The sequence below is a fragment of the Gossypium arboreum genome, chromosome 5 (genome assembly GCF_025698485.1).
Source record: "Gossypium arboreum isolate Shixiya-1 chromosome 5, ASM2569848v2, whole genome shotgun sequence".
Classification (NCBI taxonomy): Eukaryota; Viridiplantae; Streptophyta; class Magnoliopsida; order Malvales; family Malvaceae; genus Gossypium; species Gossypium arboreum.
In genome coordinates, this window is record NC_069074.1 from 3,783,309 (window position 1) to 3,913,134 (window position 129,826).

General features: G+C 33.9%; 15 protein-coding genes and 1 long non-coding RNA gene across 27 annotated transcripts; 7 read left to right on the forward strand and 9 right to left on the reverse strand.

Moving 5' to 3' along the window:
• The first annotated feature begins 2,946 nt into the window (after nucleotides 1-2,946).
• On the forward strand, nucleotides 2,947-5,038 carry LOC108472412 (vesicle-associated membrane protein 711-like). The gene is made up of 4 exons (XM_017773924.2): nucleotides 2,947-3,589; nucleotides 4,090-4,280; nucleotides 4,388-4,551; nucleotides 4,694-5,038. Exons 1-4 carry the CDS (start codon nucleotides 3,373-3,375, stop codon nucleotides 4,779-4,781), a joined length of 660 nt encoding a protein of 219 aa, XP_017629413.1. The 5' UTR covers nucleotides 2,947-3,372; the 3' UTR covers nucleotides 4,782-5,038.
• Nucleotides 5,039-6,268: 1,230 nt separating this feature from the next.
• LOC128293036 (uncharacterized) lies at nucleotides 6,269-7,743 on the forward strand. Its single transcript, XR_008283058.1, has 3 exons — nucleotides 6,269-6,325; nucleotides 6,808-6,874; nucleotides 7,691-7,743. It is a non-coding gene; the product is annotated as an uncharacterized LOC128293036 (long non-coding RNA).
• A 17,512-nt stretch (nucleotides 7,744-25,255) lies between these two features.
• On the forward strand, nucleotides 25,256-32,990 carry LOC108473725 (uncharacterized). Its single transcript, XM_017775449.2, has 10 exons — nucleotides 25,256-27,110; nucleotides 27,595-28,068; nucleotides 28,155-28,456; nucleotides 28,908-29,630; nucleotides 29,710-29,988; nucleotides 30,200-30,361; nucleotides 30,453-31,391; nucleotides 31,494-31,709; nucleotides 31,817-32,077; nucleotides 32,315-32,990. The coding sequence occupies exons 1-10, from the start codon at nucleotides 25,379-25,381 to the stop codon at nucleotides 32,660-32,662; spliced, it is 5,436 nt and encodes a 1,811-aa protein (XP_017630938.1). The 5' UTR covers nucleotides 25,256-25,378; the 3' UTR covers nucleotides 32,663-32,990.
• A 2,234-nt stretch (nucleotides 32,991-35,224) lies between these two features.
• On the forward strand, nucleotides 35,225-43,006 carry LOC108473750 (uncharacterized). The gene is made up of 10 exons (XM_017775486.2): nucleotides 35,225-36,888; nucleotides 37,337-37,810; nucleotides 37,897-38,198; nucleotides 38,752-39,471; nucleotides 39,548-39,826; nucleotides 40,032-40,193; nucleotides 40,280-41,218; nucleotides 41,317-41,532; nucleotides 41,640-41,900; nucleotides 42,135-43,006. Exons 1-10 carry the CDS (start codon nucleotides 35,508-35,510, stop codon nucleotides 42,468-42,470), a joined length of 5,070 nt encoding a protein of 1,689 aa, XP_017630975.1. The 5' UTR covers nucleotides 35,225-35,507; the 3' UTR covers nucleotides 42,471-43,006.
• Nucleotides 43,007-44,044: 1,038 nt separating this feature from the next.
• On the reverse strand, nucleotides 44,045-47,277 carry LOC108472857 (probable glycosyltransferase At5g25310). The gene is made up of 4 exons (XM_017774416.2): nucleotides 46,838-47,277; nucleotides 46,432-46,601; nucleotides 45,015-45,366; nucleotides 44,045-44,859 (listed from the first exon to the last, which is right to left on the reverse strand). Exons 1-4 carry the CDS (start codon nucleotides 47,090-47,092, stop codon nucleotides 44,182-44,184), a joined length of 1,455 nt encoding a protein of 484 aa, XP_017629905.1. The 5' UTR covers nucleotides 47,093-47,277; the 3' UTR covers nucleotides 44,045-44,181.
• A 1,213-nt stretch (nucleotides 47,278-48,490) lies between these two features.
• Nucleotides 48,491-50,831, reverse strand: LOC108471508 (probable glycosyltransferase At5g11130). Its single transcript, XM_053028680.1, is given in 4 exon segments — nucleotides 48,491-49,153; nucleotides 49,241-49,595; nucleotides 50,353-50,510; nucleotides 50,573-50,831. Coding segments are annotated over 4 exon segments (1,410 nt in total). The 5' UTR covers nucleotides 50,807-50,831.
• A 1,657-nt stretch (nucleotides 50,832-52,488) lies between these two features.
• LOC108473124 (synaptotagmin-4-like) lies at nucleotides 52,489-57,126 on the forward strand. Of its 3 annotated transcripts, none has more exons than XM_053029022.1 (13): nucleotides 52,489-52,784; nucleotides 52,974-53,082; nucleotides 53,149-53,216; nucleotides 53,332-53,452; nucleotides 53,559-53,686; nucleotides 54,016-54,117; nucleotides 54,303-54,377; nucleotides 54,699-54,778; nucleotides 55,034-55,184; nucleotides 55,264-55,494; nucleotides 55,981-56,274; nucleotides 56,354-56,467; nucleotides 56,769-57,126. In XM_053029022.1, the coding sequence occupies exons 1-13, from the start codon at nucleotides 52,680-52,682 to the stop codon at nucleotides 56,922-56,924; spliced, it is 1,734 nt and encodes a 577-aa protein (XP_052884982.1). In that variant the 5' UTR covers nucleotides 52,489-52,679; the 3' UTR covers nucleotides 56,925-57,126. The 3 variants fall into 3 exon arrangements, with proteins under 3 accessions (XP_052884982.1, XP_052884983.1, XP_052884984.1); XM_053029023.1 differs by having other exon boundaries at nucleotides 53,170-53,216; XM_053029024.1 differs by lacking the exon at nucleotides 53,149-53,216 and having other exon boundaries at nucleotides 52,974-53,057.
• A 223-nt stretch (nucleotides 57,127-57,349) lies between these two features.
• LOC108472597 (uncharacterized) lies at nucleotides 57,350-59,195 on the forward strand. The gene has a single exon (XM_017774139.2). It carries the CDS (start codon nucleotides 57,801-57,803, stop codon nucleotides 58,968-58,970), a length of 1,170 nt encoding a protein of 389 aa, XP_017629628.1. The 5' UTR covers nucleotides 57,350-57,800; the 3' UTR covers nucleotides 58,971-59,195.
• A 746-nt stretch (nucleotides 59,196-59,941) lies between these two features.
• Nucleotides 59,942-61,657, reverse strand: LOC108470966 (uncharacterized). The gene is made up of 3 exons (XM_017772506.2): nucleotides 61,286-61,657; nucleotides 60,547-60,605; nucleotides 59,942-60,467 (listed from the first exon to the last, which is right to left on the reverse strand). The coding sequence occupies exons 1-3, from the start codon at nucleotides 61,427-61,429 to the stop codon at nucleotides 60,137-60,139; spliced, it is 534 nt and encodes a 177-aa protein (XP_017627995.1). The 5' UTR covers nucleotides 61,430-61,657; the 3' UTR covers nucleotides 59,942-60,136.
• Nucleotides 61,658-61,887: 230 nt separating this feature from the next.
• Nucleotides 61,888-69,339, reverse strand: LOC108470679 (topless-related protein 1-like). Of its 10 annotated transcripts, none has more exons than XM_053029019.1 (24): nucleotides 69,168-69,339; nucleotides 68,469-68,574; nucleotides 68,168-68,347; nucleotides 67,938-68,051; nucleotides 67,674-67,841; nucleotides 67,307-67,448; nucleotides 67,089-67,209; nucleotides 66,939-67,006; nucleotides 66,706-66,853; nucleotides 66,503-66,612; nucleotides 66,320-66,389; nucleotides 65,780-65,853; nucleotides 65,602-65,697; nucleotides 65,429-65,524; nucleotides 65,218-65,345; nucleotides 64,881-65,115; nucleotides 64,586-64,753; nucleotides 64,162-64,305; nucleotides 63,778-63,888; nucleotides 63,487-63,666; nucleotides 63,022-63,246; nucleotides 62,728-62,916; nucleotides 62,469-62,635; nucleotides 61,888-62,291 (listed from the first exon to the last, which is right to left on the reverse strand). In XM_053029019.1, exons 2-24 carry the CDS (start codon nucleotides 68,549-68,551, stop codon nucleotides 62,072-62,074), a joined length of 3,237 nt encoding a protein of 1,078 aa, XP_052884979.1. In that variant the 5' UTR covers nucleotides 68,552-68,574; nucleotides 69,168-69,339; the 3' UTR covers nucleotides 61,888-62,071. The 10 variants fall into 10 exon arrangements, with proteins under 10 accessions (XP_052884979.1, XP_052884977.1, XP_052884976.1 ...); XM_053029017.1 differs by having other exon boundaries at nucleotides 67,307-67,484; XM_053029016.1 differs by having other exon boundaries at nucleotides 67,674-67,832; nucleotides 68,469-68,593.
• Nucleotides 69,340-73,268: 3,929 nt separating this feature from the next.
• LOC108471045 (uncharacterized) lies at nucleotides 73,269-76,576 on the reverse strand. Its single transcript, XM_017772615.2, has 8 exons — nucleotides 76,144-76,576; nucleotides 75,543-75,627; nucleotides 75,373-75,441; nucleotides 75,024-75,136; nucleotides 74,630-74,741; nucleotides 74,402-74,545; nucleotides 73,808-73,982; nucleotides 73,269-73,633 (listed from the first exon to the last, which is right to left on the reverse strand). The coding sequence occupies exons 1-8, from the start codon at nucleotides 76,193-76,195 to the stop codon at nucleotides 73,508-73,510; spliced, it is 876 nt and encodes a 291-aa protein (XP_017628104.1). The 5' UTR covers nucleotides 76,196-76,576; the 3' UTR covers nucleotides 73,269-73,507.
• An 861-nt stretch (nucleotides 76,577-77,437) lies between these two features.
• LOC108470528 (protein PHOX4-like) lies at nucleotides 77,438-80,774 on the reverse strand. Its single transcript, XM_017771873.2, has 3 exons — nucleotides 78,497-80,774; nucleotides 78,155-78,402; nucleotides 77,438-77,882 (listed from the first exon to the last, which is right to left on the reverse strand). Exons 1-2 carry the CDS (start codon nucleotides 80,490-80,492, stop codon nucleotides 78,254-78,256), a joined length of 2,145 nt encoding a protein of 714 aa, XP_017627362.1. The 5' UTR covers nucleotides 80,493-80,774; the 3' UTR covers nucleotides 77,438-77,882; nucleotides 78,155-78,253.
• Nucleotides 80,775-80,847: 73 nt separating this feature from the next.
• On the reverse strand, nucleotides 80,848-84,257 carry LOC108471304 (uncharacterized). Its single transcript, XM_017772944.2, has 9 exons — nucleotides 83,865-84,257; nucleotides 83,450-83,670; nucleotides 82,922-83,103; nucleotides 82,548-82,832; nucleotides 82,396-82,454; nucleotides 82,264-82,300; nucleotides 82,089-82,160; nucleotides 81,677-82,001; nucleotides 80,848-81,557 (listed from the first exon to the last, which is right to left on the reverse strand). The coding sequence occupies exons 1-9, from the start codon at nucleotides 84,004-84,006 to the stop codon at nucleotides 81,192-81,194; spliced, it is 1,689 nt and encodes a 562-aa protein (XP_017628433.1). The 5' UTR covers nucleotides 84,007-84,257; the 3' UTR covers nucleotides 80,848-81,191.
• Nucleotides 84,258-86,238: 1,981 nt separating this feature from the next.
• Nucleotides 86,239-86,667, forward strand: LOC108471509 (uncharacterized). Its single transcript, XM_017773120.1, has one exon. It carries the CDS (start codon nucleotides 86,239-86,241, stop codon nucleotides 86,665-86,667), a length of 429 nt encoding a protein of 142 aa, XP_017628609.1.
• A 2,201-nt stretch (nucleotides 86,668-88,868) lies between these two features.
• Nucleotides 88,869-92,507, reverse strand: LOC108470698 (homeobox protein knotted-1-like 3). The gene is made up of 5 exons (XM_017772129.2): nucleotides 91,295-92,507; nucleotides 90,119-90,239; nucleotides 89,833-90,026; nucleotides 89,632-89,763; nucleotides 88,869-89,479 (listed from the first exon to the last, which is right to left on the reverse strand). The coding sequence occupies exons 1-5, from the start codon at nucleotides 91,982-91,984 to the stop codon at nucleotides 89,339-89,341; spliced, it is 1,278 nt and encodes a 425-aa protein (XP_017627618.1). The 5' UTR covers nucleotides 91,985-92,507; the 3' UTR covers nucleotides 88,869-89,338.
• Nucleotides 92,508-106,436: 13,929 nt separating this feature from the next.
• LOC108471144 (uncharacterized) lies at nucleotides 106,437-110,250 on the reverse strand. The gene is made up of 5 exons (XM_017772736.2): nucleotides 109,427-110,250; nucleotides 107,631-107,687; nucleotides 107,463-107,525; nucleotides 107,287-107,355; nucleotides 106,437-107,144 (listed from the first exon to the last, which is right to left on the reverse strand). The coding sequence occupies exons 1-5, from the start codon at nucleotides 109,775-109,777 to the stop codon at nucleotides 106,908-106,910; spliced, it is 777 nt and encodes a 258-aa protein (XP_017628225.1). The 5' UTR covers nucleotides 109,778-110,250; the 3' UTR covers nucleotides 106,437-106,907.
• Nucleotides 110,251-129,826: the final 19,576 nt, after the last annotated feature.

Sequence of the window (129,826 nt, forward strand, 5' to 3'; positions counted from 1 at the left end):
TATATAAGCCATAAAAGCTTGGCGAATGGAGCTCATCCATGGCTGCTATTTTCTGTTCTTTCCACGGTTGAAGAAGAAAGAATGAAAAAAAATGATAGCTTTTATCATTTGTCTTATTAGGTTATTTTAATTAATTTACAAAATTACCCTTTTATTTCAATCAAATTTCAAAATACCAAACAAATATCCATTCACTAACTTATTAAAGGAATAATTGTCACATAAGGACTTTCAATTTAAAACTCATAACAATTAGGCACCTCATATATAAAGAACTCAACTTTTGCACTTTTTACAATTTAGTCCTTTTAACTAAATTGAGTGCTCAAACGTCAAAATTTTCGAATAAAATTTTTACGAAATATTTTCATAAATTTATAGACTATAAAAATATAATAAAAATAATTTTTTTTCGTCAGGTTTGTGGTCCCGAAACCACTGTTCCGACTAGACCCAAAATCGGGCTATTACATTTTCACCTATTAATTATAAACTCATTTAGTACGAAATCATTCCACTATAGTGTTGTGGTTGAGCTCTTCTCAATGACATACCATTATGAAAGTAATTACTCAGTACTCGCCTAATGACATTGTCATAAGTGTGTTACCCTCATAGGATATCCTTAATCTCTTTGGGATAATATTCGTTCTCTCAATATGATCCTATTTTATCTTATGGTAACCATTACACCTTCTTTTATGAAAAGTCAATCATTGTCAAATAGTGATCAAGTCATCCATCATAAAGATGGACGACCCATGGCCATGTTTACTTTTCATCAACCATGTAATGCTAATGATAATATATCATTTACCCATATTTTGGGCTATAAATTTAACTGTTGTGAATGACGCTACATACTATAGAAATCGTACACCTAATGCACCAGCTTTTGGTTTCTTATCTATTTAAACTCAGACTTTTACTTACATCAAAGTGTACGAGTAACACATACATAATCCGCCATCCACTCAGGATTTAGGTATGCTACACTATGAACGTCACAAGTGAATAAATCCGTAAACAGATTCAGGATCTAGTTTGTTTTGGTCCTGTCTGATGTATTGTCAATCCAGTCAATCACCTTTATGCCTCTATCTTTTGAGAGTCATCCGCTTCGATGTTCATGACAAAACATCTCCCCAATTAGACTTGATAGACTACATATTAGTCTTTCAATCGGTTTGTCTATTTCCAATTAGACTAAATACATGTTTAAGTTCGTCTACTAATACAAGTTGTCTTTCTGTACTATGATTCGACCATGTAATATTGCTTAGTATCTGTTTAAAGAATAGATAACCAATGAGCAACATTTGCTCGTATTTTGCTTTGTGTGCAAAAACTATTTGAGGACAATAATACAAAGTATATTAATTTAATTCATGAATAATTTTATTAATCAATATGTTTAAAAAAAATTACATGTGTATATTGACAAAAAATCTACATTTAGGGCACTAGATCCAATATTAGGATTTACCACAAATTAGTTAGCATAAGTTAAGTGAAATTAAACCTTAGGATGACGACCCTAAGAAGTAGCTTAGGTAGTTGAGTCCGAAATGATAGTCTACTTAGCACCACTTAATCTATCCCAATTTAAGTTATCAAGTCGAAAGATAAGTAGATTAAATCGATCAATTAATTTAGTTATAGGCCGAAAGGTATTAATAATTGTTAGCTAATTTGTTAAAATGTGAATCTGAAGTTAATCATGAATATAGATCGAGTTAATCTTATACTTGTTTACATTGATTGAACTTCAATTGTTTATTTTAACATATATTTTATGTTTAATAATTATTTGTAATGACGTAATATAATTAGTGCGTAATTAGTATTTAAACTTAATCGTGTGATTGTTTGCAATTTAGTTGAGGCAAATTTCCATTAGGTATGATTGTTAGAATACTTCCTCATATTTTGTAACACTTTCTATATTACAAGTTAACCAATATATTTATACATACCGCACTTCATATTCATCTATTTGATTGTATATTTACAAGTCACCACGCACACACGTGGGAATGCAGTCAGTTGGCTTACGACGAATGTAAAATAACTTCATCTCTTCATTAAAGTATATTTGGGAATTTAAGTTTGTTCTTAATTCGAATTATTTGCTAGCAAAGCTGTTTATATTATATAAGAAGCAAGAGTTGAGATTTTAAGTTAAATTTCAAATAATTTCATCTTCACTTCTACTTATATAAAAATAAATAAATAAATCATTTTATAAGAGACACAAAATTTAAGGATTTGTTCATGTTTTAAAATATTATATATATATATATATGCCGCTTCAATTGAAATACTAAACTGGAGATAAAAAGATTTGATGTTGTAAATTTTGTATTTATTTTAGATTTAAATTGTCTTTTTATAGATTTATACAAAATACACTAATAAAAATATTTGTTATTTTTAAATAAAAATATTTTAAAGATATTTTCAATTTAATTGATGTCAATAATATCTGGTTAACTTGTAATATAAACTTAATTAAACATTTTAAATTAATTATTGGTATGATAGAACCAGCGTGTAAGTGAGAAAAAAGAAATATTTAAGCAGTATTTTTAAAACAATTGGTGACGAGATAATAAAAATGTAATCCGTATATAAGCCTACTAATATATTACTTTTATTATATATTTATATTTTTTTAAAATGAGTTTGATGTTAGATTAACTTGTGTCACTAAATTAATGAAGTATTTTATTTATAGTATATTAGTTTTGTTATATAAATTTAATTTATTTATTTAGTTATATCAACTCAATTAATTGTTTTATTTATAATATTAATATATTAATTATGTTACATAAATTTAAAAAAAATTCAAAAAAATTCAACTTATTTATATTATCCAAGCTGAATTTTCATTCGGACTTCAATTTATTTATAGAATAGATATAGATAAAAGATTTTAAAAATAAAATATAAAATTGTTTGTGAAAAAAAGATGGAAACACAATCATAGTGGAGAAAGAGCCAACGTGCGTTCCTTCCTTCTAAAAGAGAGGCGAATCACTCTCGCAGTCTCCTTTCCCCCCTGTCCCGTCTTCTTACCTCATTGCCAAAAGTTTCCAGCTTTCATAATTCCATTAACTTTCTAGTTTTTGATTACTTTATGCTTCTAATAACAGCTTATTAATTGGACTACGAAGTTAAAATGAGAAATTAGATTGGAGCGTTATTGTTTTTCATTTTCTTGAATGATCTGTAATTTCATTCGGCTTCTATCAATTTAATCAATTCACAATCCATTATTCTTGGTTGAAGAAGGAGTTCTCTGATCGTGAGGAGAAAAGGTACTGTGTTTTGGATACGTTGGTCGAAGCGATCTACAGAAGAAGTCAGATGGCGATACTATACGCTCTGGTTGCTCGTGGATCGGTGGTGCTGGCGGAGTTCACGGCGGCTTCAACAAATGCGAGCGCCATCGCCAGGCAAATTCTAGAGAAAACATCAGGAGACAACGACATTAACGTTTCGTATTCCCAAGATCGATTCATCTTCCACGTCAAACGCACCGATGGACTCACCGTTCTTTGTATGGCCGACGAAAGTGCCGGAAGTAAGTACATTACCTTTTCTTTTTTCTGAAAGCGAACTTATATTTGACTAACGCGACATGCTTATATTTCAATTTCAATTGCTTTGTTAAGTGTTGTTGATTTGTTCCCGATTAAAGGGAAATTTGCACATAAAATTAAGCGATTGAGAGAAAGAAAAGTAGAAGTTTTATGCTTGGTTGGCACTCAAGGGTTCCATTAAAAGTTCAAATGTGCAATTTCAGTTCAAGAATGGGGAAATGGTGAAAGGTCTTTTTCCTTTTTGGGTGGTTGATCATATCGTTAATGATAGCAATAGATGCCATATTCCGAGAAAGTAACAATCATTTTCAACTTTTGAGGGAATATTTTAACAAATCGAGAATTCATGGTTAGAATATTCTTTTGGTTTGCAATTACTTTGTGATCTCTTCTTTGTAAAAAACTCTTCTTGTCCAGTGCTGAAGATGATATATATTCTTGGTCATGGTGGATGTGTCTATGTCTATGGCATCTTTTGCAGGGCGAATTCCTTTTGCATTTCTTGAAGACATGCATCAGAGATTTGTCAGGACTTACGGCGGAGCTGTTCTTTCAGCTCTTCCCTATGGCATGAACGATGAGTTTTCAAGGGTTTTGAGCCAGAAAATGGAATATTACTCGAATGATCCTAATGCTGACAGGATAAATCGATTAAAAGGTGAAATGAGTCAGGTAATGCTTCTAATTAAGTCATTAATTCTATTATTCTAAATCTTCTAGCTTCTCATTTGATGGTCCGGGCATTCAACTTGCTATTGTTGTTTCTTGTACCATGATAGGTGCGAAATGTTATGATAGAGAATATTGACAAAGTTTTAGAGAGAGGTGATCGCTTAGAATTGTTGGTTGATAAAACTGCTAATATGCAAGGAAGTACCTTTCGCTTCAGAAAGCAAGCGCGCCGTTTTAAAAACACTGTGTGGTGGAGAAATGTCAGGCTTACGTACGCTTTTCGAACTTTAACCCTACTTTGTGTGTTTACATGTCTTGCATTGAGTATGGAAGTCTTAATTTGCTCCTTGAAATACATAATAGAGGGTAGGATAGATGAATCCATCACTTACTACTCGCTTTGAATATTGCAGGGTTGCGCTCATAATAATCCTCATAATTGTTGCTTATATCGTGACTGCGTTTGTTTGCAAGGGTCCCACGTTACCATCCTGTGTCTAAAACAAGGTCAACAGTTTGAGGTTCGAACACGTTCCGTAGCCCGGTGCTTCTTTTTTCCATTTGTCTCCGTTTTTGTTTGCTTGTTTCTAATCTCTGCTTGGGGGATATATGTGGGACGTTTCTGTTTCAATTTCCTCTGCAACGAGTCGTATTTACGTTTGTTCATTGAACTTGAAGCTGGTTGGTATTTGTATTTTGACGAAAGTGGCTTGATGACTCGTATTTATTCAAGAATATAAATTTTCTTTTGGGTGAAAGTTGTTTTTGCTATATTCATTGCCACTAGTATTTAGTTATGCAAACTGTAGTTGATTGATGCTCAAGTTATTCATGCATGTTTATGGATATCAGAGTCTCTTCAAATTATGCGCTTTGGTTGTTCATCCTAACCATCATAGGAACTCAACCAAAATGCCATATTCTTGAAATTGTATTCTACAATGGGACTGAAATTAAGGATGTAACACCTCTTAGTCTCTTTGGATAAATATGGCATATATCATTTAGCTAGACAAACCGCCCAACAGGCTAGGGCGCACCAGAGGATTCAAAATTTCTTGACTTAAATTTTTTTTTGAAAATTGTTATGAAGATCTACCTTTTTGTTAAAAGTCATTATTTTTCTTTCATTTTGTAACACATCCTTAAAGAACACAATAGGAATTGTAGAAAGAAGATCTATTATCCAACATTGCTAAGTTTTGGGATAATTACATGAGAACAAAACGAATCTGTAAGCTACCTGTCAAAATAGTCATGCATGGCGTAGTCCCCTTCAATTGATTCTTCTTCTACCATCAAATGCATGAGAAAGAAAAGTAACGAAGTAAGTTCGTTTGAATTTAGTGAGTTCCAAAAATGGACGCAAATAATTTACAAAAATAGCGCTAATCAACAAGCATCGATAGCCATAAGAAAAATAGACTTATTCGTGAGACTTTGTCGTACAGGCACAATACATCAATTGTAACGGCCCAAATTTCAGTAATATCAGAACAGTGATTTGAAATCACTAAATGTGACATGTGAGTTTAGATATTAGTAAGTAAATGTTAAGTGTGGTTTTAGAAATAATTTTGAATTAAATGAAATTATGTAGTATAGGAAGTTGTAGATAAAACAGAATAAAAATGAGATATCGAGACCTCGAATTCATAAATCGAGCCATAAATATTTTTAAAAATATTTATGGAGTGTAAATAAGTTAGTATTAAGTTTTCATTAGAAAATTTTAACGTTTGGATAGTCAATTAATTAAAAATGACTAAATTGAAAAAGGTACAAAACTTAATAAAATGATTAAATGGCTCAAGTGTTAAATGAGGGAGGACTTAAAAGGAAAATTAGCCTAAAGGGAATGGATGAGGCGGCATAAGCAATAAAAAAATCTGGAATCAGGTAAACTAAGGGTAAAATGGTAAGTTTTACAAAATTAAACAAATAAATTGAAATTGAAAGAGATTTCTAGGCCATTATTCTCATAATTTCGGCCAGACAGCCATGGGAGAGAGCTTTTAAGCTGGTTTTGCACAATTTCACTGCATGTGAGTTTATTTCTTGCCCTTTTCTTATATTTTTTGTATTTTTAAGACTTTTGCAATTAGGTCCAATCATCTAATTCATTAGTTTTTGATTTGGTGGGTGAAAGTGGAAGTTACCCTGGCTGAGTAAGGGCAGTATATGATGAATTATTATGAAATTGAAGTTCTAATTTCATATTAAGGTTGTTTTATTAAGTCATTTTGATAGAAAATGGCATTTAGGACCTAATTGTGAAAAAATTGTGAATTAAATGTTAGTGTTGAAATTCATAATATCAAAGGTTCTGAAATAATTTATAATGATAAAATAAAATGTTAATTGAGAAAAAAATTAGTTCAATTGATGGGTGAAATGAGTAGGGACTAAATTGTAAAAACTGTAAATTTTGGGGTAAAAGTGCAATTTCAAAATTTAAACAGCATAAATTGTGAAGTGAAATAGAATTCAAATAAATGCTAATGAGTAGAAATGCTTTATATTATAGATCAAGAATCCAAAGAAGAAGTTGCGGAATAGTCCCTAAATTTCAATATCTTCTACAAATCAGCCAGGTAAGTTCATATGCAAATGTTGGTAACATAGTTATTATTTTAAATATTTTTATGTTATTTAAATGATATGATAATTATTATGAAATATTATACTCGTGATAATTGTTTGATAATATGTCAAATTATGTGATATACTTGGAAAATGTGAAATACTACCGAGTATCGATATCAGCATTCCGTAGGAGATATTTGAGACACATGATTGGGAAAAAGGTCCTGTTGAACCTTAGGAATGTATTAGGATACAAGTGACATGTCACTAGGATATTTGGGCATCTGAACTCGTTGAGTTGAGTCCGAGTTCACTTATGGATGCGAATGTCCGAACTCGTTGAGTTGAGTCCGAGTTCGAGAGATGTAACTAGGCATCCGAGCTCGTTGAGTTGAGTCCGAGTTCACTTATGGATGCGAACGCCCGAGCTCGTTGAGTTGAGTCCGAGTTCGCTTATGGGCGGGTTACATGGTAGCTTGGCTACATATGTGGCACTTATGTGCAAACTTTCCATGTATCTGAATTATATTCCAATGTGTTCAACGGGTAAAATTCTACTCAAATGGAGGAATACTAGAGATGAAAGGGACGTATTGGTAAGTGTCGTGAAATGAATACTTTGAACAGGTTTATACTTAACCCTCGGGTTGAAAACTTGACATAACAACAATATGGTAAGATTGTAAATGAAAATGTGATATGAATGTCTCGGTGATGATTATGAAAATGATGTTTTATGTTTGCTTATATAGTTGTGTTACTTGCTATTTGCATGTGAACTTACTAAGCATTTATGCTTACTCCCTCCTTTTCATTCCTTGTAGTTTTGACAAGCCAGCTCGGAAATCAGAATCGGTCGGAGGCTTGCTCACACTATCCGTGTATCATCTTGGTATAACGGTTTGTATATTTTGAGCATGGCATGTATAGCATTATAATCATTTTGTGTATATAGTCTTATGATATGGTTATTGAGTGGTATGGAAATGCTTGATAATGATTAGCTGTTGGAATGGCTAATCAAGGACATATTTGGTGTTATGTATGCCTAAATGCTAGTTATTCCATGGAAATCATGAAATAGGTAAAATTTACCATAAAATAGATTAAGACAGCAGCAGTGATGTGAGTTTGAAAAATCATTAAAAATAGTAGAGATATAATTAGATGATGAATAAAATATGGAATTAAAGAATTATGAGTCTATTTTCATATGAATGGAACAAAACAGGTATATGAGTTATATTTTATGAGATGTTTAAATTTTTGTGAAACAGGGCCAGAGCGATTTCTGGATCCCCTGTTTTGACTTTGGAAATTCATCATAAATTGTACAAATATAATTAGAAGTCATGATTTATATGTACAGATTCCTTATTGAGTCTAGTTTTATTAGAAACAAACGGCATAGTCATTGAAACTCTGTACAGGGAGATATCTGATTCATAATACACAGAGGTCAGAACAGTCAAACCCTGAAACAGGGGATACTTTAACTAATAAACTGTACTAATTGGCCTGACCAAAAATTCTAGAAAAAAATTAGTAAATAGATATATGAGTCTAGTTTAAGAAAAAATTTACGGAATTGAATTTCGAGTTTCAGAACTCGAGATATGAATTTTTAAGCAACTGTGATGCAGTTGGACAGCTTGTCCGAATTTGTTTAAGTGCTCAAATAAGTTTAGTAATGCCTCGTGCTCGACTCCGGCGACGGTCTCGGGTAAGGAGGCATTACATCAATAATGTCATCTATAGCTTACTAGCGGAAACACTTTGCCAATTTAAATATAGCACACAATACACAGGCGTTTACTGTTCGCCAACTCATGCGTATCTTTCACAATCATGCATGTTTGCAAATGATCCTTCCTTGTGTTAGCCTCGGACCCATAATTCAGAATTTAGAATCACAAATCAGTTATATTCATATTCATATCATCCTTGTTAAGTAGAACATGTTCTCTTACAAGGCTGACCCATGATCTGCCAATCCGATTTGCAATATAATTGCCCTACTAGAGGCATCACAAATAGATTTTCTTTCCATATTTTCACACATCACAATTTATTTGTGTCGAAACCATTTTTTTATTTTGAAAAACAGGGGTCGACTTTAAAACGAAAAATGGAGTCGCCACCAATCATTTTTATTTAGGTGTGATCGGATCACCTTGTAAAACATTTTGTTTTATTGCAACATCGATTTTGGCCTACGAAATTCAAGAAAATAGGTTCGGGAGTCGGTTACATACGAGGAAGGATTAGCACTCTCGTAACGCCCAAAATTAGTACCTAATTGATTAACTTATGTCTTAATGTCAAAAATTTGAAAAGATTTTAAAATACAATCCTTTTTATTTAAAAGAAAACTTGAATAAATCGAATTGGATGATGCTAAGACTTCTTATTTCGAAGAAATAAAATGTCACACCCAGTAAGTTAGGACACGACATTTGAAACCTTTGAGAATAAGATTGTATTTTGTTTCTTAGAAATTTTTTGTTTCTTAGAAATTCTTACCTCGAGACAACAAAATCTCATATCCAGTAAGTTAGGACATCTCAAATTCTCGAGAATAAGCTTTTTATTTGAAATTCATGTGTTTCAATTTCAAAAGGGTATTCGGTTATTTAGATCAAACGAAGAAACCAAAACCCAGTACGTTAGGGCACAATTTCTCGAATTTCCAAATACGGAATATTGCCTTTATTTTAAAACAAAATTCCATGAATCGGGTGAAGGTTAATGTAGTGTAATTTGATGAAAAAAAATTAGGTACTAAGATGCATACCAGAATAACAAATGCATAATGCGAATGGTAATAACAATGACGAGAATAAAATGGAATAAAAAAATAAAACAAAGAAACTATAAAAAGAAAAAAATAATAGGTAAAATGTAACGACTCGAATTTTACCGTTACAGAAAAAGTGTATTTTCGGGTCTTCGTTTCTGAAAAATGGATTCGTAAATATTTATTAAAAATATTTACGAAGTCAATTGAGTGGTTAATTAGAGTTTAATTAAGTAAATTTAGTTTAACTAAGAGTAATTAGGAAAAATGACTAAATTGAATAAAGGATAAAAGTTGAATTGTAGATTAAAAGAAAATGAAGAGGACCAAAATGGCAATTATGCCATTTGTCCTAAGTGAGTGACATAAACATAAAAATCTGAGATTTTATGTGTTAAAATATATATTAAATTATTATTATATTATAGTATATTATATTATATATTATATTATATAAATAAGTAAAGAAACATAAGAAACAGAATGAAAGCAAACGAAACAGAGAAGTAACAGGGGAGAAAGAAAGAAAGAAAAAGAAAAAGGAAAATTTGGGTTTCAAGGCTCAAAGTTTAATTTGGTAAGTCAATTAAGTCATTTCTTCTTAAATTTTGATGTTTTAGAAGCTATGGAACAAGACTTTGATGAAATTAAGTTGATATTTTGAGAGTTTATAGATTTTCAAGTATAGTTCATGTTGAATAAAATAGTGAATTAAGGGTTTAATTGAGTAAATTTCAAGCTAGAATTGATAATAGGATCAAATTGTAAAGTAGGTTATAAGTTTTATGTTGTAGGGACTAAATTGATGAAATTTTGAAATTAGGAAAGTATGCTGGAAATTTAATATTTAAATGAGAGTATGGATGAAATTTGAATAGAAATAAAGTATGAATTAAGATAGAAAAGTAAGTGAATTTAGTTAGAATTAAATTGAAATTAAAGTAAATCAACATTTTGTACTAAGACTATTTTGGACAGCAGCAGTAGTCTAAGTTTGAAAAATCACCAAAAATTGTAGAAATTGAATTAGAGGATGAATAAAATATGAAATTAAATATTATTGAGTCTAGTTTCTTATAGAAGAAACGATATAAGCAATTGAATTGTAAATTTTGTGAGACAAGGTTAGAATGAATTCGGGTTCCCCTGTTCTGACTTTGGAAAATCACCAAAAATTGAATAAAAATAATTAGAGGCTCAAAGTTATATGTTTAGAATCCCTAATGAGTCTATTTTCATTAGAAATCAACGAGAATCTTATCCGAGTTCTGTACTGTGAGATAATTAATTTTTAGTGAAGAAGGGATGAAACTGTCAGACAACAGAATAGGGGTGAATTTAAAGAATAAATTGTACTTAATGGCTAAACCAAAAATTCTGAAAATTTTATTGTAAGAAGATTTGTGAGTCTAGTTTTAGGAAAAATTAGTGGATCTTAATTTAGAATTCTATAACTCAAGATATTAATTAGTAATCTATTAATGATTATGAATTGTATTAATTTCGTAGTCAATGTGGTACCAGAAATCTCGGCTAAGAAAGGACAAGACAAAGTCAATGGGAGTTAGCTCGAAAATTACGGTTTGTATTTCTATAATCCGAACCTAATACTTAATTATTGAATTTATTTCTTAATATGTATATTAAGTGTTTTGAAGTAAGAATTATTGTGTTTTGCTAATGAAATGGATTGATATAGTATGTGATGAATTTATTGAATTTATATTGATTGATTTACGTATATATATATATATATAGATATATATATTGAATATTGAATATATATTGATTATTTGAATTGAATTGAAATATAAATTGTTTGAAAATTTTAAATATGAGATTTGTGATATTTGGATATTTGTTATTGAAAAGTGAATTGAATTGTATTGAATTATGGATTTATGTGATTAATTAAAATGTGTATTGATTAAAAAATTGAAAGTGAATTGAATACCCTATTAACAGTATCGGGCTGAGTCGGATATAGTTGGCATGCCATAGGATTGGGAAGTGTTCAGGGATTCTTCGACCTCGAGTCGATGAGACACTGGGTGTCACTATATTTCTTCGGATAGATTCGATGAGGTCTGGGTACCAACTTTACTTGACTAGGCCGATGAGACACTGGGTGTCAAATATTGCTTGAACTATCCGATGAGGCACTGGGTGCCATATTGGTGTGTTTGGTTGGATCCGTGTATCCGCCAAGGTCCGAGTCTTGTTAATAGGGGTAAATAAGTGAAAAGATAAGTCGAGTGAATTTGATTGATTGAGCTATTGGAATGAAATGAGAAATTGAATTGAGAATTGAAATTGAGATATGAGATTGAAAACATGAACCAAAAGGTTCATGAAATGAGTGAAGTTCAAATGGATGATGATTGATGTTAGAATGAATTAAAATGGTATATTGTTAAGAAGTAAAATGTGAAAACAAGTGAATTGTGAATATATTGTATAGAATTTATACGGTAAGTAAATGAAAAGAATTGAACAAATATGTTATTGTGTTTGTTATATGACTTGTATAGAATTTATATGGTAAGTAATTGAAATTTTATCTATAAAACAAATAAATGAATACTTATAATTGTTATTGTGATTTTAAGTTTAATTGTTATATTATTAAGTGTTCGGATTATGGAAATACCACTGAGTATACCATACTCAGCGTACGGTTTGTTTCGTCTTGCAGATTTAGTAAAGATAGAACGTTGAATCAAGATCCCGATTCGATCCCGAATTCATTAAGGTAAAGTGTGTTAATTATTGATAATGGCATGTACCTAGGATGTTTTATGAGAGTCATTTAGGTTGTAGATGTACTCATGAAATGAGTAAATTATGGTTGGCAACGGTATGTAGTATGAATTTTGAAATTTACTAAAATTGTAGTAATTCTAAATTAGTCCCGAATTGAATTTATCGTTCATATTGGACCGCGAGGGCCCATTAAAGGGACGACATCTTAAAACTAGGATGTGTGTAAATATTTATTTTAATTAATGACCGAAATTGGACTGTACTGACTGGTAATATCTCGTAACCCTATTCCGATGACGGTATAGGGTTAGGGGGAGTTACATAAAAACTAAAAAAACCAAAAGAACAATAGAACCTAGAAATAAACCAATAAATAGATACTATGTAAAATAGCCTCAATAATAATAATAATAATAATGATGATGATAATATTAATAAAAATAATAAGTAGTCTAAAGCTTAAAAGAATTACGTAAATGAATAATAAGATGATCATAAAATGTCTAAAAGTAAGGATAATGATAATAAGTAAGTAAGTAAACACAAAAAAAAATGATGTAATATATAACATGCAAAAGTATTAAATATATATATATATATATAACGGAATAATAATAATGAGGGCCAAAAAATAAAAATGAACTAAACAAAATAATAAAAGGGATAGTAAATGAAATAACAAAAATACTAATAAAAATTTAATTAAAAATTTAAAGTAGGCTGAATAACAAAAAAATATTAAGTAAAATGGTTTTAAAATAATAATAATAATAATAAGGTAAAAAATAATAAAATAATAAAAGCACTATTACGTCACTACTAATAATAATAATAAAAGAAAACAGTAATATTATATAGAATAATAGTAAAAGTAATAAAAATAATAATAATAATAGTAATAAAAAAATAATAATACTAATATAATATCAATAATAAAATAGCACTCTCCCCCTTCCTTCTAAATCATCGGTCCGACCTTGCTCAAGTTCTTTGGACCTCCAACGCATTGCCATCGCCAATCACCATACATCTATGCGGACCTAAAAAAACTCTTTTTCGGCAATTTCAAAATGGGTAAGCTTCTTTCCCTTTATTTTTAGTTTCGTATGTAAAATAAACAAAATAAAATTGAAAGATAAAATAAAATAAACAAAGAATTTAAAACGAGAATAGATGAAAAAACACCTCTTTTATTTTGATTTTTGATTAATCTCGTGTATTTCTTATATTGAAAGTCTCTATTCGAATCTCTCTCCTTTTTCCTCCAAAAAAAAATGAACCCCCTTTACAATAGTTTTGAATGGCTTTTATAGCTAAATTTTACAACTGATTACCTCTTTCTTTTTGCACGCAAGTGGGGTGATGGAGTTAGTGGGGTGGTTTAGTAGGGTGTTAATTGGACTGTTAATTTATTTGGTGTTTTGGGCTCTACTTGTTGGGCCCGGGCAAAATTTAGGCTCTACAATTTAGTATTGGGCTTGTGCAACAAGGAGAGTGTTTTTACATCGATAATGGTCATACTCTGTAACAGCTCGATTTTTCAGTAGTATCAGAAACAGTGGTTTCAAGGCCACCAAATTCTGCGAGTAAGTTCGTAAATATTATTATCTAATATTTACGAATTAAATATGGTTTTAAAAAAATGTCTTTGAATTAGTAATTTGTGTTTTATAATGATTTATTAGGTCAAGTAGTTTTAGAAAGTAAGGTATCATGACCCCGTTTCTATAAATTGAGCCGTAAATATTTTTATAAATATTTACGAATTTCATTAAGTTAGTATTGAAGTTTCGATGAAAAATTTTAACATTTCGATAACTAATTAATTAAAAGGACTAAATTGAAAAAGATACAAAATTTGATAATTATAAAAATTAAGTGATTAAATGGTTTAATTAATTAATAAGGAAGGACTTAAAGGAATAAATAAACCTAAATGAAGGGTTGAGGTGGCATATGAAAGAAAAAATAATAATAAAATAAAGCCTTTAATGGCAAAATTGTAACTTTTAGGAAATTAAAATGAAACAAATTGAATTTGAAGTTTTCTATACAATTCATCTCTAATTTTCAGTCAAAAATAGACATAGAAGAGAGCTTAAGCTAGTTTTTCATATTTTTGCTTTATATTAAGTTCCCGTAGAAACTCGTGAAAAAGGAAAAATAACAGAATAGTTCCTGAACTTCTACAAATACTACAATTCAATCTAGGTAAGTTCGTACGGTTAAAAAATTTAATATTTTGTATAAATTGATGAATGATATTATTTATCTATTCTATTTTTAGAATTAAATTATTGTTGGAATTATAATATTGAATTGGATTTTGGTTTGAATGGAACGCGAGATTTGAGTACATTCGTATTTTGGTGTATGATGGTATTGGAAGGAGACAATGACAGTTTTCCCAAGTAAATCAGGGTTTAACATTTGTTGCGAACTCTCGTGTTTTACTTTATGTTAAGCTCTTATGAGCTTCTATTCAACTCTTATGAGTTTCTATTTAGCTCTTACGAGCTTCTATTTAGCTTTCGAGCTTTTGTTCAACTCTTATGAGTTTTTGTTTAGCTCTTACGAGCTTATGTTCAGCTTCTGAGCTTCTGTTCAACTCTTATGAGTTTTTGTTTAGCTATTATGAGCTTCTATTCAGTTTTCAAGTTTCTGTTCAGCTCTTACGAGCTTCTATTGGTGTATTTAGGAAGACTAGCTCTTATGAGCTTCTGTTAACGATGTAATCTTGTCCGTAAGTCATTCTTCGAATGGAAAATTTCGGTAAGGTGATTTATCTAATGAATTTGAAAGACATGTTATTCATTTTTATATTGATTTGAAAACGAATGTTATTATTAATAGAAGTTATGAATGACAGGAAATTGTTAATGAATGATAGGGAATTGACATGGACGAGTTTATTTATTTGACTTGTTATAGTAGGTTCAACAAGATTTTTGTTTAAAATGTCAAACTTACTAAACTTCATTAAGCTTATTTGTATTGTTTAATATCTTTGTAGATTTTTAGAAAGTTGGACGATTGGATCAGCACTCAAGTCACACTATCGAGCTTATCACGGTAGTTTTTTGAAACATTAAATACGGTTTATATGTTATGTATTGGCTTTTGCTTGATTTTGATCAAAATTTAACTTACGTAAATATTATGAATAATATTTTGTTTATATAACCAACATACATATTGATATGAAATTAAGGTATGAGTGTGATATTAGTATGAGTGATATATATATGTATATAATTGAGTTAATGTAAACTTTGGTAACTTGGTTAGATAGGTTAATTAGGTAAGTTTGGATACTTCGTTGACATGTTTTAAGTTGTCATATGAAGTGCCTAAGGCCATTTTGGTTGTAGGCAGGGATAATACATGTTTAAGACATAATTTTAACTTGTGTTGAAGGCCTTGTTATGGCTTGTTGATGTGCAATTTGTTGAGGCTACGTTGGCGTCAATTTGGGTGAGAAATGTGGCTCATAAAATGATCTATTTTTGTCCATAAGGGTATAGACACGGATGTGTGTCTCGGTCGTGTGTGACACACAGCCAGGTGACACGGCTGTGTGTCCCCTGCATCTTTTAAGAATACAAGTCAGTATGCTCACACGGCCTAGCCACACGGCCATGTGACTTCTGCAGTGTTGAAATTTTTGAATAATTTTGAAAAATTCTCTGAGTTTTCGATTTAGTCCCGAATTGTTTCTAATATGCATTTTGGGTCCTAAGGGCTAGTATAAGGGACAATATGTTTAATTTCAATTGGTTTCTAACATGAATGTTGTAACGTCCCCTAACCGTATACCGTCACCGGAATAGGGTTACGAGACATTACCAGTCAGTACAGTCCAATTTCGGTCATTAATTAAAATAAATATTCACACACATCCTAGTTTTAAGATGTCGTCCCTTTAATAGGCCCTCGCGGTCCAATATGAACAGTAAATTCAATTCAGGACTAATTTAGAATCACTACGAATTTTTAGTAAATTTCAAAATTCATACTATATACCATTGCCAACCATAATTTACTTATTTCATCAATACTTTTACAACCTAAATGACTCTCATTAAACATCCTGGGTACATGCCATTATCAATACTCAACATACTTTACCTTAATGAATTCGGGATCGTCCTGGGATACTGATTCAACGTACTATCTTTACTTAACCTGCGCACGGAAACAAACCGTACGCTGAGTATGGTATACTCAGTGGTATTTCTATAATCCGAACATTTAATAATATAACAAATACTTAAGATCATAATAACAATTACAATTATGCAATTATTTATTCATAGATAAATTTCAACTACTTACCATATAAATTTTATACAGTTCATATAACAAACACAACAACATATTTGCTCAATTCTTTTCATTTACTTACCGTATAAATTCTTTACAATATATTCGCAATTCACTTGTATTCACACTTTACTTCTTAACAATGTACCATTTTAATTCATTTTAACATCAATCATCATCCATTTGAACTTCACTCATTTCATGAACCTTTTGGTTCATGTTTTCAATCTCATATCTCAATTTTAAAACTAATGATGATAATAGAATGGAAATGGAATAGAATTTATATGGGTTTGGATTGAAATCATCTCTATCTGCGAAAAGAAAGATGATATTTGAATGATCATCAAAGGTATGGTGAAGTCTGCATATTTTGTTCTGGTATGAATAAATTTCTTACTTAATAACTGTCTGAAATATGGGTTTTTGAGATTGTTAGATTCATGGTATGGTAATTTTTATTATTTCTGATTGAAATATATGGTTTATATTCTGACTCTAGAACAAATATAAGAAGTTTGAGGTATGTAATAATAGTTTACCTCACTGCATGAAGCTCTATATGTTGAAATGTAAAACTTCACAGTATCTGATTGAATATGGTGAGAAAATAAAAATACAAGGCTGTTTGATTTGTGAAATTGAATAAGAGTGGAAGAGATTGAAAAAGAGAGGTCGGATTCTCGTTCTGCTTGGGTACCTGAAATTATAGAAAGAGTTAGTCGGTAATGAATTGATTGGTTTCACCTCCGAAGCTACACAAAATTTGTGATGCTCAGAAAATGTAGGTCAAATCTCTTATATGTTAGCTTGACAAGGGATATCGAAATTTAAATTGATTCATTGTATGAAGAAGAAGAACCGATTGAGATACTAGATTGCAATGTGAAGTTACAATACTGATGAAGCAATATGGGAACCGAAAGAAACAATGAGACTTTTATACCCCTACCTCTTTTCAGGTAAATTTCGAGAACGAAATTCATTAAAGGGGGGAGAATTGTAATGACCCAAATTTTACGGTTATCGGGAAAGTGAATTTTCGGGTCTCCATTTCTAAAAAAATAGATTCGTAAATATTTACGAAGTCAATTGAATGGTTAATTAGACTTTAATTAAGTAAATTTAGCTTAATTAAGAGTAATTAGTGGAAATGATTAAATTGAATTAAGTGTGAAAGTTTAATTATAGAATAAAGAAAAGTGAAGGGACTAAATAAGAAATAAGCCAAAAAGAGGTGACAAATGTATGGTTAAAATAAGTTAAATGTGTACAAATATAAATGGTACACATGTATTATACATGTGTATTTACTTATTATATAAGTAAAATAATAATAATTAAAATATATTATATTAATATTATTTTATATTAATTAATTAAATAAATAAAAGTTATGACAAGTGTAAGGTGGAAAATTAATACATGTGTATTAATAAATATACACATGTATAAATAATAAATATTATAATAGTTTAATAATAAAATAAATAAATAAAATAAATAAATAAATGAAATAAAAGAAATGAAAAAGAAAAACAAAGCAAACGAAACAGAGAAGAAAGAAAGGAAAGAAAGAAAGAAAGGGAGAAAAGTGAAAATCAAGGTTTTGAAGCTTTAAACTTTAATAGGTATGTCAATTTAGCCCTTTTTACTTAATTTTGATGTTTTAAAAGCTTTAGAACAAAGTTTTGATGAAATTAAGTTGATATTTTGAAAGTTATTAGATTTATAAATATTGTTCATGTTGAGTAAAATGATGAATTAATGGCTAAATTGATAGAAATTCAAGTTAGAAATGAAATAAGGATTGAATTGTAAAGTGATTCATAAGTTTTATGCTTTAAGGACTAAATTGAAAGAATTTCGAAATTATGGTTTTATGATGAAAAATAGATAATTATGTCTAAGTTTGGTTAAAAATTGAGTACAAATAAAGTATGAATTAAGATAGAAAAGTAAGTGAATTTAGTTAGGATTAAATTGAAATTAAAAGTAGAAAATCAACATTTTGCACTAAGACTATTTTGGACAGCAGTAGTAGTCTAAGTTTGAAAAATCACCAAAAATTTTAGAAATTGAATTAGAGGATGAATAAAATATGGAATTAAAGCTTATTGAGTCTAGTTTCTTATAAAAGAAACGGTTTAAGCAATTGAATTGTAAATTATGAGATATAATGAATTTTGTGAGACAAGGTCAGAATGAATTCGGGTTCCCCTGTTCTGAATTTGGAAAATCACCAAAAATTGGAGAAAAATAATTAGAGGGTTAAAGTTATATTTTTAGAATCCCTAATGAGTCTATTTTTAGGAGAAATCAACGGGAATATTATCCGAGTTTTGTACTGTGAGATAATTAATTTTTAGTGAAGAAGGGTCAAACTGTCGAGACAATGAGAATAGGGTGAATTTAAAGAATAAACGTACTTAATGGCTAAACCAAAAATTCTGATTTATGGTAAGAAGATTTGTGAGTCTAGTTTCAGGAAAAATTAACGGATCTTAATTTATAATTCTGTAACTCAAGATATAAATTAGTAATGTATTAATGATTATGAATTGTATTAATTTCGTAGTCAATGTGGTACCGAAAATCTCGGCTAAGGAAGGACAAGACAAAGTCGACGGGAGTTAGCTCGAAAATTACGGTTTGTATTTCTATAATCCGAACTCAGTCATTATTTGTTATATTTATATACATATGACAATTGTTAGTGTTAGAATTATGATGTTTTACAATCGAAATGGATTGATTTTGGTATGTGATGAATTTATCAAATTTATATTGATTGAAATCATTTTGATTGAATTTATATTGATTGAAATATATATTATATATATGATTTATGTAAAATTTGAATATTGAATGAATGTTATATTGAAAAATTATATTGATTGGAATATGAGGAATTGATATGAATATATGAGATTTGTGATAATTGAATATTTGATATTGAAAAGTGAATTGAGTTGTATTGAATTATGAATTAATGTGAATAATTGAAATATATTTGTTGAATTGAATGAAAATATATAAAATTATGAAAATGTGTGAATATATGTGATTATTAGAATGGTATATTGATGAAAGATTTATTAAATTCAGAAAGTGAATCGAATACCCTATTAACAGTATCGGACCAGATTGGATACAAATGGCATGCCATTGGATTTATGATGTGATGAGGAGATTTGTAGTTCGGCCGAGAAGATGTTTCTGTTATTATATACTTCGGTTTATCTGAAGAGGCATTTAATGCCTTATTGGTGTGTTTGGGAGGATATGATATACTGATGTGTTATGGAGGATTTATAATATTCCGGGTGTGTTTGGGTTGGATATTCTGGTGTGTTTGGGAGGAATCCACGTATCTATCAGATTCCGAGTCTTGTTAATAGGGGTAAATAAATGAAAAGATAAATCGAGTGAATTTGATTGATTGAGTTATTGGAATGAAATGAGAAATTGAATTGAGAATTGAAATTGAGATATGAGATTGAAAACATGAACCAAAAGGTTCATGAAATGAGTGAAGTTCAAATGGATGATGATTGATGTTAGAATGAATTAAAATGGTATGTTGTTAAGAAGTAAAGTGTGAATACAAATGAATTGTGAATATATTGTAAAGAATTTATACGGTAAGCAAATGAAAAGAATTGAGCAAATATGTTGTTGTGTTTGTTATATGGCTTGTATAGAATTTTTATGGTAAGTAAATGAAACTTATCTATAAAATAAATAAATGAATAGTTATATTTGTTATTGTGATTTTAAGTTTAATTGTTATATTATCAAGTGTTCGGATTATAGAAATACCATGAGTGTATACTCAGCGTGCGGTTTGTTTCGTCGCAGAGTTAAGTTAAGGCTAGATCTGTCGAATCAAGATTCCAGTGATCCCGAATTCAATGAGGTAAAGTATGTTGAGTATTGATAATGGCATGTACCTAGGATGTTTAATGAGAGTCATTTAAGTTGTAAAAGTATTGATGAACTAAGTAAATTATGGTTGGCAACGGTATATAGTATGAATTTTGAAATATAAAAAAAAAAATTCGTATTGATTCTAATAGTTCCAAATTGAATTTACTGTCCATATTGGACCGCGAGTGTAACATTCCGAAATAGGGCCTAAACGGAACAGTGGTTGCGAAACCACAAATTCAGGGTAAAAAAAATATATATATATATTTTATTATTATTTTGAGGTTCATGGTATGATTACATGATTGTGTGAAAATTTCGTGATAAAATTCTATGCATAAAGTGCTTAAATTGAGGTTAGGGACTAAATCGAATAATTTGCAAAACTTGCATTCTAGAAGTTTTTAGTATGAAATTATTTTGGAATATTAATTAGGAGATCTTAAATGGTAATTTGACCAATTTTAAGTTCATGGACAAAATTAGGACATGGAAGGAATTTTTGAAAGTTTAGTAAGGAGGGCATTTTGGTCATTTGGTTATTAACATTAATAAAAGGTGAAAAGATGATAAAATTGTATCATCTTCTTCAAGTTACCAGCAGAACCTTACCTCTCTCCATAGCTGGGGTTTCTTCAACTTTCAAGCTTCATAGTAAGTGATTCCAAGCCCGCTTTTAATGATCTTTACGTTTTTAAAGTCCCTTAGCTCGATAAAGCTTATGCTAGCAATAATTTAAGTTAGGAATCAAATTTGGAAAAATAATCATAGGTGAAATTTGTGTATTTTGATGTTTTATGATGGAATATGAGGTTTTAAATTATGTTAGACAACTTGTGCTACTTGGTTTTAAGTGAAAACGAGTAAAAGGCTTAATCGGTAAAAATACCTAATAGTCATAAGTACATGTTAGTGTGTGAATTTGATGTTGCCATAGAAGGAAAAATGATCAGCATGTCATAAAACATAAGAGAATAGGATGAAGTTTAATTTACGAGCCTTGGGGCAAAAGTGCAAATATGTGAAAGTTTAGGGCAAAATGTAATTTTGTCAAAGTTTGAGTAAAGGGTTGTTTTGATAAATGTTGATTTAAATAAGCTAAATTTGCTATTATAGATCAAGAAGAGCGAAATTCGAGAGTAGATCGGGAAAAGAAAAGTAAAGGACTAAATTGTAAAGTTTAGTCACATTTTGTATCGAGGTAAGTTTGCAGTAAATAAATGCAATATTCTTTTATTTTACATTATTATTGTCAATTTCAGCATTTATATATTTATGTTATGAAAATATTTAAAGTCGAATTTAAGGTGAAGTGACAGAGAAAAGTGTTAGAAAGCCCGGTTGAACCCTAGGAATGTTAGGATATTAGGGTTGACAGACGAACGAAATGAGCCATGTAAGTCCATATTAGAAATATGACTTTGGAGACAGGATTGAGCCATGTAAGTCCATATTATATATGGCATTGGAGACAGAATAATTCATATAAGTCCATGTCAAAGACATGGCATTGGCGAGATATTGATAGACAGAACGACCTAGTATCCTTAGTATTCCGAGTGGTTCAACGGGTCAGGATACGAGTTAAATTACAATGAATTAACAGCAAAGGAAAAGTAGATTATACTTATGAAAAGGAAAGGTCGTAAGAAAGAAGGTAAGGGAATAAAGAAAAGATAGAAATTGAGAAGTAAAGAAATTTATGATGTTAGATGATATTATGCATAATTATCCATTATGTTGAATGTTGTGATTTATTTGCTTGTAAGCTTACTAAGCCTAGTGCTTAATCTCTTTATTTTCTTCTTCTTATAGTACTTATCTAGCCACTCGGGATCGAAGGAAACGTCGGAGGCCGATCACACTATCAAAGAAATAACTCGGTATAATTAGACGTTTTGTTTTGTGTATGGCATGTATAGAAACTTAGCCACTTTTGGTATAATATGAAAAATGAATGATGTGTAAATACTTGCTAGTGATTAGCTAATAAAATGGCCGATGATATGCATGTTTATTAATATGTATGATTGAATGGTGATTATCACATGAAAATTATGAAAAATGTGAAAGTAACCTAAAAACAGATTCAAGTAACAGTAATGACGTAACTTTGAAAAATCACTAAAATTTTATAAACATAGTTTGAAGATGAATAATATATGAAATTAAAGCTTATTATGTCTATTTTCTTATGGAATAAGAAAAATAGGTAAAGGTATTATATTTCATGATATATCTGAGTTTTAGTGAAATAGGGTCAAAGCGATTTCTGGAACCCCTGTTTCAACTTTGGAAATTCACCATAAATTGTACAAAACTAATTAGAAGGTATACTTTATATGGTTATAATCCTTGTTGAGTCTAGTTTTAAGAGAAACAAACGGCTTAGTGATATGAATTTTTTACAGGAAGAAACATGGTTCGTAGTAACAAGAGGTTAGTGCAGTCGAGTTTTGAAACAGGGGAAACTTTAACTAATAAACTGTACTAATTGGCCAAGTCAAAAATCTATGAAAAAAATTAGTAGATAGATATATGAGTCTAGTTTAAGGAAAAATTTACGGATCTTAATTTTGAGTTTCGGAACTCAAGATATGAATTTTTAGGCGACTACAATGCAAAATGGCAGCACATTCCGAAATGCTTAAATAAATAATTTAAACCTATTTAAGGGATAGAATAAGTTTAGTAATGCCTCGTGCTCGATTCTGGAAACAGTCTCGGGTAAGGAGTGTTACAGCGAGGGCCCATTAAAGGGGCGACATCTTAAAACTAGGATGAGTATGAATATTTATTTTAATTAATGACTGAAATTGGACTGTACTGACTGGTAATGTTTCGTAACCTTGTTTCGACGACGGTATAGGGTTAGGGGACGTTACAGGTTAAGGGTGTTACAAACTCATAGATCCAACACTGGTTTATTTCACACGCGTCCAAACACAACACATCGACTCATTTGCAGTAGAGACAACTTACCGTACATAAACCACATCTCATGGAATTGTCATAACTCAAAGGAAGTAAAAAGAAACTCACCAGCAAGCTTCAGAATAGAATCCACTCTACTGGTCTTTTTCCTCGATTGTTTAGACCTTCACTAGCTTCTTGAGCAATAAGCTGCTACTTCATGAGGGCATTTTGACTAGCTACTAGAACCTCCTTTATCTTCTCTAATGAAGATACCTTAAAAATTTCTAGGGAATAAAAAAAGAAGGCAAAGAAAAATAAATGTGAAACATGCCTGCTATTGGCATCCTTATATAGCACAGATAGTGAGGACAAAGCTTAAAGGAAGGGTCAGAAAATCCCACTATAGCCCTTGAAACCCGATAATAGACTTGCCTAAAATTTTGAAACCTTATCATCTACTAAACATAACTACTACCATTAATCAACTTAGTGAGTAGTGAAATATTGCATGCACATTAAAACAAGTCAACTAAACAAATCATTCAGTTACCTAAACACATCAAGCGTCATCTACAGTACTCTAGTTAAATTCCAACTAGGTCTCAACTAAACTCTAACAATATTCACTGAGCCGTCATTTTCATGAAAAACAAATCTATTTATTTGTGAACTAACAAGTTCGCCTAAAGTATCTGGGGTTGACGAATTGTCTCACAAAAGAGTCTGTCAACCCAAGAATTCGTCAAATGACGTATTCTAGCAAAACGTTTCGCAAATGGGCATACTGTTAAATCTACGCAATACATCATCTAGACACTTAACGGATAATTCATTAATCTCATTATTTTCTACCCTGGCTTACTCAACTATACGCCAAATAACAAATCGATACGATATACACCGGATGGGCTGTTACAAAGGATTTTAACAAAGAACTTGATTCTCCAACATAACAAAAAAAATGTAAAATCAAGAATCATAAATCAAATTCAAAGCATGTCATAACCATTAACGTGAGCGTTGAAACCATATAATTTGAATGCATCCACAAGTCCATGTTGCTTGTGCTCGAAAATTTCAGCTCAAGAAGTTTTCAAACTAAACTGCCTTATCGAAGTTATAGATTGTCGTTATTCAACTCTCTCTTGATCACATCAAATCTTTTTAATCCCAAAATACCAATATCAACATCTATACAAACAATAGGCAACGAATTTTATTTGTGAGGGAAAACCTTAGGTCAGCTCTGCCCTGTCATCATTCAGTGTAATAATAACAAGGGTAAACTATTAAGATGACTATTCAGTTTAAAAAGTAACCAGGGTAAATTAATTGCGTACCAAACCAAGTGAATCAATATCCTGGCCACCTTTTTTGCCTTCCCGAGCAAACTCATCTAATTACTTGTATAATAGATTATACAAGAGTTAATATATATCAAGATTCAACTTTTTACTTTTTGCCACATGTCAAAATATGAGGTTGTCACATGTCATTATGTTATTGGTTGTCAGAACCACTTCAACATATTTGAATAGTATTAGTTAATTACCTAAAGGAAAAAACTAAATTTACATATAATTTTTAAGTTTAAATACCAAATAAGTGTAAAATACTAAGTATAAGATGCCAAGTTCACGGATATATATATATTAAGCCATTATATGATAGACGATTCTGAGGTGTTGGGGTTGGGGCCTCGAAAGTTCCTTGAAATGATGATGTGAGGAGACAACGTTGCCCAAATGGATGGGTCTCGTGAAACTCGACTAAGGCTCCATTCATGATGGGCCCAAACGGAGGTGCACACATCCTAGGCCCAGTTGGACTAAGTAGTCAACCGAACAGACGATGTAGAAACGACATGAGGAAACTATCGGCTGCAGTGGATCATGATGAGATCAATATTCACAAAAATCGCACTGGAAGGTGCAGGGTAAGGAAGGTGCGCCCTCTTTGTCCCCGACCCGAAGAGTATTCCTCCCCCTTACCCTCTCCGTTCCTTTCTCTCTCTAAAAACAGAGCTCAAAAGCAAAAAAAGAACATAATTTTTTTTTTTTTGTTATTAAAACCAGCCTTCGCGAGGCAGATAGAAAACCCAAATAAAAATATAAAGAAAAAGGAGACAGGGACAATGAAGCAGAGCTCATCTGAAGCAGTCTCCTCATCGTCTTCTTCCTCTACGCCCAGCGGACCTGACCAATCGCAGCCCGCTACCTCAGCATCAGTACCTGAAAACCACCACAACCACACCAATAGCAAACCCTTGGCATCGATATCGGCGGCGGATGACTTAGCTGGTGCGGTGTCGAGAGACGGCAGTGGTGGGGCCCAGGAAATGGTGACCGTCGATCGACGAGGAGAATACTCGGCGGTCTGCAGATGGACGATTAATAATTTCTCGAGAATCAAAGCTAGGGCACTATGGAGCAAGTACTTCGAGGTAGGCGGTTACGATTGCCGTTTATTGGTGTATCCAAAAGGGGACTCCCAGGCTTTGCCGGGTTACATATCCATTTATCTCCAAATCATGGACCCGCGGGGTACATCATCGTCTAAATGGGACTGCTTCGCCAGCTACCGCTTAACCATCGTCAATCTAATCGACGATTCCAAAAGCATTCACCGTGATTCATGGCATCGTTTCTCAAGCAAGAAGAAATCTCACGGTTGGTGTGATTTCACGCCTTCTTCTACTGTCTTCGACCCCAAATCAGGTTATCTCTTCAATAACGACGCCGTTTTGATTACCGCTGATATCTTAATCTTGAATGAATCCGTTAATTTCACACGTGATAATAATGATGTTCAATCCTCATTGTCTTCTATGATTTCGTCTTCTGTCGTTGCCATTCCCGTTTCTGATGTTTTGAGTGGCAAATTCACTTGGAAAGTGCATAATTTTAGTTTGTTTAAGGAGATGATCAAGACACAGAAGATAATGAGCCCGGTTTTCCCAGCCGGGGAGTGTAACTTGAGGATTAGTGTGTATCAAAGCTCGGTTAACGGGCAAGAGTACTTGTCTATGTGTTTGGAGAGTAAGGATACGGATAAATTGGTTGCTTCCGATAGGAGTTGTTGGTGTTTATTTAGAATGTCGGTGCTGAATCAGAAGCCAGGGTCGAATCATATGCACAGAGACTCGTATGGGAGGTTTGCTGCGGATAACAAGAGTGGGGATAATACCAGTTTGGGGTGGAATGACTACGTGAAGATGTCGGATTTTGTTGGGCAGGAGTTGGGGTTTTTGGTGGATGATACTGCTGTATTTAGTACTTCATTTCATGTGATCAAGGAGTTTAGTAGTTTCTCCAAAAATGTAGGGTTGATAGCAGGGAGGACAGGGAGTGGAGCAAGGAAGTCTGACACGTATATGGGGAAATTCACTTGGAAGATTGAGAATTTTACAAGGTTGAAAGATCTGTTAAAGAAGAGGAAGATAACAGGTCTTTGCATCAAGAGCAGGAGATTTCAGATTGGAAATCGAGATTGTCGTCTGATTGTTTATCCTCGAGGTAATGCGAGAATCATTTTAAATTCTTTAGTAATGAATTGGATTTTGTGCTCATTTTTCTACAGACAAATAGAGTCTGCTATTTTAAGTTTAAGGAAGTGATTAGTCTTGCAATTTGCATTTTTTTTAATTATTATTGGATTGAACTACGAGATGTTTGCATGCTTATGGTAATTGTCCACCACTAAGATTTTCATTTTAAGTCCAATTAGAAATTTGTTAGCTTAAGGCTCCATGATAATTTCATATTTAACTTGTTTGAAAACGTTTTGGCTTTATTTGCACCTTGCTTAGGTTTTCCTTAGGGTAGGGTGACAGATTTTCTAGCTGTTATTTGCTTCTTCTTTTTTTGCCTCAAGAGACAGATATATTTAACCCTTGTAATCTATTTTTCCGTCAGTCCTATTATCTTTTCATATAGGACAACGTGGCCTCCGTTTAGAAAGTGAACTGATTGAATTTTTCTATGGGCTCGATGGAATCAGGGCAGTCTCAGCCACCGTGCCACCTGTCTGTGTTTCTTGAGGTTACTGATTCACGAAATACTTCCACTGACTGGAGCTGTTTTGTAAGTCATCGGCTGTCAGTTGTGAACCAAAAGCTGGAGGAGAAGTCAGTTACCAAAGAATCTCAGAATCGCTACTCTAAAGCTGCAAAAGACTGGGGTTGGCGTGAATTTGTGACGCTCACCAGCCTCTTTGATCAGGATTCTGGTTTCCTTGTTCAGGATACTGTTGTATTCTCTGCAGAGGTTCTTATTCTGAAAGAGACATCGATAATGCAAGATTTTAGTGATCAGGATACTGAGTTAGCAAATGCTGTTCCTCAGATAGAAAGGGTTGGAAAGAGAAGTGCATTCACATGGAAGGTAGAGAATTTCTTATCTTTCAAGGAAATCATGGAAACCCGCAAGATTTTTAGCAAATTTTTTCAAGCTGGTGGATGTGAGCTTCGAATTGGTGGGTAATTGTCTCCTGTTAACTCTCCATTTAGATTGCCCATGTAGTTGGCTTTCTTGATTAATTGGTTGCTTCTAATGATGCAGGTGTGTATGAGTCCTTTGATACCATTTGTATATACTTGGAGAGTGACCAGTCAGTTGGTAATGACCTGGACAAAAATTTCTGGGTTAAATACAGAATGGCTGTAGTGAATCAAAAGAACCCAGCCAAGACCGTCTGGAAGGAATCTTCGATTTGTACAAAGACATGGAATAATTCTGTTTTGCAATTCATGAAGGTATCAGATATGTTAGAAGCAGATGCAGGGTATCTTGTGCGAGACACTGTTGTTTTTGTTTGTGAAATACTGGATTGCTGCCCTTGGTTTGAGTTTTCGGACCTTGAGGTTAGTCCTTTTTTGATCTCTTCCTTTCATGTGTTGTTTGAAATTGGCAAAGATGAGTTTTCTCTATATTGAATTTTCTGATTCAGAGTCAATCCTTCTGGGCTTTCCATTTATATGAAACTTGCTTTCTATTACAAAGGAGTTTTGGTACAGGAAAGGGCATTTCTGCTGCATGCCCTATTAAAGTTTTTATCAGCTTGCCCTGAATTTTGTGCACCCAATTTTGGCCAGATTCCTTTAAATCACTCTTTCATGCGATGTTCATTACGTTCCCAAACTCACTACTTTGACAAAAGGGACGGGGCTATGACAAAAGGGACGGGGCTAGTAAAAGCCAATATATGTGTATGCATAATATCTTTGTATTTCCTGGACAGAATGGTGTTATTTTCTTAATACGTTTCTAGTTAATATCAGCATTTTGATGTTTTGTTTTCTTTACTTTTGCCAGGTTTTGGCTTCTGAAGATGACCAGGATGCTCTAACAACTGATCCTGATGATCTCATTGATTCTGAAGACAGTGAAGGAATAAGCGGGGACGAAGAAGATATGTTTAGAAACCTTCTTTCCCAAGCTGGATTTCACCTTACTTATGGAGATAATCCATCGCAGCCACAGGTCACTTTGCGGGAGAAGCTTCTCATGGATGCTGGGGCAATTGCTGGTTTTCTGACTGGACTTCGTGTTTACCTGGATGACCCAGCCAAAGTGAAACGTTTGTTGCTTCCAACTAAGCTCTCTGGTAATGGTAATGGAAAGAAGGTTTCGAAGACTGACGAATCTTCACCGAGTTTGATGAATTTGCTAATGGGGGTCAAAGTTTTGCAGCAGGCAATTATTGATCTACTCTTGGATATAATGGTGGAATGTTGCCAACCCTCAGGAGTAGCACGTGGTGATTCTTCAGATGCAAACTCTAAACCTTCTTCCGATGGTGGGGAAGCTGCTAGTCCACTGGACTGTGATCAGGAAAATGGCAGTGTGGCATCTGCTCAATTTCCTACGAACGAAAGGTTGGATTCTTGTGTGGATGATGGTAGCACTGCCTCTGCCGTGCAAAGCTCTGACATGAATGGGATTGATATCTCTGGAAAAGCTATCCCTGGACCGCCTATTTCTCCACCAGAGACATCTGCTGGGGGTTCTTTGGAGAATTCCTCACTTTGCTCAAAGGTATAATAATTCATAAATATAGTTGAACTGAATTGATTACTAATCATGTATTAACTGCTTGAACTAATCAAATTTCCAGACCAAGTGGCCTGAGCAGTCTGAGGAGCTTTTAGGGTTGATTATCAACTCATTGAGAGCCCTAGATGGAGCTGTTCCACGGGGATGTCCGGAGCCAAGGAGGAGGCCCCAGTCTGCACAAAAGATTACTCTCGTATTGGATAAAGCTCCTAAGCATCTGCAACCTGATCTAGTTGCATTGGTGCCTAAATTGGTAGAGCATTCAGAGCATCCACTGGCTGCTTATGCACTTCTGGAACGACTTCAAAAGCCAGATGCAGAGCCTGCATTTCGAATACCTGTAAGATAGTCTTTGTTCAGGACTTAGATTTCTTTTACTTATATGGTATATTTGGGATGTCAATAGGTTGTGCTTTTGTAGAATTGAGAAGTTTCTGAACATTGCCTCAAACTTGAACGCAACTCCTTTCTTTCCCAAATTTTTTTTTTTTTTTGGTTATAAATTCAGTACCTAATCATCAGTTTGTAAATTAATGATTCTTCTATTTCAGGTATTTGGAGCTCTCAGTCAACTAGAATGTGGCAGTGAAGTGTGGGAACGTGTCTTATTTCAATGTTTTGAGCTTTTGACAGATTCAAATGATGAACCTCTGGTTGCGACAATAGATTTCATTTTTAAAGCTGCATTCCAATGCCAACATCTTCCAGAAGCAGTATGATATACTTTCTCATATCGATGTTGTATTCTGCATATTAGCATTATTCCATGAAGCATATATAATTCCTTTTTTTTCTCTTATGTAGGTTAGATCTGTTCGTGTTAGGCTAAAACATTTGGGCGTTGAGGTGTCACCTTGTGTTCTTGATTTTTTAAGTAAACTTGTAAATAGTTGGGGAGATGTTGCCGAGGCCATACTAAGAGATATTAATTGTGATGTTGATTTAGTTGAAAATGTCTCGGGTGTGGCTTCTGCGCTCTTCTTGTTTGGTGAAAATGGAGCCACTTCTGAAAGACCTCATGCAGTGGATGAGCAGGCTTTTTGTGCTACTCATCATTTTTCTGACATTTATATCCTGATTGAGATGCTATCTATACCTTGCCTAGCTGTTGAAGCCTCTCAGACGTTTGAGAGAGCTGTGGCTGGAGGAGCCATTGTAGCTCAGTCTGTAGCCTTGGTCTTGAAAAGGCGTCTAGCTCAGAGGTTGAGTCTTAATTCCATATATGCTGCTGAAAGCTTTCAGGTTGCTGATGCTGTAATAGAGGGAGAAGCCAGTGAGCAGCTTAGAGCCCAACGGGATGATTTCACTTCTGTTCTGAGTCTTGCGGAGACCTTGGCACTTTCTAGAGATCTTCGTGTCATGGACTTTGTGAAAATGCTTTATACAATATTATTTAAGTGGTATGTAGATGAGTCCTACCGAATGAGGATGCTAAAAAGGCTTGTTGATCATGCAACCAGTACCACTGAAAGTAGTAGCGAAGTAGACTTAGATTTAGATATTCTTGTTATTTTGGTTTCCGAGGTGCAGGAATTTATCAGACCTGTGCTAAGCATGATGCGGGAAGTTGCTGAGCTTGCAAATGTTGATCGGGCAGCTCTTTGGCACCAGTTATGTGCTAGTGAAGATGCAATTATCCGCACACGTGAAGAGAGAAAGGTAGAAATGTCAAATATGGTCAAGGAAAAAGCTGCTTTATCCCACAAATTAAGTGAATCTGAGGCTGCAAATCATCGGCTAAAGGTGTGTTTCTTAAACTAATGATAATTTTCAGTTCAGGGACTCCTCTCGCATATAAAATCTTTTCTGGAAATTTTTAGAATTAACACATTTTAAAATTGACAGTCTGAAATGAGGGCTGAGATGGATCGCTTTGCTCGGGAAAAGAAGGAACTTTCTGAACAAATACAGGAGGTTGAGAGTCAACTTGAGTGGCTTCGTTTAGAGAGAGATGATGAAATTGCAAAACTAACTAATGAGAAAAAAGCACTTCAGGATCGTCTTCATGATGCAGAAGCTCAGCTCTCTCAGTTAAAGTCTCGGAAACGAGATGAGTTGAAGGTGCTTTTGATGGCTAATGTGTTGCCTCTTTGTACTTCTCCTCTTGTTCTGCCGTGCGTTGATGGAAATCTTAGTGCTTTATCTGACAACTGTTATGTATCTAACAGAGAGTAGTAAAGGAGAAGAATGCTCTTGCTGAAAGATTGAAGAGTGCTGATGCTGAATGGAAAAGATTTGATGAAGAATTGAAACGGTATGCCACAGAAAATGTGACTCGCGAAGAAATTCGTCAGTCACTTGAGGATAAAGTTCGTAGATTGACCCAAACAGTGGGGCAAACTGAAGGTGAAAAGCGGGAAAAAGAAGAGCAGGTAGCTAGGTGCGAAGCATATATTGATCGCATGGAATCAAAGTTGCAGGCCTGCCAGGTTTTTGTTTCATCATAGTTCCTCTACTTTCTATTTAGTTATATTTTAATTTGAATTTCTAGGAGGTTTGTAACTATTTAGTGGCAAGAGCTGGATGGGTTTTAATATTGGACTTGCCATTATCTATCTTTTGGTTTGAGATGCCTAGTTTGCAAATGAATCATCATTTTTCTGGGCTGTCACGGAAAGTTTTGAGCTTAGAAAGTCTAATTGAATATATATTTGTTGTGTTTGCAGCAATATATTCACACCCTGGAAGCCTCACTTCAAGAAGAAATGTCTCGACATGCCCCTCTCTATGGTGCTGGACTGGAAGCTCTATCCATGAAAGAGTTGGAAACATTGTCTAGGATTCACGAGGAAGGGCTGAGGCAAATCCGTGCCCTCCAACAGCGTAAAGGCAGTCCTGCTGGCAGTCCACTTGTGAGTCCACATGCTATTCCACATAATCACGGGTTGTACCCTACAACACAACCACCGCCGATGGCTGTTGGAATGCCACCGTCCTTCATCCCTAACGGTGTAGGTATCCACGGTAATGGGCACGTCAATGGAGCTGTCGGGCCTTGGTTCAACCATGCTTGATTTCTAGGGCTATATGTTCTTGCCCCATAGAGCTGGTTAACAGCTCTCATTTCTCCATTTGACGAGATGTCCTATTTTTGAATTCTTTTTATTTTCTTTTTTTGGCATTTTTGCTGCTAGAACTTTTGGAAGCACATCACTGAGGAAGAAATAATAAATGTTTTGGGGAGGCATCCCATTCCCCGGTAAAGGAAAGGGTTGTGGGTAGCATCCTGCTGATTGAATGTCTGCATTTCAAATAGAACTAACAGTTGGAAAATGCCATTTTTACCTCTATGCTTCTTATTTGTTTTTATTTTTATAGAAGTTAATCACAGGCTTAAGAGAAGTTTTGATGATGACTTTTTTATTCATTGTTTCTTTATCCTGGTGTTTTATTAATTTGATTGCTATCAATTTTAGTTGGTGTTGGAGGAATCACGTGGCTGGTGACTAGACATTTTTTGGGTTGGTTTTGCATGGAAACGTGACATTTTGGATCCAAATTTATAACCTTCTGAAGTTCGGATCTTATATTCCTGAACATTTAAATGTTTATTCTAGATCTCAACCCAATTTCTATGAAAATCCCTTTTCTTATAACTGAAGAAGAAAATTCATAAAGCCAATATTTATTCACTTACAACTGATTATATTATGAAAAGCGGTTTATGATTTTTTTGATTCGAAGTCAACTTTAATCACCTTAAAGTTCTAAAAAAGTTCTTGTATCGAGAAAAGAGAATAAAAAAAAAGTTCTTTTAGTGACACAATCTTATATGAAGTGCAACATAAACCCTTCTGTAATTTATACTTCTTTAAAAAGTCCTATAAAAAGTCCTGTCTATTTAAATAGTCGAATCAGTCCTCAACATGTAAAACTTATCATATATAACCATATATATATATATATGTCAGAATTTGCAACATACAATTTTTTAATAATTTTTGTTTTCTGAAAGAGATTTTTAAAACTACAATTTAATTTAATTTGAAATCCAAAATATTAATTTATTCGATTTCTTTAATAATTCATAATAAAATATCTATATGTTCACTTCATTAATAACGGTTTGTATCAAAATATTTAATTAATTTGGGTTATGAAATTGTTGTCTGAAAATGCATTTTATTAATATTTTTATTTTTTTTATAAACTTGTTAAATGTTTTTATTTTAATTAGGAATTGCTTACTAGAAAAAGGTAAAATAAGTTATTTAGAAATAATATTTTCTAAAACATATATTAAAATATTATTTCTAAAAAAATTGAGAAAATAAATATTTTCAAATTTTAAAATTTATTAAAAATTGTTTTAAAACCCAATTTATGGAAAAAACATTTTAAAAGTTATATTTAAAACAATTTTCTTTAGAAATCTAAATATAACTTGAGGTGAACTACACTAGTGGTGACTCAATTATTGGTAATCTTTTAAACTAACTAATGTTATTATAAAAGTATAGAATTAAATTATGACAAATTAAAATATAAAGACTAAATATGAAATTTGAGCATAATAGAGGATCAAAACTTAAATTTTATGATTATAATTATAAAAAAAAGTAAAATAAAGAATTGAATCATATCAAATTAAAATGTAAAGACGAAATCTCAAATATATAATTATAATTAAAAAAATAGTGGACGCCCGCATAAATCCCTTAGAGCTTTCCTTTTATATAAAGTTGTATAAATAATTATAATTACAAAAAGAAGAAGAAGTTAATGAAGGATATTAAGGAAGGCCATTAAAGCTTTCATTTTATATGGAGTTGTATAAATATACGTCAGAAATATAAATCTGTGTTTAATGACTTAATATTAAATATACCATGAAACATACAATTAATACAAACAATGTATTAAAAATAATTTTGTAAATAGCAACTTAACTACACTTAAAATTATAGCTTCTATTTTAATTTCCTATGTATTTTGAGTGGGAATGTATGTGCATTAAGTATAAGTTTCAAACTCAACGATGTTCGTAATTGCCATGTTAAGCAGATTCATCAATTATTCTGGTAAATTATTGAACCTAATACCACCCTAACGAGACATTAGATAGAGAAATAAAAATAAAAAATCAACTTGAGGCATGTTGCTTTCTGGAATGATGATTTTACATAAAAAAATTAATCCATCATGCTATTGGATTAGTAGTTAATTGGTTAGGGTTTAAGTTAATTGATGATAAATGCAAGTTGAATATAAAAAAACTTTTTTGTTCCTCATCAAAACTCTTACCTTTTATTCTAATTTTCTTAAATAATTGTTTTAGAGTTATTTAGTGCCATTGTTTCACTTATAATCTTAGTTGTATTAATTATTAGATACCAAAGCAGAAATTAGAATACTCATTCATAAAGAATAACAACATTAAGATTTGTTCCGTTTGGGTAATTAGAATTTCATCATAAATGCCGTTGTAAACCACTTTCTTTTTTCTGTGTAGAAATTAAACCATAGAGGATATTGAGGTGTTGGGGTCCCGAGAGTTGTTCAACTGGACGGCTCACGTGCATCTGGACTAAGGCCCCATTCTTGACAGGCCCAAAATTAGGTGCACACATCCATAGCCCAGTCAGATAAATAGTCAACCGAACGGACGGCAGTGGATCTTGATGAGATCAATATTCACAAAAATCGCACTGGAAGGTGCAGTGTAAGGACGGTGCGCCCTCTTTGTCCCTGACCCGAAGCGTATTCCTCCCCCTTACCCTCTCTGTTCATTTCTCTCTCTAAAAAACAGAGCTCAAAAGCAAAAAAAGGAACATAAATTTTTTTGGTTATTAAAACCAGCGTTCGAGAGGGAGACAGAAAACCCAAAATAAAAATATAAAGAAAAAGGAGACAGGGACAATGAAGCAGAGCTCATCTGAAGCAGTCTCCTCATCGTCTTCTTCCTCTACGCCCAGCGGACCTGACCAATCACAGCCAGCCACCTCAGCATCAGTACCTGAAAACCACCACACCCACAGCAATAGCAAACCCTTGGCATCGATAACGGCGGCGGATGACTTAGCTGGTGCGGGGTCGAGAGACGGCAGCGGCGGGGCCCAGGAAACGGTGACCTTCGATCGACGAGGAGAATACTCGGCGGTCTGCAGATGGACGATTAATAATTTCTCGAGAATCAAAGCTAGGGCACTATGGAGCAAGTACTTCGAGGTAGGCGGTTACGATTGCCGTTTATTGGTGTATCCAAAAGGGGACTCCCAGGCTTTGCCGGGTTACATATCCATTTATCTCCAAATCATGGACCCGCGGGGTACATCATCGTCTAAATGGGACTGCTTCGCCAGCTATCGCTTAACCATCGTCAATCTAATCGACGATTCCAAAAGCATTCACCGTGATTCATGGCATCGTTTCTCAAGCAAGAAGAAATCTCACGGTTGGTGTGATTTCACGCCTTCTTCTACTGTTTTCGATCCCAAGTCAGGTTATCTCTTCAATAACGACGCCGTTTTGATTACCGCCGATATCTTAATCTTGAATGAATCCGTTAATTTCACACGTGATAATAATGATGTTCAATCCTCATTGTCTTCTATGATTTCGTCTTCTATTGTTGCCATTCCCGTTTCTGATGTTTTGAGTGGCAAATTCACTTGGAAAGTGCATAATTTTAGTTTGTTTAAGGAGATGATTAAGACACAGAAGATAATGAGCCCGGTTTTTCCAGCTGGGGAGTGTAACTTGAGGATTAGTGTGTATCAAAGCTCGGTTAACGGGCAAGAGTATTTGTCTATGTGTTTGGAGAGTAAGGATACTGATAAAACGGTTGCTTCTGATAGGAGTTGTTGGTGTTTATTTAGAATGTCGACACTGAATCAGAAGCCAGGGTCGAATCATATGCACAGAGACTCGTATGGGAGGTTTGCTGCAGATAATAAGAGTGGGGATAATACCAGTTTGGGATGGAATGACTACATGAAGATGTCGGATTTTGTTGGGCAGGAGGCGGGGTTTTTGGTGGATGATACTGCCGTATTTAGTACTTCATTTCATGTGATCAAGGAGTTTAGTAGTTTCTCCAAGAATGCAGGGTTGATAGCAGGTAGGACAGGGAGTGGAGCAAGGAAGTCTGACACGTATATGGGAAAATTCACTTGGAAGATTGAGAATTTTACAAGGTTGAAGGATCTGTTGAAGAAGAGGAAGATAACAGGTCTTTGCATCAAGAGCAGGAGATTTCAGATTGGAAATCGAGATTGTCGTCTGATTGTTTACCCTCGAGGTAATGTAAGAAACATTGTAAAGTCTTTTGTAATGAATTAGATTTTGTGCTCATTTTTCTACAGTCAAATGGAATCTGGTATTTTAAGTTTAAGGAGGTGACTAGTCTTGCATTTTGCTTTTTTATTTTATTGGATTGAACTACGAGATGGTTGCATGCTTATGGTAATTGTTCACTACTAAGGTTTTCGTTTCAAGTCCAATAGGTAATTTGGTGGCTTAACCTTCCACGCTTAATTCATATTTAACTTGTTTGAAAAATGTTTTGGCTAGGGTGACAGATTTTCTAGCTGTCAATTGCTTCTTTTGTTTTGCCTCTAGAAACAGGGGTATATTTAACCCTTGTAATCTATTTTGCTGTCAGTCCTATTATTTTTTCATATAGGACAACGTGGCCTCCGTTTAGAAAGTGAACTGATTGAATTTTTATATGGGCTTGATGGTATCAGGGCAGTCTCAGCCACCGTGCCACCTTTCTGTGTTTCTTGAGGTTACTGATCCACGAAATACTTCCAGTGACTGGAGCTGTTTTGTAAGTCATCGGCTGTCAGTTGTGAACCAAAAGGTGGAAGAGAAGTCAGTTACCAAAGAATCTCAGAATCGCTACTCTAAAGCTGCGAAAGACTGGGGTTGGCGTGAGTTTGTGACTCTCACCAGCCTATTTGATCAGGATTCTGGTTTTCTTGTTCAGGATACTGTTTTATTCTCTGCAGAGGTTCTTATTCTGAAAGAGACATCGATAATGCAAGATTTTAGTGATCAGGATTCTGAGTTAGCAAATGCTGTTCCTCAGATAGAAAGTGTTGGAAAGAGAAGTGCATTCACATGGAAGGTGGAGAATTTCTTATCTTTCAAGGAAATCATGGAAACCCGCAAGATTTTTAGCAAATTTTTTCAAGCTGGTGGATGTGAGCTTCGAATTGGTGGGTAATTGTCTCCTGTTAACTCTCCATTTAGATTGCCCATGTAGTTGGCTTTCTTGATTAATTGGTTGTTTCTAATGATGCAGGTGTGTATGAGTCCTTTGATACCATTTGTATATACTTGGAGAGTGACCAGTCAGTTGGTAGTGACCTTGAGAAAAACTTCTGGGTTAAATACAGAATGGCTGTGGTGAATCAAAAGAATCCAGCCAAGACCGTCTGGAAGGAATCTTCGATTTGTACAAAGACATGGAATAATTCTGTTTTGCAATTCATGAAGGTATCAGATATGCTAGAAGCAGATTCAGGGTATCTTGTGCGAGACACTGTTGTTTTCGTTTGTGAAATACTGGATTGCTGCCCTTGGTTTGAGTTTTCAGACCTTGAGGTTAGTCTTTTTTGGATACCTTCCTTTCATGTGTTGTTTGAAATTCGTGAAGATGAGTTTTCTCTATATTGAATTTTCCGATTCAGAGTTCATCGTTCTGGGCTTTCCATTTATATGAAACTTGCTTTCTATTACAAAGGAGTTTTGGCACAAAAAAAAGGGCTTTTCTGCTGGATGCCCTATTAGAGTTTTTATCAGTTTGCCCTAATTTTGTGTTAACTTGATCCTTACCCAATGATACATGCTCGGATGGGGTGAAATTTATTAAATTTCATTCACCGAAGCTGCCAATTTCACCATGGGACTGAAATTGGGCCTTGAGACTTGCATCGCCCAATTTTGGCCAGCTTCTTTTAGGTCACCTTTAATGCAATGTTCATTACGTTCCCAAACTGACTACTTTGACAAAGGGTGAGACTAGTTAAAGCTAATATATGTTTAGCCATAATATCTTTTTTTTTTTTTCCCTTGAAAGAATGGCATTTTTTTCTTAATATATGTCTAGTGAACTAATATCAGCATTTTGATGTTTTGTTTTCTCTAAATTTGCCAGGTTTTGGCTTCTGAAGATGATCAGGATGCTCTAACAACTGATCCTGATGAACTCATTGATTCTGAAGACAGTGAAGGAATATGTGGGGACGAAGAAGATATCTTTAGAAACCTTCTTTCCCAAGCTGGATTTCACCTTACCTATGGAGATAATCCATCGCAGCCACAGGTCACTTTACGGGAGAAGCTTCTCATGGATGCTGGGGCAATTGCTGGTTTTCTGACTGGACTTCGTGTTTACCTGGATGACCCAGCCAAAGTGAAACGTTTGTTGCTTCCAACTAAGCTCTCTGGTAGTGGTAATGGAAAGAAGGTGTCGAAGACTGACGAATCTTCACCGAGTTTGATGAATTTGCTAATGGGGGTCAAAGTTTTGCAGCAGGCAATTATTGATCTGCTCTTGGATATAATGGTGGAATGTTGCCAACCCTCAGTAGCACATGGTGATTCTTCAGATGCAAACTCTAAACCTTCTTCTGATGGTGGGGAAGCTACTAGCCCACTGGACTGTGATCAGGAAAATGGTGCTATGGGATCTGCTCAATTTCCTACGAACGAAAGGTTGGATTCTTGTGTGGATGATGGTAGTACTGCCTCTGCCGTGCAAAGCTCTGACATGAATGGGATTGGTATCTCTGGAAAAGCTATCCATGGACTGCCTATTTCTCCACCAGAGACATCTGCTGAGGGTTCTTTGGAGAATTCCTCACTTTGCACAAAGGTATAATTCATAAATATAGTTGAACTGACTTGATTACCAATCATGTATTAACTGCTTGAACTAATTAAATTTCCAGACCAAGTGGCCTGAGCAGTCTGAGGAGCTTTTAGGGTTGATTATCAATTCATTAAGAGCCCTAGATGGAGCTGTTCCACAGGGATGTCCGGAGCCAAGGAGGAGGTCCCAGTCTGCACAAAAGATTACTCTCGTATTGGATAAAGCCCCTAAGCATCTGCAACCTGATCTAGTTGCATTGGTGCCTAAATTGGTAGAGCATTCAGAGCATCCACTAGCTGCTTATGCACTACTGGAACGACTTCAAAAGCCAGAGGCAGAGCCTGCATTTCGAATACCCGTAAGATAGTCTTTGTTCAAGACTTAGTTTTCTTTTACTTCTTGTATATGTCAGCTGTCATTAGGACATGCTTTTGGAGAATGGGGGAGTTTCTGAACATTACTACAAATTTTGAATGCATCTTTTTTTTCCCAAATATATGTTTTTTTGTTATAAATTCATTATCTAATCATCAATATGTAAATTAATGATTCTTCTATTTCAGGTATTTGGAGCTCTCAGTCAACTAGAATGCGACAGTGAAGTGTGGGAACGTGTCTTATTTCAATCGTTTGAGCTTTTGACAGATTCAAATGATGAACCTCTGGTTGCGACAATAGATTTCATCTTTAAAGCTGCATTCCAATGTCAACATCTTCCAGAAGCTGTATGATATACTTTCTTGTATCATTTTTTTATTCTGCATATTAACATTCTTCTGTGAAGCATAACTCTTTTTGTTCTCTTCTGTAGGTTAGATCTGTTCGTGTAAGGCTAAAAAGTTTGGGCGCTGAGGTGTCTCCTTGTGTTTTTGATTTTTTAAGTAAACTTGTAAATAGTTGGGGAGATGTTGCTGAGGCCATACTAAGAGATATTAATTGTGATGGTGATTTAGTTGAAAATTGCTCGGCTGTGGCTTCTGGGCTATTCTTGTGTGGTGAAAATGGATCCACTTCTGAAAGACCGCATGCGGTTGATGAGCAGGCTTTTTGTGCTACTCATCATTTTTCTGACATTTATATCCTGATTGAGATGCTATCTATACCTTGCCTAGCTGTTGAAGCTTCTCAGACGTTTGAGAGAGCTGTGAGCGCAGGAGCCATTGTAGCTCAGTCTGTAGCCTTGGTCTTGAAAATGCGTCTTGCTCAGAGGTTGAGTCTTAATTCCAGATATGTTGCTGAAAGCTTTCAGCATGCTGATGCTGTAATTGAAGGAGAAGCCAGTGAGCAGCTTAGAGCCCAACGGGATGATTTCACTTCTGTTTTGAGTCTTGCCGAGACCTTGGCACTTTCTAGAGATCTTCGTGTCAGGGGCTTTGTGAAAATGCTTTATACAATATTATTTAAGTGGTATGTAGATGAGTCCTACAGAATGAGAATGCTAAAAAGACTTGTTGATCGTGCAACCAGTACTACCGAAAGTAGTAGTGAAGTAGACTTAGATTTGGATATTCTGGTTATTTTGGTTTCTGAGGAGCAAGAATTTGTCAGACCTGTTCTAAGCATGATGCGGGAAGTTGCTGAGCTTGCAAATGTTGATCGGGCAGCTCTTTGGCACCAGTTATGTGCTAGTGAAGATGCAATTATCTGCATACGTGAAGAGAGAAAGGTCGAGATGTCAAATATGGTTAAGGAAAAAGCTGCTGTATCCCAGAAATTAAGCGAATCTGAGGCTGCAAATAATCGGCTAAAGGTGTGTCTTAAACTAATGATAATGTTCAGTTCTGGGACTCCTGTTGCATATAATCTTTTCTGGAAATTCTTAAAATTAACACATTTTAAAATTGACAGTCTGAAATGAGGGCTGAGATGGATCGCTTTGCTCGGGAAAAGAAGGAACTTTCTGAACAAATACAGGAGGTTGAGAGTCAACTTCAGTGGCTTCGTTTAGAGAGAGATGATGAAATTGCAAAACTAACTAATGAGAAAAAAGCACTTCAGGATCGTCTTCATGATGCAGAAGCTCAGCTCTCTCAGTTAAAGTCCCGGAAACGAGATGAGTTGAAGGTACTTTTGATGGTTAATATGTTGCCTCTTTGCACTTCTCCTCTTGTTCTGCCTTGGGTTGATGGATATCTTATTGCTTTATCTGACAACTGCTATGTATCTAACAGAGGGTAGTAAAGGAGAAGAATGCTCTTGCTGAAAGATTGGAGAGTGCTGAAGCTGAGCGGAAAAGATTTGATGAAGAACTGAAACGTTATGCCACAGAAAATGTGACTCGAGAAGAAATTCGTCAGTCACTTGAGGATAAAGTTCGTAGATTGACCCAAACAGTGGGGCAAACTGAAGGTGAAAAGCGGGAAAAAGAAGAGCAGGTATCTAGGTGCGAAGCATATATTGATGGCATGGAATCAAAGTTGCAGGCCTGCCAGGTTTTTCTCTCATCAAAGTTTCTCTCCTTTTTGTTTGGTCGTCATCTTTTAATTTGAATTTCTAGGAGGTTTGTAACTATTTAGTGGCAAGAGCTGGATGGTTGGATTTGCCATTATCTATGTTTTGGTTTGAGATGCCTAGTTTGCATATGAATCATCATTTTTCTGGGCTGTCATGGATAGTTGTGAGCTTAGGAAGTCTTATTGAATATATATTTGTCGTTGTGTTTGCAGCAATATATTCACACCTTGGAGGCCTCACTACAAGAAGAAATGTCCCGACATGCCCCTCTCTATGGTGCTGGTCTGGAAGCTCTATCCATGAAAGAGTTGGAAACATTGTCTAGGATTCACGAGGAAGGGCTGAGGCAAATCCATGCCCTCCAACAGCGTAAAGGCAGTCCTGCTGGTGGTCCACTTGCTATCCCACATAATCACGGGTTATACCCTACAACGCAACCACCGCCAATGGCTGTTGGCCTGCCACCATCCTTCATCCCTAACGGTGTAGGGATCCACGGCAATGGGCATGTCAATGGAGCTGTCGGGCCTTGGTTCAACCATGCTTGATTTCTAGGGCTACATGATGTATTTCTGCCCCATAGAGCTGGTTAACATCTCTCATTTCTCCATTTGACGAGATATCCTATTTTTTATTTTATTTTTCTTTTTTTGGCATTTTTGCTGCTAGAACTTTTGGAAGCACATCTCTGGGAAAGAAACAATAAAAAGGGGGGGCGCAAGGCATCCCATTCCCCGTTGAAGGAAAGGGTTGTGGGTAAGCATCTGCTGATTGAATGTCTTCATTTCAAATAGAACTAACAGTTGAAAAATGCCATTTTGCCCTCTATGCTTCTTTTTATTTTTTATATTTATAGAAGTTAATCAGAGGCTTAAGAGAAGGTTTTTTTTTTTTTTTTAATACCATTCTGGAGACTTTTTTATTCACTGTTTCTCTTATTCTTGCGTTTTATTAATTTGATTCCATCAATTTTAGTTGCTGTTGGAGGAATCAGGTGACTGTTGACATGATTAATACTCGACTGGGTTGACGATGACATGTTTAGGGTTTGTTTTACATTGAAACCAGACATTTTGGATCTAAATGCCCCCATTTTTAACCTTCTGAAGGATCCTTTACTGAACTATTCACTTTTTTTTTGTATTTTATAAATGCTTATTCTATATTTCAACGCCCAAAATAGCTCTGTGACCGACCCAGTTTCCATCTAAAGCCCTTCTCTTATAACTGAAAAATAAAATACATAAATCCATTGTTCAGCCACTTATAATATAATATAATATAATATTGTATATATAATCCTTGGACTTTTACTTCTCTCAGCGAGGCCATATAATTATTAATAATTTCAAGGATACTTTTATGATTGAAAATAATAAAAAAGTGAAATTGTCCATGGTTTACGAGTGAGATAATTGATGTTAAAAAGTAGCATTACTTTCGCACTACCCAAAATCATTTACATCTTTAATTAACTAACGGTAAGTACGGATTCTGATTCAAAGATATTTGACCATTGAGTAGTTTGTGATTCGATGCTCAAATATAAGTAGTTCGGTATTTGTTGTTTTATGTTTGTTTAATACAATAATACAAATAAGATTTTAAGAACAAATTGAGTACAAACAAAGTTTCTTTTGTTTATTTATATTATGTTTAGTAAATCGTTTAAGGTTCCTTTATTTTTTTTGTTATATAATTATTTTAATAACTTTTTATGTGCTTATTTTATTTATAATATAAAATTTAATAATTATACTTGATTATTTTATATTTAAAGAATAAAATATATTTTTGTTTACTGTTTATTTGTTTAATATTCATGAGTTCAATTATATATTTATTAACATGTGTTCATAAATATGTTCCTAAATAAGTTCATTTAATTTAAAACTAACATTAAAACATATAAATTTAAAATTTTAAACCAACACTAATTTAACAATAACCACTTCAAAATGGATAAATATGACTTTCTTTTCATTAATTCAAGATCCTTCACAAGTAAATAAAAAAAATTGTCGGTCTTTATCTTTCTTTCATGTATAGTTTCTTCTTATCAATTTAATAATAATAAACTTGTATATAATTTATATATTAAAAATGCATAAATACAACTTAACCTCCTTTGCGTATGACATACACATATATAAAATATAAATTTGACGAACAAAAATATTAACTTTTAAAAAAAGTAAGTTGGAAGAAAACTAATACATGTGGATAATCTATGACTAGTACTACGTAATGTGAAATGAATTAAGATCTATTACTATTGGGTCTTGCATTAATTCTCCTAACCCATATTGAGTGTAATATCATGTGGAACACATCAAATCTCTTAGGAGGTCGGTTTAACATAAAATGTCGGCGCACAACTATCACACCCTCTTGAAGTTTCCGATATTTTTCTTCTGGAATTGCTGATAAAATTTCTTTCAATCTAGGAATCTTCGTTGTTTCCACCTGTACTGAGAAAGCCTCCCACTGTAATACATCACTGAAAGGTAAAACATAGTTATCTGACAAAATAACCGGCACGCATCCAGAGTATATGGCCTCGACAATCCTTGGACTGGCAACTTCATACCCACTTGGGCATAGGCAAAATTTTGATTCGAGCATGTAAGAGTAATAGTCTTTGTTTTTTGGGAGGTATTCATAGACCTGCATGTCATTGTCTCGGCCTTTCCAGTGTTGGAGGAGATATGGTCGGATTGGACCGTGAAGTCCGCCGGCGAAGAAAGCAAAATACGGTCGAGAAGTATTGGGCGGAGGTGGGTGGATGAGTTTGTGGGATAAGTAGCCACCGATGAGGCTGATTTCTGGAAGGCTTACATCTTTTTGTGGATTGAAGCCTTCGGAGATGTTGGCATTGCACAGCACGCGAATTGAATTGTTGTAGAGGAGTGAGTTGCCTTGTGATGCATGGGGCCCCTGCAAAAAGAAGCATGAGATGAGAGTTTTTTAATTATGGCGTATTTACTGATATTACAGATGTTTGGCCAGTTATATAAATGCTTCTAATTTAATTTCCCGAAATTAAAAAAAGAAAAAAAGAAAAAGAGAAAAACGGGGAAAGAGAAATTCACCCAATCATGACAAGCAAGCATGAAGTGATCAGCGCCATGAGTTCGATTCCAAAATGGATACTTGATGGATATCACTTTCACATAATCAGAAACAAAGTGCTTAAGAGGAGTAATGTCGAAACTCAGTGGCGTATAAATGTACTTGACCATCCAGGCGACACTGAAGGGCATGAAGTAAACGTGAGCGCGTTGAGGATCATTTGTCCTAAACCTCTTAGCTCCATGCTCCATCTCGTGTATGAATCTACCTTCTATCGTGTATAAATTTTTGCATGGTCCGTCGTGGACTATTGGCAGCTCTCCCTCACTGTACACGTAGACTTTGAATCTCCTCTCCATCTCTACGTAACTCCTGTATGAATTATTTGACATAATAAATTGGAATCATCTAAAATTTATTATTGTCATGATTTGGACACTCAGTCCATGATTAATTAGAAATAGTATATGAATACAAGCAAATTCATTATTAGAGATGTTGCATAATGACATAGGACATGCATGATGAAATGTCAAAAAATTGAGATCTTGATCTTTATGAGTATATATACTCGAAAATGCGTAAAAGACTTTTTTCTCCTTTTTTTTTTCTGTTAAAACTCAAATTCCTCGACCTTAAATTTATGTTTAAGATTAATTAAAGAGACTTTGAGGCCTCTTCTCTTGTCATATTCGCACCAACTTTACCATCAATAACGACAGCACAGGTCTTTACTACTGCCGTATATATTATATTGTCACATGTGGAGTAATAATTTATCAAGCAAATTGGAAATTTTTGTTTCTTGGACAACTGTCTGAAGCACGCTATATCTCTAACCTGCTCCAAAGCCATTGATCATTATTATCTTGCATATCACATAACCCGCCAACACACACATGCATATAGTTATATAATATGTAGATATAAAATATAGAAATAGATTACATTAATATATATAAATAGATAGATTGAATAAAAGAAAAAAAATCAATTTATGTTTTTAATATTTTTAAAATATATGATATAATATAAATTTTTTATGTATTTTCAAATTGAGGACAGCAATTACTTTCCATATGTGTAAAAGCAATAGCGCAGCTTTTTCAGTAGCTAGCTATGATAATACGGTATCGAGTGTGGTGGAAAAGAGAAATGAGTGCGGTGGCGAGTGCGCAAGTCTTCATTTCATTTTAATTTCCCCGCCCTGGCTTCAGTCAGAAGAAAACAAGTTCTCAATTCATCAACTCTCTTTCCATTATACAAAATATAAAGGTAGCCAAATATATCTATAATTAATTTACTTTACCTTGGAAGCAAAGAAGTTTCGAAACCTCTTTTTAGTAACCATATTAACTAAGAAGCATAGCCTAAGTTAATTAATTCCTCCATTTTTTATTTTTCTTAAAAGAAAAGAAGAAATTAATCAATTCTTACTGATAAAATGTGCTTGGATTACGATAGACATCTCCAACGGGAACGTCATTGTCGTTCATGAAAAAAGCCGTCCTGACGATCCGAGCTATTGCCGCCGAGCGAATTGAAGCTCGAGCTCTAGCTAGTCCTTGTTCTAACACTTGTTCTTTGCTTAGTTTCTTCGTTTCTTTCTGTAATAAAACGATTAACATATAATTAATAATATTTCATTAACAATTTATGATAAAAAAAGAAAATCGGAACAAAATTGAAGTGAGAGATGGAAGCAAATATTAGGATCTCGCTTTAAGATCTTAATTTCCAACATTTATCATCAAGATTCAAAGTTTTAAGTAACGGCTTTATTTCTCGATCTCTGTGTGTGTGTGTGTGAGAGAGAGAGAGAGAGAGAGAGAGAGAGAGAGACTATAAGAGTGGTGTTTCGGTTGAGGTGCTGATGATCATCAGTTGATCCGCTGGTACTAACGGCTCTGATTTGATCAGAAGTAGAAACTATCAGTCTCTGCAACTCAAATTTTGGTCCAGGTGATTCAAGAGTTGGATTAGATAAATTCATGAAGGGATTGAAGTGATCATAGTTAAGGAAAACCACAGGGATCGTGAAAACACATAAGCATAGCAAAATGAAAGCGGACACTGAATATCTATAGTAACTCTCCATGTTGGGAAAGCTCTTTTAATTTTCAATTAGAAACCGTGTGTTTGGATAGTGCGATTCCTTTTTCTCGAGAAAATTATGAAGGAGAAAGCGAGGGAAAACGGCAATTTCTGCAAAAATAAAATTAAAAGAGGTGTGGCGGTTGGAGAAAGAATTCGACTGAAGTAGTGCAAATGTTTTAGTTTAGCCTTCCTTTGTATGGCCCTTTTAAATACCCGTTTGAGGGAGTGGTCAAGTTACTTATTTGGCCATGAAAAGTTGGATTAAACATCACGCTAATCAAGCATAGATAGTATTTTGTTTTAAATATATATAAATGTTGGGTATACTCATATTTCAATAATTTGGGTGATAATTTTTTAATTAAATTCTGTTTATTTATTTCAGTCGAATTCTAATTAATCTAAAATTTTGTATTATTATTTAATCTATGAAATTAATCTGTGTTTACGTTTTGATGATTATTTATTTTCAGGTTCAGTTTTTTATGAAATTAATCTGTGTTTACGTTAAATTTATATGTTTAATTTCTCAATTTATTTTGTTATTTTTTATTTGTTCGTTACTTAATCGGGTCAATCTCCAACAACAAATAACAATATCATAATTATGTTGATTGAGTCTTAATTTAGTTTGGATAAGCTTTGTTGCCAATGCAGGAGGACGTGAGTTTGAGTGCGTAGAAATGCATTGCCCTTTTATTTATGGGTTGGAGAGGGTTATGGGTAGTTCTAGGCATTGTGTCAAAAAAAGTGAATATGACCAACATTTCTAATGAGATTGTTAAAAATCATAAATTTATTACTTTTAAAAATAATTTTAAAAAAATTATAAATCAAATTAATGTTATGTCAATTTAATTAATCAAATTATATATAAAATCTAAATATATAGATTTATTGTCAACGAAACACTTTAATTAAAGTTTGTGTTCTTTTATCATTTTATCTATAATTCAATAAACCAAATAATATACGTTCATTAATATTTAAAAGAAAAACAAATAATAAGTTGTAATAAATATCTTATTAGAAATGGGATATTAAAAATTAAATTTGTATGAACCCATGTGATTGCTTGATGTCAAGGTTGTTCATTGTCTAGGTGTAGTTTGAGTTTAAGTTGCGCTAATTCCGCTAATTGTTCGGTTTTGCACTATTATTATAATTCACCAAAAAATAAATTTGTATTTAGTAAATTAATTAAATTTATATTTAGTAAATTAGTGATGTTTTATTTTTTACTCAATAAGTTTAAATTAGAAAAATTGTCGTCTCATTGTATATATACATCTTTTAATTTTCTTACTAAGTTTTTTCTCTTTTAAAAATAAAATACAAAATTTCAATTATTATAAAATAGTACATATATATATCATAATTGCCATTTAAATTAAGCATATTAATCTGATAATCTTCGGTTAAGCCTCCTAAGCCATACTGAATGCATCACCATATGCATTATATCATATGGTTTGGCTGGTCGATTAAGCACAAAATGTCTTTGCACCTTGAGGACCTTCCTTTGTTTTTCCAAATATTCTTCCTCAGAAATCCCTTGCAGTATTGTTTTGATTTCCGGTATCTTTGCGATGGGAACATAAACGGAAAATTTACTCCAGTCAAGGACATCGCTGAACGGAAGCACGTAGTGGTCGGAAACAATCACCGGAACACAACCGGAAAGTATCGATTCTACGACTCTTGGGCTTGCCACTTCGTACCCACTAGGGCAAAGGCAAAACTTACTTCGGCTTATTAGTTCAGTGTAGTTTAGGGTTTTGGGGAGATATCGGAATACTCGAATATCATTGTCTTTTTTCTCCCAGTATTTGAATAGTATTTTTCTCACGTCCCCGTGTTCGCCGCCTGCGAAGAAGGCTAGGATTGAACGGTTGTTTGGGGGTCGGTTCTTTTGGGATTGTGCAAGAGCCCCAAAACGAATGTACACTTCTGGCATTGAAACGTCCCTTTCAGGTTTAAATCCTTCAGAGGAGTTGGCATTGCAAAGAACTCTAATGAAATTCTTGAAAAGCTTCGGGTCCTTAGCTGAAACATCCGGTGCCTGAAACAACCAATTCTCTACTTCCATGATTTCGACATAAAGATGAACAAAACCGACAATATATATTATGTACAGTAAAATATGTACCCAATCATGACAAGAGATCATAAAATGATCGGCTCCATTGCTTCTATTCCAGTAGGGATATCTGCTTGATACTATGCCAATGTAGTCCTTCACTATGTGCTGAAGGCGCTCACGAGAATAATTCGTATAAGGCCTGTAAACATACTTTATAATATTCACGACGCTAACAGGGAGGAAAAATGCAAGGGCTTCATCGGGGCTTCGAGCTAAAAATGGTGAAATATCGCTCTCAAGTTCATCAATGAATTGCCCCTCAATTGAGTATATATCATTTACTGGACCATTATGAAATAGCGGTGAATCTCCTTCCTTGTATGTCCACACTCTGAATAGCTTCTGCATTTCAATGTGGCTCCTGAATATGCATCGAAAAGTTTTACAACAATTAATTATTAACTTTTAGTAAAAAAAAAAAAAAGGAAACATGGAAAGTAAAGTTTGGGATTTCGTGTCCTTGGCATGTTTGACAAATGAAGGAATATATCATGTGACCAATGAATTGAAAATGGAACTGGTAGTTTTCAATTCGTTGTATGCAAAGCATCCTTAAATTCATAAACTTGGGACCATCTAGAATTCGATAGTGTTTGGAGTATAAAAGAATATAGAGACTTCAAAACATTGACAACGAAGAGATAACCGACTTATTGATTGAGGGAAGCAGAAAGTTATGAACCCTATCTTCTTTCTATTATACTATCAAGGCTATACAGTCTTCAATGCAAGTTTTTCTGTGTGCAAATCACAAAAGGGAAAAATTCATTGAAAAGGTTCTATTTTCAGTGTTTTGTTCACCATACCCTACCATTTATAGGCTTTAAATCAATGGCAATCTTAGCCGTTCTTTTTTGACTTTCTACTCTTCCAATTGATGATCTCATACTTATAGGAGTAATATCAATTAGATGAAATATAACCATGATTCTACCTTCAAGGATCCTGCCCGATTTATGGCCCAATGCAACTACATGCAGAAAATTAAACTGAACTTGCATTAATAAGCAGTAAAGTTGCAAGTCACTTTCTTACTGGTTCTTCTCCATATGATTCAAAAACTAATGTATTAAAAGCCAGGCTAAGGTAAAGAAGAAATGACTAGGATGTTTCTTAACTGATGAAACGCGTAAGGGTTTCTATAAACTGATCCCTTGGGAACGTAACTCTCCGGCCTGTTGGAAGTATAACTCCGTGACCGAGATGCCGCTCGTATGGCCTCTCTTGCCATCGCCAACTCTTCTTCCAAAACCTCAATCTGGCTCTTCTTTTGCACCTGTTAACACAAAATAAACGACACAAAACGTCAAAATAATAAAATAAAAAACTAAAACCCACCATTATGCTTTCGTTATATTAGCTTACATCATTATGAAAATCAGGAGCAGAACTAATATTTGGAGTTTGAGAGTTTGAAATGTCAGAATAATTTTCTCGGGAAACCTTAGTGTGATTGGATATAACAGAAGAAAAGGAGTAGAGACGGTAGTGGTGATTGATGGAAGTGAAGAAGAGAATAAGGAAGATAGAAGGGTATACGAAGAAAGGGATGGTGCAACTCGGATCAGCCATAGAAATGAACAACTGACGTATTGGTCTCTGTGGCCTGTGATATAAAGTCAAGTTTTTATTTATATGAAGAAGCAGAGGTTTAGTGAATCACTAACACTCCTTTTTCAACAAACATCAAATCTCTCTGATCCTAATTAGTTATGTCTGCCTTCTAATCCTTCAATTTTCAAATCTCAAACCGTCACACCTTTTAGTTATTTGGCAAGTCACCTTATCCCATGGGCTTTTGGGATTTAGAAATTTTCGTCCATGTTAATAACTAGATTTAGCAACATATATATACTGCATGTGGGTGATAAATATATATAATTATTTAAAAAACTTAGTTAATAATATAAAATTAATGTTAATAACATGAATTTAATTGAAATACTTGGTGTTGATGACGATATGATCAATATATAGTTAATGATGAATTTTTATAGATGACCTATACTCTTAGGTGGCATTTAGGGTATTCAAACGGTCGGTTCGTTTAATACTTAAATTGAATTCCTATTAATCGAAATACTTAAAATATAATAAAATCTTTTACCTGCTAGTTGATTTTTTTTAAATTTATTAACCGAATTGAAATATTTCAATTAATTCGATCGGTTAATTGAATTAATCAAAATTTATATGTTTTTGTCTTTTGATTAAAATAAATATAAAACATATAAAAATACATTACTAATGTTCATTTTCTTTTATTTAATAATTCAAAAACTTTAAATGAAGGTGAAGATAATAAATAAGACATTAAAAACACTACATAACTCTTGAAAGTTAACAATCAAACACTACATAAGTCTTGAAAACAACAAATATTTCAATTAATTGGTTAATTCAGTTAATTATCTGATTTTGAACCGAATTAACCGATAACATAAATTTAAAAAAAAATCATTAACTGACTTTTGATTGAACTAAATTTAACCACGACCGATTAACCGAACTAAATCAATTCGATCGATTAATTCGATCTTAACCGAACTGTGAACACAGGTCACATTATTTTTGTAAATAAAAAAGTGATTTGCACGTATATATAGTATTTATAAAAACGAGCTTATCAAATTTTTAGCAGGTGTGATTTCTTAATAGACAATGGATAATGCAATAATTATGTTTTTATTTTTTCTCCGCTCCAATCAACAGATAATTATGATTAAATTCAAAAGTATCAATCAAAAAAATAACAGTAAACTGAAATCGTTAAGATTATAACTAAAACAATATAATAAGGAAACCTTTAAATTTGAATAAATAATATTTTTTTTTACATAAATAAATAAATAATCAGTTAGACGTGCATGAAACGGGAAACAGACATTGATGATTTGAGGGGAACAACTTACAAGTGGCAAATGGAAGAGAAATTATTGGGCCACTTCCACAGCCCAAGAATCAGATCCCAAGGTCCAAATTCCGCTGTTTAAGCCTGGACCTTTTCTATTTAACTACTGTTTTTTTTTTTTACTGTTTTAAGCAGTAAAACCTTTTTTTTAAATTTATAATTATTACAACCATAATAAGTATTATTAAAATCAATTATCATAATACATCATCAAATTAATAATTAAAATACATTCAAACTTAAATTAACTTTCTCAAAAATTCCAAAAAAATCAACTTCTCATTATGTCATATCAAATGCAGAATAAATAAATGTTGAAGTAAATTGGTTAATCATTGCTTGGACAAGATCAAACTCGTTTCCGTAGTTTCTTTACTACAACTAACAACATCCGGATCCAAATTTTTCGTTTAGCTTCTTCCTCACTAGGAAAAAGCTCTTTCTGACGTTGGCTTCAAAAGGCAATCCCAGAAAATCCAAATATATTTTCACCTAGATTCATTACCTGGGGTTGTAACAAAACTAAACAAAATTATGGCTTTCTTTTTCTGTGTGTTCCTTGGAGTTTCCATTGGCATCGGGTTGATCATTGCTTTTGCTCGATATGGGAAAATTCGATCCACTCGTCGTACTGATCTGGTATTTCCATTTCATAGAAATCAAAATCCAGCTTTTTACGATCTCTTTCTTTCATTTCCTGACGTACATTTCATTTCTCTTGCTTTCATGCACGTAAAATTCTCCCCTTAAGTATTGGGATATGAAGCAAATAAATGTGTTTTTCTGATGGTTAACAAACTACTGGGTTTTGGTGACACATTATGTTAGGCAAGGACGATCGCTGCATTTGCAAGGTTGACAGTGCAAGATTCAAGAAAAATCTTACCACGTCAGTTTTATCCACCTTGGGTTGTCTTTTCTCAGCGCCAGAAGTTGAGTTAGATCCATTATCAGATTATATATCTATCTCGTGTTGTTATCATCGAGTCGCTACTAATATTAGTTTCTTCACAAATACAGTTAGGTTGGCTTAACGTCCAACTTGAAAAGATTTGGCCATCGGTTGACGAGGTAATTGTTTATTTTTTAACTACTAATGTTAGTTAGACTTCAGTATATGTATATAAATATATATATATATACCAAAGGAGAAGCATTTTTGTACCTTTTGCCTATGATGGTATAGGCAGCATCAGAGTTAATAAGAGCGAGTGTTGAGCCAATTCTTGAACAATATACACCGGCTATCTTATCCTCTATGAAGTTTGACAAGTTGACTCTTGGTACAGTTGCACCACAATTTACAGGTACATTTTTGTTCATTACAACTTTGTCTTCTGTTAATATTGAGAATATCTTATATAATAATAGTGTATCAGTGAATCAAATGACAAATTTGCCAATATTCTTTAGGTATATCCGTCGTTGAGTGCGAAAGTGGTGCTGATGGAATCACAATGGAGATGGATATGCAGTGGGATGGTAACCCCAACATTGTGCTTAATATTAACACCAAACTCGGTGTTAGCCTGCCAGTGCAGGTAACCTTTACTTATTGTTCATGCTTAAAACTTCCTTTCTTGATTGTATTGTTAAATGTATTTGATAGAAACCTCTTCTTCTTGGTAAAAAATTAGCACTTTTGCTTTATATGTGTATATTTGTAAGTGCTATATGTATTTAAGCGGAGGGAATCTGTTTGATGATATTCATCGACCTTGCTAAAGTCCATCTGTTTTGGTGTTTAAAATTTGCTGGTAACAATACATGGGCGTGCTTTCATTATCAGATATGTCTAGCTTACTGTATCCATTGCTTTCATGTTTATGTATTTTCCTTGACACCTCTTGGTTTAAACTTGTTCATTTAGGTAAAAGATATTGGGTTCACTGGGGTTTTCAGGTTAATCTTCAAACCACTTGTTGCTCAGTTTCCTTGTTTTGGAGCTGTTGCCTATTCCTTGAGAGAGAAGGTAAATAGCAATAATCTTGTTAACATTACACTACATTACCAAATTGATTGACTATATATTTGTGCTCCTTCACAGCTTATGCAAAAATACAAGCTGAAAATATTATTTGCTGCAACGAAATAACTCATCAATGCTAGAAATATGTATATTGATATCGTGATTTCTTTATATGCTTCTTCCTACAGAGAGATCTTGACTTTACACTAAAAGTTATTGGAGGTGATCTATCATCAATACCCGGGGTTTCTGATGCCATTGAGGTGTGGAGAAACCTTTTTCCCCATATTTTCTTGTTATTCTCCTATTATTTGTATATTGTGTTGATTAAGGCCTTCGAAATATATATTGACTTGAAAAATATGGAGGCATATTAAACGAGTGCAAAGTTAGCAGTAGATTTTCCAAGATGGAAGTGAACAACCCTGTTTGTTAACAATCATTTGTGAGCCAGAATTTCATGATAGTTTACATAAAGAAGTATTAATTGCATTGAATTTTTCATGAGTTCTTGAACCACTGAGAGTATAAATTATTATAAAATGTGGTTCTGATGAACTGATTTTAAAGTTCTGCACTGACAGGAAACAATCAGGAACGCTGTTGAAGATTCTATAACGTGGCCTGTCAGGAATATTGTACCCATATTACCTGGGGATTACAGGTATGCTAAGCTGGTCAAGTTTCTTTCTACAATGAATATTATTCAAGAGTTTAAGCACCTATAATCATTAATGTTCTGTGATTGTCCTAGTGTAATGTTGTGACATGACAAAGCTGGAATCTGAGTTCCCAAAGAATACCCTATTTATGTTTACAGAAAAACTAAAATGTCAAGCGCTTATTTTCTTTTTGATTTTCCTAGTGATTAGCTCTTGTTTTTCTGTGATTATACTCTTAATTCTTAACCCTTTACCAGTGATCTGGAGCTGAAACCAGTTGGAACATTAGATGTGAAGCTTGTGCAAGCCAAGGAACTAACAAATAAGGACATCATTGGGAAATCTGATCCTTTTGCTGTCTTATTTATACGTCCACTTCCAGATAAAACGAAAAGGAGTAAAACCATTGTACAATACTTACCATCTACAAATGATGTTTTAACTCTATAGTTATTCAGGATTGTGTTTAAACTCTGTAGTTATTCAGGATAACCAATTGAATCCAATTTGGAATGAGAACTTTGAGTTCATTGTAGAAGATGTGTCCACTCAATACTTGACCATAAAAGTCTTCGATGATGAAGGGGTTCAAGGTGCTGAACTCATAGGCTGTGCTCAATTAGCATTAAAGGAGCTTGAGCCCGGTAAAGTGAAGGAGGTATGGCTGAAACTGGTCAAGGATTTACTAGTCCAGAGAGATAATAAATACAGGGGTCAGGTGGGGATCCCTTTTCTTTCTATTTACTTTTTTATGCTTGCAACACTTGCATGAACAAGATGAGCTCATTTTTCAGAGTCAAAGAGACGAAACCATAGATGATATGTTAATCCAAAACGTGATCACACATTTCTAATCTAGAGACAATGTTTTTAAAGTTTGCCTTTTATCAATAGTAACTGGTATGAGTCTTCAGATTTGAGGAAGTTAAAGGCAATTTTCATCCACAGGGACATTGCCACCATGAATTGGAAGAATGATAGCTGTAGAATTTCCAGTTTTCTTGAAAGAAAACCATACATGCCACTGAAAAAACAAATTAATGTCATTAAGAAGAGAAAATGTGGTTTCAGTGTTTAATCCTTTAAAATAATTCTCGCTCATAACATTTCTCTCCTGCATCGGTTATGAAGTTTATCTTTTACAAAATCTTAAACAACTTGGATGTTGCAGTTCCTGATAAATTTCATGATTTCTTTCCAATAGGTGCAGCTTGAGCTCCTTTACAACCCTTATGGCACAGATAGCACCTTTAAGAATCCATTTGACGCTGATTTCTCATTGACATCATTGGAGAAAGCCCTTAAATCTCCAAATAGTGAAACGGAAGCTCTTGCTCCTGAAAAAGCGGGACAAAAGAAAAGAGAGGTCATTGTTAGAGGAGTACTGTCAGTGATGGTTATATCAGGTGAAAACTTGCCACCAGTTGATTTTAATGGAAAGGCAGACCCTTTTGTGGTCCTCACAATGAAGAAATCCGAGACAAAATCCAAGACAAGGGTAAGCTGCTTTTAGGTTTTCCTTTGTTTTTGGTCGGTGCCTTTTTGGCTTTCACATTCAAATATTTCCCTTTTCTCAGGTTGCTAATGAGACCTTGAATCCAGTTTGGAACCAAACCTTCGACTTTGTAGTGGAAGATGCATTACATGAAATGTTAATTATTGAAGTTTGGGACCACGACACTTTTAGGAAGGTAAACTCTCACTGTAGTTTCAGTTGCAACTTTTTCTCTTTTTTTGTTCCCTTCAGGCTGGTAATTCCCCATCAATTTATGGCATCCTTGCTGAAATAGAATTCCACCTAAATGCTCAAAAAACCCAATACATCACCAAAAAAAAAAAAATTGTTTGACATAGTGTTGCTTCCCACATAAATAAAAAAGACTGTTCATCACCATTTGCAGAGGTGACAAAGTAGAGATCTGGATAGTTGCTGGAATTTAAGTTTCGTTGCTTTAATCAGGGTGTTTAAGCATTTCTAAAACAATGTTTCAGGAAAAAATTGGAAGAATCGTCATGACACTCACTAGGGTGTTATTAGAAGGGGAATTTCAAGACAATTTCACAATAGATGGTGCTAAATCAGGAAAGCTTCATCTCCATTTAAAATGGAGCCCTCAGTTAGTATTCCGTGACCGTGATACTAAATGAAACATAAAATTTTTCAGACCAACATCCGTGGCATCTCCTCCCTGGCACTGATGAAGAGATGAATGGAATGCCTGCTAATTCTCAAGCTATGTAAACTAACATCGAGGAAATGGATATATGGATGTCAGCCTGTTGTTTTCTTCAGTGTAGATCGTCATGAATTTTCTTTTCTATTTAAGCTGTTAGAAATTTTGCTTAAAAACCAATCCGGTTATATATGGTAGAAGTTAGTGCATTTAAACAGATAAAAGAAAAGTGAATGCTCAATACACTTAGGCAAATCGGGTTGATTTCAATACACTTGGTAGCAACGACATCATGACAATTGCACTGTTACCCATCGCGGCCCATTTCGAGGGTTTCGGCCCTTTTTTTTACTTGGCTTGCTTGAGCGCTTAAACCTTCTTATTCACAATAAATTAGGACTTGTTTGTATAAAGAAAATAATTTCAATTGATAAATTGAATAAAACCCAGCTATTTTTAGTGTGTCAAGTAAATGAGCAAGCTCATGTACTGTATCTGTTTTTGTATGATTGTGTTTAGGGTTGGTCCACTACCATCAGCGAAACCAGTAAATCACAAACAACAAATTGGATTGAAAGGACAGTCGTTTGTTGATAGCTAAGAAATTGAATTGAAACTGGAATGCGTGTAGAAACAGTAGAAAGTTCTCGCATATGTTAATAGTGATTAAGATTTTGTTCCCTTCTTTTCTTTTTTTTGTGATAATTATGAGGTTTTTGCCCTTGATGAAACTAATTGAAGGTTTGGTCATATAATTATATGTATGGACTGGTAGTTGAGAGGTTCTCTCAGGTTTTCTCCCTTCACGCCACATGCAGTAAGCTTCGAATCTGAGCAGTATCCCTGAAAAATGGATCATACATCAAACCAAGACAATCAACAGTTATTTTCACTGCTAACGTCCCTTCAAAAAGCTTCTAAAGATCTGCAGAAAACCCCCATTTTTTCAACACATGAACCCCAATCCACCCGTGAACCTTTCTTACACCTTGAAAAGGATGCCAACCCCATACTTAGCAACGATCCTCATCTCTCCAAGCTCTCTCAGCTACTTTGCAACCTCAAAACCCTGCTTGAAAAGCTCCAAAAATATCAGGGCTATACCCTGCCTTCCATCCTCAGACGCCAAATCATCAACTACAAGATTTACCAAGTTGCTTATTCAATCGATACTGAAATCCAAGCCTATTTCGACCGACAAAGCGTTCAAAACCTTGTGGAAACACTTGAAGGTTCGGATGACGAGGATGAGAAAGTGAAGGTTTTGGCCGAGTTTGAGAAGCGTTTATCGCAAGGTTTTGATAGTTATTTTCAAGATTTAATTTTGAAAGCCAAAGTGTTCTCAATCCTTGAACTTTTGCTTTGTGATTCATCATGCTCTATAAGAATTCAGGACCAGGTAGCACTTGTAATAGCTTCATTGATTAGATTCAATAAAGATGTTTTTGTGGGACTGGTGCTAATGGGTCCAACTGTTCGAGCTTTAATATCAACGCCATCTTGTTGTTCGATTCGAGTTCTTTCTTTGCTAATCAAGTTCATTAGAATCCCTTTGGTTGATGAATTAGAAGCACACAAAGAAATCCCTAGAATTATAAGCCTTTTAAGCTCGGAAAATGTGTCAATTCAAGTTGGAGCCTTAGATTGCATACTTGGAATCGCGTATTATGGGAGAAGAGAAGCCATTGAAGCAATGCTTGAAGCAGGGTTGGTTGAGAAGCTGGTGAAGTTGCAGAGACTAGAAAAGCAATCCAATGACGATGAAAATGGAACAAACAATGGAGGTGGTTCAAAATCAGACCCAATAATGGAATGCGATGAAGAGGGTTATGTTGGTAACTGCCCATTTGAAGGTTGTGTTGCAAGATTTGCTGTGCAATTAGAAGCAGGAGAAATGTTAAGTAAAAAGGAGAAGACAGAATTCAAGCTAGAAATTTTGAGGAGGGTCAGAGAAGCCTCTATTTCTGAGGCAGAGACTGCTACCATTGTTGCAGAGGTACTATGGGGTTCCTCCCCTTGAAATTAGATTTGAAGCGTAGGCTTTTTTGTTTAGTTCAACAGATCTGAGGCTTAGTTAGAGCTCCTTCTTAGTGATTTGTATTCATGTATTTTAGTTGCAATGATTGTTTCAGGATATATGAAACATTGGCAAAATAGTTTTCGCCAGGAAAGTCGAGCATGGAATACTTCAAACATTGTGAAGATAAAAGGAATCTCATCTTACAATTGATTCTTTTGTTGGAAACCAGTCATTCCGAATTATATGGTTAAGTGTTACAGATTCCGCTCGACATCTTAAAAGGCAGATAACTTTCGCTTGCCTTTAACGTATTTTAAGTAACAATATTCTTGCCAACAACTTATACCAAATCGAGAAAGATTCTGCCAACTAATATATACGAAAAGGCATTGCCAAAATTACCAAAGAATCAAAACTATAAAGGGTTTTTTTTTTCTCTTTTTGTTCTTTATTTCAAGTTCTGCAGAATTCTCCTGAGAATCATAATAAGTTATTCATAAACCGAAGGTGAAACTGATTTCAACTAAAAACTTAAAACATAAATATTTTGCCACTTCTCTTGTTGTTCAGTTGAGTAAAAAAAGGAGGATTGTAACTTCGAATGCATAAGCAACTTCAATAAAAACCAAAGGCTAGAAGAGGCAAGGAGAAGAAAAAAAAGAGAAATGACAAAAATATTTCTAACATCAACAGTCAATAACTGGTAGGGATTTCCTCCCTGAATGAATTTAGTCGGTCAAAGATCAGGCAGTGCCTTCCTTTCATCCCTCCACCTTACTTCTCACCCATCCCTTTTTTACTGAAAAAACATTAGACATTCATCAGAAATTACCAAGCGTCCTGTTGGAATTAACAAAAAGCCGTAAGCTGGAGCATGGTTGGAAGCAACCACATGCGCAGTATGCATAGATGAAATCCTGAAGGAGCAAAGTCATACAGAAGAGGTTAGGAGAAAAGAATTGAAGCAAAGATTATAATACAATGGTGCTAGAACCGTATATTAGGAAAATATCAAACAAGTCTGATTTCCAGAAATTTCACAATGTTCTCTACCCTAATTTAGACAGACACCCTTAGTCCGCAACTTGAATCGGCTCATTCTAACTTCCAACTACACCATACCCCTAACCTCAACAAGACAATAAAAAACAACAAGAGATTCAAGCTCATTTTCGCTTTTTAGCCGGTGGCTGAAGCTCTTCCTCTTCATCCTCGTCTTCCTCTTCTTCTTCTTCCTCCTCTTCCTCACCATCATCGTCGTCGTCATCGTCATCATCCTCGTCCTCATCATCCTCGTCTCCACTGGCACCATCCCCATTGGCCTCGGGTTCATCTTCTGGATCTCCTTCATCTTCACCAGATGCATCCTCCTCATCTGCATCTTCATCTTGATCATCTCCTGCTTCATCTTCCTCATCCTCATCATCCTCGGTGTCACAGGCATCCTTGTTCTTAGGACTAGGTTTTCTCACTGCATGAAGCTGAGCAAGCGGAAACCTGAAAAAGCAAATAGACCAATTTTCCCAATCCACGTATAAAAGAACAAGTTAAGAAAGATGCAAAGACTGCAACTAACCCTGTATATGCTTCAGGCTCTTTGATATGGCTATCAATTCCATCAGGCAGACTTCCCATCTGGGAAAACAACAAACACTTGCTGAGAATAAAAACAGAGTTCTTCCAAGTGCAGTTCGTGAGTATAATGTAACAGGCAAGCAGATTGTCACATCAAAGGACACCACTTCAGGAACAGAAAAATGAAATTTCCCATTGCCATATGAATCATAAATAATATACTTTTAAACCAAATGACAAACAAACAAGCATTCTTGCACCAAAACACATAAAAAAGAAAAAACAACAGGACAAACAACACAACGAAATTGTTCTTAATCTTAAAAGGTAATCGCTTGCTCTTGATGTGTCATTATCACTCCATATCAAATGAACCAATGCTTTCAAAGTCACAGTGTCTTCTATAATCTTTTCCTCAACAAAACCCTAACCAAATTCTTCCTTAACATCCTACAATATTACATGAGAATTAAACCTATTAGGCAAATGAACAAAATCCCCAGTCTCAAACAAGATTCGAAACAAAAGCAGCATTGAAGCTGAAAATTGCAAATTTCTAGATTCTAGAACAATGAAATCAAATTATCATAGAAAATTTGTCAATTTCGCAATAAATTCAAGGGGGAACCCTTATAAAGCATTAAAGCAACTACCACTCAAAACTACTGACCCAGAAAATTAAATTGCAACTTAAAAACTTAAGGTAAATTGAATAGCAAAAACAAAAGAAAAAATTATACCATCATGAGTAACCAAGCGACAGACTTTGTAGCAATACTGGCGGACTCCACAACCATAGCTTGCAGTGCAAAGCCCAATAAACTGTCCGAGAAGTAGAACCCATCGTTTCGGGTCAGACTTTCCATTTGCGTGACCTTTGACATATCGTAGACTGAGAGAAGTTTAAACTACAAAAAAAGCGACCCCAATTGAAGAGAGAAAGTTAAGAGATTGAATTATGCTTTTCGAATTTTGGGGGGTTTATGTTAGGGTTTTGGAGATATTATTATTATCCACATGGTTCTAGAAAGAGTGCTTGATGTCAAAGATAAAGAGACCGTGGGTCTCGAAGTTATGCATAACAGCTAAAACTGAGACCGTCCGATTTCTTTGATTTGTCTTTATCCATGGATACAATCATAACATATGTGAGTTGGATCAAGCGTGATTGCCGTTGACTTTGCCCACGTGATTTATTATCTTCGACCATATAATAGTAGGCATTTATTACATTTTCTTCCCTAATTTTTTTCTTCTGTCGGTTAAACTTTGGGTAACCCAACAGATGAGCTTGTTAAATTAATTTTCACATTTATCAAACATTAATTTTGAATATAAAAGATTTTTAATTTAATATTTTTTTTCAAAAAAATTTATCTTGGTCACGACCAATGTGTATGATGAGATTGTAACAAAAGAAAATACCATTCTAGAATGAGAAAAACAAGTTTCATATAAGAACTATAGCTGTCTATCAGGTTTTAGTTACAGGACTAAATAACCTAAGTATACATTGGTTTGAAATATTAGCCCTGGGGTTGGGGTTTGGTTTGATCCAAGGCTGCAACTTGAGTAGAAATGGTACTTGTGGATCCATTCTCAATGCGTTGAGGTTGGGGCACAACATCCCATTCACCTTCAGACTCAAGTGGTTCAAACACGTAGACGCTGCCATCAGTTAGGCCTATGGCAAACTGGTTGGGTTCTTGGGGATGTGCAGCAACCACAAGCGGATAAACAGTTGAGCTGCAATGGATGAACAGAACACATTTGTTAACATGGAAGCATGTTTTTATGGTTGAAGATCTCACGAAAGACATGATTTTAGGACATCATTTGAAAACTTGTTAACTTGCTTATCATTGCCATGGGAACAATAATATGTAATAATATTAATTGACAAAACCAGTCATTGTTAAGTACCTGGCATTGGATGGGAGATAAGCGGCGGGATTTATCTGCCGTTGTAATTGAAGATTTGAGGCACCAAATATGCGCACTGTTCCATCCACGAAACCGGTGTACACTAACAGGCTATCACATGAAAATGTTGCATGGGAGATTGATGCTGAAGCTTCTCCTATAGCCAACTGAAAAGACACATAGCATTCGGTTTTACTGCAATTTCTTTATTTATTTATTTTTAGCTAACAAACTACTCCATTTGCATATATAGACATACCTGCTTTATACACTCCATTTTCCTCATGTCATATATGGCAATTTGAGTTTCGTTTACAGCGAGCAACTGTGTCTGATCCTGGTGAAACTGTATCTGGGTGTCTGACCTTGCTGTAGGTGTCCTTCCTGCTGGAGATTGCAAATAGCATCCATTCTTCCTTTCCCAATTATTCAAGTCCCATACAATGATCTGTGTAAATAAGTGCATATCTCATATCAAGCTATAGAAAAACCTAGTAAGGCATCTAGCTAGAAGTTTCTGTATATATGCATTTTAAGGGGAAAAAACTCTTACCTGGGCATCAGCTCCAGAAGAAACTAGTATATTCAACAGAGGGGAAAAGGCAAGACCAGTAATTCTCTTAGAGTGACCCCTAAGCTTGCTCTTGACCTCATCTAGACGAACATTGTAGATGTAAACCGTGGAATCCTCCATGCCAATAGCGATTATATTGTTATCTTGAGGATGAAAAGCAAGATTTGTAGCCACAGGGGGTGGAGAAATGAAAGTTACCATTTTCTGTAGTTATCCAACAAAAATATAAAGCGGTTAACAGAAACACAATACTTTGGGATAACGCTTTTTGTGTTGTATTACAATTTTTTATGCTTCAAACTATACAGTTCTTTAAAACCATAGAAGATTATCATCTTTCCTGAAACAATACCTTCAAAAACTTCGAACAAACTTAAGCTCTCCTTAACCCAAAATTTTACCTAAACCATTGTAGGTAATTGGTACCAGGATTCGAAAAATTACCTTAAATGTCATCATGTTGAACAATGTAATTTTTCCTCCTGATGCAGACATGACATAGGAGTCGTTCTTGGACAATGCAAAACATGGCACAGTTTCAACAGGGTTACCCTCGATCAGATGATTGGTCATTAATATGCCTGATGCTGGTTGCATTAGTTGAGGGGCAACCTTTGTTGTGGCCTAGACCACAAAAAGTTCAATAGAATATAACCAATTCATATGTTAGCACTTTCCTGTTAATTAGGCTCTTCAGTTTAGCAGATTCATATGATAGAGAGGAGATTGCTTTACCTTCCCACTCAAATTGAGGTCATTTTGCGGCCACTTCCACAGTAAATGAATAGCATTAAATGCTAATGCCAAAATGGCATTACCTGTATAAGTATAAACCAACCTTCCAATCTGAAGCAATTAACAAAAAGAAGCTTATGAGAAAATTATGGCTACTACAAGGAAACAAACAATTCATTAATTTCTGAGGAAAATAACAAGGCATTAATTCTGATGGTTGACTCCACCAGTGATTCAGGTATTACATCCAATACTTTCAAATATTGTCCCAAGAAATATCAATAAAATCAGTAAAAGTGAAAAGAAAAAGAACTGAATTAATAGTCGATCAGTATAAACTAAATCATTTAAAGTGATAAAACTTTGATCCAGCGAAAATCATACCTTATCTGCTTCAAAATGAGCTGAGAGTTTGAGTGAACGAAATTGAGCAGATGTGCTAATCTCAGTCACCTTGCCTGCTTTTACTGGGTTTACTTCTGCAGTTGATTTTGCTTTTGTATCCTCGGGCTTTCTTGAGTCACCATTCTAGCAAATGCACCAATAATATTAGTTTTAAAATTATATTGAATATATTTGAATGGACCTAGATTCATTCATGTGAAAGTTGAGATGAGATAAAGAAAGAAGAAAGAGAAACAATACCAAAAGAAAAAGTCAAGAAGAGGATTTAAAGGCTGAAGTTCATATGCTAGCAAAATTTCGTAAGGTTGAGAAGGAAACGGACCTCAGGTTAATCCTTTTGGTAAAACATTTTCCATGGACTAAAATACACACTAAGGAAAGAATTTGAGAATCAGTTAATTACCTTAACTGGAGCATTAGATGGAGCTGGTCTTGGAGCAATATGGGAATGAGTTTCATATGTACGCATTAATCGAAGACCATCAACTGTTGCCAAAATCTTTATTTTATTATCATTTGCAGAAACAGCCAACAAGGAGCCCTCCTTGTTGAAGCGGATATGAGGACTTGCCTTAAAATCAGAAAAAGTAAATCAGAAAACTGAACCATGAATCATATGGTGCAATATATGTATTCTATTCTTTTCATTCAAGCATTTATACACTACCTACATAAAAGAAAAATAAAAATGAACTAACCGGTAATCCTCCCTCGGCATCAACAGTCATTAAAAGAATGCAATTTTCCATGTCCCAGAATTTAATTGAATAATCATCACCAACTGCCAAGAAACGATTCTTGGCAGTATCAAACTGAACAATTCCCAAAGAACGTTTGTGAAATCCTTGGTAGGTTCTCTTAACAGTACCTTCATTTTCATTCCATTCGACCATGTGTGACTCCCCTTCTTTCGTGGTTCCACATGAGAATAACCTACAGAGAGTTCAAAGGGGAACCCAAGTTTTCTTTTTGCTCATAAGACAGAAAATGATGAAAAAGCCATTTGTGAAAATATATGAGTTCCTACAGATATACCTTTTTCCATCAGCACTATAGGCCATTGCAGAACAGGAGCAACCAGGAGCATAATAATTGACCCTGGATCCCATCGTGTCATATAACCATGCCTTTATTTTGCCATCCACTGATGTTGAAAAGAAAAACTGAAGAACAAAATCATAAGGCACACCATTCAAATTAAGGAAAAATGAATCAGCAAAATCTGCGTATCAAGCAGAGTCCTTACATGGACATTTTCTTTGTTATGAGGACAGACAGAATGTACAGAAGCCTCATGACCTTCAAATGTGTACATATTAGCGCCAGTAGCTACGTCCCACACCTAAACTCAAGAAATCAGTGTAGAAGATCTATTTTTCTTCATATCAATAAAGAAATAACTATTCAATCATAACTAACCTTGATGGTCTTGTCATCACCACAAGTAATAACCGCAAGTTGCTTATAGGGGTTACAGAATGCTAGATCATTTACAGCACCAATATGCGAGTCAATCTAGAAATTTAAAGTAATATTTATTAGGAAAAAAATACTGATAAACTTCAACAAATTATAGGAAAAAGATACAAGAACACACCTCCAAATGTTGTCGAATATCATTCCCTCCAAAATAAGTGTACAGCTGCAGCATATGTTTAGAATATGCAACTCCTGCTTGGAAAGAAAGCAACGTACAGATTATGAAAAAAGTAATTGGTAGGAAAGATGGAAAGCATAATTTTTCTTTCCATAGGTGTGCTTGGTAGGAAAGATGGAAAAATGGAAAAAAAAAAAAAAAAAAGAAGAAAAAAGAAGTATTTTTCTTTCCCTCCATTGCTTGGTAGAGTTGAAAAATGAAAAGAAAGAAAATTAACCATTTGAAAAATGCATAATTTTGAACCAACATAAACATCTTTCTCATTTTCTCTCCTCTCATCTTTCCAATTTGGAAGGATTGATTTTTATTCATTAGGATGGAAAATATTCATCTCTCCTATTTTCTTTCCTCTCACTCCTCTTTCCAACCAAGTACACTCAAAATTTATTTTCTTTCCACTTTTCCACTCCCCCCTCCCATCCCTCCACTTTTTCACCCAACCAAGCACACCCTAAGGTAATGTCATATGTTCAATCTCACCAAACAAAGAACCATCAGGGCTCCATACTATACGCCTTACTGAGACAAGTGGATCTTTGATCAAAGCTGCCTGCATGGCAAAAATCATTTTTGAATTGAGTTCATCTTGGGAATAAAAAAAAGAAGGAAACAGCTATAATCTTGTTAGATTCTTTTACTAATTTTCAAATGAAACATACATACCTTTAATGTCATAGAACTTGCTCCAATATCCCACACCTGAAAGTTTCTCAAAACTAACTTCTCTCTAGAACTAACTTCCCACAAACTTATCTCCCCAATGTTTGTTCCAGCTGATATAACATCATATAAGGAAACACTAATCACAATGAAGCCAACCAAGCAAAAGAATTATCTGAAATAGTGATCATCAAAGTAAAACTAACCCAGAAGGAGAGTTTGTTGAATAGGATGGAAGTCCATGCTTGTGGTAAGTGATCCTTGGTTCAACGTGCGTGCAACAGTCCTCGGCAATTCTTCAGTCATGTTAAATTGCAAACCATTCTGAGAGGAATTAATACCTGGTGGCATTATCTGGCGAACATGAACAAAAGTTTGAATATAAGTAGGTTATATCTGAACAAAGTGTAATAATGCACTTAGAGCTTAATTCACTCACCCTGTCAGGAACTGCACTAACCCTTGGCTTTGACATATCAGAATCGACAAGACCATTTGACACTGCAGCTAGACCGCCCCAATAGAACAGATGTGGAAATCAAAAATCAAACGTACAGCCTTTAGCTTGAAAATATAACTGAATCCTTACCAGGATTTGACGGGCCACCTAGGCTACCTCCTCCAGAAAGTACTGGGTGATTCATGCTTAAAGGAGTTGTTAGCCATGCACTTACAGGAGCTTGAACTGATGTTGATGCAGGTTGGAACGGCTAACAGAGGACAAAGAGTAGGAAAATCTTCAAATATTTTGTGAAAATCAGCAAAAGATGCACAGAAAGCCAAGTCAAGCTGGTTGCTTATGCTTACCCCATTTGCACACATTGGAATGAAGCCTTCTGTTCTTTGTGCAGAAACCATAAGCTGATTGCTTGTGGCTAGTTGTGTGTATGGATCAGTAGAATTTCTACAATTGTGATCCACCATAAGAGTTCTTATATCAGGGTTTTGCCTAGGATTTGCACAAAGGGAATGTTGCCAATTTAAGCTGTCAGTTGACAATCAAAATTAGTTCACCTTTAATTAATGAACAACATTTTTAGAAATCCAAAAAAAAAAAAAAATCAATATCTGGATACCAAGTGCTACTGTCTGAATCCTCACTCAGCTCAACAGTAATTATGATTCCATCAAAAAGAGAACAGTCTTTCATTTTGATCTTCAAAGAGAAATTTACCTTTGATTAATGAGCATCCGTAACCTTGAAGTTTTAATGCTAGGGAACTGCAACTTGTCACAAAAAAAAGGATTTGCCTCAATCAGCTTCTTGAGCTCGCCCAACATAATTGTACGTGCTGTCTTTGCATCTCTATAAGTTGATAATTGCTCATTCTCCCTGCAGAAACTAAGAAATTTGTTAAAGTCCGCCTAATGGCAATATTCTTTGTGTTTTAACCAACAAGAAACATCGAAACTTGAAAAACTTCAACAGATCATATACCTAAAATTATCTAATGTTAGGAGCTGAGTGATTTCCCTGAACAAGTCCTCGTTAAAAGAGGAGAAAACTTTAAGATCCTTGGCAAGAATTTCAACAGCCATGGCCCTATCATGCCTGATCAATGTAAATATCATTAAAGCGTAGAAATGATAATTCAATGAAACTGGCAGCACAGAAGATAATCAAACTGTAAAATTTATTAAAAAAATCAAGAAGACTATTAATTTTACTTGTCTAAGGCCTCAAGGTATTTTTGCTTGCGGATTTCAAAAAATATCTTCATGGAATAACGATTATCGTCGACTCTAGTGAACCCAGAAAGGTACCGCTCAACCTCCTCCCATTTTCCGTCGAGGATCAGGTCCTCAAAGTAATTCATGCTGAAAAATAGACCTGATTCCTTCTGGAGGCTGTTCAAAACATTGAACAAAGGCATATTAAAGCAAACTAAACAAGTCCTAAAGTCAAATGGAATGTGAAAAAAAGTAAATATTTATAGTAATGCATTGGGTGTTTGGGTTGAAATTTTACATGTGAACAGTTTCCTTGAACTTTTCTTCATCGAGAAACTGCAGGATCAGGAAGATTAGGTCTCTGCTAAGCGAAGTCGTCATTGGAACTAAACCTTCTTTTATCTCTACGACGTCCAAACCAACCTCAATTAATTAAAATTAAAAAGAAGATGAGAGATTCTCACATAGGACAACTTTTTTTTTTAAAAAAAAGAGACAAACCGACAACAGTACCGCTTCTTTTCCGTTTTATTTATTTATTGTTTTACAAGATATTATCTGTCATGAATCATGAAGCAAGGAATTCAAAGTTTGAATTTTTACTCTCAAATTCTGGGTTAAAAACTTGATAGAGACTAAGAAACAAACACCAAACGGTGATGGCGCTTTCAGATGAAACCAAAACATCAAAACTCATTTGCAAAACACAACCAAGAATTCGAGAACCAAAGGTAGTAGATTCAAACTTATGAGGAAATCCCAGAGGACCAAAAAAAAAAAACAATAAAATTTTTTTAATTTGAAAATATTACAAACCCAAATTCGAAAAAAAATTTATGGGTTTTTCTTCACCAATCTAAAACAGTAAAGTAACTTTAGTGTGTTGAAATTCAAGATGCTATAAAGTAGAATGTATAGAAAAGAGTATGTGAACACAACTTCATGAGGAGAAAAAAACAACTAAAGGTGGAAAAAAAATGATGAACACAGAGCTTACTCGCATCAGCAGAGAGAAACTGAAAATAACAGAGCAAAATCAGAAAAACAAAGAACTGGAGCTTTCTCTCCTTGATCTTCTCTTTTTTCAAGGGATGCCGCTTCTTGGGTTTCTTTTCTAAAAGGACTAAGGCATAAGGGGATTATATAGGGGGCAGCACTTCCGAGGATAAGTCGTTGGACTTATCATGATAAGCGAATTTCCCGTGATAAGCACATTCTAGTTCACAGGTGCTGAAATGTGGGTCCCTCTGACAAAAGCTCAGCCAACAGCTGTCTTAACTTTGTTAAAAGATGACAACAAGTAGTTGAGTTGTAATTTCCATCTCATTTCTGAGTAAGTGAACTGTACTCGCCAACAACAAGCAGTTGAGTTGTAATTTCCATTTCCACCTCATTTTCTTACTTCTTAGCGAAGGAATAAAAGGTGTAAGTCAATTTAAACAAAGTATTTACTAATTAAAGCTAAATCACATTAAATTATTTGATTAAAGGGAGATTAGATATGAGTCACTCTAAGTCTCTTAATGATTTTTTCTGAAAAATTTAACTCAATTCAAATAAAAATTAAAAGATTTTTATAATCACATATGTCTTTAGATTAATAATAAATTGAGTAAAATTTTCTCTTAAAGAACAATAATTTTATATATTTTGTATATAAAATACATATAAAATGTTAATGATAATTATATAAAGGACATTTAACGTGTTATTTATTTTTAAATATTTAATATAAACGATATATTAAATGATCTTTAAAATAATAATTTAATTATTTTTATTGGTGTATATAAACGCCTAATACTCTTCAGTGTGTAAGTTCAGTGGCTGAGAAAGCGAGTGAGAACGACTGAGTCCACTTTGGTCAGTGCAATACATGACTCTGACGTGCGGACAAAATTAAAAGTATCTTCTTTTTCTGTGGTCCAATGCGGAAAATAACGCATTAGTAATAACGCATTAGTTCTAAAGTCACGGACAGTGGCACAAAACTTTCCTCCCTCTACCTTGTTAGAACTTGGAAAGATGCACTCTAAATAGGAGCAATTTGCTCAAGTTTTTTGTTTTTTTTCAGTCGTGATTTAAATTGATTCTTTTATATTATTTTTTTTGAGTTTTAAATTTATTATTGATAAAATAAATTTTACTGGACAAAATTTCAGAAAAGTTCATAAATATTTTTAAAAATTAATAATTTTTAAAAATTTTAAATTATTTTACCATTTTAAATATAAATATTTATCTTTATGTAATAAATAATTTAATTTAATTATAAATTAAATAAAAAATTCAATTCAGTTTCGATTAATTTATATTTCATAAACTATTTAAACACCTCTATTTGGATCAATTCATTTTTAAAATTTTTCTTCTTATCCCTATTTTAAATTAAAAAATTATTTGATACCAACGTAAAATTAAAATTTCATAATTTCATAGAAAGAAATTTGAAATTTCATAAATCACATTTCTAAATAAATCAAAAAGTAACACTTCATAAGATATATTTATATATTTAATTTAAGGATTTGTATTTGATGTTTTATTAACTAGATTTTATATTTTTAAAAAAATTAATTTCATAAGTAAAATAAATATTATTACATATTTTTAGTAATTAATTTTAAATTTGTATACTCTAAAAATATATGTTGAATAGTTTTTCATACAATAATTACTTCTATCATAAACTCTTAAATTGTTTTATGCTAACATTAAAGATCATGATTCAAGTTTTGATTTTTTTTCAAAATTTTAATGATAAAAAATAATTTATTTGTGCATAAGAGAAATAAGAAAAGAGATTGAAATTAAAGAAAATTTAATCACTTTTTTCTTCTAGGGCTCTTTTGAATGCCGAATACGTTGATTAGAGTGATTAATTAGAGAAAATTAAAGAAAGTTCAATACTTCTAACTGGTTTGATAGAGTGTTTGGGTAACATAACCCAATTTAGAATTTTTGTATGGTGTGTTGCAACTTGCACCCTTTATTTTCCACTAACAAAACTATATTTTATTTTATGTTTTATAAATAAATATTAAATATATATAAATTTATTTTATAGGATAAACTAACAAAACTATATTTTATTATATAATTAATATAAGCTTATTAGATTAAATAACTATGTAAAAATAAAGAAAAATAGTATTTGAAACAATCATGTCAATTTTAATAAATATTTATATAGAATTTTGATAATTTATAATTATTAACTTTACAAATGTTAAATAATTTCATCTTTTGTATTATTTATAAATTTTAATATAACTTACTCAATTTTTTTTCGCATACTTCATCTTATTTCCATAATTGGAATCGAATCCAAACAAATATTTCAATCACTAATTTTAATTTTATTATTGTAATATCAAATCTTATAATTGTGATAATTAAATCGTTTATACAATCAACCATCTCTATAACAATTACATTTTATAACAACATTTCTTTATAACAGCTAAATTTGTTGTAAATCTGATTTCTTATGTTTTATTTTTATCCTCTATAACAATTGTTCATCTATATAAAATATGAAGTATACTCTCTATTAAACTAGTTCACTGTAATAGCATGTTGTCTTAAATTTTCGTAAAATTAATTTTATTCATAAGTGAAATAAAAATAAAATATTTAGTTAATATATTATTTGAATAAAATATTTAAATTTTATATAAAATATGTTAACTATATTTTATTAAATGAAAATACATTTATAAACTTTATTAGAGTTAGAATTTAAATCTTACTAATTAATATATTATTATTTTTAATTTGAATTTTTAAAAATTAAAATATAATTTAAATCTTAAATATTGTTATAATTATCTCAAATGTTATTTTATAGGTATAACAGTTGCCTTTTATAAAATCTAAAATTTTGAAAAATAAAAAGAGAATGTCAAATCTCTTAGAAAAATGTATTTACAATAATTTCAAAAACGAATCTTTTGAGTCACTAAAAATTATCAAATAAAACTCATAAACTAAAACTTAGTGAAAGAAATAGCCCTACCAAACATAGGATTAGAAGTAGAGGAGGAAAATGGCTGCTGAGAAGAGGTCCTTTTCTTAATCTTCCAGTTCTGCAATGATGAAAAGGTACGTGGGTGTTAGTATTTTGCATGTTGCATAGTCTTAAAAAATTTTTGAGATCGAATTAAATTATATATTTTTTCGATAGTAAAAATATAATTTTATTATTTTAATAGCTTATATCTTTATAATTTTAAATAGTTAAATCAAATTTTTATCATTTTGAGGAGTAAAAGAATAATTTTATCATTATTAATTTAAAATTTTATAAAATATAAAAATTAAAATTAAAATTTTACCATTTTAGCGGAATCATGGCTCCCCTAGTCTCCGCTACTGTTCAAATACATATGTAAGGTACCATTTTCCATGTGTTGAAATTCAGATATCTTCATCTATATCTTCCACTTTTAAGTTTTAGCTGATTTGATTAAATAGGTTTGAGCGTGGAACTGGATGGAGTATTTTGAAGATATGGTATTGAATGCAAAGTTGGAGGAGGCTGGGACATATCTTTCAGGTTTCACTACTGTAGATGACAGTCGGTACTCAACCAAGATTTATTTTGAAATCAGAAAGCTGAAGTTCCTTGAGGCATTGGACAAGTAAGCTATTCATTTTATGAATCCAACGGTTGTGCCAAGGCTTTGCATGTCCTGATGAAGGACAAATTTGCAATGATGACCAATGACCTCGCAGTCAGAAAGCTTGGCTCTATCAAAGAATGATTCATATCCATTATCATCACCAGGAGAGATAGTTTCCCTATTCAACATGTTCGACATTTATGGCTACCTGAAAATTTTAGTGCATTATGTAGATCCACTTATATTTTTTTGGTTGACCTTAAAGCACAAAATAGTAGTTTATTAACCCAATTTGCATTTTTCCCTTTAGTACAAACTAATCGATTGAGTAAATCAGAGTCTCCTAACTTTCTGATTTCTACAATTTATGGAATTATATTGTCCAAGGCCCCTAACACAGGCCATCTTCAAGACCACGTCACAACGCCAAACCTTCTAAATAACTTCATAAATAGAGAAAGAATCAAGACACCTTCTAAGACGAATAACAAGTACACAATTTAACACCGAAACAAACTGAAGCAAATCAGCAACTTGCAGAAACAAATACCATTATTAAGTCTCAATCTATGAACACGTAACCCACCAATTAATGGGTCATGCAAAATGCATGTAATTACGTTTTATATTACATATTAAATCAAATGAGTTTGAATTGCCATTTCTCACACCAGAGAGAATAAATATTTATTTATTTATGTATTTCACATCTTCAAGCATCCACCTTTGCTGCTGCAGATGCATAACTTACACTACTGTCTCTCGTAGTTTTGCACTGACTTGATTGCTCGTAACGGAGGAACTTGATCTTTATTCTTGTTGAACTGTTCCTTAGCATCTGAAATAGCCCAAGATAAGCATGATCATAAAAACAAGTTTCAGGGAGTAACGGAACTCAAATAACAATTCTGCAAATAGACTTAATGGATAGTGTTTAAAGGAATGAATTATGGATGTTTCTTTTATCAAAACCCTTTGGATAACTCTGAAGAAAGCTTTTTGAGGCACTTACATGAAGGAAAACACTGATTGGATGGCGTCCACAGATAGTGTTGTCATACTCTGACAGATATTCCTTGAAGGCGACTGCATCTCCTGTTTCTATTATATCCATGCCCATCTTGTCTAAGGCTTCTATTGATTTATGTATGGCCCCATACTTCTTGTCATAGTGTATGTAGTTGAACCTGTCACCCAAAGCAGATGGTAAATATTTCTGAGCCCCAAAAGAAAAGCTTTTCCAGGGCATATCATATAAAAGAACCAGGGTAAAACCATTGAACAATAAAAGTTCTTTAAAAGAAATAATGCATTCATACTTTTCACAGGTATGGACTATGGAGTGAATAAAAAAACCATCTATGAACCAGCCGAATAAGTGGCGTTTGAAAGTAAAAGTAACATTTCATATAACCACGATAGTATAAATAGTCTACATCACACAGCTTCCTTTTTAGGGGGTTAAGAAGTGGGATAGGTTGCCGGTATGATAAAAGATGTAGCTAATATACATGGAAAGACATCTTGTGCATTCACCACAAAGATGAGATTTATACTAAATAAAAGGATGATATTTATGAAGACAGAAAGACTAAACCCAACATACCGAGAACCCCAGTGACAAAAATCTGATGATACTGAGAAGAAATTTTGAGGATCATCTATATATTTGGCCAACAACTTTCCGTACATTGCTTCATTTTCCGCACTAAGAGCACCAACCAAAATTGGTACAACTTTCACTGAATGCCTATATCACCATCACCTAAAATCAGCTTAAACTAGAACGAAGTGTAGAACACTACTTGATAATCCATATATGTTTAAAAATTACCCCTCAAATACTTTTACAAGATAAGGCAAGTGCATTTCCATGCTATGCTCAGCTTCATCAACACGAAGATTCATCAGTTCAAATTTTCCTGTAGCTTTCAGCTCTTCGATGACTGAAAGATGAAACATAAATGAATCAAGTTTTGCATGGAGCACAAAGAGGCTCAGGGATTTGAATATGGTAAGCACTACAATTAAAATTTAAAAAAAGAAAGAAAGAAAGAATAGCAAGCCATTCATTGAGGGAAAAGAAAAACCAAACCAAAAGCCCCAGTCAATCAGCTCAACAAAATATAGAACACATCTTACTGGAGTTGTCAACAAAGCTAATCTGACATGTTAAGTTAAGAAGAAAGATGATATTTAGCATAATGCAAACAGACATCACAGTTCACCTTCCAAATCAATAGGTAGGTCCCCTATTGGTGTCTTGTATACTGTAGCAGTTGACAGAGCACATTTTGGAGTGTAATAATGGTGAGATGGACCAAGAAGGAATACCCGAGAACTGCGCTTGTAAATTTTCTCACATGTCAGTCAGTTTTAGCAAGAGAGGAAGCAGATAAAGCAATTAGTTTTGGTTCAAATTGTTCATATGGTCAGAACATAACATTTGAACAAAATTTGGCTCAAGATATGATTAATGATTCAAAATCAATAAGCACATTTCCTGAGAATTGAGATACATTATGTGATATAAAACTATAGTAAATCAAAGAGGAGAAATATAACAAAAAGGCGCACATGTTTGTTGGGTCTATATTTCCGAAAGCATAGGCCGCAGCACGACCTGAATATGAATAACCTGCATGCCTGAGTTTCAGAAGCCACCATCAAAACATAGACAAGAGAATACATTCAAATTTTAGTTAATGTTATGAAAGAAACAAACAACGAGGTGACAGAAAACTTACGGAGCAATTACACCTCTTACATCAGAGGATTTAGGCAAGCCAGCCGCCGTGATCCATCCATCAAGCTCTTCCGCCAATTTTTTTGCTGAGAAAAATAGCATACGTTTAGAAAGTCAACTGTTTAGCATTTAAAAACAAAGCAATATTTGCATAGCCAAGAAAAACAGTATGATACTACCTAAGTACTTTTATCGATTACATTCTCAAACATTAAAAGAAACACTTAGTTCTTAGAAGTTTGAATTACACCTAAAGCCTACTAATACAAGTTGAAACTATCAATGTTTTCAGATCGGAAGAGCAGTTCATTGAGTGATATTGTAATTCAACACTTACATTATTTAAAAAATAATAATTTTCAGACTTTCCTAAGAGATGAATAATTCATTGCAGAAATGACACGACTTAAATTGACTCTTTCAAATTACTTAGCTTAGCTCTTAAATCCACATTGTTTTATCATTTTATTTTCTCGAATTAAGCGACAATTTTAGTTTCGACTTGATCATTCGTAAAAGGGTAAGCAAAAAACATGAGTCGGAATTAGATAATGAAAATCGTTAGGGGTTTGGAGGGAACAAAAGAGCGCTAAAGGACTTACGGTTATCAGTGTACCAAGATCCTGCATGCGAAGCTCTTCTGATTCTTTCCATTGAAAATCGAGTGAAAGCCCTAATTTGATCTTCCGATCGGAATTTGGATTAAGACCAGGAAACGTTTTAGCGGTCGCCAAAGGACGAGAGGAAGGAGAAAAAGGTTTTTTTTTTTTTTAAATAATAATTTCAAAAAGCACTCTCTCCAGTCTCTAACTCTACTAATTCTGGGAATTTATGCAAAGCGTAAAGAGAGAATAAATCTTTCAACACGTTAACTTCATAACTTAAGCCGCTTCCGGAATTGTTAGGCTATGTTTCAGCTCCATTGCTCCTCATGGTCCTCTTGTATCTGGGTAAGTTGGTACTTGAATATTTTATGAAATTAGTTTATGGAATATGGGCCAAAAATAATAATTATATTAATGCACTAACGCCTCGCTAGTTAGAAGTATTACAGTTCTAATATATCTCTTAATACATTATAATTTTTCTGTATTTTATAAAATAATTAAATTATAAAAATATCATTTATATATATTTTCGATTAAATTTCACTCTCATAAGGTTTCTTTTTAATTTTTTTTCTATTTTGCAGATAAAATCATCATGATAATTTAAAAATTGTAGATAAAATCATTTTAATTTCTTGAATAATTATATCTTGAAAGGTCAACGCTCTCATCTATTTTTGGGTTCTTTCTCTTTCTCTTGTTATTCATCAATTTTTTTAATAAATAATTATTAAATTTAAATATTAGTTAAATCAGATTTTAAAATTATTGAGCATTGAACCCTAAGTATTGAATTTAATATTTTGAAACAAACATTTTATATTTTGCAATTGAATTCCTCAACTAAGATTTATGGTATACCTATCGAAATTCTGAATTTATGGAAAAATTGATACTTTATAAAATAATACTTATATTTTATTTATTTAACACATTAACCAAATAAAATAACATATATTAATTACATGATTAACAATCTATCTACGGAGACATGAAATATCCCGGAGCAATTACCAAATCAAACATTCATAACAAGCAACGGTAATTGCGACAAGTTCATTGACTCGAAATCAATTAATTTTGTGTTTGTAATTAACATATGATTTTAATTGTTATGTTGTCTTGGAAAATAGAATATTGATATTATCATTTATTTCATTTTAAATTGAATCACCAAGCAAATTTATATTTCATTATAAATATAAATTACATTATTTTATTTCAGCTCGTTTAGGGCAATTTAAATTTAAAAAGAAAAAGAAAAAAAACCACAACATTGATAAAGTGATTTACACAAATCAAATCCCAAATTTCCATGAATTGGCTTCTGAAATAAAACATACATAAAACAAGACAAGTATAAGATTGACATTATAATTTGAATATCAGAAGGTTACAAGCTACAAACATGTAGAAATTTGGTATAAATGATGACCTATAATCCTATATGAATAACAAAAACAAACAAGATGATCTTACAAGTTACAACCAACAATTATTTATATGATCATTGATGAACCAATCAAATCATATACCACTTTGCAAATTACCATGTGAAAGAAAAATAAATTCCCCCAAAATTGACAAAATGAATGAATGAACTAGGCTTCATGCCCAATCACAAATTGCACCTTCCAATATCAAACTCACAGTTCACAAGCTTTTGTTCTTTGCTGCCATAGCAAACAACCAGCCACACACTCAAAAAAAGTCCATGGACAAAAATATAAGACCTGCAATAACACAAAAGATCAAACACCATGGTCATCTTCAGTCCGATCAGTGATTGAAAGAAATCATATATCAAACAAGATAAATAGCCACATGACCCAACGGGGAAAAATAGGTTGAATGATCGGCTAATATAGAACCAAAACATAATTTCAGTTTGTATCTGATGAAAACTATTTTTCATACTGTGATTTTAAAACAGGGTTCGTATTTTATAGTAAATGGTTATCACGGAAATTGTTGATAAAAGAAGTTGAAGAGTAAAAAGCTTTACCTATCTTAGTAGCACAAAAACACTTATCTTGGAAAATGAATAAAATAGAACCGAAGCACTTGTCTAGTGCCCCGAAAGAATACTGATTCAACAGAAAACTTAAAAATTCTCCAAAATAGAAAGAAGCTTTGGAGCGCGGCGACGAAACAATGGTTCTAGCCGGAATGATGGAACACCAGTCTGCCACCTTTTTACATCATACATTTCATTCCATGCCTGTACAATCTCATCAATTTTGAAACCTAAGCCTGCAATAAAATGGGGAATTTCCTCCTAAGAAAATTTTCCTAAGAACAAAACAAGTGAAGTAAGAGAAGTTTACAGATGATTCTTTGTAGATACCTTCTGATGCAGTCTGGTTCGAACAGTGATTCTTAATCATAACAGCTAAATCTATTGGAGAAGCTCCAGCAAGTTCAAATTTCTCAACTGCAACCTCCAAACATTCCTCCCAAGTTGGCAACCCAATCTTGTATTCCACAACGGAACGCTCATAAAGTAAGGTGCCCCATAACAGGTATATCTGTGAACTCATGTTTGCAGCCTTCTCAGCAGCTTCCTCAGCAGAGACATCTTTAAACAGCTCATCTAACCCCATTTTCTGCAACTGGGTGTTATACTTATCAATTTTGGAGAGTCCATTTAGCCGTTGCTCCTCCATTTCCTCCCAAATCTGCATGCCCTTCTCCATGCTGTCCTCTGCCTTGTTATAAAGCTTCAAGACCTCCTCAGAAGGTCCACTTTCTAAATTAATCTTGCTAGCAACTGCATGGTACCAGTGGAGTTTTGCTTGCTCAAACTGCTGTTGCCCCAACGCAAGAAGACCTTCATGAAAATCTGGTTTAATTTTCAATGCTTCCTCGTACCTCTTTGCCGCCAATACATATTCTTTCTGTGCCCACTCATACGCAATCTTCACCTGGGCTAGCATAGATTCCCTTGAACCGTCATCTGTTAAGATGACATGTTTCCTTGCCCTGGACATGTGAACATTTCCCCAATTGAACAATGCCAGAGCTGCCATCTCTTGGAACTTATCTGCAACGATTTCAAAAAGCTCCTGCGCATCTTCACTTGTCACAGTATCAGCCATTGCTTCCGAGTATAATCTCATCCCAAGTTCATGAAGATCCAAGTACGAATCAGAATCAAACCCGACATGGTTCTTGAAAAGTAGTGCAAACTGGACAATCCAATCCTCCATAGATTTTCCTTTTATAGCTTCACCATTCTCAACAACATCACTCAATTTCTCTTCACCCTTCACCATGTCCTCTTTACTTACTCCTTCATAAGCTGGTTCCTGGTCTGGACTAACTTCAACAATAAAGAACCTTAGTGATCCTCCTGATAGACCACCGACTGACTCAGCTAACCTAAGATCATCTGTTGAAGTCATCGTAACCAGATCACCCTCTGGATCCATGTATTTCACAAGAATACCCTGCAGGCCAGGAAACCTATCTCGAATAATATCCCTCACCAAATTAACAGTACAATTCACAGGTAATTGAGCCCACCTAATATCATCCCCGAACACCAACTTCACTGTCTTTGTAATCGCTTTTTCTTCCTCAACAGTCTTCTTCTCTTCCTCAACAGTCTTCACAACAATCTCTTTGTCCTTGACCTCCTTGACAACACTAACCTTATCCTCCGCCTTCTTCTCTTCTGTAACTTTATCATCAGTCTTCTCATCTTTCTCAACAAACTTTCCTTTGTTTTTCTTCTTCTTCAACTTCTCTTGCACCACTTTTCGCAACCGTGAAGCCCCGGAGGGATCATTATCAAAGAAACCAGGTTCATTTTCATTAACAGTAACACCCTTCTCATCCATAGCCTTTTTCACGCTGTCTAAAACCTCCAAAGCAGACGAATTATTGGGTTCAATGGTTAAAACATTATAAACGTCCCTATAAGCTAAATCCAATCTATTCAAAGTTTCATAACACCTAGCTCTTCTCAACAAAGCTTTGGTGTATTTAGGAGAAACCTCTAAAGCCAAATTACATTCATTAATAGCGCGAGGGTACTCGCCGAGACCCAATTGCATATAACAAGCAGCCATGTTGCTGCGCAAATGAGCGACATCGATATGGGCTTTAGGGAGGAGGTTAAGGGCTTTTTCGTACTTTAACATCGCGCCTTCATGGTCGCGTTTCTGAAAGAGTCGGTTACCTTCTTCTTTAAGCTCTTGGGACATGTTGATGAAGATTGCCGTGTCCTCATCGAAAGCTTTGGACGTCCGATCAGCGGCGGCGCCTTTGTTCTGCTTGTTGGCTTCCATGACTTTCTTGCCTGTTTCTTGAAACTTCTTCTTCCCGGTTGGCTTCCCCATTTTCTTGGATTGAGGGAAATCCCAAAACAAGAAGAATAACAAAGAAAAACAATCTGATAATAATAATAATAATTTTTAGGAACTTGTAATATAAAAGAGGAATATTCTTTCTTAAAATATGCCGATCATGGGTGTTTTATTAACGGCAGCAGAAATGAAAATTGAAAGGGAAGAAATTTGTTATTAATGTTCATTTTAATCTTTGTCTGATTAGGGTTAGGCTGTCAGGACAAAAGGTCAACGTGTTTTTGTCAGGCCAAGATAAGCTCCCACAGTCAACCAACTTTGAATAGTTTATTTTTCGTTCGAACAAACTTCTTGTATACAGGCTTTATTTTTATGATATGAAGCCCGATTTTCTTAATATATCCAAGCCCATATTATTATTAATCAATGTGAAACCAAACATCATGGGCTCATGGCAAACCAAATTCCCCTCCAAAACAATTTCTTGCATCTCATTATGCAAGTCTTTTTAACATTACAACATACAATACAAATCCCACACATTAAATCTAACTGCCATTGCCAGGCTCATTTACTGTACCAGTAATACAAGGCCACTAGTAGCAGCAATAACTTGACTGAATACCACTTTTGAACCTGGATTCTTTGATGAATGGCGAGGATTGGTTACAACATAGAGCCAATACAGCATTCCCGTCCCAGCAAAGTGAAGAAAAAAACTTCTATCAACACTCAAGAGTCTTTGTCTGTTTCAGCACCCTCATTTATCTGCTTTGTGTAAAGGCGATGGCGTCTTTCTCGCCCATATATTACCCAGAAGATTAAAGAAAGCATAACTGCTGTTGATACCATTACCAGCCCTATATACACCCATCTACTATATCGCCGTAATCCAGGGCAGTGTTCTACATAAACGCCTGTAAAAGTTTCCCTCACGAATGTGCAGTCTTGTAGCTGAACGAGGAAAGGAGCATAATTGTACAAAGCAGAGCCCACATTCACTGCTGCTGTCATCTGGTCATACAATGCCGGGGTTATTCGTCCGGTTGTAGTGCATATTCCAGTTGGAGAAACTTGGCAGACGTAGTTCCTCCATACCTGTAGTAAATGATAATGTCTTTAAAATAAATCAATGTTTTTTTTTTTTAAGTAAAAGATAACATCCAAGACTGTTTGCATGTTAATAAAGCATTGATGTTGCAGGGTCTAATGAATACCTCAGTTGCATTATCTGCATTTAATTCACCAGCAGTGCAAGTTCGCTCAGTAAGGTCAGCAGAAAATGGATTGCAGAGTACCGGCACCAATGGACCAGATTGATTGAAGTACATGGTTGGAAAGTTTGGTGAAAAATTAATATTCGAAACATTGGTTATGACCGTGTTAATCACTTCGACCAGCTGAGAAGTAACTTCCCTGCTTTTCAACAATGTTTCTTGGGTTGTAGCATTGTCAACGCAAGGCAGTATATCGTCTAAAGCTGTATGAGCAGTGGGGTTTTGCATCCAATCGTGCATTGCAACACAAGTATCTGCCGCCACACTAGCACCTCAAACAAAATATCAGTCAAGTTTTAAAATCCTAAGCAGTAAGTCGTAGAAATATAGGTTGAGCCATATAAGAACTTACTTATGGAGGACAAGGAATGTACCACAAAGAATGAAAGTTCCAGTGACAAGCAACCAGCCTAATATCACCAGGCTGAAACAGATAAAAGTTTAAAACCCTTTTGTTAAGAAACATCCGCGTTTGAATCCAAATAACTGCGGAGAACCAAATATCATTTCCCACACCATTAACTTACATGTAAACAAGAAGCTGCATCCCGAAAATTGAAAATACTGAAACAAAAAGTAGAGTTGCATAAATAAATCGACTAACAAACTGTAAACTCTGGAAAAAAAGGAAGAAAAAATTCCAAACCATTGGGACTTACACAATCCAAGAAATGTCAATACAAGCATGATAGCAGCTATTACAATAAGAGCCACTCTCCTATAAGAACATTGAAATGCAGCTTTAATGAACGAAGTTTTACTTGGCTTACACTAATATATATACATAGGTGAATATCAGAATCTCACTTACACAGAATCTAGGAGGTCTCGAATATCATCCGAATTATCCACCGTCTTGTCAGCTAGAGTGCTTGCAGAAGAATTAATTTTCGTTCCTATCTCATCGATATCAGTTTGGACATTAGAAGGTAGAAAAACTTTATCGACTCCGACCTGTTTAGCTGTCGCTAGAGAGTCAGACACATCCTTGAGTTTCCTGACGGTCATATCTGCTTGATTTACGACATATTGTAATGTTTTTGTAGTGCTACTATGAAACCTATCCTGACCAACATATAGGACAATGCAGCCAAGTCTGAAACAAAAAACAAACATTAGCACGTAGAACAAGCATGACTTTAATATTCAACATGAAAACGACAAGAGAGAAGAAGATGCATTTACATTGCAGCAATTGTGAACAACACGAGGAATACGAGAGAGGTTGCATAAGCAATTTGGGAATATCCATACGGCTGCCTTTTACAGCAGAAATAAAAGATACAAACAAGCAATAAGCAAAGCCCAAAGCCAACAAACCAGATAGCAGCAATTGCAAATAGGGGAACTGCTGTATAAGCCACAGACTGCACTTGAACAATAATGGAAATGATTAGTCAGGAATCAGGTCATAAATCTTAAACTAATAGGTAGTCGAATACTGCCATGCTTTATTTTAGAATAGAAGGAAATGGTTAGTTCCGATTCATGTTATCTAAAGATTCGTTGGAAGAAACTTGTCCTTTCTTCCCCTAGTTACATTAGAAAGCAAATATTTGTCACGTATCTAAACTTAAACTAATAACAGCAAGGTACGTCAGATGCACCAGATATCTGTCTATCTTAGGAAGATTTTACGTTAAAGAATTTATTAGTTGAAAATGTTTGGTACCATTAATTACTGGTATAAATCTTGGGTTTGGATAAACTTACAGCCCAGTAATGTCGTTCCCTAATATCCCATCCTCCTGTGTATCTCTTGAACCCATTAAGAGGATCTTTTCTGTAAGTCCTTTCAGCAGCCAAAGCAAGGGATGAAGTAGTGACCTCCAATGGGGGCAGAGGTTGACCGATCGGCACGTCTACCACAGACCTCCTTGTGATCCCCCATGAAAGCTCCACCGCACTCTTTGCTTCACTTCCATTTACTTTCCCTGAAAATGAATGTTAAAATAAGTAATAAAATTACAGTCACATTCTTTTTTTTTTTTTCAGCCCCACTGCTTAAAAGCGTTATGCTTGTACTGTTTCTAGTAAACTTTTCTTGTAGTATTTTCTTTTCGAAACCAGACAAGAATGAACGAGAAAAAGACGGGGTAGCTGACAGAGAACTGAAAAAGTGAAGTACCTGAAGTGAGCTGCTGTGCGAGGGGTGTGGGAGAGAGAGAAACAGAAACTCCATGGGAGAATGTTAAGAAGGTTGAGAGGAAGAGGAATGTGATCATCACAGGAGTAAATGATAGTGAACTCCAAGATAAATTCATCACCATTGTTACTTGGGAAAAAAAAAGAGAAATTAACAGCAGAAAGAGACAGAAAAATGACAGAAAATTAAAGAGAGGGAAGGATTAAGGAGTGTACAGTAGTAGTAGTATTAGTAGTAGTAAATAGTTAAGCTTTGTTGGGGAAGAGCAAGGAAAGATAAAAAGCATTGGATACTTCACAAATGACAATGGCAGACATTTTTACAGATTAAACACTTTGTACTGTCATCCTTCATTGTATTTGAAAAAGGCAATTGAGACAGAAATACCCTTGCGGGTTCGTAAATCCTAATGTAGATTTAGTTTTGTTTTTCAGGTATTGCATTTAGTACTGCTTATTAACCTTACATACGGAAGAACTATTCGTTTAATAAATAGTTAAAGAGAATCTAAATTTTAGAAATGATATTTAAGAAATTAAAAATAATACCAAAAAAATTAAGGCTACTAGTTTTATTTAGATCAGAAATAATATTTAAGTAACTTAATAATGATAACTCAAAAGTATAGTGTTCTCATTCAAACATAAGGGGGATTGATTGCTTTGCAATGAATGTGAAAAACTGGTAAAAAAGTGGGCAAAAAGTCAAGGAAAGAAGAAAATGGAATGGACCCAATAAACGCGTAATAAGAGAGCTCGCTGCCCAAGGAAAAGGGATTAGCCTTTGAGTTTGTCCGTGGCGAGTGGCCACCCTAATGAGCATGTCATATTTTAATTTTTATGGAGTCCAACTATTGGAAGGACACCACAATTTCCGCTTACTTCCTCTTTTTATGCTTGTTCGTGTTCCCCCCTCTTTTTTCTTTTTTTCTTTTTTTGTAACCTAATCTTTAAAATTAAATTTACGAAATGTCATGTCAATTAGTAATGGTTGTAATTAAATTTGACGAATTGCCTGTCTAATTGCTGATTAGAATATAAATCAGATATCCCCCAACAAAGAGGGAAAAAAAACAGTTTGTTTCAGGGAGTGTATTGTGTTGGGCTGAATAAGGCCCAAACATGTAATTGCAGTTCCGCTTATGCGGGCATCCTATAGTTGCTTAGATTGTTGGGCCCATTCTTTTACAGTAAATACCTAACCACTGCGGATTGAAGGCAACACGGTAGTGACACCAAAATACCAAAAGGCCAAATCCTTTCGCCTTTCCCTTTAATCATATCGGGGATAGGTCCATGAATTGCAGCCTTAACTCAACCCACGGATTGGCCACGTTAATATATTCACTCCATTGACAAACCCATTTCTCCTACACTCTGTTTCTAGTTTCTACACTTGTCTCCGCCCACTTAAGCAGCAATACGGAGTCGACGCTTGATAAGGACAATTCAAGGCAAATATTTAATGCACATATGACTTCCTAAAGTTAACCAATTAAACGTGTATCATCATGAATTCATTTCAGACACATTGGAGTAGGTAATGGGATTCTTTGTAAGAAGCTGAGTTTACTTTAAAGTTTAATGTTGTAAACCATCTCAAAACATGTAGATTGTGGACTATTATTTAGCAAAACTTAATCGCTTCTTGCAAATTTCAGTTATAGTTTCAGCAAACTGTCAAGCTTCATTGTTAAATAAAACTATACTATATGTATAGGATAAATTTCTAATTGATTTCGTGTCAAAATTTAATCAACATTTATTTAATTGAAAATTTATTAAAATTAATTTTACAAAATCAATAGAAATTCATACATAATAAAATTTAAATTCAAAATACTCTACCAAAGCAATTCATTTTATTCTTAAATAAACTTTTAATAAATATACTATTTGCATGTATTTTTTCATCCACATTATGAGTGTACTATACCATAATAATGTACATATGTCATAGGCTGACCTAAGCCCATGACGATTGTGTATTGAACTTCCATAGGGGATAATTGATTAAATAAGACTTGATTCACTTAAAGTTACGATTTATCAGATTAAAATTCTAACCACGTCACATATTTAAAAATAATTTGCTTGTGTTAATTACGTAACTAACCCTGAAACTCACACGATTGTTGGTTTTATTTAACACAAAAGCAATAAGGCCACGCACATCCCACGGTTTTTTCGTCCCTCACCAGCCGACTAAAGTCGAGTCCTTATCCCTTTTTAACTTTTATTTTCTCGTTGAACCTACATATACCCCTAACTCTCCATCTATTTCAGTATCCTAAAAACCAAATTATCAAAACAAAACAAAAAAAAAAAAAAATTGTTTTCCTCTGTCGAAAACCAGAATGTACAACGATAGCTACAAATTTTCCTTTTCATCGCCAAGAGAGAGGATTAAGGAGAAGATGAAATCCTCGATCTCCTGCTTTGGTTGGACGCCATACATTGAAATCTCTGTCGCCATGGGCCAAATAGAGGAGGAGGTGAAGAAGTCAAGGACGCCGAGAACGCCTCACATAAAGGAAAAGTGCAAAAGCTTCATCTCTAGGATTGGGAAAGGAGGGCGTAAGCAATACAACTCCTCGGATTTCAGTTACGACCCCCTGAGCTACGCGCTGAATTTCGAGGATGAGACACACCTAGCCGACAAGCTTCAGAATAACATTATGAACTTTACGTCCCGGCTTCCTCCCACACCTGATAGAGCTCCAGTCATTAAGTCCTTCCAACCGACGCCGGTATCCATAAGAAGAGAACTCTTTGCGCACTGTTGATCAGGAAAAAAACGGTTGTAACGTCGAGTTGTAGTAACCACCCAAACGATAATGCACCTAAATATAAAATTAAAATTGTGAAGGTATCTAAGGATTGTCAAATCATGCATGCATATTTCCTCCCGTAGTTTTGTATTAAAAAATGTATATTTTAATTTAGACATTTACTTTTTATTTAATATATAAAAAGTTGTGGGAAATTCACACAGCTTTTATAGATTATGTGAATTTCACCAAGGAAAAATTATATAAAGTCAACACAGATGATGGTTCAACTTGCATCTACATTATCTTAAATCTCTCAATTTATATATCCACCCATTTTATTTTCTTTAAAGTAGTTTAATTATTTAATAAAAATAAAATTAATAAAAGATATAAATACACTTTAATATATAATTTGTTATTTTTAAAATTTCTAATTTTTAGTTATTTTTAATGAATTTAGTGTCCGATTGACTTATAATATCAACTTAAAACTTAAATATAAAATAGATTAAAAAGTATAGAATTATTGAAAGACATGAACATCTATATAATATATTTTTATTTTTAGAATATTACATTTTAATTAATTTAATGTTGACTTATAACATCAACTTAAGAAATAACTTAGATACAGTTAATTTTAAATTTTGGTATTTGCATTTTGCATTAAATAATTTAAAAAATATTGTAATGATTACTCGAATGAACCAAAAATCAATCAAGATAAACTAAATCGTTGAATTGAAACAATTTAGGGAGAACTAGTTTGCATGACCTTGGGTTCTCTTGACTTCAATGTTCGCCAACCTCCACTCGATGGAGATGGTTTTCCTTTGTTGTTTGGTGCACTCTCCCCTCCCCTCTCTCAATCTGGGTGACAGCTAAGGTGTTTGAGGGTCTCTTTAGACCGACAGTGAGATTAAAAATAACAGTAACAATGAGATAATTTAATGTAGTAGTGAAACTAAATACAATAACAGTGAGATCAAGAACATTTGTGAAATATATGTTTGGATTCAATTACGATAATGACAGTAAAATAAAAGTAAAAAATAAACATAAAGGACACTAAATTGAGTGTATAAATATCATATAAGTAAAAAAAATGTTAAAACCATATCCATATCAAGTAATTAAATATAAAATAAAATAATTTTAATGTTAAAGAATAGTTAAAATATTAAAATTATATATTAATGTTAGAAAATTTTAAATTTCTATATTAAAGTAATATATTTTTCATATATATTATAGTTTTTTTAATAAACTCGTTATAGGTTTTGATCATATTTACTCTTTTTCACACGATACCTAAAATTATTCATAACTCTCCAAATTATAAATAAGAAAATAATATACTTTAAGACACTTTAATCGATATATCAATACTACTTAAGCTAAGACATAGCTATATTGATGTATACATAAAAGAGAATTACCTATACCTTTTAAAATAATTAATAAAATATAAAATTAAAAAGTAGAATGATGTTGGAAAAAGAAAACAGATAAAAAGAAGTAAATTAGGCTGAAAATAAGCTCAAATATCTAGTAAAAAGAACTCTAGCAAACTATGAACCATAAATGCGTTTGTATCCCTTAAGTGACGAGTTCCTTCAAGGATCGGGTTAGGGCTCATTAAGACCCATTGCATTTCCAAAATATAAAAACTTTTTAGTTGTTCCTTGTATATGCGTTTTGACAATTTCTTTAGAGTGAAAATTTCGGAGGAAATTTAATTAAATTAAAATTAAGTTTGTATTCTTAATATGAACATTTGTAGGAAATGAAAAATTACGAAATGAGAACAGTTAAAGTCTAGTCCTGCTATGTATTTGTGTTCACATTCATCACTGATTCTGCTTTTATGAATTCGCTGAAGTTTATCTAATATATGTTGTTGCTTTTGTGGACTTGGAAAAGGAATAGGGAGCAGGAGGCGATCAGTCATTTTCTTGGAAAATTATAGGACCAAATGCCCATGTGATGGGACCGACCGTACTGCAACCATTGAATTGAAGGGCTTTTGAATTGTATGTAACAAATATATACCACAAAAATGCCCTTGCCTCAAAAACAAAACCGTAATATATATATATATATATTGCTTCAATTCGTATTGTTGCCAAGACATCTATAAATGGCAGTACTTAACGAAGGTCACATTTCATTATGGCACATAAATAGATAAAAGTACGAAGGAGAAGAAGGGATTTAGGCAAGTATTATTTGCAAATTTTACTAGGTATTAGAAGCCTAAAAAGCTAAAATGATCATAATATGACCGTGAGTTTATTACACAGTAGACTGGAAATATCTTACCATCCTTATTCACAGATATGAAGAGATAAAATAATAATTATAATGTACCAATCTGAAAATGGAATTAATCCTATAAAAAAGTAACAGTAATTTAGTTTCTAAACTTTCTAACAGCGTAGCAAGGCCAGCATATATCACCAAACTGGCGTGCCTCGAACTACGCCATATCTTCAAGATGGCACGATTAAATTACAATCTCGTACTCTGTGTTGCCCTTTTTCTCATATTGAAACCAAAAATCTGTTCCACTTTAAAGCCTATATGGTTGCAAATTCAACGATGTTGTGATTGTCTAACCATTTACATGAACCTCTGCTGCATTACTTATTTGCAAGGACGACAAGGCATGCATTATTTACCTTTACTTCTTCCGTTTGTTCTTCAAGACAGTTGAAGTTGATGGATTGCTATGCCAGTTCCTCTTCCTCTGATTTATGAACCAATTGTTTATTTGTTTTAATTGTAAACCTGTTTCCTGAACCAACTTTGCCTTATCTTCCTCCTGAAAATTTGTTACGTAGATATTTAGATGTAGTTGGAACAGAAATCAAAGCTTTGATACTATTTTGTGCTTTAGAGGTCGGGAGTTGCATATGCTGAGATTCAAATCTCAGACCACTCGCTGCCACCTCTCGGGTTCGGAGTGATACTTACAGTGGGGTATGGCCACTTGGAATGTGACTGCCACCAAGCTTTTAAAACCGAAGTGGTGCCACCAGGAAGTTTTCCTGCCCTTCTCTTTCGCAAAATTTCCTCCCTTATGTCAACAATCTTCTCCTTGTAACCCTGTTAAAGATTCCACAAGTTTGTAAGTAACCTTTAAATCTCAATACGGAAATCTCTACAATTGAGTACCTGTTTGAGTTCATGTTTGAGTTCTTGCCTCACACGCTCCATCAAAGACCTTTCACTCTCTGTTGGAACCAGAGGCCCAAATCCCAATGAATCTGGACCCTCCATACTTCCATCAAACAAATTAGCATCGCTGTCTATTTGCTCTTCATCATCATCCGACATTGTTGCACCTGTTCCTTCCCCTGGAGAAACTCCTGTTCAGACATCCAAAACAGATATCAAAAAACTTTTCCAAGTCTAAGCCAAATTAATGTACAGCGTAATGCAAATTAATATAGACAACTACCTGTTAAGCTCTGTAAAGATTGCTCAATTTCCCAGCAAGCCATAACCGCTTCCATTGCATGGACCCGAACATGTTGTTGCAGTTGCTCTTTAAATGAACATAGCAACAGAACATAATGTGTCTACATAATCCAGGGGAAAAAAGGGTCACTTCTTTTTTAGCTAGTTGCTTAAGTTATTCGTAATTTCATGTGTGCTAGAACAGAGTTGGCAAAGTTCCATAATTTGCAAAACATTTGAGAATGATATAGCAAGATTCAAGATAATTAAGCCTAGAAATATATTTCTTCGAAAAGGGTTTAGAAAGGTGGCAATTCATTATCCATTTATAACTACAAAATAATGAAGACAAAGAAAGATGCGTGGAGAAATAGCACAAGTTTTTCACATTCTTGAGAATGGGGGTTGGGACTTCCCATTCTTGGTTTTGGAAATGTCCCATCCCATTCATCAAATCAAAAAGAAATAAACGACCTATTCATTTATATCATCCTCATATTTTCTCGATTTAAGTCTCATGGCTGCCAACTATTTGTAATCAAAGCTGTCCCACTCAGTTTCTTGATCACAAGATATTTCGTAACAACCACGATTTTATTTTCCTTTGAAACAGGAACAAATTTCCTCTCTAGCTTCCAAAAAGAAACCCCTAATCTATATATGCCTGCAATTCAATTGCAAACTTCGTATTCCAACTTTTTGAATGCACTTGTTAATCAACTTATCTTTATTAAACCAAAATAAGATAAGAGATGATAATAAGTTGTGGAAATGCAGTTGTTAATCAGATATTATCATTCTAAAACTGTGATTTTATAGCTAAGAACCACCGTTGTTATGTCAAAATTTTCTTTTCACAAAGAAGAAAAAATGGACAATATACATTTATCTTTATACAATCTGAATAATGGTTGCATGAACATGGTCATGGCAAAAGGAAGGTTTCTGAAAGATTTGGTTCGGAAAATTCAGATAGCCTTAAATAGCAACGATTATGGAGAAGTCAGAGATGCAGTTAATCTTCTAATTTCTCCACCCAAGTGCCAAGGATAATTTTAAGGGGAATTATCAAAACTGGCAGTGGAAACAATAACAGTATAACAGTTCAAATTTTAAAGAAAAAGTAGGAAAAGTAGTATAATAGTTTGCAGGTACGAGTAATAGTAGGGGAGCATACCATGAACTGATCGAGCTCTTTGTCATCACCAACCAAGCCTTGGGCCCCACCACCCAGAGCCGAGTACTTAGCCACCACATGCTGTGACTGAGCCAGCTGAGAGTCGATCCGGGGTAGCTGATCCACAGGCGTGGCGATCCTCAGGCACGCCACGTGTGCAGACAATAGTTGCTCGTACAACGGGTGGGCTAGTACCTCCGCCTTGTACCTTGCATTCTGCCAATTCACAGCCCCATCACCTCCGCCTCCGCTTTCCACTGCTACACCTTCGCTCTTGTTGTTGTTATTCATTGACTCGCTGTTGCTGCTCTTCAATTCTCCCGGTTCCACGGCGACCATGGTTTCCCTACCAACTCCTCCTCCTGCTGCTGCCACCGCTGCCACGTCGTCGACGACGCCACTGTGGTTACGTTGAAGAAGCGAAGAGGATGAAGGGGAGAGCCACTGGTTGGGAGCTTGGGAAGCCGAGGTTGACTCGGAAGCGGTTGTAGCAGTATGGAGGTTAAGGAAGTTAGGGTCTGAGAAGTGAGCATGGGGTTGCGGTGGTTGAGACTCCTGCTGGGAACGGAGGAGAGCCGTGTTTAACCAATTGGGAGCTGTGGTTTCCGGTAGTTGGTTCGTTTGTTGTTGTTGGAAGGTGAAGTGATGAAGAGGAAGGTCTTGAGAAAGATGGTTGGGGTGAAACGCCATGTAACCCTCTTTACCTTCTTTCTTGTTTCTTTCTATAAAACGTATTCGAAAGAGAGATACGATGAAGAAGCTGATGAAGACGACGATGATTAAATACTCATGGCCTGATTAATTGAGAGAAAGAGAGAAAGGGTGGAAAATATTATAATCTCTTTTAAGAGTCTCGAGTTGTGGAGTTAAAGAGATATTTTTGTCATTCCTACTTCCTAGAGAGGGTATTGGAGAGCAAACAAAGGTGATGGATTCAAGGATATATATTATAAAGGCTTAAGAGAAATGAGGGAGTTTATAAGTGTTAGTTGCTATAAGAAACGTGGTAAAGATCATAAGAGTTCACATGAAGCGATAGAGAGAGAAACTCATAGAAGAGAAGGAGACAGAAAGCTGTTTCTGAAAGAAGTGGTTTTCAGGTGAAGCTATTGGCTTTTTTTTTTTTTTATGAAAATGGTGGAGGAGGTTTATTATGAGAGCGAGGGAGCGGGTAGGGGAGGGGACCATTTTCATTTTCAGTTTATTTATTTTTTTCGAATACACCATTTCATTGTAATAATAAAAACTACAGCGAAATAACACAGGTGTCCCATACAAAAATCACTAATCCAACCACACCAAGGTGAGAAAACCAGTTGAGGACTTCAGTCCCATACAGGACAAAGATCTGAAGGGTTAGTAAACCCTATCACTTTATGATGCAAAAAATAGATATCTATTGCTTGAATCATGTCTCCCCATCGACAAGAGCAAAGAGAAATCTCAGTATGATACATTGGCGGTTATCATCAATGTGAATAGAATCTTGATGCGGCATGCCTCTTTCCAAATCTTTGGCTTTGTAGCCGTAGAAACATCTTTGAACGTACAACAACAAATGCAATAGACATCTAAAAAATTTGAATCCCTACGAACTCAATTAACAAAATCACAAGTAAACACGAATGGTCAAGGACTACGAACTCAATTAACAAAGGCCAAAAGCCACCTCCATGTGGGGCCTGGTTAAGGCCAAACCCATGGCCGAAACTTCACTCCAAAAGATCGTGCCCCTTCATGCTGGAAAATGACCGATGACGGATAACGTGGTAAAATGCAAAATCAACCGTAGAGATGACGACCGATTGCTTAACCTCTATAAATATTATTATTTCTAAGTTGTTGAATTAGACATATGATTCGATATTACCTCATACAAGAATTATTATTTTGATGCTCTATTTTTTCATATAATTACAATTTATTATTGTTAACAATCTCAATTTTTACAATATTTATTTTTTATTAGATGCTACTTGATTGAATATACCTAATTACTTATATTATTTTTAAACTAAAATTAAATCTTATGTGGTATTTAACTCTAATACTAATTAGGTGATAATTAATATGTTTGAGTTCTATTCAATTTAACTTTATTTTATATGAATAAAATTAGTACAAAATTCAAAGGTAAAAATTTTTTAATAATGCGGTATATTTGTTTTTAATTAATAATTGTAAAATAAATTATAACTATAATTATCACAACTTTTTCTTATATGTTATGCTTAGAGTTTTATTCTAGGAATAATTCTATTTCAAAATTAATAAGACTTTTTAAATAATTACTACAAATTCAATTATAATTATTTTTAAATGTGTAACTATCACAATTTTTATTTTACATCAATTTTTAATTAATAATTTTAAATTAAATATTATAAATTATTTAAATGTCAATTTAATAACATGATGGAAAATAAATGATATTTTAATCGGTTTAAAAGCTTTTCCAAACTCTCGTTTATATAAATTATAAATAGATTATTACACTTTTTTATTACTTTTTAATGTGATTTTGTTGTAGGGAAAACTTTTTGGAAATGTATATGTTAATAATTCTTTTAGTTTTAGAATAATGTTAGCTTGTTAGAAAAACAAAAGAATATTGTTCTTTTTCTTTCCAAGCTTTGAAAATATACTCCTCTTATTCCAAATGTACAATATTATTTATGAGTTTTAGTTTTGTGAAATTATTTATATTAAATGTTGATTTGATTCAAATTTCACAAATTATTAATATAATTATTGATAAAACACCATTTTACGTTATTATATTATACATAAATATATTTATTGAATATAAAATAAAACAATGTATTTATTTCATTAAATACACATGCTTGAATCAAAATCAAAGTGTCATATATACATTTGAACCATAATCAAAGTTCTACGTGCATAATTGTACCAAACCAAAGTTGATGTACCAAATTGTAAATTTGATCCAAGTCCTATTCCAAATCATAATTATTTGTTAATTTTCAATCAACTTGGCATAGAAAAATAGTTGACTTTTTGTTAGTAGAATATGAGTGTTTTCATGAAAACCGTTCCGAGTGAGATATGCTAATCATTTTCTAATTATTATTGATGAATTTAGAAAATATTAACTAATGTCTAGTGATATTAACAATATAAACATGTCATTAATCCACCTCCTTTTATTGAAAAATATATTAAACTTTCTTAAATTAAAAATTGAATTAACTTTAACCAGTGTTTACAGATACAAATTAAATATTTTTTATTAATATTTTTTATAAAAAGAAATTTAAAATGGATATGAATTAAAAATACTAAATGTTCAAACTTAAAACTAGTAATTAATAATTTATTTAAGCAATGGCATTAAAAATAGAGGCAAATTTCAATGAAAAATAATTTCACCTTAAAACAGAAAGTTATTTGTAAAAAGTAATTTTTTAAGTATTTCTTTCAGTAAATAAAAATCCTAACTTAATTTACAATTTAAAATTTTCTTATAAAATATATTTTCAAATCATCAAAGTGGTAAATTGTAATTAAAATCAACAAAAGTGTGAGGTAAATTTAATCATATTCTCCGACAAACATCAAAACTTTACATTATTTAAAAAAAAACTCCTTCTTCGTGTTTTAATTCAAACAGAGTAGGGGAACAAAACTACAAAAAGTACCAAAAAGTTGATGAAAACATTGCGTGGACCATCCTAGGTCGATTGTTGATGTAAAGGTGTTGATTGATTTTTTGATCTGACGGTTCATAACTGTCAATATTGCAATCCCTACCGACGGTGGAAACTTTTTTTGCAAATGCGAGTTGGATTCATACCGAAAGTCCGAAACTATACTTAAAATAATGTACATAAAACGTGGATTTAACTTAACTTAATAGCGATATTAGTATGATAATCAAAACAACATGACACGCTTAAAAGGTAATTTTTTTTACATAAATATAAATATGGATTAATATGTCTTTTCTTAAAATATTTATTTATTTTAATATTATACTATACTCCTATAAGATATTTGTCAATTATTATATTTGTAGAATTTTCATTGGCGATATATTAAATATTATTCTTATAAATATATGATTTATTTTTGTCTCTACTCTACCAAAATCAATTAAAGGTGATTGTAAAAATATTTAAAAACTAATCTAATCTAATTCCTACAGAAGGATTTTAACAAGTATATTTACTGATTTTCAACCAAATAAACAAAATTAAATGAACAATATGTATTTGTTATGAGTTTTTCTTTTAATTCAAGATTTGTTTTGCTGTTTAATATTCGAATTTATATTCTATTCGTTTGATGTGCAACGTGCTTTATCGTTTATTTTGTGTTTTAAAATATAATTAATATATGTTTTAGAACTTAATAATGTATTGAATAAAAAAACCATGGCATTTAAAATTTTATTAATGTAATATAATTTAGATATACAACCAAAAAAAAAAAAGAGAGAGAGAGAGAGAGAGAGGCAATTGAAGGCAAAAAAGTTGAAATGAATTCGCATGGATTTAATAGCTGGACAACGAAGCCAAAACAGTAACAGTTTTTAGTAGGGCTTCAAATTATTGAAATAGTGTTCCCATAGGGTTTGAAATCAACAGTAACCGCTAATCAATTCTGGCAGTAGTTATCAAAATTATGATATCAGTAAATAGGGATAAAGCCATATTGAAGTGTATTTTTAGAGGATCAAAATGTAAATTTATTATTGCATAACTTATAATTTTATAATTTGTAGAGGATGAAATTAATATTTTACCATTTTGGTGAGGTGAGAATTAAATTACAAGTTTTTTGAAGGGGCAAAATGCAATTATACAGTCATATTAACCTACAACATTATAAATTTGAAGGGACCAAAACAAATATTTCACCAATATTTGGGTGATCCCTGCCGTCTCTGCTAGTAATAAATAGTGAAAAAGTGAACTCAACCAAGCGTGAAGACTAGGCAAAATTCTTAAAAGATATGATAAGGAAACTACGGGGAAAAAGTCTGAAAGAAACATTTGAATGAAAAGCATTGTTGTTGGTTAGCTATAGGAATTCTTATTTGATTCTTTTTTTTCGTTTTGCGTACGAAAAATGAATAACTCAAGACGCGTAATGCGTAGCGTACGATGCTCGTAAAAGTGCTTACAAACAACAAAGTACATCATCGTATCTAGAAAAACACATTTGTTGTGGTTATTGTGTAGGAAGCATTTGTGTGTTCAAACTGTAAGCGTGCTTTCCATGTCACTCGCTGTTGGCGCGACAAAAGTAAGAAGCTGCCAGAATAGGAAACAACCTGCAGTCAAGGAAGACAATTTGATGTCTTGTAGCGGAAATTTCAGAATTGATTCGGTTTATCAATGGGAGTGTTACCGGTGATAGGCGGTGAGTGAAGCAAGCCTCCTGTGGATTAACAGAGTTGGGAGGTAGCGGGGAGTGGGACCATAAATACGTTGCTCGTATCTCTCCGCCACTAGCGGAATGGTCGTCTAGAGAAGGCGTTTTAATTGGACCACAAGTGGTCCCCAGGTTGAAGCATGCGCCAAGGTTAAAGCGTATCAGGCAGGCTCGTTATTTTTTAGGGGAAGAAGAAAGGAGTTGGGACCACCGGAAATTTTGTCATCCCAGGCAGCCGCCGGCTTAATCAATGCAACCCGTATATAGCTGATAGCCAAAACTTTTTTCTTGAAAAAAAATAGTCGTGGGGGCCGTAAAAAAAAAAAAACTGTTCGGTGTTTTATGGAAACTATCCTACTAGGAGGTGAGCTCGATTTTTTTTAATTAAATTATTGGATTTTTCGATTAATTAAATTTTACAATTTAAATAATTCAATTAATTAAATAATAAATTAGTATAAATATAAATTAATTTTCTCAATAAAATTAATATAAAATTTTAAAGTATTTATAAAATTTCAAATTTTATAATTTTTAAAAATTATAAATTAAAAATCTAAAATAATAATTTTAAAATTGAAATTGAAATTTATCATTTTCTCTTATTTTACTTTAAAAGAATTTATCATATAAATTTTTAAAAAAATTACTCAAGTCGATAAAGTTAAACTAGAGTAATGGCACTAATGGGTATTATTTATAGTAAATATTTAACGTATTTTTTCACGAATCATAATTTACAAACTCTTAAAATTAATTGGTTTGTCTACGCGTAGAGACGTCACTTTTTTTTTGTGTGTGTGTATCTTTTTTTCTGAAAGCTTTTGTTTATCTTTTTTAATTGAAAGTCTACAATCAGTCTAAATATATTGATTGGTTTTTTGTGTAGACAAAAAGAAGAGTACCATTTTCTTAGTAGTTGGGATTGGTTGACAATTCATCTTACTTTCGTTGTTTTGCTTTTTATTTATTTATTTATTTTTTGTGTATGTTACTGCATGATAAAGATTTTTTGTTCATATTATGGAATGAGTATTTATTAGTTAGTGTTAAAAATAACGTACAATTAACCTTAAATATATTCAGTGTTAAATTATAAATGATTTTTCTTTAAATAGAAGATAGTGATAATCACTCAATTATATAAAAAAATTTTAAACATTTAAAATAAAAATTACAGTTTAAGCACACATGTTATGTATATAGTTTAATCATTTTGATTACTTCTATTAAAATTATAAACGATAAATTTAACATGACAATTAAAAATTAGTTTAATAATAAAATTAACCCTTAAATTTTATAAAAAAATTAAAGAAGTATATAAATATATTAAAAATATAATAATAAATTTAGATTTTATATTAATATTAAATGAAATAAAAATCCTTCCACCTCCGTCACTCTCCCTCTCCGTCTCCCCCTCCTCCACCGAACCTCCCCCGTCCCCCCTCCCTCTCTGCTGCTGCAAATTACATTGACTCCAATATATTTTGGTAGCATTTGTTGTCATGTTGAAAACATGGTCTCTTCGCCAAAAAGGACTGGCCATGTTCAATGATTAATAATCCAAAATGGAGTTGGTCAGTTTTCAAATACTTTAGTATTTCCAGTGGACGTAAATTTAAGCCGGCACGCAAAATGATGTGGCGAAAAATTCAACGGCGAGGTTATATTATCTTAGAATAAATTTCTAGTTCCAGCGGCTATTATTGGAGGCATGTATTCAATGTAATTTGCTGCAGCAGCAGAGAAGGATAGGGATGGTGAAAGGGTGAGGGACGGGGTGGAGATTTTAATTTTATTTAATATTAATATAAATTTTAAATTTATTATTATATTTTTCGAAAATGTTTATGTATTTTATATATTTATTTAAATTTTTAGAATTAAGATTAAATAATTAAAATTATTTATAAATTTTAAATATTAATTTTGACTAAAATTAAATTGATTATGAAAATATCCCACTTAATTTAATAAATTAAAATGAAGTATGAAAAGAGGAAAAGTTAGAAGCATGGTACGTGGAGCCGTGAAAATTGGAAGTCGATAAATATTTTGTGGTTGAGGAGAGTGTATTCCACGCGATTGAAAGAAGAGATTGGAAGCCTTAACTCCATCAAAAACTAAACAAACAGTTAAAGTGAATGGTTTATTTAACGAATACGTGTCAAACTCCAAACACATAGAAACTGGACAAATCCTGTGAGGCGCGGCCTACGTTTTGTCCAGCATCTCATATAATGCGATTCACGGTTCCGTAGATCTGTTAAAACAGTTACATAGACTTGCACGTTTTAGACAGAACTGCCACGTGCTAAAAATTGTCTCAGAAATAATTACTTTGTTCAATGGATAATTACTTTGTTCGTGGAACAAAAGATATTATAATTAAATTCGGGATGTCGTTAAATATTTTTCATTTTATTTCTTAGTATAATATAAAAACACTTAACATATTGGAGTTTCTTCTTTCATTTCACTATGGATATACAAAATAATAAATTATAGTAAATGGTAGAGTCATAAAATTTTTTTTGAGTGTCAGAATTAAATTGTATATTTTATGATAGTAAAAATATAATTTTATTATTTTAATTGTCTATATTTTTATAATTTTAAATGATTCAATCAAATTTTTATTATTTTTGGGATCAAAGTATAATTTTATCATTACTAATTTAAAATTTGATAAATTATAAATGACCTAAATAGAAAATTTTTCACCTGCGAGCCCCCCTTGGCTCCGCCACTATCTATAACCAATATAAAGTTATTAAATTGTAGAGAAATTTGGAATTTTTTTTTAAATAATCTTATTATAAGTTATGATCATATCTGTTCTTTTTAACACAATACTTGGAACTATTCATAACTCCTTTCAAACTCATATATAGGAGGATAATACACTTCAACGCGCTTAAACGTACGTCTTTTTGCATTGGCAACAATGCTCATGTCAATCGAGTTAAGACTCAATCAATGAAATTATATTTTTAATTAATAAAAAATAATGTTATCTAATTCGTTCAATTTCACTTTTATCTCTTTTAAGCTTGGCTTTACTCGATAGAGTGAAATAAAATTAGAAAAATAAAAATTGAAAGGTTAAAAACTAGAAAAATAAAAAATTTCATCTATTATTTGATAAAGTTGAAAATGAAAGAAAATAAAATAAAATATTTGAAATGCATAATTTTAAACCAATATGCAAATCTCTTTCATTCTCTCTTTTAATCATTTCAATTCAAAAGATTAATTCTTATACATTAAGAGAAAAATGATCATCCCTACTATTTTTTCCTCAATTTTCTTCCTAACAAAACATATTCAAAATTTATTTTCTTTTCACTTTTCCATTCAACTAAGTATATATATATATATATATATATATGTACTTAAATTGGAAGAAAAGTACTATTAAGTGTGCTTAAACCCATATTACTAGTTGATGTAATAGTAAAAATGTGAATCAATTTAATGCTTAATTAAGTTTGATTTTATTTTAAACTTCACAATTAAAAGGTTTTAAATATAAAAATTATTTTAACAAAATATTAGTAATAGAAGATAAAAAAAAGTTAAACCAAGTATAATTTAGAAATATTAATTAATATAAGTTACATTGGTGAAAAGGAGTGGAACAAAATGTATTCTTTATAAAAAATAAAAACTGAAAAAGGGTATGAGATTGATGATGCGAATATTTGTGAGATTCCAATTTTATGAGAGAAATTGAGTACATTTTGGATGTGTTTTGACCGGTCTCGTGAAAACGAAACTACTTGAATGCTGCTGGAATCTGGATATCACAAACCCATCATCCTTTTTTTGGCCATGCATTATGTTTATCAACACTAATTAAACAAATAATTTTTATTGAAGGAGATATTTATTTTATCATTTAAAATTTGGGAAAGAGATGATTGACGTACAACAAATAATTATTTTATTACTTTAATTATGACGCCGTCAACTTAAATAATAAATAAAAATGGTTTAGTCCAAGCCAACTGGGGGGGGGGGGGTCCAATAGCATTTAGTGAAGTGGGATACAATTTATGAAAGATGCAAAGCAATATAGTTGATATTTGGAATATGAACCTAGCATGTTAATTGACAGGTATAGTTGATTTTTGGTTTAACTTCAAGCTTGACTAAAAAGCCTCATTTTCAAGTAAAATGGGGCCGAATAGAAGCAGGCAATGGTTGGCTTTTTCTTAACTTTACACAAGGTGTGGTGAAAGAATCAATGAATAGACAAACTTCAAATCACCAACCTTCGGTATGCAAAAAGAAAAGTTACTAACATTGAAATTATTGAAAATAAAAAATCTTTTATCTTTTCCCCCTTTTAATGGATCAAGATTGAATGAAAGAAAGACATAGAAGCAACTGTCAAATTTTCGTTACGCGTGACAAAGGGTTATTGTCTTTGCCCCCACCAAACCGATGTGATTCGCCTTATCCATAATCATGAGATGGTTATGTTTGGTGCTGAAGATTCATTAGCTTTGCACTTATTGATGTACTCTTTCCAAGGTGCACTTGTCATTCAAACAATCGAGCAATATTAAAAAGAAAATTGGGTATCTAATTTGGGAGTCGGGACAATTTTAGAGTGGAATTTGGGCTAAAAAGGAAAAGGTGATTGGTTCTTCCAAGAAAATGCTTAATGTCTAATCATTTGGGGTATGTAGCTGTGTTTAATTGAATAAGATGCTCTATTTTTCTTTCTTATTTTCATGGCTTTTCCATCATCAATTGGCAAGATCTTTCCCTAAGTTTTATCGTGTCGCATTTTTAATTTTTGGTTTGGCATTACATATGTCCAATTTTTGGAAGGTTTTGATAGTGATGATGATGTGCCTAGAATGAGTTTGTGGCAAGGTGGCTTTCATCCCTTTCTCACATATCGTTCCCTTAGCCAACTGTCCCCCCTCCCCCCTCTCCCTCAAAATTAGGCTTTGTTTCTTCTTCATGGCCATGGACCACAATAAAGCAATCCTAAGCCACTCTTCATGGTCCACAATGCCACTTGCAACTCCACTCTTCATCTCTATAATTTACTCTATGATGTTTTCTTTTTGTTGTGTAAAATTTTACTGGCTCTCAATCATCAATGTAAAAGGTACAAGTTTTTCATTTTTTTTCTTGATTTTTACCAAGTGACATACATTCATTATCCTTTATTATCATTATTATTATCAATTATTCGTCGTTGTTCTGGCTACAAATTATAGCTTTCTTTTTTAACTTGAAATACTATTACTTTTATACACCTTTACTGAAATAGTGAAGTAATTTGTTTGGTGTCACACCATTTTGTAGCATGAGGAAAATCAGGTTTTCATGGTCGACAATTATTGTTGATGAAAGCTGATTTTCGCTATTCATTGATGTTGATATAACCACACAAACTCTCACCCACATGGAAAAGCCATGGAAAGAGATGGAATAACAGTAATGTATCTGTTTCAATCTAATTATTAAATTTTTAGAATGTGTAAAGGTAGAAAATGTACATGCTATTTATCATATTTGTGAACAAACTCATAGATTATCATCAAAGTTTTCTAGCAAAGGTTTCTTCAACAGTGTTTTACGATAGGAAGAGAATAAAAATAACTGGAATTAATGGCAAAGAGAAGAGCATAGCGTTGGCTTTGGCTTTGGTATTGGTATCTGAAGTTGAGATGTGTAGGTTTGGCAGTGAAGGACAGGTTCGAAACATTCACATGCTTGACAGAAACTCGGGATAACAAAAAATGAGATAAGTTTAACAACAATGAATGATATCGTTGGTGAACTGACATAAGAAGAATCAAACACTATCAAAATCAATATATATAAAAACAATTAAAAACACGTGGTAACTAGAAATGTCGATGTCTGTTTAGTAGGGGAAGAGGAGTACCCATCACTGAAAGGTTAAACATGTTGGGTAATAATCATAGTTATTTGCCTTTTATATCAATCCAAACATGTGAAGTTCAGTGACCCAAATATTTGCATCTGCTAATAACCTGTATGTATATATAATTAATGTAAATCCCTCTCAAAATTATAATTCTTAAGTTTTTTTTCCTATAATTTCGCTACCTGTATGTTCCCAAGGTCTTTGCATCATCTTCATTCACGATTTTCAAGTTGTTGCTGTTGGGGGGGTTCAGTTGTGAACTGGAGGTTCATTATCAAGCACCAAGAGCCCCAATTTTTGGTTTCCACCATTTAGCAAAAAAACTTAAAAACTTGAAAGGGAGACCAAACAAATAACCAGCTAACGTTCTCAATATCTGACATCCAAAACAGTGTAAAGGTGGTAGCAGGAAAGAACTCAGGAATTCATGTAGGAAAGTTTTTTGTTGGAGGGAAGAAAAAAGAAAAAGGAAGCTATAGGTAGCAGGAAACCAAAAATGGTTTGTTCAAACAATCAACATAATGTTATTCTCGTTTATAAATTCCTAGAACCGGTAACATCCTATTCGAAAACAACAGGTTCACGTTATCACCTGGCATGCTCATTTTGCAGGCATCATAGATTTAAATTGTCAATAGGAAGTGATGGAATACCATCCAATGATCCTGACAATTATTAGATGATGATTTAAGAACAATATTTGTATTATACAATTTACAATCTTCTTCTACGAAATCTATTACTAGTAAACAAGATTAATTAAAGATTTCTAACGGATCTTGAAAGCCAAAAGGAAAACTCTTCTAAAACAACCCTACATTCGTTGTAGCTGTTGGTGCAGTCGGTCTTTTGTTTCTTTCTGTTTTTTTACTTTTCCTTTTGTTTTTCTTCACTTCCGACAGGATAAAGTTCCGACCTTGCCTTCTCTTTTTCCGGCTTTTCTTCGACCGCCTTGTGCAAGCTTCCCCCTCTTTTCCCACGGCATCAGGCTTGGTTTTTCGGCTTCTCACCGGCAACCTATATCCTTTGTATGGCTGGCCTTGCTGCCCCTTTGGTTGGAGCTTGAGGAGCTTAGGATTTGCTGCAGTAGCTTGTTTACGAACAAAAAGATTCGGGCTCCAAAAATGTGCTTTACCAAAAAAATATTAAATTCATTTAAAATATAAGCTTGACTCTTCTTCGAATATTCAAAAACCAAGTTGGATTTGATTGATTTTTAAATTTATAATACATAAAAATTAAATTTATATTAATATATAATATTATAAGATAGATATTAAAAATGTTAAGGTGCATATATAAAATTTTATTTAATGAAATATATATAATTAGTAAATTAAAAATAATTTAATATTTAAAAAATAGATCAATATAAAATGAATTTGGTACGGACGAATTTAGATAAAATTTTAATGGGTTGTTTAAAAATATATTTATCATGCATAAACTTAACCCATGAAAACCTCTGCTCCTAACTAGCTTCTCAATGGTCGAGGATGCATCTTTTTGTGGGTTAGCCGCAGCATGGTCTGGCTTCTCTAGCACTCTTTGGGGCTCTCCCTCCCTCCTTTCCTAGCATTGGCGATGGTGGTGTATAGGGGCTAGTGTTTTGTGATTTATTGGGGTTGAGCTTCTCACTCGTTTTAAGCACGTGGTTCTCTTGTTGTATGTATTTGAGCTTTTTTTGTGAACCAGTTTATACTGATCTCTTTCTTAATGAAAGCTAGATGTTTGTGAAAATAAAATTTATACATTCCTCACATTTTTGTAAGTTAATTCGATCACTTATTTAATTAATTACCTCTTGAGTATTTGCGGCTAAAATTATCTGTAAATAAGAAGAAAAAAGATAACCTCACAATATCAGAAAACATTTTTCCAAAAAAATCTACCCATGTCGAAACAAGAAACTCTCTTCACCTAGCTTTCAACCTTGAAGTGTTAACCAATTCATCTCTTCTAGGAATCAACATAGGTTTAGTCTTTCTACAAATCATAGTGCAATTTTACAAGCTTTTAACCCATATAGTTTCCATAAGAGACGCATTAATTTTTTTATGGAATACTTCTTATATTAGTTTAACCGTTGAAGAAAAGTTAACAATGATTATAAAATAATGTTCCTCTGTCATTATCCCGCTGTTTCACAGATTCATCGTATTGTGGTGTGATTACAGGTTCTATTTGTCTTTAACCCCACCTCTTGTTCAGATGGAAAAACTTTATTAATTATCCTAAAAACAACAAAAGGAAGATGAAAACTTAAATCTAGGTACTGTTATTGCATACAGAATTGCAGAGTTTGTATTTTGTCCGCATATTAACATAAAGGGCACTTCCATTCCATTCTATTGAGCTAAAGGAAGTTTTAGACATTGTCATGCTTATGATTTGAGGCCATGCACTTGTTGTAGACACATGTTTTATGACGCTTTAAGCAATCAAATCTGATCATTGGTACAAATTAATAAATGCTATCTGATACATCTCGGTCACAAAACTGAAATCCTGGTCCATTAGACCATCTATAGATTAAACTTGCGTTTTAGGTGTAAGCCAGTGGAGTTCGAAATGGTGCACCAATTGTTCTTCAAGTTCGTCTAGGATTGCAAGTGGATATCGAGGAAACTGACGACACCGGAGCCCAATCCATGAACAATTAGCAAAAGGCCTCTAAGAATCCTCTGTGACAGCCATCATGACAGAGAATAAGAGCCATGATATTGATCAATTTGCAGCTGACACTGTACTGCATGAGCCCTGATCCCACATGAGTTGGTTTTGTACTGCTCTGCTATCGAACTTGAAGAAAAATCAAAACTTTCAGCGTTATATCGATCCATCATGCTTGATGATTGGTTCTCAAGCCATTTGTTGGGGGGTAGTCCCCCACAACAAACAATAAAGCATTTTCCCCACTACGTAGGGATGCCTCTCAAAAACTCCCTCTTGCTTCAGTTTTGAAGTTTTAAGGTACAAGTAACCTTGTCGTTCACCAGTAATTTACCTTTTGTCTCCTCCATTAGTTACCTTTTGTCGTCTGCATTAATCACAATCAATCTCCATCCATCCTATTGCTCCCAACTTCCCCTTCTCTCTGATGAACATATTAAAAACAAATAACTCATATTCACCATTCAATTCAGTGCAGGACAAAATAAGATGCTAAAGGAAAACATATCTTATACGCTACGATCTAAATATTTAGACACCAAGATGAATTTACAGGGAGTAAGTGTAAGACGTAATTTTCTAGTATCTATGGGCTTAAGTTATGCAGCGCTCAAGTTGCCTTTTAACGCAGCTTTGCATCCTAGTCTACTCTAGGCGTGCAATTACCAATCAACAGATTCAGGCCCATAAAAGGAGTCAAAAAGAAAATAATAACATTATTAAATACTATACCCCTTTTTGAATTTGGATGTGTGCTCTCTTCTCAGCTGTAATACATTATGAAAGACAAAATAAGGTGCTATATGAATATTATAACCCGACAAATTATATGAAAATCCGCCAAGTATAATCCGACAAATACTACATATTGGACCAAAGTGCAGGAATAAAAACAAAAAACAGGTTTGCACAATTTCATTTCGATTATGTTAATGGCATCTTTTTCTTCTTCTTTTTTACCAAAACACATTACCTCTGTTACTTGCAAAGGCTCCCTATTTCCAATTGCAACTTCCAATCATCAGCTCAGCTAGAACCTTTTGACACGGTCAAAGGAACATCGCTGACAAAAGCTACTGAGTAGCTACTAGCACAAAACCAAACGCCGATTGTGGCCATGTATACAGCATGTGGTCCAGGAAAAACTTATAGAAATTTGACTAGCCATGAAGATTATATAGAAATAATATCGATCCTGTCCCCGAGTTCCAAATAATAATTGAAAAAAGGGAGCTGAAAACAGAGTTCGTAACAACAAATTTCTGAAATCAGTTTTTAACAAGTTAAAAGGGCCAAGCCATCACGTTACACCTACAAAGAATCACAGTTATTTTCTATATAAATCCGTAAACATCAAGTAACGAGGGTTAACCCCCAACGAATATTGGAGGAGCTTGGATTTCTACACTGCCCTCAATATCTTCTCTGTAGCTGGTCATCTTCTTCTGCTTTTCAAGGGTTGGCGACTGGAGCATGCTCAAACTGTGATTTTGTCGCTTGGCCTGAGTTAATCAACAACAGTTCATTGCCTTGGCCAGTGTCACTAATTTCCTGCAAGACCACCTATTTCCTCACAACCTTCGGCTGTGAGAAGGGAAAAGTAGTCAACTCATCTTTTCAGCTACTCCCATGTAAAGTCTCAGCGCCAGATTCATCTTCAACAGGCATCATATTGAGATCAGGCAGTAAGGCCTTTCCGATATTGCAAGAATCTAACATGGCTTTGCAATCATCAATGGCATGTGAGGGTGAAGTTGACATAACATAGTCAAGAGACGAGGGTACACGTGGATGGGGTTGACAAGAAGGTACTTCCTCAGGTTCATTCTTTGCAGTGCTCAAGTTCAAATCACGCTGCAATAAATATAAGTTTACATCAAACAATGAGGGCAGCGGAAGAGTATTTCCCAATAAAAAGTAGTTAGTTTTGGCCAATTATAAGATATTGATCAATGAATTGCCAAATTAGTACTTATTACAGAGACATTTTGCTGACCTTGATTCTTTTCAAGTTCTCATTCCTGGCTCTCTGTTCTTTGCAAGTAGCACGCATTGATGCTATCTCCTGTTCAACGAATAAGAAAATGACAGTAAGATCATCTAGCTGCAAGCTGCAATCAACAGCACATGATGAATTATGTAAAACACCACGACGTATAGCCTTAAGCTCACCTTTTTCAAATAAATACTTTCCTTCACGAGCAGACTCTCCTCTTCCTTAAGTTCAGCAAAAGTCTGAAAAATGACGGATTCTTCCAGTTAATAATAATACCCATGAATGAATCATCTTCGGATTTTCTTTCATAAAACATTTCCCACCAAAAACATTAATCACTTTACCTTCTTTCTTCTCGATCTCTTAGTGGTTGTGCTAGTGGTTTCATGAGCAGCAACGCCCTGCAAAATACATCAACTGATCAATATAATTTTAAACGCCCACAGCAAGAACCAACAAATTGAAAAAAAAAATGCTATAGGATAATTTGGAATACTAGATGGATTAAAAAGAATAAATTTCAAAAGTGGATAAACAACTGAACAAAAGCTTGGAGATTTGGTGGCGGCCCACCAAAAACCCAGGCACAATTAAAATCTAATTTTGATAATAAGCTTTCAAGTGTGTTCCAATCGCGGATTTGGAGATATTCATGTACGACAGCGGCGTAGAAATTGGGAAGCCAAAGCCAGTCTACTAACCCAACTGCTCCTACTCACGAAAGTGGGCCAATAGTAACACGGCACGTCACGATGTTAACACATGATTGAATTTAAAGCCTATATCCATCTATTGTATTTCAACTGTCCAGGTCACGTGACTTTTTTATCATATGATCTGTCCTGACGGCAACCAGTTATTGGGTCACTACCTGTGTAAACCTACGCTTCCCAACACCTAATAAAAAATTCACTTCCACCTTACAATTTTCCACAAATCAGACGGTCCAGGATCCATTATACGCATAATCATATATGTTGAGGAAGTGTGGGGCCCAACGCTAAAGATATTCCCATCTCGGAAAAAGGAAAGGCTAAGGCCATGAAAAAAGTAGAAAAGATAAACATGAGAAGAAAACCCCGATAATAGATGCAAGAGGCAAGTACAGTTACAGATAGTGATGGGAATGGAACACCCACAAAATTCGACCGCACCCGCGACACACCTGATAATTTCTCTCTTCACAAACCAAAATAAAAAAGCTCCATCCGCCTGCCTCTTAACAACATTACACCAAACCCGAAACGCAGACCAACACCCTTCTTTGGTGGACCCTACGTAATTTATTATGACCAAAATGCCCTTGAAGGAGATCCCCTACGGGGAAGTTTCCTGGCTCTTATGGTGAGGAGGTAAAAAGGTTCCTATTGAGAACTTTTTTCTCTCTCCTGACGAAATTGTCCGGTCTGGTGAGTATAATCTAAGAGGGGTGTACGGTTTGGAAGGGCGAAATAATAAATCTAAAAACAGCCAACAATAGAATGACAGGTGACCAAAAACGAGGCGAGAAGAAAACGTCAAAGCAGTTCCAATCTGCTTAAAGTGATGTCCTCGCGTAGAAAATGTAAAATCTTCAAAAACGGCAGGGCATTCTGGTCCAGTGGCAAAAAAATATGGCACTGCTTGTTTAATGGTTATTTAATTTATTATTAATGTTATCCTGTTAAACAGATGGTCCGAGAGATCGAGTTCGAGCCAAACTGAAAAGTTGAAGATGACGAGAAACGTATCGAACAGGGCAGATTAAGTCATTGAATCTCGGTAAGTTCTTGAAAGGGAAGTTTCGCCGGCTGGAAATGAAAAAAAAAAACGGTGCAATCGAGATTCTAGAATACCAAAATCATTGGTTAAACATGACGCGAAAAGAAATAAGAACGGGTAAATAAGGAGATTAAATAGGGGTTCACTGGTCATTTGACCTGAAAACTTGGAATTTTACCCAAACAAAAAAAAAAAGAGAAGTGAACCAGATAGAAAAGAATGTCTCGTCCACGGGATACAAACGGAAGACGACGGTGGTGGCACGCAATTTGACATTCCGTACAGGGACATTTCCGTCAATACCGGCCAAGGTATGATACAGCGAAAGATCAGCTCCTGAGAGCTGAGAGAAAAAATGAGGGAGTATGTGAAAACAAACCTTGGATCTGGAAGGTGCGGCTAGTGGGGAGCGTAAGACTTGTTTACTGGTCTCTTCAAAGCTATCGGCAGCGGAAGGAGATGCAGCGCCGCTGCCACCACTCCAAGAAAGGGGCGTAGTGGGGCTACGTCTAGTGCTAACGTTGAAATCTCCGTCTCTCTTGGCGTCACACCGCATCAACATAAATTTAGACCTCGGCTGACGTATCCCCCATTTAAGTGCAACCACCGCAGATTTCGGAGCCGGTGGCGCCGCCTGCGCTTGTTTGAGCCTCACCAACAACTCCACCACCACGTTGTCATCCGTCATCGCCGCCCGAACCCACTCATCTTTCACCGTCATCCTTGTCATCTTTACCAGCACCAACACCAAACGAAACAAAAAGAAGAAAAAGAAGAAGAAGAGGCCAGATGGTGACAAAGAGTGAATATGAAGAAAAGATGATATATGGGGTTTTGAAGAGAGAAGATATTAGGGGTGGCGAGGAATGAGAGAAAAAGGTTAAAAATGTGAAAGAAAGTGAGGGAGCTGGGTGTGGGCAATGTATACATACGATACGAGGGTGCCTTTTTCTCTTCTTTTTTTTTCTCTCTTTTATTTTGATTTTGATAGAAAATAAAATAATAAAAAATGTTCCGAAAGTTGTTTTGTGTGGTGGAGTAGATTCCAGTTATTCGGTTCGATTTCTCGTTTGCTTAATATATAAACAACACTTACACAACCCTCTTCCCATCTCTCGCTGTTGTTTTAAGAGGGTGGCGAGAGAGAAGAGAGCGATGTGTGTGGGTCTGACTCTGACCTTTATTTTTTTCCAATGAGGAAAAATATATATATGTGGGGTCCAAGGATGACATGTGGAGCTGACAGGTTTCAAAATTCAATTGTATTAGAGTTCTAGGGCTTCGGAAACTGATAAGTGATGATAATCCACCGCCGTTCATTGCCCTTTCCAACCTTGGTTAGCTATTTAACGTTTTCTTCTGATCTTTTTAAAGGAAAGGGGCTAACAGAATACCCTTTTTGGTCATTATACCATTATTCATGGATGATGAATTGAGTTTAATAATTATAAAAATATTTTATTAATTTTAAATGATAAAACAAGCTGAAAAATTGGCTTACTTTTGATCCTGTAAATTATATATACTATATTCAAAAACTATAATTGAATTATATCTAAACTTAAATTAAATTAGAATAACTTTTATAGAGCTTACGTTATATTTACTTGAATTGAATTTGAATTACATAAATCTCAATTTTCATTAACCCACCAATTAACCTTAGCTCTATTTGATTGCAATAATTTAATAGCATGTTAAATGTATACGTTTTCTATTTTATATTTTTTATAAAAATTTATCATTAAATCAGAATGTTAAAAAAATTAGATGTCTACCTTTTCCTTTATTATTATTATCACTTAATTTAAAATTTTCACTTTTGAAAACAGTGATATACGGAAACATCGTGGAATTAAAACTTTTGTCTATCTTTTGAAAATTCATGATAGCCGATTATCATTTCTTTCTCAAACCAAATAAAATTTTGACTTATTTTTCAAAAATAAATAAATTTGAACTTGTTTCTAAGTTCATCGCAAGTGTTCATTACCAATCACGTGATTCATCTTATAAAATGAATTTCCCATGTTGGGGTTTCATGCCTTTCTCGGTTTAAGCTATCATAAAGCCCAATTTAATTTGGTTAAATGTATTATTTTACGAGCTTAAATTATAAGTCTCTATCTTTTTTTATATAATTAAATTTTAATCTTTTACTTCTACCAAATTATTTTTGGATTTTAAACTAAAATTTAATCATTAATAACATTAAATTCTATTCTATTAAATTTAAGTTCATTATTGTTGATTCAAGAATTCAACAAGGAATAGAAGGTGATGATACTAAAGAGAGACAGTTCATCTAAATAGGTGGAGAGTCGAAACAAGGAGTAAGGGACTAAATAAGGCTATATGCAGATGAAGGCTTAGGGCTGCTAAAAGGCTCTATATCCTTCTTTCATTGTCTTACATAATATTTATAGGGCGAAGAACCCTGGCTAGTAGTGCCACTTCACCAATAATATGGGTGGTGACCTGCTCGTGTGGTTAACTAGGTGACAACTCGATTATCTTTGATTTGATTCAATTATTGATCTAAACTGTCCACCCCATGCTCGAACCAGTCGTCAGACCTAAGCTACAAGATGTCACAACAGTAGACAAAAGCATGTGTAAATAAATTTCTCAACAACAATAAATAATTCAATATAAATAGGTTAAGTCAACATTAAACATACATTACAAACAAAAACAAGTATTAATCGGGCTTATGAAAGCCCTCAAACAAGCTCGAAACTAAATCAGGACCATTTTGAAACTTTTACATAAAGAAAGGTAAAATAATGAAATAGGGGTCACATGGCCGTGTGGTGCAATCACACAGTCGTGTCTCCGACCCGTGCTAGAGACTCATGTCATGTAATCCAAGGTTACACGATTGTGTCGTTAGGTCGTATAACAAACTATGGCCATATGAACCAAAAATCAGCCTAAACGTGTTAAACACACGGTCATGTCAACCAACCATGTGTGACACACGGTCATGTGGTAGCTTTTGTGCAGCCTAAATGACATATTTTATACCATTTCCATACCATCCATTCAGTGACCTAAAATATCATTTTGTGCCAATCAAACCAACACGAAAAATATACTCATTTCAAAGTTAAAACACCAATTTACCTACTTATTTTAACAAATAACCAATATGCTCTCATTGGCACGAACAGCTCAATAAACTCAATACTAAAACAATTCATATCAATACATTTTAATCATTCCACAACATTACCTATTTCATAAGTATAATACCATTCAAGTTTATGTCATTTTCACCAGTTAACTAACTGTCAAATTGCCAACATATAATGACATACCATCTCATTTCATTTACAATATTCCCGATGTAACTTCGTAAAAGAACTCCATACACAATTGAAAATAATAGTGCCTGGTTACCTCTTAAGGTTGATCCTACATAATAAATAGCTTGGCCAAGGCTTAATATTATTGTATTCTTAAGTTTGTAGCATATGTAGTAGCTCGAAACCTAAACCTATATTTTCAAGTCCGCAACGCTGGCTGGAGCTTGGAACCTATATATATATCCTCGAGTCCACAACATATGTAGGAACTTGGAACTTGAGCAAAAACTGATAACCTCGTATATGAGACTTTTACTGATTTCATCACAATTCATTTCACATTATAACACAATTCCAATTCACCGACAATCAATATTAACAAATAAAATATAACACATTAGCACAGGAAATTTAAATTGCATTGTATGAACTTACTTGATTTCACCGTAGCAGTTTAATGAAATGAATATACATTAAAGTAAAGAATGATGAGTAAGTTAAATAGTATAATTATAATAGAAGTATAATTTTGTATTAAATTGATTGAAATGAATTGGTTGGTTGGATTGGTCTCGGTTTTAAAAATTGCAGGGAATGTTAGATATTTATAAATGGGTTATATTGAGCAAAAAAAAAAAAACACTTTGGGATTTTGCGAAAAATCCCTATGGTTTCGATTTAATTCTAGTCTAGTCTCGAAGTATATTTTGGGCTTTGGAGGCCCATCTAAAGGACACCATGACATGTTTTAGTAAATAAATAGTATTTAACTCGTATTAACGAAAAATTAATTTGGTCAACTCCGGTAATGCCTCTTACCCTATTCTGGCGATGAATACGGGTAAGGGGTGTTACATTTAGTGGTATCAGAGCCCGGTTTAGCCGGTTCTCGGAACATGTGTTATGTGTAAAGTGTTTAGAAATACATGCCATATAAATCTGTGATAGTGTGATGTGTATGATCCGATCTAATCTTTGTCATTTTATAGATACTCTCGATTATAAAGATGTCGATAGACTGAACGTCTTGAGCAGGAGGAAGCTAACATGAGGGTGCGACTCGAACAAGGAACAAGTAGTGATATTCCAATCTCAATGATGCGAGGCGAGAACTTAAAAATATGATTTATGGAGTTATGAATCGGTGGTATAAGGAGGTGATACAAGAAAGAAGTCGGTCTCAACCACCTCCTCCCCTCTTCGCACCACTGCGGTACCTCCGGTTGCTCCTCCACCTCCTTCAATAATTGAAACTAGTAAACGTTCTCCGATCGAAAAGCTTAGAAAGTTTGGGTGAGGAATTTCGAGGAGATCGGATGATGACCTGTAAAAGTGAGTATTGGCTACAAAGTTTGGTAAGAATTTTAAATAGATGACTTGTTCTCCTAAGATTATCTACGATGTGCCGTTTCATTGTTAAAGAAGAAGCATATAATTGGTGGGAAACTGTGGAAGCTGTAGTACCTGCAGAAAAGCTTACTTGGGAATTTTTCCAGCGAGTTTAAAAAGAAATATGTGGGGAAAAGATATCTAGATAAGAAAAAGAGAGAATTTCTTGATCTACGGCAGGGAAATAAGTCAGTGGCTGAATACGAAAGAGAATTTGTCTACCTCAACAAATATGCTCGAGACATTGTACCTACCGAAGAAGAAATGTGTATCAGATTTGAAGAAGGGTTAAATGATGAGATTAGAATGATGATTGGGGCTAATGAAATACGAGAGTTCGTTGTTACATCAGACCGTGCTCAGAAGCTTGAAGAAGTATATATGAGAAAAATGCAAAGAGATCGGAAAAATAAAGAGTCATTTAAAGAGGTGCTTCTAAGTCATTTTCGGATCTGCCGGTGAAGAAATCTAGAGAAGAAATTAGTCGAACTACATCCGTGCGGGAAGATTGGGTAGAGGTAGATCAAGACAATCGATTTCAAGGTATTTGATAGACCTGCGACAAGTGTGAGCGGTGTTCGAATACTCCCGACCTAAGTGTCAATATTGTGGAAGACATCATTTCGGTGAATGCGGGACTAAGACGGGGCTTGTTATAAATGTGGGCTCTGATCATCTTATTCGAGATTGCCCCACCGCAAAAAGATGAAGTGGATCGAGAAAGAAGTAGACGTTCGGGCGGAGCGATTACTTCTGAGGGCTACCCGTTCGAGTATAAGAGAACCGGTTGGTCAACCAGAGAATAGAGCACCAAAGACGCACCTATGCCATTCGAGCAAGGGAAGAGGCTACGGCTCTGATGTAATTCTTGGTATTTTCTATCTTTATAATGTTCTTGTTTATGCATTAATAGACCACAGGTCTACTCATTCATTTATTTGCACTATGCTAGCATCTCGAAAAGAAATTATCTGTTGAGTCCACTAATTATGATATACAAGTCACTAATCCATTAGGTCAAAGTGTGATGGTTAATTTAATATGTCGTAATTGTCCACCGAAAGTGAAAGGTCGTGAATTCCTGCGATTTGATGTTGTTACCCTTTCGGAATTTGATATTATTCGGGAATGGATTGGTTAACAAAACATGACGTCAGTAGTGAATCGTCGAGAAAGCGGATTGATTTGAAAAATCGAGACGGAGAAATGATTTCAGCTGAGTTCGGAAATATGAAAGATAATGTCCGAATTATTTCAGCTTTTTCAGCTTAGAAGCTAATACGGAAGGGTAATGAAGCATATTTAGCTTACATTCTTGATATTCGGGATTCTGAATCAAAGTTGAAACAGTTACCAGTTGTTAATGAATTTACTGATGTGTTTCCTGAGGAATTGCCGGGTTTACCACCAGATCGTGAAGTTAAGTTTGTGATTGATGTGATCCGGAACAGCTCCAATATCCGTAACACCATCTGAGAATGGCACCGACAGAATTAAAAGAGTTGAAGACTCAGTTACAAGAATTGTTAGATAAGGGGTTTATTAGACCGAGTACATCTCCTTGGGGTGCACCTGTTTTGTTTGTGAAAAAGAAAGATGGCTCGTTGAGATTGTGTATAGATTACAGACAGTTAAATAAGGTTACAATCAAGAACAAATATCCTTTGCCCCGTATTGATGATTTGTTCGATCAGTTGAAAGGTGCTGCTGTGTTTTCAAAAATAGATCTTGATCCGGTATTATCACCGAAAGTTAAAGAATGTGACGTGCCAAAACCGCCTTGAAACTCGGTATGGTCATTACGAGTTTCTGGTAATGCCATTTGGTTTAACTAATGCTCCTGCTGCATTTATGGACTTGATGAATCGAATTTTTCAACCTTATTTGGATAGATTCGTGGTTGTATTTATTGATGATATACTGATCTATCCGAAGACCGAGCCTGATCATGCACAACACTTGAGAAGTGTGTTGCAGACCTTGAGAGAGGAGCAGTTGTATGCAAAGTTCAGCAAGTGTGAATTTTGGCTACAGGAGATTGGATTTCTGGGTCATATTGTTTCAGCTGAAGGAATTCAAGTAGATCCAAGTAAAGTGTCAGCAGTGGTGAATTGGAAAACACCAAAGAACGTAACAGAAGTGCGGAGTTTCTTGGGATTAGCGGGATACTACCGCCGATTTGTTAAAAATTTTTCAATGATTGCCTTGCCGATGACTCGACTACTTCAGAAGAATGTTGAATTTGTATGGTCTGAAAAGTGCCAACAAAGTTTTGACCAGTTGAAGAAAATGTTGACAGAAGCTCCCGTGTTAACTCAACCAGAATCAGGTATACCATATGTTGTGTATAGTGATGCATCTTTAAATGGTTTGGGTTGTGTTTTAATGCAGTCAGGGAAAGTAGTGGCATATGCTTCTCGGCAATTAAAACCACACGAGAAAAATTACCCTACCCATGATTTGGAGTTGGCCGCGATTGTGTTTGCTTTAAAAATCTGGAGACATTATTTATATGGGGAAAAATGTTATGTGTATACCGATCACAAAAGTCTGAAATATTTGATGACACAGAAAGAGCTAAACTTGAGACAAAGACGGTGGCTCGAACTATTGAAAGATTATGATCTTATTATTGATTATCACCCAGGGAAAGCTAATGTGGTCGCTGATGCACTTAGCCGAAAATCATCATTGTTTGCACTTCGAGCAATGAATGTTCATTTGTCTGTTAATGAAGATGGTTCAGTATTAGCAGAATTGAAAGCAAAATCTACATTCCTTCAACGGATCCGTGAATTACAGAGTGATGATCCGAAACTAGTCTTTGAAACGACAAGCGGTTCGGGATAATTTGAGTTCAGAATATAGCGTTGATGATGGTGGTATGTTGCGTTATCGTAATAGAATTTGTGTTCCGAATAATTCAGAATTGAAAAATGATATTCTTGCTGAAGCTCATAATAGTAAGTATTCTATTCATCCGGGTAGTACAAAAATGTATTGCGATTTAAAAAGAATATATTGGTGGCCTGGTATGAAACGAGAGATTTGTGAATTTGTTGCAAAATGTCTAATCATCGACAAGTGAAAGCAGATCATCAAGTACCAACGGGTTTATTACAACCTATTATGATTCCTGAATGGAAGTGGGAACACATTACGATGGATTTTGTATCAGGATTGCCTGTGACTCCGAAAAAAAAAGATTCAATCTGGGTTATCGTTGATAGATTGACAAAGTCGACACATTTTATTCGGTCGGATCAAATTTTCATTGGTGAAGTTAAGCGAATTGTATATTTCGAGATTGTGAGATTACATGGAGTTCCAAGATCTATTATTTCGGATCGGGATCCGAGATTTACTTCGAGATTTTGGAATAAATTACGGAGGCTTTGGGCACTAAATTAAATTTCAAAGACTTTTCATCCTCGAACAGACAGGCGGTCGAGGCGAGTGATTCATTTTAGAAGATATGTTAAGGTGTTGTGTACTTGAGTTTGGCGGCAGCTGGGAAAGGTATTTACCTTTAGTCGAATTTGCTTATAATAATAGTTATCAAACTAGTATTAAAATGGCACCATTTGAAGCTCTGTATGGAAGAAAGTGTAGAACTCCATTATATTGGTCTGAATTAAGTGAACGGAAACTAATGGGAGTGGACTTAATTCGGGAAACCGAAGAAAAAGTTCGTATTATTCGAGATTGTTTAAAAGCTGCCTCCGATCGACAAAAATCATATGCAGATTTAAAGAGAAGAGATATAGAGTTTAATGTGGGTGATCGTGTATTCTTGAAAGTGTCACCGTGGAAGAAAGTTTTGCGGTTCGGTAGAAAGGGAAAACTCAGCCCACGATTTATTGGGCCGTATGAAATCATTGAAAGAATCGGTCCGGTAGCTTATAGATTGGCTTTGCCCCCGGAACTTGAAAAGATTCATAACGTGTTTCATGTGTCTATGTTGAGACGGTACAGATCAGATCCGTCACATGTAATTCCTCATACGGAAATAGAGGTCCAACCCGACATGACTTATTCAGAAGAACCGTGAAAATTCTAACTTGGGAAATTAAAGAGTTAAGGAACAAACAGCAATCAAGTTAGTAAAAGTGTTGTGGCATCGACATGGTGTGGAGGAGGCAACACAGGAAGCAGAGGAATCAATGAGATCACAATATCCGAACCTATTTTCAGGTAACAAATTTCGAGGACGAAATTTCTTAAGAGGGGGAGAATTGTAATAGCCTGAATTTTCAGTGGTGTCGGAATAGTGATTCGAGATCACTAAATCCGACAAATGAGTAGAAAAAATTAAATTAGAATCGGAAACGAGATATCGAGAGTTTGAAAATTCTTAAAACGAGCCATAAATATTTTTATAAATATTTATGGAGTTTTAATAAGTTAATATTAAAGTTTCACAAGAAATTTTAAAGTTTCGATAGTTAATTGAATAAAAGGATTAAATTGTAACAAATGTAAAATTATGGGAAATGATTAAATAGCTTAAATGATAAAAGAAAGAGGGTTTAAAAGGCAAATAGACCCAGGTCTATTTGGGCTGGACGGCAAGGTGCGTGAAATCAGCAGGAAAATTGATGAATTAAGGGCAAAATTGGAATATTGCAAAATTTACTTAATAAACTAGGACTAAAGTGGAATTATCTAGAATTCTCATTATTTTCTGCATTCTCATCAGAAAAACACCATAGAAGGGTTTTCTTAAGCTGGTTTTCATATTTTTACTGCAATTAAGTTCAATTCTTGATTATTTCTTGAAATTTTGTGTTTTTATGACTTTTACAACTAGGTCCACTTGTTGAATTCATTAGTTTTTGATTCTATGAAAGAAATTGAAAGTTGATATGAATATGTGCTGGAATTATATGATGATTTAGCATGGAATTAGAGTTTTAAATTGTTTATATGCTGATTTTATTGAAAGAATTGAATAGAAAGTGAATGTTTGGGATCTAAAGGTGAAAAAGTTTGAAGTTAGGGTTTTATGTGGAAATTCTGAATTTAAATAATTGTGAAATAACTTATGATGTTAAGGTAAAGCATTAATTGGGAAGAATTAGCTTCATTGAGGGATTAATTGAGCAAGGACTGAATTGTATGAACTGTGAAATTTGGGGCAAAAATCGAAATCAGCATTTGCACTAAAACAGTTTTGGACAGTAGCAGTAGTCTAACTTTGAAAAATCACCATAAATTGTAGAAATCGAATTAGAAGATGAAAAATATATGAAATTAAAGCTTATTGAGTCTAGTTTCTTATAGAAGAAACGGTGTAAGTAACAGAATTGTAGATCATGAGATATAATAGATTTTGTGAGACAATGTCAGAATGATTTCGGGATCCCCTGTTCTGAATTTGAAAAATCATCAAAAATTATAGAAAAATAATTAGGGGCTTAAATTTATATTTTTAAAATCCTTAATGAGTCTATTTTCAATAGAAACAAACATGGACATCATCCGAATTCTGTACGAAGAGATAATTAATTTTTAGTGAAGAAGGGTCGGAATTGTCAGACAGCAGAACAGGGGTGACTTTAAAGAATAAACTGTACTTATTGGCTAAACCAAAAATTCTAAAAATTTTATGATAAGAAGATATATGAGTCTAGTTTCAGATAAAATTAGCGGATCCTAATTTGGAGTTCTGTAGCTAAAGATAAAAATAATCTAGTGACTATGACACCGATGGACAACATTGGAAAATACATAAGTAAACAATTAAATTATAGATAATATTACTTATAAGCGGGTTGAAGATGAAGTCAATACTGATAAATGAATGATTTTACAATGATAGATCGAGAACCCGAAGCAAGTCGAGGAAAAGAAAAAGTAGCTGATTAGTCCCTGAATTTTTACAAATTTTACAAATCAACCCAGGTAAGTTCATATGGTTGAAGTTTAATGATTATATGTTAATTTTATGAATTATATAATGTATGATGAAATATATTTATTGATGAATAGAAAATAAAATAACAACTTGAAAATCGAATAAATGATCAAATTGAGTGGAATGTCGGATTTGAGTACTTCGATCGATGACAAGTGATAAGTGGTAGCCTCACTACACTTATCGATCGATGATAAGTGACAAATGATAAGTGGTAGCTTAGCTACTCTTATCGATCAAGGACAAGTGATAAGTGATAAGTGGTAGCTTTAGCTACACTTATCGATCGATGACAAGTGATAAATGTGATCGAGTAAAAGACCGTGGCGGGACTATGATTTTAAAAAGTGATAAGTGATCATATGCAAGCCCATAGTTATACTATGGCAAAGTGAAAGTGAAGTACTCAATTTTCCTTTACCATTCCCTAATTTGGTTAAAGAATGATATATGACAAATGGGCCCAAAAGAATTAATGGAAATGGATAAGTGGTAGTGAGTTTATATAGGGAACTCACCAATGACTGTGATTGACAGGTGAACTTAATAATTGTGTATATAGTATAAGTGTATAAATATTTGGTAAGATTTATGTTTTATGCCTATGAACTTACTAAGCTTTTATAAGCTTATTTGAGTGTATTCAATGTCTCTTGTAGATTGACGTGGAAGTATACGGAGGATCGGATCAACACAGAGGATCACACTATCTAGATTATCTCCGGTAGCTTTTGTAAATTTCCTTTTTGATTTATGTGGCATGTATAAGGCTTGGTGATTATATAAATATTAAGACTTGTTTAATGAATATACATTAAAGTAAAGAATGATGAGTAAGTTAAATAGTATAATTATAATAGAAGTATAATTTTGTATTAAATTGATTGAAATGAATTGGTTGGTTGGATTGGTCTCGGTTTTAAAAATTGCAGGGAATGTTAAATATTTATAAAGGGGTTATATTGAGCAAAAAAAAAAAACACTTTGGGATTTTGCGAAAAATCCCTATGGTTTCGATTTAATTCTAGTCTAGTCTCGAAGTATGTTTTGGGCTTTGGAGGCCCATCTAAAGGACACCATGACATGTTTTAGTAAATAAATAGTATTTAACTCGTATTAACGAAAAATTAATTTGGTAAACTCCGGTAATGCCTCCTACCCTATTCTGGCGATGAATACGGGTAAGGGGTGTTACAAGTTAGGTACTAAAGTGACTAACGACTCAGCATCCAAGCCAATCCTGAACTCAAATACGTGGTGATGTATTTTCTCTATTGAAAATGGCACGTGCCTAGGTTGTTAGCTATTGTCATTTTGATATGTAAACATTAGGGACGAATGATGGATTTGGTTGTTTCATATAAATACATATGTCTTTAATATTATCTACTTCGTATTATTAGTTTTTTCATAATTTAGATGTGTAATTTCATGATTTGAATTGGTTGGAATTGAGTTGCTTCTGGTTTAAAACTTGCAGGGTTGGTAACTTGAATTGAAAGGCTTATTTTGAGTCCACACGGCCTGGCACACGGGCGTGTGAGCAGACCGTGTGAGACACACGGCTTACACACGAGCATGTGGTTAAGCCGTGTGTCCCCTGCATCTTAAATATTGTAAACAAGACACTCAGATATGGCCATACGGGTAGAGACACGAACGTGTGAGGGAAACGGCCACAGCACACGGGCATTGTGCCCTGGCCGTGTGAAAATTGCACTAGATTCGAACTGAAAATAAATCCACATGGGCTAAGCACACAGGCTTGTGTCTTGGCCATGTGAAACTAATTCGTTCATAAGCAATAAGTCAGAGAGTTACACGGGTAAAGGACACGGGCGTGTCTCCTATACCACATGGGTGTGTGGGTATTGTTCATAAGAAATATTTTGAAAATTTTACGAAAAATTTTATAAGCTTCTGATCGGATTTCGGTTTGTTTCTAACTTCTTCTTTGGGCCTCGAGGGTCTATTAAAGGGTTAATAAGATAAATTACTGAATCTATAATATTATTCTTGTAATATTCGTGTTTGAACTGTAGTGACTGGTAATACTCCGTAATCCTGTTCCGATGTTGAAAAACGGGTGAGGAGGTGTTACAAAAATGATGAATATAATTTATATTTTCTTTCTTTTACTTTTAATAATTTCTTTTCATTATAAAATTAACTAAATAATATAAAATAAACAAACATTTCCATTGATTTTAAGCTATCTACTATCCATGCTTTAAAAAATATGGCTATTTTCCATATAAAACCAGTCAAACTTGTTTTAACAAACATTTAGTACATATAATTCAATAGTGATTAACTTTTGTAGTTTTTACGATTTAGTCTTTTTTTCCTTAATTAACTAGCCAAATAAAAAATTATCAGACTAAAATTTAATACGACACTTATATAACTTCATAAATATTAAATAAAATAATATTTACTAACTCTCAAGTCAGAATTATGGTCCCAAAACTACTATTTACAAAATACAATTAATTTTTAACATCACGACCCCCAACACATTTAATAGACTCATTACTAGAAAGGTCCTTAGTACCATCAGGAGCCTTGAGTTCCCCATTCGCTTCAGCATCCGGGGCCCTTAAACCCTCACCCTAAAAAAATCAAATACACATAAAGGTCTTATTCTCTCTGAATACTCATCCCACTTTGGACCATTAAGATAAAAAAATATCAAAGCCAATGTCCTTCTCCTTGTAACTTGTAATACTCTCGATGGGATTGATATCTAGGTTATACAGATAGGTAAGCCCATGGTGTAGTTACGTCCTCAAAATGGCATTCCTCATACCTGAGTCTAATGCATTCGCAACCTTCTTCTCAATCTATGACTTATGAGGGCATGAGCCTGTTGCTCCATTTTTAACTCATCCTTTTGAGCTACTGCTGCTTGAGCTGTGTCTCATTCAGTCTTGTATTTCTCAGCCTAGTCTCGCCAAAACTTGACATCTTCATAGTCCTTCTTCTTTACAACCTTCCACTTCTCAGTTGCAACCAGGGCCTTGTCCTAAATAGCCTTAGTAGTATTAGATGACCTATGCAAGTCTATGATAGTCCGCATATACATATCAAGAATAACCATTATTCCTTTAAAGAGATCTTCAAAACTTGCGCACAAAAATCATAGTATGACCACTCAAAGACCTTTAATAAGATCATAAGAATAAGAGATTGCTTACCGGGTGGAGCCTTGAGAGTATTTTGTAGAACACTAGGTATTGTTGGCGTAGAAACAACGATAAGAAGAGTAGTAGGGTTAGCAACGCTTTTCTATTTACTCACTACAGCAAGAGTAGTAGACCTTTTACCGTCAAAAGGGTTTTTTGTTGACCTACCCGTCAAATCACCACTTATAGGGGCCTTCCTCATAATATCTCCTCTCGCAGTAGAAGTGTAACGGCCTAATTTTCAGTGGTGTCGGAAATGGTGATTTGAGATCACTAAATTCGACAAATAAGATTGAACAAGATAGTAATTTAATATTTATGAGTCAAGTAAGAATTTAGAAGAATTTGTGAAATGGTGAAATTAGTGAATTAAAAGAATTTATTAGGTCAAACGGGTCAAAAATGAGGTATCGAGACATCAAAGTTGAAAATCGAGCTATAAATATTTTTATAAATATTTATGGAGTGTCATTGAGTTAATATTAAAGTTTCGTTAGAAAATTTTAACGTTTGGATGGCTAATTAATTGAAAAGGATTAAATTGAAAATAGCACAAAATTTGTTAAATTGTGAGTAAATAGCTTAAGTATTTAAAAGATGGATTTAAAGAGCAATTAGACCCAAAGGTTAATGGCTGGACGGTTTGGGTATGAAATAAGCAAGAAAACAATGTGAACAAAGGGCAAAATTGGAAATAGATAAAAGTTAATAGTTAAATAATGATGTAATTGAAAAATCTAGACATTTTCTTCATAATTTCTCAGCCAAAACGCCATAGAAGGTCTGGAGAAAGCTGGTTTTTCATATTTTTACATCATGTGAGTCTAATTCTTGCTTTTCTTGATAATTTTATGTTTTTATGACTTTTACAATTAGGTCCACTTGTAGAATTCATTAGTTTTTGATTTTATGGGTGAAATTGGAAGTTACCCTGGATGGATAAGGAATTTTATGATGAATTATTATGAAATTTAAGTTCTAATTTCATATTAAGGTGGTTTTATTAAGTGATTTTGATAGGAAATGATATTTAGGACCTAATTGTGAAAAAGTTGTGAATTGAAGGTTGCTGTTGAAATTCAGAATATAAAAGGTTTTGAAATAGTTTATAATGATAAAATAAAGTGTTAATTGAGAAAAATTAGTTCAATTGATGGGTGAATTGAGTAGGGACTAAATTGTGAAAACTGTAAATTTTGGGGTAAAAGTGCAATTTCGAAATTTGAACAGCATAAATTGTGAAGTGAAATAGAAATCAAATAAATGCTAATGAGTAGAAATATTTTATATTATAGATCAAGAATCCAAGAAGAACGAGGAAAAGAAAAAGTTGCGAATAGTCCCAAAATTTCAATATCTTCTACAAATTAGCGGGTAAGTTCATATGGTTGAAATTAGATGTTTATTTGTGAATGATTGAAGTATATAATGTGTTATTATATACGAATTTGTTGTGGGATTGTGTAGATTTTGTTAATGAAAGAATAAATGTGGAAATGCAAATTAGGAAAAACGCAGGATTGAGTACGTTCGTATCGTGACGTGTAATGAATTGATGGATAAGACCATGGTTGTTCCATGGCAAAGTGTGAAATGTAGGTATGGTATCATCCATCTGAGTTGTGAAATGTAGGTATGGTATTATCCATCTTGAAATGTGAAATGTAGGTATGGTATTATCAAATCCATACTTGAGTTAAGAAATGTAGGTATGGCATTTCCCATACCGAGTTAAAAAATGTAGGTATGGTATTTCAATGAGGAAAACCATACTGAGTTGTGAATCGTGGCATTGAGCAACGACGTACTCAATTTCGTAAGCCGTTTCCTAATTTGATTATAAGAAATAAAGAGAAGTGATCCAAATGAAAGAGATTGAGTAGTTATTCTTGTTGAGCTCAACTATGTGAATTATTATAACAATGGTTGTGAATCGCAGGAAACTTTAGTAAATGTTTTGGTATTGTTTGGAAATATTATGTTTGGTAAGCATTACTTTTAACCTATGAACTTACTAAGCTTCAATAAGCTTACTTGTGTGTGTTTAATATTTTATGTAGATTGACTTGAAGTGAAGTGGGTAGATCGGATCAACACAACAAAGCACACTATCCAGATCAATTCGGTAGCTTTTGTTTTATGTTTGAAGATTTATATGGCATGTATAGAGTTTGAATGAATTGAAGTAAAGATGTTATAAACTAGTTAACAATATTTGTACTAAAATAGTTTTCGGTAAGTAGCAGTAGTTTGACTTTGAAAAATCCCTAAAAATAGTAGAAATGGAATTAAATAATGAATAAATTATGGAATCGAATCTAGATGAGTCTATTTTCATATGGAAGAAGCAAAACAGGTATATGAGCTATATTTTATGAGATGTTTAAATTTTTGTGAAACAGGGCCAGAGCAATTTCTGGATCCCTATTCTGACTTTGGAAATTCACCATAAATTTTACAAAGATAATTAGAAGTCATACTTTATATGTACAGATTTCTTATTGAGTCTATTTTATTAGAGACAAACGGCATAGTCATTGAAGCTCTGTACAGAGAGATATCTGATTCGTAATACACAAAGGTCAGAGTAGTCAAACCCTGAAACAGGGAGATTTTAAATAATAAACTGTACTAATTGGCTTGACCAAAAATTCTAGAAAAAAATTGGTAAGTAGATATATGAGTATAAATTTAGAGAAAATTTATGGATTTGGATTTCGAGTTTTATAACTCGAGATATGAATTATTTAGCAACTATGACACAGTTGGACAGCTTGTGCAGAAAGTGTGATATAAATTGTTTGAATTTGTTTAAGTGCTCAAATAAGTTTAGTAATGCCTCGTGCTCGACTCGGCGATGGTCTCGGGTAAAGGGGCGTTACATTTATTGGTATCGAGCTTGGTTTAGCGATTCTCGGAATATGTATGATGTGAAAAGTATCTAGAATTACATGCCATATAAATCGTGATAGTGTCTTGTGTATGATCCGATCTAATCCTTGTTTTTATTATAGATTATCTTCGATTTGAAAAGATGTCGATAGACCGAACAAACCGAGCAAGAAGAAGTTAATAGCAGTACAAACCTCTGAACAAGGAACAAGTAGTGAAGCTCCAATTTCATTGATGCGAGAACAAGAACTCAAAAATATGATTTATAGATTCATGAATCGGTGGTATAATGAGAATGTGCGAGAAATAAATCAGACTCATAACCTCCTCCCTTATCTCAACATCTGTAGTACCCCGGTTGCTCCTCCACCTCCTCCGATAACTGAATCTAGCAAAAGAACACCAATTGAAAAACTCGAAAAGTTTGGAGTGAAGAATTTCGAGGAGATCGGACGATGATCCGGTTAAAAGCGAGTATTGGTTAAAGAGTTTGGAGAGAGTTTTAAACAGATGATGTGTTCTCCGGAAGATTATTTGGGATGTGCGGTTTATTTATTGAAAGAAGAAGCGTATAATTGGTGGGAAACCATTGAGGCGATGGTACTGCAGATAAACTTACAGGAATTCTTCCAAAACGAATTTAAGAAGAAGTATGTGGGAAAGAGATATTTAGATAAGAAGAAGAGAATTTCTTGATCTTCGATAAGGGAATAAAACAAGTGGCGAATATGAAAGAGAATTTGTGTATCTCAAGAGATATGCTCGGGATGTTGTACCGAGCAGAGGAAGAAATGTGCATTAGATTTGAAGAAGGGCTTAATGATGAAATCGAATGATGATTGGAGGTACAGAGATTCGGAATTTGTGATTCATGTCGATCGAGCTCAAAAGATGGAAGAAGTGTATAATGAGAAGATGCAAAGAGAAAGAAGAGGTAAAGAGGTATACAAAAGAAGTTTCTCTAGACCAACTTCGACTTTTTTCGCCAAAAGTTCGAAATGATTCGGTCAACTGTTATAATCCGGAACGATCGAATAACGATAAAACGACTCAACAAGATGTCGGAGTAACTAAGAAACCAGCAGCTAGTGTTAGTAGTGTGCAAAATATTCCGAGACTTAGATGTAAAAATTGTGGTAGATTTCATATTGGTGAGTGTTGGGGAAGAGCCGGAGCTTGCTATAAATGTGGTGGAACTGATCATTTTATTCGGACATCCTCAATTATTAAAGAAGATAGAGAACAAGGGAGAAGCAAGCAAATACTCCTCGGAAAGGTAAACGTTCAGGTCAAAGTAGTGCTCTGGACTGTTCATTCGGGAACGAGATCTGCTGCACCCGATCGAGACAAGAGTACTGCTGCACGTACATACGCTATCCGGGCAAGGGAAGAAGCTTCTGCTCCAGATGTGATAGCTGGTAATTTCTATCTTTTTGATGATTCTGTGTATGCTTTAATTGATCCCGGATCTACACATTCATATATTTGCACTGCATTAGTGTCAGAAAAGAAAATGACTGTTGAGTCCACTGACCTTGAATTGCAAGTCACTAATCCACTAGGGCAAAGTGTGTTGGTTAATTTAATATGTCGAATTGTCCACTTTGAAAATACAAGGTGTGAATTCTCTGCGATTTAATGTTGTTACCTTTCGAGAATTTGATGTTATTCTTGGAATGGATTGGTTGATTGAACACGATGCCATAGTGAATTGTAGAGAAAACGGATTGATTTAAAATGTCGATGGGGAAATAGTTTCAATTGAGTTTGGGGATAAAAAGAATGATGTCGATTATTTCACCTTTACAAATCGAAAATTGATTCGGAAGGTAATAAAGCATTTCTAGCTTATATTCTTGATACTCGGGTTCGAATTGAAGATGGAACAATTGTCGATTGTTAATGAGTTTATTGATGTGTTTCTGAGGAATTACAGGTTTACCCCGGATCGTGAGGTTGAATTCACAATTGATGTAATTCCTGCACAGCTCAATATCAATAACACCGTATAGAATGGCACCAATTGAGTTAAAGAGTTGAAGACACAGTTGCAAGAGTTATTGGATAAAGGGTTCATCGAACCGAGTACATCACCTTGGGGCGCTTTGTCTTATTTGTGAAAAAGAAAGATGGTTCGTTGCGATTGTGTATTGATTACGAGCGGTTGAATAAGGTAACAATTAAAATAAATATCCATTACCTCGTATCGATGATTTGTTTGATCAACTGAAAGGTGCTGCAGTTGTTCTCAAAATAGACCTTAGATCTGGGTATTATCATTTGAAGGTTAAAGAGTGTGATGTGCCAAAGACGCTTTTGAACTCGGTATGGTCACTACTGATTTTTGGTAATGCCTTTTGGTTTAACGAATGCCCTGCTGCATTTATGGATTTAATGAATCGAATTTTTCAGTCTTATTTGGATAGATTTGTGGTGGTATTTATTGATGACATATTGGTCTATTCAAAGATAGAATCCGAACATGCACAAAGACTTGAGAATTGTACTACGACTTTGAGAGAAAAACAGTTATATCTAAATTTAGTAAATGTGAGTTTTGGCTTCATGAGGTTGGATTTGGGTCATATTATATCACCAAGGAATTCGTGTGGATCCAAGTAAAGTTTGGCGGTGGTGAATTGGAAAACACCAAGAATGTAACCGAAGTCGAAGTTTTCGGGATTAGCGGGATACTATCGCCGTTTTGTAAAGAATTTTTCCATGATTGCTTCACCAATGACTCGTTTATTACGAAAGAATGTTGAGTTTATGTGGTTTGATGAATGTCGTGAGCTTTGATCGATTAAAGAAAATGTTAATGAAGCTCCAGTCTTAACTCAACCGAATCGGTATACCGTATGTTGTGTACAATGATGCATCTTTAAGTGGTTTGGGTTGTGTGTTAATGCGATGGGAAAGGTAGTGGCTTATGCTTCATGGCAATTAAAACCACATGAAAAGAATTACCCTACACATGATCTTGAGTTAGGCTGCAATTGTTTTTGCCTTAAAAATTTGGAGACATTATTTATATGGTGAGAAGTGTTATATGTATACGGATCACAAAAGTTTGAAATACTTAATGACTCGTAGGAACCGAACTTAAGACAGAGGCGGTGGTTAGAGTTCTTTGAAAGACTATGATTTGGTTATTGACTATCATCCGGGAAAGCTAATGTAGTTCTTGATGCATTGAGTCGAAAGTCATCCTTGTTTGCACTTCTGCAATGAATGCTCATTTGGCTCTTAATGAAGAAGGTGTTGTATTAGTAGAATTGAAGGTAAAACCAATGTTTCTTCAACAAATTCGGAAGTCGCAGAATGAAGATCCAAAATTGGTCTTTGAAACGACAAATGGTTCGGGATAATTTAGATTGAGTTCAAGATTGATGATGAAGGTATATTGCGCTATCATAATAGGATTTGTGTTCCCAATAATTCGATTTAAAGAATGATATTCTTTCAAGCACATAATAGTATGTATTCTATTCATCCGGTAGTACAAAAATGTATAGTGATCTGAAAAAGACATATTGGTGGCCTGGTATGAAAAGAGAAATTTCGAATTTATTGCAAAATGTTTGATTTGCCGACAAGTTAAAGCGAGCATCAAGTGCCAACGGGTTTATTACAACCCATTATGATTCCCGAATGGAAGTGGGAGCATATTTCAATGGATTTTGTGTCGATTGCTGTGACTCAGAAAGAAATATTCGATATGGGTGATTGTTGATAGATTGACAAAGTCAAGACACTTTATTCGGTCGAATGGATTTTTCACTTAATAAGTTAGCGAAATTGTATGTGTCGAGATTGTGAGACTACATGGAGTTCCAATATCTATCATTTCGCATCGGATCCGAGGTTTACTTCAAGATTTTGGAATAAATTGCAAGAAGCCTTAGGCACCGGATCGAATTTTAGTACAAACATTTCATCCTCAAACAGATGGACAATCGAGCGAGTGATTCAAATTTTAGAAGATATGTTAAGATGTTGTATACTCGAGTTTGGTGACAGTTGGGAAAGGTATTTACTGTTATCGAGTTTGCTTACAACAATAGCTATCGGTCTAGTATAAAATGACA

What these genes read in the sequence shown, in the direction of transcription:
- LOC108471144 (XM_017772736.2), bottom strand. Translation starts at nt 109,777, where the DNA reads ATGACAAGGATGACGGTGAAAGATGAGTGGGTTCGGGCGGCGATGACG. An exon ending in AGAGATCGAGAAGAAAGAAG is followed by an intron (nt 107,526 to 107,630) that starts GTAAAGTGATTA and finishes GTCATTTTTCAG; the next exon opens with ACTTTTGCTGAACTTAAGGA. An exon ending in AGAACTTGAAAAGAATCAAG is followed by an intron (nt 107,145 to 107,286) that starts GTCAGCAAAATG and finishes TATTTATTGCAG; the next exon opens with CGTGATTTGAACTTGAGCAC.
- LOC108472597 (XM_017774139.2), top strand. Translation starts at nt 57,801, where the DNA reads ATGGATCATACATCAAACCAAGACAATCAACAGTTATTTTCACTGCTA.
- LOC108470966 (XM_017772506.2), bottom strand. Translation starts at nt 61,429, where the DNA reads ATGTCAAAGGTCACGCAAATGGAAAGTCTGACCCGAAACGATGGGTTC. An exon ending in TCGCTTGGTTACTCATGATG is followed by an intron (nt 60,606 to 61,285) that starts GTATAATTTTTT and finishes TTGTTTTCCCAG; the next exon opens with ATGGGAAGTCTGCCTGATGG. An exon ending in GAGCCTGAAGCATATACAGG is followed by an intron (nt 60,468 to 60,546) that starts GTTAGTTGCAGT and finishes TTGCTTTTTCAG; the next exon opens with GTTTCCGCTTGCTCAGCTTC.
- LOC108471304 (XM_017772944.2), bottom strand. Translation starts at nt 84,006, where the DNA reads ATGGTGATGAATTTATCTTGGAGTTCACTATCATTTACTCCTGTGATG. An exon ending in GGGAACGACATTACTGGGCT is followed by an intron (nt 83,104 to 83,449) that starts GTAAGTTTATCC and finishes GTTCAAGTGCAG; the next exon opens with TCTGTGGCTTATACAGCAGT. An exon ending in ATGCAGCTTCTTGTTTACAT is followed by an intron (nt 82,161 to 82,263) that starts GTAAGTTAATGG and finishes TATCTGTTTCAG; the next exon opens with CCTGGTGATATTAGGCTGGT.
- LOC108470679 (XM_017772088.2), bottom strand. An exon ending in CCCTGATGGTTCTTTGTTTG is followed by an intron (nt 65,854 to 66,319) that starts GTGAGATTGAAC and finishes CTTTCCAAGCAG; the next exon opens with GAGTTGCATATTCTAAACAT. An exon ending in CTCATTTTGAAGCAGATAAG is followed by an intron (nt 63,889 to 64,161) that starts GTATGATTTTCG and finishes TAATTGCTTCAG; the next exon opens with ATTGGAAGGTTGGTTTATAC.
- LOC108473124 (XM_053029022.1), top strand. Translation starts at nt 52,680, where the DNA reads ATGGCTTTCTTTTTCTGTGTGTTCCTTGGAGTTTCCATTGGCATCGGG. An exon ending in ATAATAAATACAGGGGTCAG is followed by an intron (nt 55,495 to 55,980) that starts GTGGGGATCCCT and finishes TCTTTCCAATAG; the next exon opens with GTGCAGCTTGAGCTCCTTTA. An exon ending in AGACAAAATCCAAGACAAGG is followed by an intron (nt 56,275 to 56,353) that starts GTAAGCTGCTTT and finishes CCCTTTTCTCAG; the next exon opens with GTTGCTAATGAGACCTTGAA.
- LOC108472857 (XM_017774416.2), bottom strand. Translation starts at nt 47,092, where the DNA reads ATGGAGAGTTACTATAGATATTCAGTGTCCGCTTTCATTTTGCTATGC. An exon ending in ACCGAAACACCACTCTTATA is followed by an intron (nt 46,602 to 46,837) that starts GTCTCTCTCTCT and finishes GTTTTATTACAG; the next exon opens with AAAGAAACGAAGAAACTAAG. An exon ending in AATCCAAGCACATTTTATCA is followed by an intron (nt 45,367 to 46,431) that starts GTAAGAATTGAT and finishes TAATTCATACAG; the next exon opens with GAGTTACGTAGAGATGGAGA.
- LOC108471509 (XM_017773120.1), top strand. Translation starts at nt 86,239, where the DNA reads ATGTACAACGATAGCTACAAATTTTCCTTTTCATCGCCAAGAGAGAGG.
- LOC108473725 (XM_017775449.2), top strand. Translation starts at nt 25,379, where the DNA reads ATGATGGGCCCAAACGGAGGTGCACACATCCTAGGCCCAGTTGGACTA. An exon ending in TTGAGTTTTCGGACCTTGAG is followed by an intron (nt 28,457 to 28,907) that starts GTTAGTCCTTTT and finishes TACTTTTGCCAG; the next exon opens with GTTTTGGCTTCTGAAGATGA. An exon ending in GGAAACGAGATGAGTTGAAG is followed by an intron (nt 31,710 to 31,816) that starts GTGCTTTTGATG and finishes TGTATCTAACAG; the next exon opens with AGAGTAGTAAAGGAGAAGAA.
- LOC108471045 (XM_017772615.2), bottom strand. Translation starts at nt 76,195, where the DNA reads ATGGAAAGAATCAGAAGAGCTTCGCATGCAGGATCTTGGTACACTGAT. An exon ending in ATCTTGGTACACTGATAACC is followed by an intron (nt 75,628 to 76,143) that starts GTAAGTCCTTTA and finishes TATTTTTCTCAG; the next exon opens with CAAAAAAATTGGCGGAAGAG. An exon ending in CAATCAGTGTTTTCCTTCAT is followed by an intron (nt 73,634 to 73,807) that starts GTAAGTGCCTCA and finishes GGGCTATTTCAG; the next exon opens with ATGCTAAGGAACAGTTCAAC.
- LOC108470698 (XM_017772129.2), bottom strand. Translation starts at nt 91,984, where the DNA reads ATGGCGTTTCACCCCAACCATCTTTCTCAAGACCTTCCTCTTCATCAC. An exon ending in AAGAGCTCGATCAGTTCATG is followed by an intron (nt 90,240 to 91,294) that starts GTATGCTCCCCT and finishes TGGATTATGTAG; the next exon opens with ACACATTATGTTCTGTTGCT. An exon ending in TCAAACATGAACTCAAACAG is followed by an intron (nt 89,764 to 89,832) that starts GTACTCAATTGT and finishes AATCTTTAACAG; the next exon opens with GGTTACAAGGAGAAGATTGT.
- LOC108472412 (XM_017773924.2), top strand. Translation starts at nt 3,373, where the DNA reads ATGGCGATACTATACGCTCTGGTTGCTCGTGGATCGGTGGTGCTGGCG. An exon ending in GGCCGACGAAAGTGCCGGAA is followed by an intron (nt 3,590 to 4,089) that starts GTAAGTACATTA and finishes CATCTTTTGCAG; the next exon opens with GGCGAATTCCTTTTGCATTT. An exon ending in TGGAGAAATGTCAGGCTTAC is followed by an intron (nt 4,552 to 4,693) that starts GTACGCTTTTCG and finishes TGAATATTGCAG; the next exon opens with GGTTGCGCTCATAATAATCC.
- LOC108470528 (XM_017771873.2), bottom strand. Translation starts at nt 80,492, where the DNA reads ATGGGGAAGCCAACCGGGAAGAAGAAGTTTCAAGAAACAGGCAAGAAA. An exon ending in GAACCAGACTGCATCAGAAG is followed by an intron (nt 78,403 to 78,496) that starts GTATCTACAAAG and finishes ATTTTATTGCAG; the next exon opens with GCTTAGGTTTCAAAATTGAT.
- LOC108473750 (XM_017775486.2), top strand. Translation starts at nt 35,508, where the DNA reads ATGAAGCAGAGCTCATCTGAAGCAGTCTCCTCATCGTCTTCTTCCTCT. An exon ending in TTGAGTTTTCAGACCTTGAG is followed by an intron (nt 38,199 to 38,751) that starts GTTAGTCTTTTT and finishes TAAATTTGCCAG; the next exon opens with GTTTTGGCTTCTGAAGATGA. An exon ending in GGAAACGAGATGAGTTGAAG is followed by an intron (nt 41,533 to 41,639) that starts GTACTTTTGATG and finishes TGTATCTAACAG; the next exon opens with AGGGTAGTAAAGGAGAAGAA.